This window comes from Mytilus galloprovincialis, chromosome 7, assembly GCF_965363235.1.
Source record: "Mytilus galloprovincialis chromosome 7, xbMytGall1.hap1.1, whole genome shotgun sequence".
Lineage (NCBI taxonomy): Eukaryota > Metazoa > Mollusca > Bivalvia > Mytilida > Mytilidae > Mytilus > Mytilus galloprovincialis.
In genome coordinates, this window is record NC_134844.1 from 63,957,473 (window position 1) to 64,101,651 (window position 144,179).

At 31.6% G+C, this 144,179-nt stretch overlaps 1 protein-coding gene and 1 long non-coding RNA gene across 3 annotated transcripts; one reads left to right on the forward strand and one right to left on the reverse strand.

Moving 5' to 3' along the window:
- Nucleotides 1–15,419: 15,419 nt before the first annotated feature.
- LOC143083467 (uncharacterized) lies at nt 15,420–28,009 on the reverse strand. 2 transcript variants are annotated; one of them, XR_012980719.1, is made up of 4 exons: nt 27,886–28,005; nt 23,212–23,274; nt 19,533–19,715; nt 15,420–18,051 (listed from the first exon to the last, which is right to left on the reverse strand). It is a non-coding gene; the product is annotated as an uncharacterized LOC143083467 (long non-coding RNA). The 2 variants fall into 2 exon arrangements; XR_012980720.1 differs by lacking the exons at nt 19,533–19,715; nt 23,212–23,274 and having other exon boundaries at nt 27,886–28,009.
- A 4,711-nt stretch (nt 28,010–32,720) lies between these two features.
- Nucleotides 32,721–86,368, forward strand: LOC143083468 (uncharacterized). Its single transcript, XM_076259734.1, has 23 exons — nt 32,721–32,987; nt 37,223–37,275; nt 41,349–41,444; nt 48,609–48,722; nt 50,218–50,451; nt 57,980–58,072; nt 58,672–58,767; nt 60,278–60,376; nt 60,871–60,936; nt 70,887–70,979; nt 72,430–72,525; nt 73,714–73,803; nt 74,421–74,540; nt 74,760–74,873; nt 75,640–75,747; nt 76,357–76,425; nt 77,831–77,938; nt 78,884–78,970; nt 79,698–79,826; nt 80,554–80,655; nt 81,455–81,568; nt 85,047–85,142; nt 85,983–86,368. Exons 2-23 carry the CDS (start codon nt 37,249–37,251, stop codon nt 86,043–86,045), a joined length of 2,214 nt encoding a protein of 737 aa, XP_076115849.1. The 5' UTR covers nt 32,721–32,987; nt 37,223–37,248; the 3' UTR covers nt 86,046–86,368.
- Nucleotides 86,369–144,179: the final 57,811 nt, after the last annotated feature.

Below are 144,179 nucleotides of genomic sequence, written 5' to 3' on the forward strand. Positions count from 1 at the left end.
AAATGAATACAAATGTAAGTCAATGGGTTATGAAGATGTCTTGTACAGATTGTTTGCCTAGCTGGTGGAAAATACTTGTATATGAGCGGGTAATGATTTCGTAAAGAAATATGCATGTATGCCATGATGATGTACTCTCGCAAAAATCAATATCAATGAGTTATAATTTGTATATGTCACTAAAAAAATAATATTTCACTTATATGGAAACAAAAAAAAGAAAAATACAGAAAATGGAGATTTTATATAACTTAATATATTTAACATATAGTTGAGTCAAAAGTAGTACCATAAACAAACCTAATTGCAGATATTCTGTTTGTTTAGAGTTTTACTGTTGTGTTTTCGTTCCACTCATTCGTGTCATTGCCACGTTACACAGTTAACACAGGTAAAACAGGTAAAATAGCGGTAAACTTTGAACACCAAACACTTTGATTAACTTACAGAAGTTTATAAAATGTTTAAACAGAAATATATTAACCCAAAACAGAACTTTGATATTTGTCCAATTAAGTAGACATACGGTTGTGATAACGATATTTATCAAACATTAATTTACTTCGTAGTATAAATATAGATATGATTAGACACATTTTTCTGACATTTTGTTGTGTCATCCTAATATCATATAGAATGATTAAGTCAAAAATTGATTAGAAATACATCATTGTACTGCAGCTTTGACAATCTGGAAAAATCTGATTATTTACTGGCATATTGAACAAAAGAAATGATACATTAAATCGTGTCGATGATAATACCACACATTATCTAAATTTCATTTGTCAATTGAAAATACTGCTCTGTCCGTTTGAGAACTAAAAAGATTCGATGAAAACGTTTTTTTTTTTTATTTGTGTCGGTGTTCTACACTTCTGTGTTGACATGATAGTTCGTTCTTATGTTGTACTGTTATACCACTGTCCCAGGTTAGGGGGAGGGTTGGGATCCCGCTAACATGTTTAACCCCGCCACATTATTTATGTATGTGCCTGTCCCAAGTCAGGAGCCTGTAATTCAGTGGTTGTCGTTTGTTTATGTATTACATATTTGTTTTTCGTTCATTTTTTTTACATAAATAAGGCCGTTAGTTTTCTCGTTTGAATTGTTTTATGCGGTATGGGCTTTGCTCATCGTTGAAGGCCGTACGGTGACCTATAGCTGTTAAGAGGCCGTGCCAATAAGCATAGACCTTCATACTGTACAAACATGGAATGTGCAAAAATTTAGATTTTGTTTAAAGTGCTCTTAATTGATTTGTTATATCATAAAAAACATTTTAGAGAAAAAAATTTTTTTTCGATTACATCATTACATCTCGTATCTAAGGAAAATGTTTCCTTAGTTACGAGTCCAAAAAGCGTACCAAAATTAGACAAAAATCAACACATTTTCAGGCTACCTAGAGCAAAAGTGTGACTAGGAGTGTTTGTTGTTAAAAGTACAAAGTAAGGTTACCACTGCAAATCATATAAAACATTTTTATTAGTGATGATGCTTTTGTAATACGTTGCTATGGCAACAGGAAAATGCAAAGGAATTCAAATTTGAAATATTAAGGAATACGACGTGATTTGTATCATATAGTATTCATAACAGTGTGGCTATGGACATTGATTGGCGCACTTTAATATCCCATTGACTGGGACAGATTAGGTGAACGTTCGTCTATAACGCCCATTGCTCACGACGTCCTTAATATAAACATTTAAACCGTGGGGTCACCAAAGGTTCTCAACGCCTATATAAAATAATTCGAAATACTAATCAGGAATTTGTGTTTTGATTTATATTGATTAATTAAACGTCCTTTACTTGTGTTTTTGTTATGTTTCGACAATCAATTTTCATAATAAGATATCGCAAAGCCATGTTCTTTCAGAAAAAAGAATGACTTACTGAATGCATGTATTGATTGATTATCTTTTTCAGATTTAACAATTGCGATTGTCGAGTTATGTAATCTTTTAACTTTTATCTGGTCTAATTTTATTTTAGAACGAATGCATAATCCACTTTCAAAAGTTGTGCAAATACGAAACATAAAGACAAAATATACTTCTGCCCTGTCTTTTTCGTACTTGAAAGTTATTGGATAGTAAGAAAGCTATTTGGATTAAACCTTGTGAAATTTGCATGCATTTACGTTATTGTATTGGCAAAATGTATCATTTGGTGTATATAGGAAACTTAAACCGTTCTGCTATACTGCTACTATACTTGTGAAAAACACTTGGCAACAGAAACGCATTCATCTTATCTATATAAAAAAATCGACCCAATTTACATAGAAATGGACGTCTTCGTGCATTTGTGATCGCAAATAAAATATGTTCCGGACCTTATGAGTATTTGGACCATATTAGTATACCCTTATGGTCATGATATATGCGTATGGTCCAAATACTCATATGGTCCGGAACACATACATGATATTCTGTGCGTTGTCGGTCGTCTATTAATTTTTTTCTTTTGTTGATGGATTTGACGTCTTTCTGTGAGTGATTATTTGTTCATGACTTAAAACTTAGGGAGCTACCATTTGATTTTTATGGGGGTGGGGGGGGGGGGGGGGGTCTAGGATGAAAAATTTTGTTCTGCTTTTTTTTTTAGTTGTAATCTCTGTCCTGCCTTTTTATTTTTTAGTCTATTCGGTCCTGCCTTTTTTTTTTACTAGTTATCGTGACTTTTTTTACACAAATTGTCATCCTGCCTTTTTTTTTACCAAGTTACTCATCCTGCCTTTTTTTTTACTCAAAACTCCTGTCCTGCCTATTTTTTTCAAATTTCATCCTAGCCCCCCCCCCCATAAAAATCAAATCGTAGCTCCCTTACTTGAAAATAATTTAAAAACAAGACTTGATTTATAAAAATGTCCAAACAAACCATGATTTTTTTTTTAAACATACATCACATCCATTGCAAAAGGCTAAAATTCGCCAGGTCTTTAATTTGAACTAAGTGAGTTGACTAAATTAATGTTGCGGACCATTTTCCAATTTCCATGCGGTATCCCTATTTTTTTCTCGCTCATCTTTTATGTTTGTTTTTTTTTCATCCCAAGACCTCTTGGAGCTTTCATTCTATAAAGTGTGTATTTTGCTAATGGTCGAAGGCCATACGGGGACCTATAGCTTGATAACGCCTGTTGGTCCCTGGAAAGAATGTGTCTGATTGTCTATTACACTTCATATTCTTATTTTAACATGCAGTTATATCTATAATAAGAATGAAAATTGAATTGTCATTGAGACAAAAACCCAACCAAAGAGCAAAAAAAAAAAAGAAAAAAAAAAAGCCCAAGGCAACATGTAGATCTTTCGTATCAAGGGAATTGCTATAAATATATTTATTTCAGGTTAATAGTATTAGGCCATACTCAAGTTATAAAATAGATCTTGTCGTCAACTTTTGCAACCAGCTTCTATGTTTCTATAATGCACTGTTCATCTTTTTTGGGCTTCGACTTTTCCATTGGACAGACAATTTTGTTTTCGACTGTTTTAAAAAGATGCATTTTTTTACAAAATCATACAAGTAAGGAGTCTCTGGCCTTTGGTAGTGTTGTATGTTAATTAATTAATGTTTGTTTATTTATTTGTTTAGGAAATAAGTATGACGTACATTTTCACTGAACTAGGACACTTTTTATAATAGTTTTTCGATATCGCTCGGGCAAAAATAATCACGAATATAATGCCTACCCATGTTAAAACTACAATAAAGTATAGTTTGCATCAATTATTTCTTGAACCTACCATTTTTTTGTCTGTGTTGGATTTGTGTGGCATTGAAAAAAACGGGTATAAACTACACAGTGCAGCTTCCAACAAGAATACAAGATTTATTGATTTTCAAAATGCGACCAAAATTAAAAATTTGCTCGCAGCGGAAAAAATTCAACAGTTTGATTTTCATTGAAATAAAATAATTGTTATGATTTACACACCGTTACTTTTTCCAATATAAATATTTGAACTATTTTGTTTATTGTTTCCTTTATAAATTTACATCATTTTTAAAAAGACCACGCGTCTTCGATATTTATAAGACTATAAAAGCGATGTTCATTATCTTTCTTCTGCTGTAAGTTTAATTTAGTTATTTTGTGTCATAATTGCCATCTCGTATGTTTTAAATTTGAATAAAGAAGATTCAGGTTGTCTTATACGTCAATGATACACACAAAAAAAAAAAAAACGATAACAAATAAAATAAGGTGCAACATTCATTCTCCATGAAAAGAATACATCACATGGATGTAATTTTTGTAAGAAAAATACCAATTTCGTGAGAAGTTGTGTGTTGGACTTCATGAGCCAAGGCAAACTGACAAATATCTGAATGAACGAATCGATTTATGGTATATAAAAAAAACAAAGCCCACATGGTTAGCATTGAATAAATAGAAGGCCACTCCTAAATGATCACAACGTAGAAGTTTTTGTTCTCTTAATCAATAAGATATTTTCTGAAATAACGCGGGTCACTATTAACTTAAAAGTTTTTTTGTTTTTTTTTTACCATGAATAATCTTTTTTTTTTATTATTATTATTTATTGATATCAGCTCTGGACATTAATATTCTTAAAAGTGAAACTGTTGTAAGTGATGGTATAACAATTATTTAAAATAAATTCCTTAAATGATTTGTAAAAAGAAAGTTTCATTTTATGTATCAAAATTTGTAACAAATGATTATTTAAATCCCCACTTGAAGGCCTTCGATAGACTGAGTGAGCATAAAATCATCGCCCACGACAAACAAGTTAAAGGTAAACTTTTCAGTACAATTACTAATAAACGTTTTACTGTTGACCACACTGTTATGAATTTCTTTCTAAATAAGACATTCTGGACTAACAGTGATATGATGTATTATGTAATCCTAATATTAAATATCTATGCTGTTAATCAAAAAAATAAAATTGGGTAGACTCTTAAGAGAATTTTTTTGCTGACGGTTTCAAAAATGTCTTTTCCCCATTTCTTCTGAGTTTTCTGAAGTGTGCCAGATATGGGGTAAAGACTTGAGATGACCTGGCGTCACCCTACTGCTTATTTACTAACATTATTACACTGTTTTGTTTCATGATTTAACTGTTTATAGATGGAGTATGCCAATTATCAAATACTGGGGACTAATAAAGGTGGATTCAGGGTTTGAAAAAAAGGGGGAGGGGCTAATTTTTTTTTGAAATTGGTTTAAAATGTCTGAAAAATTTACCATATTAATGGGCATTTAAAATTCACAATTTTAACCCTGTTTTATTTCACCAACCCTGGTTATGCCCCTCTAATGTAATACTAAGTCATGAATTTCATAAATGATTTTGATTGTTTTAAATATTAAGTTCATTTATTCCAACCTTTCCAATTGCAGAGTTGGTCTGATTAGAATTCACTATAATTATTGATCTAACTTCTTTTTCTAATAAACGCACCCACAACATCCTATTAAAATAACCTAAATGTTAATTATTTGCTTTATTTCAACTATGGTCAAGCATCTTTAATTCAAAACCTATTGAATTTTAAAATCAGTCAATTTACATGGTATTTGCTGGAAGTTTCTGAACCATTTTGGTGCGAAATTTTACACTATTGTTCAAGACTAGTAGGGTTAAGCTTGTAAACAAATTACCCTCTCACCTCACACATAAGGTAAGTGCCTGTCCCAATTCAGGAGCATGTGATTCAGTGGTAGTCATTTGGTTGAGTTAATGTCTCTTTGACATATACCCCATTGTCATACTCAATTTTCAAAGTCTGCCATAAATATTATTTCTTAGTTTATAGTTAAAGCCTAAATAATGCATGGGTTTTCTAATTTATTTGCTTTAACTATTTGTTCATGCTGCTGGTTTTTATCATTGTTAATAGCTTGCTATAGAGTATTGGGTTTGCTCAATGTAGGAGGTTGTAAAAAGACCAATAGTAGACACATCAGTTTTTGGTATTTTGTGAGTATTTGTCTTATTGGCAATTATACCACAACTCCTTATTTGAGCTCATCTAATACACAAAGAAAATCTGTCATTTTACTGACTCTTCTTTCATTTTATAACTGATATATATCCATAGAAGGAATATACCTAAAACTTTAACTTCAACTGCATTAATGTTGTATCTATTGTATAAGTATAGAGAGGTAGGGGTACAAGGGGTCCTCATTCCGAAATCCCTCGCTTGAAAACAATAAATCCTGAGGTCCCAACTTTAAATTAATTTAAATCCCGACATCGCGAAATTAGAAAAAAATATTCCCTCATCCCGAAATGGTAAATCCCGCAATCCCGAGCTTAATCACACCCGAACCCAAACTAGACCCAAAGTCCCGTTGAAGGTCCTATCTCCTCGGGTTTTCCCCCCATCAGGGACGGTTTTGAATACAAGTATTGTTAGGTCAAATTTATTCCAATATCATACATTCTTTTCTATTCATGTGATGTCTCTAATTTCTGATGAATTAGCTCTTAAAAAACTCTGATTAAAATATATTTGCGAAGAATACAAACTTTTCATCAATGCCAACTCGATTGATCAATTTTGCGGGACAAAGTAATGCAGAGAATGATCACCAAATAAATTACAAATATGAAGAGATTGTCAATCATTTATGGAGTCCCTTAAGTGCCATGTAAATAAAATAGATATTTTCTTTTGCCTGAGGTTTAATTAATGCAGACCAGTTTGAAAAATCGTGCCGAATTTATACTCGTGCACAACTTTAAAAAAAAATGCTTCGCCGATAGCAGCCTGATACGACCGCTGAGGTAAAACACTGAACAGTTGGTGCATTTTTGGACACACTATTGAAGTTTGATACAGTTTGAATGGATTGTGATCAAGTTTTTGACATATAGGTTTCTGACACATAATAAATGTGGCGAAAGATCTTAAAAATTTGAAATAGGCAAAATCCCGCTTACATGTTTGACCCCACCACATTATGTATGTATGTGCCTGTTCCAAGTCAGGAGCCTGTTATTCAGTAGTTGTCGTTTGTTGGTGTGTTACATATTTGTATTTCGTATTTTTTTGTACTTAAATGAGGCCGTTAGTTTTCTCTTTTGAATTGTTTTACATCGTCATTTCAGGGCCTCTTATAGCTGACTATGCAGTATTGGCTTTGCTGATTGTTGAAGGCCGTACAGTGACCTATAGTTGTTAATTTCTGTGTCACATTGGTCTCTTATGGAGAGCTGTGTCATTGGCAATCATGCCACATCTTCTTTTTTTTAACTTTTATACCAACTATTGTTTAATTTCTAATTAAAGATTTCTTGCTATTGCAAAATACTTTGCGATCAGATATTTTTTTGCTTATTGCGCAATACTGTGGAATTGAACAGTTCTTGCTAATGCAACAACTTGTGTAATTGAAGATTTTCTGTTATTTGGCAATTTTACTATGTCGCAATTATGTGCAATTGAAGATTTATTGTGCAATACTGTAAAATTGAAGATTTTTTTCTATTTCGCAATACTGTGTAATTGAAGATTTCTTGATATTGTGCAACATTGTGATATTGCGCAATACTGTGCAATTGAATATTTCTCAACATTGCACAATACTATTCAATTTAAGATTTCTGACTATTACGAAAAACTTAATATTTTTATATATATAAATCAGAAATGATCAATGGGAAAAAACAAAAAATAAATAACACCCCCACCCCCTAAAAAAAATTAACCCTTCTTGGAGTTATTACCCCCAAACTTTCCATTTATAGTATGGTACCTTGTGCTAGAATTACAGAGATATCCAATCACTTAAATAAAAGTAGTTGTCAGGAAAATGCAAAAAAAACTTCTTATTGTCCCTTTTTGGTCCCCGATTCTTCTTTACCTGATGGTACCAAAACCCCGAAAATCAATCCCAAGCTTACTATTTTGATATTGAACCATCTGGAAAATTTCATAGAGATCCATTCTTTTAAATCAAAGTTATTGTCCGGAAACCAAATGTGTCTTCTGACGACGAAGACGGCGACTAAGACGACATCATACCAATATACGATGCCAAGAAATGTTTGCGGTCCTTTAAAAACTAGTGACCACGACTTTTAAACAAAGTTGACTGATTCAATAAGGAGGAGCGCACAAGTTTGAAAGTCGTGCGAAATATTTTTGAAAGTTATGCACACAAATTTTTGAAACTTATGCGCACAATTTAAATTTGTTCGGATGACGTTAGACGTCATGCACATGCTTTAAAAAGTCGTGTGCATCAGTTTTAAAGTCATGCACACGAATTTTCAAACTGGTGCGCACCTGATTAAATCTACAGCAAACAAAATATTTATATTTACATGGCACCTACGGGGCTCTGTAAAGATTAAATCTCAAAAGTTTAAAAAGATAATAGATCAAATAATAATATTCACTTTAATTTCTATTTGAAATGACAACCCTTTAATAAAGTCAATTGAGTATTTTTGTTGACAATCTTATCTGACAGAGGAAGGTATGATACAAGCCATTATTTAAACCCTGAAATTACAGAACAAAACATAAATTTTACAAGTCTATCAAAATATGATAACTTTATTGATAAATCAACAGGCTATTAGACATTGAATTTTAGACCAAATTTGGTTTTTTTTGGCCCAGATATTTAGCAGGAGCTATTTTTGTAAAAAATTACAAAGTTTACTAAAAGTGTTGAAAAACTTTCTGCTAAGGCCAATAACTCTTTATGGGTCAATGGCAATTAGCAATTGAGCGGCAGTAATTCAACATCAGTTTGTCTATGTAATTTGAAAGGCCATATCTCCTTGCCAATGGCCAATTTTGGTTATGTTGACTTATTTTTAAATCTTACTTGTATTATGACTTTATTTTCGAATGCAGAGGGCCGAAAATATGTATGGTCACCCTCTCCTTTAGTATTGAAAAATCAAAGAGAAGTGTTTTTAGGGCATACAATACAGTTTTGATCCCATATTGAAATTTTGAAATTTGCATGTTTATTAATACCAGTCCTGATTAAATCAAATATGTAATAAAATATATACCTTCATGTGCTACTTTTTGAGTAAAATAAGGTCGAAATTTCAGATGTTTGCACAAAATTTGGATTTGTGGACTTAATTTTCCATTCAAAGAAATACATAACTTTTTTTATATTTTAAATGATAAACACAAGCTGTTTTTCATTAAATTATCTGTAATTTCTGTTTTATAAAAAAAATCTTTAAATTCATGATTTTTTTTTAAATAACTCATATCTATCAAATATTCATGAATGTAGAAAAACGCATTTTTGCTGTTTATCTATTAAATTAAAAAAAATGCATTATTGACATTTTCTTGAAACTTGATACAAATAATCTTCATACAAACGTTATGAGTTTGAATGATAAAAATCAGTCGAATTATACATCTTTTCCCGATATTTCCCAGTTTGATGTCGCGAAAACAATATTGTACGTTATCAGCGTCAAATAAATGTTACCTCCCCTGTAACTATATCGTATGCCATTACACTTGGATCTTGGTCCAGTCACAACTTCCCACAAGAGCCTATGCAATTTTTCGCGTATTGCTGTTTCAAAGAAAGATTGAATGCATAAAATCATCGAATAAAGTTGATTCTTTTTGAATTATCATGAAATAATATAATTTAATTACGGGTGCCATATGTGGAGCAGGATCAGCATTCTCTTCTGGAGCACCTGAGATCACCCCAAAGCTTTTTGTGGGGTTGGGGTTGCTTAATCTTTAATTTCTGTATCGTGTTTTATTAACTATTGCATGTTTGTCATTTTCGTTTAAAGCCATGGCATCGTTAGTTTATTTTTGATTATGAGTTTGAATGTCCCTCTTTTACACCACATATGCTGGTTGCTATGCAATAAGTAGTGTTACATAAGATATTTTTCAATATAAGATCATTATGCACATGATGCATAATTGATCTTTTTATGTTAGTTTAGTTTTTATCAGGTATTTATACCTTTAAATTGTACTTGTTATCCATGAATTTAGCGTGGGTATTTTAAAGTATCAGTTGGTTACTAGGCATTTATGTCATGAATAAGTGTTGCTAAGGAGAGTTTCGCATATATCTTAACACACAATTTGACTGTTATTGTGTTTTATTTTATCACCAGCAGGCTGTACATTTTTGTTAAAAATCATCATTAAATATTTTCAGCCTCAGTAGGTTGCTATACAAAAAAGATGGTTGCCATGGAGATTTTATGCATACTTTTCTACTCAATTGAAAACACTTTTATGTGACACTTATTTTGTCAATACAAATTAAATTATATGTGCGGTTTTTTTATGATAGTGACCCCTTTTAGGTGACGAAATTGGTAGTTTTTGTACAAAATTGCTTCCGAAAGAGCATAATGTTGGGTAGCTGCCACCAATAAAAATTCAATAGTCTACCCAATTTTATTTTTTCTTTGAATTATATAATTCAAAGAAAAAATAAAATTGGGTAGTCATTCATTTTTGTCAGTACCATATTTTTTTTTATATACATCTGGATTTTTTTACAATTTTGACTCAAAAATTGCTTATTTTTGTGTAAAATTTATAAACTTGAACCCTTTGATTTTCCTGTTACCATAGCAACCATAAATAAACATTTTTTTAAGAAAAGATTTTTTTTATCTTATAATTTTAAGGTTATATAATTAAAATATTTACTTGCAATAACTACTATTCTTTATTCTGATATTATATTTCATGTCGGAATATCCTGTTTTTTACCTCAAATAGTGTCTCAGATTCACTAGTTTCTATGGTAACCATTATTTACTTTCCACCTGAAGCTCTATGCTTATTGGCACAGCCTCTTAATGTCTGTGTCATTTTGGTCTTTTGTGGATAGTTGTCTCATTGGCAATCATACCACATCTTCTTTTTATATGAGTTATAATTGATATGGTCGTATCATAAATTTACTGTTTACAAAAATTTGAATTTTGAAATACTAATTTTTTTCTACCTCAGGAATAGATTACCTTTTATAGCAAATCTTTATATTTTTTTGTTTAATCGCAGAAAATATTGTAGATTTCCTAGTATGTTCTTTAATTGTAAAAATATATCCTGTTAAATCGTGAATTTTTAAATTTGTATCTCATTTTTGCACCGGTCCAAAGTCAGGAGCCTCTGGCCTTTGTTAGTCTTGTATGATATTTTATTTTAGTTTCTTGTGTATAAATCGGAGTTTAGTATGACGATGACGTTCATTATCATTGAACTAGTATAGATATCTGTTTAGGGGCCAGCTGAAGGACGCCTCCAGGTGCGGGAGTTTCTCGCTGCATTGAAGACCTATTGGTGACCTTCTGCTGTTGTCTGTTCTATGGTCGGGTTGTTGTTTCTTTGACACATTCCCCATTTCCATTTTACATTTTATTATTCATTCATTTTTAATGAATGTTTAAATAAGTCTTTAGGCAAAAGCGTCTCATAAAAATTCAGTTGTGGCTGAATATATTTGCATTTCTATACTTACTAGAACACACCCGTGATATCGCGTGTCCGTGACTGAATTAAAGTATATAACTATGCGTAAGCCTTATTTTAGTATTGGTATTGTCATCTGATAAAGTCATGCCGATTATAAGATACACAATTTTCTCTGCTTTCAAAACCTTTCTGTTTGAACCCGTCGACCTGGAACTTATATAATATTGGTAATATTAATTATTCGGAAAACAAAAGGTCCCGGAGAGGAGTATTTTTTAATCAACAGCATTGTAAATATAAAGTTGAATACTTTAATTCGCTGTTTCACGTCATGCTCGCTAACAAATTGAAAACTGTACCTATATGCCTTATTTTAAGTCCAGATTTTTAGTATTCGTATTGTTATCTTAGAAAGTCTTACTGATTAAAATACTACAATAGGGAACAATTTGACAATGATTGAATTTAGTAGGGTCAACCCTGTGATCATGACCCGTGTATATAGCAAAATCCTAAATACACCGTTTGGTGGTGCGCCTGTCAGATGCGGAACGTACAGATAAGGTAATAAATAACAGGTGAATATAATATTGGTATCGGTATCGGATTCGACCCGGAACTTGTTAATTATTGGTAACATTAATTATGTGGAAAACAAAAGGGTCTGGAGAGGTGTAATTTTTAATCTACACCATTGTCCTATATTAGTTATATATAAAGTTGAATTCTTTATTTGTCGTGTTTACCCGATGACGGCTGACAAATTGGACCTCGTTATTTTAGTATTAAAGATGTTATGTTGTATGATATGTTTCTGTATTGGTATGTGACACAATAATAAAATGTTCTGTCTGTCTGTCGGTCAGTCTATAAGTAAGAATCACTGAATTTGTTGAAACTGGTTATGTTTTGCATACCATCTGTAAACTTTGGAATTTAAAACATATTTTGAAATAGTCATCTGATGATTGAACATCCTAAACTTATTACACACGTTGAAGATCTGTCCAATCAAACCAAAAGTTAAACTTAGTCATTACCAGTGGGAGATGAAAATGAAATGTATCTTAAGGTTTGTGATATTTAATTTCTAATTTTTGTCGTTGTCTGTCAACAAGTTTTCCAGCAACAGCTTTCTTAGAATAAAAATTGTAAGCTATGTTAGACTCAACTTGCAACGAACAAGGTAATAATTAACAACTAAATTTACTTGCAGATGATAACTTTATATAAACCACTAAGACCATTTGGCAACAGAAGTACATGAGAAGAAGAGCTCAAATGTTTATGGAATATCATTAATCGGACCCAGATGTCAATTCGGACAAAAAGCTATGTAGTATCTTTTCAGTTCTATTAAATGCCGTAATATAAGTAAATCTATAATCGATTTCCTAAGTTTATGCACTGTAAATGTCATAAAAAAGTATATCATTGGTATATAAGTCCAGTCTGATAGGCCAGTCATATCCTCTGTGGCTTACAGGGAATAATGGTAATAAACGTTGTACAAGTCAAATGTTAAGTATTCGTTTCATCCTATGGTATAACTTCGTTCAATGACCAAAAACATCAGCATTACGACAAAGCCCCACCAAGAGATCTCTATATGGACTACAACATTAGACAAGTGTTTTTACAAAATTTCAAAGTTAAAATGTATATGTTCCTCAGATTTGTACCAAGTCTTTTACTTTTAGATTTACCCATATGTAATGTTCACCAAATGTACGCTTTTCAAGACATTTAAAGAATGAGTATAAATTAATTGGCAAGTTAATCAGGCTTCAGTTATCTCGAGGCTAAGACTCATGAACATCACGAGCTGAAGCATAAGACTATGATAGACAAGCAAATGTTGTTTCTATATATTAAGTTAAAACTGTCAAAATATATAATCACTTTTACGGTTTAAGAATTAACAAAATAACATTGTTAATACACTGCATACTATGGCTTTGTCTCTATGAAAGATTCACAATAGGAATGTCGAGGAAATATGCAGGAATTTGAGTTCTAGTATAACAATGTTATGCTTGAAGCCATATAGCAAATTTAACACGCTCTGTGAATCGTTTCATGGAATATATTCTTTTCAATTTATCTGAAAGAATGTTTCATTCGGATATATGTTTATAAATTACGATAACACCTTGTTTATACCATACAAGTTAGCATTTCAATCTATAATTTTGTCGATTTAGTAGACTGTTTTTTTCTTCAAATGGCCTAATGAGGCAATATACATGATATATTAGACTACAAAAATAATAAAATAACCTCTTCACGTATCTATCCTTTTTCACAAAAAGTTAAGAGCCTCTGGCCCTTATTAGTCTTCCATGTTTTAAATTTTGTTTCATTTATATGTTTTGCAGTTTAGTGTCACATCTATTTTCAATGATTTGAAATACATTTGAAGGAAACAGCTGAAGCTGGATTTCTCATTGTATTAGAGACCCTTTGGTTGCCTTGTACTGTTTGTTTGTTTTTTTTTTCTCTTTGGTTGGTTGTTATCACTTTTACAAATTCGCTGTTTCTATTTTCAATTTTATCTGTATTCTTTTAGAATAAAAACCCCTATATAAAAAAGCTAGAAATTCCTTCAATCAACTAGATACCTTAATGTAATGTTACGTTTCATTGTATGTGTACATAAAGGTAATGTACTTTAATTGAATCAGTCAACTTGTGTTTTGTTGGTGTGTTTTTTTTTCATCTTTTGCAAAAGAGTGATATGATCGAAACAGTTCTTCGTCGATTTTTATTTTGCAAATTCTAGTCTAATAGCACCTGTCATAGAAATACATATACGACATGTACCAGTTCGGGCAGTACTTCATGTATGCGTTGCTTAGTCTTTACGGAGACTTTTGTTCATTCTCATGTGTCATGCTTGCTGAACATTATGTTGTGTTTTTTTACTACTGCTTTGCCTTTTTGTTATTTACCTTTTGAACGGAGTCGTCTCTCTGTGTCTTTCTTTGATTTTTTTAGTGTTCCCTATGAGTTTTTCTCTTTTTTTCTAAGCAGATCCTGTTATATAATAATTTGATCTACTCGCACGAGATTTCAGAAATGGCCTGTACACTTCTTTATAACAATAGGGATAACATAATATTTGCATTGTTCGAATAGTTGATAAGATATTCAACGACTACTGTTTTTAAGGAAGTATTGATTTCCTGATAGAGATGAAGTTGTTAATCATGCATTTAGAGATGATGATGGTAAATATTCAATCATACGATTTGAAAATTTCACGGACGACATCATGATTTGGTTAAACGGTATGGAACATCTGTGTCACTTTTTACCTCAAATTCTTCTATTAATCGTAGATTCTTTCTTGTCTTGCAACATGAGAGCATGCAACTACTTAAAAGTAACCGGTTCCAGTTGTTCTATTCTAAGAAGTTTAGTTTAGAGTTTTGTTGCATTGTCTATGTTATGTTCGGCCTATTCAAAGTGAAGGTTCTGTGTGTTCGTCCGTCCGTCTTATATATTGTTTGGCTTAATGTTTGTTAAAGTTTTGGTTAGTGGAAGTTTGAGGGCATATAAACTTGAAACAAGAATCATAATTAATATTGACCTTTACTTAGATTTCACTGTCCAATGAAGTAGAACATGGCAATGAGATATGTTATAGTTGAAAGTATGTTGTAGTGTTTTTTAGGATAGTTTCTGGTCAGCTCAATCCGGACTTTTCTTGCAGTAGACTCCTTTTCAAGTTAATTCTTGAATGTTATGTCATTTTTTTTACAGATATTCCATCGTTCACTTAATATAGAAATTTGATATTGAAAAAAGATCATGGAATATTATGGACATTGTCGTGTTCTACAGTTCTTGGATGGTGTAAACTTCCAACTTAAACCACACACCCTGTACCATAACACCATAAAAGTTACACCTCTGCACCATACACCTTACATATTATACCATAATGCAATTTAATTTCAAAGAAAGCGTGCGACTACAAAATTATTTATTTATTTATAAAAACGAATTTTGATCACAATATTGTAAATTAATGTATAAAAGTAAAAACCAGTTCTTATCAATATTTTTTAAATGTCTTTCATCATTTATTCACACCATTCCCAATCTCACGTTACACCATTACACCTTTCTCCTTACACCATACACCTTCTACAATTGCACCATATGTCATACACCATTACAACATACGCGTATTTTTGGGAAGTTTACATCATCCAAGGGCTTTACAACACTCTGAATAGATAACCTTAGCTGTATTTGACAAAACTTTTCGAAAAATTGTTTCATCAAAGGGTTATGACTTCGTTAATTATTTGTCCTTTTTAACTTATTTTTTTCGAGCGTCACTGATGAGTCTTTCGTGGTAACACTCCGCGTCTTCCGTAAAATTTTACAAGCTTCGTTTATATAAGGAGTTAATTTATTACCACTGGGTCGATGCCAATGCTAGAGGAGGAATCCTTCCCATGGGTACATTAGCCTAGTTTCAAGCCTGGTACATGTACATGTACATGAGATGTGTATTGTAGAAACACATGTACAAAAAAACGGAAACTCTGATACAAAAAATATTTTATATTGCAAGAATATGAATACTTGTTTTAATTATATGAAGGAAATAACTGTATTGACAGAGGCTATAGACTTCTTAAACTCAAAACTAGTTGACGTAAAGAGCATTATATTTCGTTTTGGTAGAATCCATATACTAGTACTAGAACCCGAACGCGATTTTTTTTTTTTAAATTGTTTTATATGTTGTTTCTCAGGAAATGTCCAATTATTTTTTTTAAAGAAAAATCGGACAAATTGAATTCCAGTGAAGAAAATAAAAGTCTACAAGCTTCAACTTTTTAAAATTATAAACCGTCTTCAGTTTTATATAATAGCAAACACTAGTAGCTTAGTGTTAATACAAACTATAATTAACCTAAAATAACTGTGTACACATTAACCGTCCAGCCGGTTTCATTACAAATTAATAGTTCTCTCCTGTTTTTGTTGTAGTTAGCAGCTCTTGCTCTAATCATTCCGAGAGTTCTCTTTAGTAAGATCTTACTCTCCAGTCCATTATGTTTTATGATAGAAGTAGTATAATCTTCAGAACTTACAACAAACACGTCCATGTTGTCAGCTACGGTTATCTCTCTTGGCGAAATAATTGATTCATTTTGATACTTCCACATTTCTTCACCTCTCTGACTTAAGCAGTGTATAGTGTTCATTTGTTCGTTTGTATAGTATATCCTATCTTTTGCAGTTGCAATGCACATAACGTGTTTGGTATCAATTGCCAGTGTGTTTGTAATATTTCCTGAAAGATCATACGCCACTATGCCTTTCTTTTTCTGTACCACAAAAAGCTTGCCACTTTCGTAGGATATTCCGCAACAGGTATGTGTGGTTGGTATCTTCTTCACTTGTGTGTTGGTTAAATTAATAATGTCTATTGTATTGATACCTATGTAGGTGACAGCAATTCGATCAGGATTTATCAATGTTAAATAATACGGACGACCAGAACACGAAATGAATCGGACGTACTGACCTTGCTCGTCTAATTCCATTATCTGCGTATTTCGCAAACAGTCTACAATAAGTATATGACCATTAGGTAATATCGAGCAAGAACTGACTTTCTTTCTATTGTATTTGGAAAAATCAAATGATTCTTTCAACTCTAAATCTATTACACAGTTACTATTTGCTATTGATACCAATACTTGATTTTGAGCTTGATCAAGATTTGCATCCTTAAATTCTAACTCAGATTTTCTTTCATCTACTGATATCATTCCAAGCTGATTGACATTGTTAAGTAACACTTTAACAGTAGAGTCTAGCTCTATTTTGATTTCGAAATTCTTAGCTCTGTCAATTATGCCTTTGACTGATTGTATTTCATCGGAAACAGATTTGTTAATTTCACGCGTTCCAATGAAGACTTGTACGTCTGATGCCATTTGTTTCATAGTCTCAGTTTCTTTTTTTAATTGACTAAGTTTTTGATCTGCTAAATTCAATCGGTGAATAGTTTTATCGTATGTCGATTTACAGTTCAAAGTTTTTGTCGAAAGATCTTGAATCAACTTTTGTTCCAAAACATCTAAATGTTGGTTCAGTTTGTCTCGCGTTTTCTGTATAGTTTTCTTAATAAGACCTTCTTGTTTGTCAAATTCTTCATCCTTCTTTTCTTGGTTTTTGATAAATTTACCGACATTTTGTAACGCTCCATTAATGGTATCTTCTAAATCTGCAAGAGCAGTAGATTGTTTAGCATTCGCTGCAACTGATTCTAATGACACAAGCTGTGAGCAACTTTTGTGCTGATCGACACAACCAATGCAGAGAGGTTTGTCGTGTACCGAACAGTAAAGTTCGTATCGCTTTCCATGTCCTACGCATGTTTGGCTTATAACAACATCTTTAATTTTTTGATAATCTGAAACAGATATTAGCGTGTGATTTCTGGACATCTTAGTAGATCTATGAACTTTTTCACAGTCCTCGCAAAACCCTTCTTCACAATTAGTACACCATTTTTTGGCATGTTTAATGTTGTCTTCATATCCACAAGGACCACATAAAATGTTGGCTGACATTGTCCTGAATAAAATATTGAAAAGAAAATTCAATTTGTTGTTCATATGTACATGTACGTTAATAGTTATACAGGTACCCGGATTATAATTTAATACGCCAGACGCGCGTTTCGTCTACATAAGACTCACCAGTGACGCTCAGATCAAAATAGTTATAAAGCAAAACAGGTAAAAAGATCATTGAGGACCCAAATTCCAAAAAAATGTACATACGGTTGGTAAAGTAATGATTTTCAGTTTGAAGGCTTTATCGCATAGATAACAAATTTAAAGTACTATCCTTTGTAATAATTGGCAATATGTTCTTTGATCATGTTCACAACAGTAACATACCATTTGCTCAATCTTATGGCGTTTATGTATATACAGACTTGATTAACAGGGGTATGCGCCTTAAACAACAACTACCCCAACAGGTAATAAAGAACAACGACTGAATCGATATCGGTACTACACATGTACTTTAAATGTACTTTAATCATTCTAATCATTTTCTGTGCTTTATTTTGTAATTCATTTGATTGCATAGCTCAAATTTTGGGCACCATGATTGGTTAATAAAATTATCTATCTATCTATCATGTCTTAATAGAGCTGTCTTACAAACTGACGAAAGGTACGTACGCATGACGAATCATATGTAAGACTCGTTTTAGGGATCCTTTATTTTGACATATCTAAATAATAGTCATGGAACCTCAGACAGACCATTACCCTACATGCATCGACATTTTTTTCCGATATATAGGACATATAGGATTTCGGGACGTACGATAGGTTAACATATAATACCACCAGGTGGAAGGAGATAACTCTATAAAATATCCTAAATATAGGGAATTCAGAAGAAAAAATGTCCATAAAAACAAAAACAAAAAAACCCTTAAGCTGGGGTCACACATTCACGATTTTTACTGCCTTCCTTGACAGGACCGTTCCCGATTAAAATTTGTCAAAAGTATGATCAAGATCCTGTGAGTCGTGGATGTAAATTCAAACTTCAATTAAAATTTGTAAAACAAATAATTTAAATAATTTAATCACAAACACATATTGTGGTCATACAGATTACAAACAAAAAATTCTGAATCCAGATTTTCCTTTTACCCTATAGTGTTAAAATTTTGAAAAAAAAAAATCAATTGCTTTATAGCGTCGAAATACCAAGAAAAGATAAACACATTACCCCTCCTCTTTTGAAGTTGGTTGCTCCCATAACTTGTTTTTTCCCCCATTTTATACTTGTTTCACAGTGTGGACTTTGTAACGTTCATATTTAACTGAATTTGCAATCATAACTTAAAGTACTGTTATAGTTTCAGATAGAAAAAAAATTGATCACAATTCATTTCACATTACTTTTTCAAAACAATGCAGCATTATTGTTTTGCAAATCTCGATATTTCACGTTAACAGTTTGCTGAAAGTGTAATATAAAAAATAAAAACAAATGTGAATCTTGTCGTTAAATTTAAACTAACGTACCTCAATAATGCCATTAAAATTTTAATCATGAAACTCGTGCTTAAAATATTCCCGCGGAAATTTGTGTACTCGTGGTTTACGTAAAAACCATCACGAATTGGTTGTCATATGCGATGTGTAGGTGTCTCACTGTCGACATGGTTTGTGATCTTAGATCTATAGATACCAGAATATTCCTCTAATCTGTAAAAGAGGGACAAAATCAAAAGCGATTCAAAAGAAATAGAAGTTCCAATCGAACACAAAGTTCAAGAAATTAAGAACAACAAATACGAAAACACGGCTCATGCAGGCAATTTATACTTTGAGGTAACAAGACCTTCTTGTTTCGAATAGATAAACATTTCATAAAAGTTTACTACACGCTACTTTGTAAATATATATAGCTGCATAGTAAATCAGTCATATTTTTTTATGTCAGGATTCAATATATATTGGAATACAATAACTACAAAATTGTGTCCGCATAAATTAAGGGTGCCAACATGTCCTTTTATTCATTATATTGATATGTAACAAAATTTCAGTAGTTTTGATACCTCAGACTGACTTGTACAACAAAATTATTTGACCGCATCAACCTTAACTGACCATATTTGCTCTTTATTATGTAAATCTATATACCCGCATAGTAAATCAGCTATATGTTTTATGTCAGGATTCAATGTATAATACAAATGGCAGCAATATTGGAATACAATATCTATAAAATTTGTCCGCATAGTTTAAGGGTGCCAGCATGTCCTCCTTTTATTCAATGTATTGATACTTAAAAAAAAATCAGTAGTTTTGATACCTTAGGCTGACTTGTACAACAAAACTAATTGGCCGCATCAACCAGAACTGACCATATTTGCACGTTATTTTGTAAATATATATAGCCGCATTGAAAATTAGCCATATTTTTTATGTCAGGATTCAATGTATAAATCAATTGACAGCAATATTGGAACACAATAACTACAAAATTTTGTCCGCATAAATTTAGGGTGCCACGATGTCTTCCTTTTATTTAGTATATTGATATGTTACAAAATTTCAGTAATTTTGATACCTCAGGCTGACTCATACAACAAATTTATTTGACCATATCAACCTTAACTGACCATATTTGCACTTTATTATGTAAATCTATATACCCGCATAGTGAATCAGCCATATTGTTTTATGTCAGGATTCAATGTATAATACAAATGGCAGCAATATTGGAGTACAATAACTACAAAATTTTGTCTGCATAAACTTAGGTTGCCAGCATATCCTCCTTTTATTCAATATATTGATACGTAACAAAACGTCAGTAGTTTTGATTCCTTTAACAAACTTATCATTCTTATTGGACAATATCAATCAAAATGACCATATTTGCACTTTAGTATGCAATGCTGTACGGCTGCATTATAAATCAGAAGTTTTTTTAAGTCAGGATCGAAGCAATATTGGAAAACAATGAATGCAAAATCTTTCCCCCAGTGTGTCAGCATTTCATCTCTGTATTCATTATATTGAACAGTCACTAAAGTTAGTAATTCCGGATGGCGAACAGTCTTTAAAGTTAGTAATTCAAGATGATGAACAGTCACTAAAGTTAGTAATTCAGGATGGTGTTTAAAACAAAACTATTTGACCGCATCATCCAAGTTCCAACACTGACATGTCTGAATTCATTTGTACGTAATTAAAAGTATACGAGGATCTCCTCTGGGAATAGTATACTGTTTAATAATATATTATGTCGGTTGATTGATTTTGTTTGTAGCTTAACGTCAAGTGGCAACTATTTCATTCATGTGCACGAGTATATTTTTGGGACGTCCCATATAGCAATTATAATCGGCGAAGACAAATCTCTCGAAAAATCTAACGGAATTGACATAGGACATAAGACATAAGACATAAAGCTTTATTTAGAGTCGGTATAAACATTGCAAGTACAAACATAAGCTCTGAAGAGCTTTTAAAACCGACATAACAACAGGTAAAACAAAACATGCATATCAATATCAATAAACAAAACATACATATCGATATCAATTACGTACAATCGGCAAAACATATACAAAGGAGTACCACAAGGTTCTATTCTTGGTCCTATACTTTTTAACATTTTCATTAATGACATATTTCACTTCACCACACACAGTTCACTTTACTATTATGCTGATGACAACACATTATCTTATGCAAATAGAGATATAGACACCGTTAAAATTTCAAGCTTTGGCAATTGGCAAAAAAACAATGGGCAATGGGCAAAAAAATTACATTTGATCTAGCAGGTAACAAAATAAAATGTGAAAAAGAGGTCAAACTATTAGGGATCACCATTGACTTTCAACTAAATTTTATCACGCATATATCAAACATCTGCAAAAAAGCATCCAGACAACTAAATGTTTTAAAAAGACTTGGCAAATACTTAAGCAACTTGGAAAACTAACAATATATCACTCCTTTATCATGTCAAACTTTAATTTCTGCTCATTGTCTTGGCATTTCTGCAGCGAAGCCAACACTACAAAAATTGAAAAAGTACAAGAAAGAGCACTTCGCTTCATTTACCAGGATCACAATAGCACATATAAAGACTTACTTTTAAAATCAAAAATGCCATCACTTAAAGTAAGACGCCTAAGAACCATGGCAATAGAGGTCTTTAAAACAGTCAATCATTAAAAAAAAATCCAGTGTACCTCCATGATCTTATAAAAATTAAAAAAACTAAATATTCTTTCAGATACCAAAATTTAGCTGAAATACCTGACGTAAGAATGGCTTGAAATCTTTCAGATATTCTGCTGCAAAACTATGGAATGAGTTGCCAAACCACTTTAGAACTGAAACATCTTTTACCCAATTCAAGAGTCTAATAAACTCATAGAATGGCATCTCATGCCATTGCAATGCATGTGCTTAGTTTTATTTATTTTATGTTACAGCTTGAAATATAATAGTGCTGCTTTTTGTGAATGTTTGCTTAGCTTTCTATAATTTGTGAATGCTGTGCTTTAGTTTTTATGTTTGCTTTTAGTTCCTATACTTATGCATGTGTATAATATATAGTAATTAAATAGTGCAGCCTAAATGTGCATGAAATGTATGTTCTATGTCTTTTCTGTTTTAATATTTGTATTGTGTATGATTGTTATGTAAATGTATGCATTTGTCGGTTATAAAAGCTCAGAGAGCTTATGTTTATTTGTTATGTAACATGCCGACTATAAATAAAGCTTTGAATTGAGTTGAATTTAAGTCATGCACACAAAATAAAAAAATATAAAGCAAGAGTTCATATCAGTATATAAACATGCAGCACAAAAGTTCTTTAAGCATCTTACAAGTTAAACACATACTGATACATGCAATAATGAGTAAAAACACAAAAGCAAAAATAAAATGGTGTGCACATAAAAAGCACATTAAAAGCACATATAGATTAGTTAGTTACTAGAATTAGCACAAAGCAGAGAAACACTATAGTAAAGATAACAAAATAAACTTGTCATGCTGAAAATAAAGCATTAAACCAAAAATAATAAACAGAAATTAACTGGTTTTGCAGGCAAAACATTGGCATGAGCTGCCAGACCAAGAATTTATCAAGTTCTTGAACTGATTTAAAGATGATTGATTACGAAGATCATCTGGCTGCTCATTCCAAAACCTAGCACCTGCATACCTTAAAGATTGTAGGCCATATGCAGTTGTTCTTACGTGTGGTAGATCAGCTGTGTTCTGGTATCTGAAAGAATAAGTGTTTTCCTTTAAGTGTATCAAATCATGGAGATATACAGGACAATCTTTATAAATAATTTTGAAAATTTTAATAGCCAATGATAGCATTCTTCTTATTTTTAAAGATCTATGGTAATTTTGATTTGCAGAGCAGATCTCCATAACTAGCTGAATAGTCTTCATAGATAAACCTTAGTGCTCTCTCATCAATTTTCTTTATCTTTTTTGTATTAACCTCCCCATAAAAGTGCCAAACTAGTGGGCATTATGAAAGAATAATATATTGTTAATTTTCCAAGTTTAGTCAGGTGTTTTTCCTATTCTTTTTAAGACATTTAATTGTTTGGATGCTTTTTTACATATTATAGAGACATGGTCATTGAAATTGAGTTTAAAATCTATGGTTACACCTAGAAGTTTAACTTTATCTTCACATTCTATTTCATTACCTTCTAATTTAAATTTTAGGTTTTTGTCTTTAGTTTTTTTAGCTACAGCTATTGCTTGAAATTTTTCTAGATTAGTTTTCATTTTCTTTATTGAGAACCAATTTATTAAAATTTTGCTTTCCTCGTCTAAAGTATTAATTAATTTACCTAAATCTTTGACGAAATTGTTGATAGTTATACAACACCTTAAGGATGTACACCTCTGAGGAGCCAAAAATTGCTAGACTTAAACTTTTTTTCTTAACCTGATTTTTGTGTTTATAAGACTGTTAAACAATAATTGGTGACAAAAAATCATATGGTGGTGCACTTTTTTTGCATGATTTTCCCATTTTTCATCAATTTTTACCTTTTTTTGGGCCATTATCGTGAAAAAAATAAAATTTCCGTAATTTAACTTTTTCTCATACTTTCAATAAAGATGCAGTGGACCAATTTGAATAAATTTAACTTAAAAAACTATAGGTCCTGAATTGCTTAAAGCTTAAACACGTCGTGATTATCTCGTTTTAAATGTTTCACCTTGAATTACATAGTGACCAATCGTGCATACAAAAAGAGAGGTAAAAGATACCAAACTCACAAGTCGAAAACAAACTAACAATGCCATGGCAAGACACTAAAACTGATCAAAAGACAAGTTAAAGGAACACAGGCAACAAAGTATACTAAAGAGCAACATCAACTTAACCAAAAACTGGGGGAGATCATATATATACATGAATATTGTCGAAGGCAGTTCGACGACCCGATAACTTTGATGGCTATATGTGTTTCATTTGTAACCATACGTACATATAGCATGACTTTCATATCATAACGGACTCTTTAAAAAATAATACTGGTGCCAAAAGAAAATTCTGAATTGTTTATTTTAACAACCATAATTGTTAAACAACAGCTAAAGAATAAAACAATAAGACGGTAGTGCATGATTCTATAAAGATACCATACAAGCTAATACTATAGTACTGACAATTCAAAACCAACACACGCAATATTGATATACGAACTTGTTTATATACAGAAGTTAGCATGTAGATCAGTCCATATGATCCATTAAAATTATTCCACTATTGCCATCATTTTGAATCGGTTTTTTTTTCGTTACTAGGAAAGATTAAACAAGACTCCAATCTAGCTACTTCTTATGATTATATATGAAAAAGATCGAAATATAATCAAATAGAGCTATGGAAAAGAAATAAAAATATAAAAACATATAATGAGGCATCTCTTGTAATTCAAGGACCAGTGTTTTTAAATGTTTCCGTTTGGTTTAAAAAATCAAATTTTCAACTGGAAAATAAAGGGTCGCCAGTTTAAAATTGCGTAGTATTCACTCAATTGCAATCTTCTATCTAACTATGGAAGAGATATGAATGACTACATTTTAACCCGGGACCATTTATATGTGTCCGTCAACGGCGATGTCTGAGAGTTGTTTTATTGTCCAACGTCGTTGTTTTCGATAGTATTTGAGTGGGGTTCTTTAATTGTCCAAGCGGTTGTTTTAGTTAATATCCGACTGCTAAATTTTGATTTTAAAAATGAATGATTGAGTAAATATTGGTAGTCTCCAATAATTTATTCACTGCCAATTTATACTTTTGCTTTTAATGTTTGAAATACATGTCCGACTATCTTCTTTTCAGACTGTAAGTTGACCTCTATATATCTTAGTTAATTTGTTTGTCTTCACGGAGTTATAGTCCCATTTTTAACCGAGTCTGGATCTCTCTTTAAAATTGAGAGAAGGGATTTTGATGTAAGTCGACCAGTTTGTGATTATATTTGTGTATGTATAAAATCTAATTCAAAACTTAAAGAATCAACCACAGTCAAAAGTAAAGTACGTCGTCAATAATTATGATTGGAGTAAATTATTGGTACCAACATTTACCTCTTTTATTTCAAACTTCAAACTTACCGTGTACATGTACTAGTTTAAATAAAATAGACACTACATCATAATGTACGAATCAATGAAAGAAAATAGTTCAAGCATTAGGGGCTATACCGATTTCAACGAAATCCCTAAATAAACTCTTGCCAAAAGGATGTCTTTATGATTAGATAGTTTCTCCTCATTTTCTGCCGAAATCACACCAATGAAGTATATACATTGTAAAATATCAAATTTTCGATGTCAATGATCGCAAAAAGAAACATAAAATAATTTCATCGACACGCCTATTAAATGTGAAAACTAAGGTTAAGTCATACATGTATTTAACCACAGCAAAGTATTTCTTAAAAAGGTCGTCAGTTTGAAACACATATTAATACATTAAATGTAGACATCAAGTGTTGCATGAAAAAACAAATATTTAGTGAAATTGTGAAAAATCGCATGCCGTTGACATGTAAAATATTAATACCCAAAAAAAAAAAAGAAGAAAAGTTTAGGCTATATAAAAAAGAAGCAAAATGGATGCTAAATGTTCACTACTACATGCACCAGTCTAGTCAGAAAAGTGACATTCCTCAAAACTAAATTGGCAAATCAAAATGAAGGATAAGTCACGCGCTTGTAATGTTAAAGCAAACTTATTTCAGAGTATGCATTATCAGAAAAAAAGATAAGTTATTGTTGTATATTCATGAAATATTTGCCGCTGAACTATTTAGAACTCAATACATTATACACGTCTTACAAAATAGGTGAATATATTCAGATTAACACTAAACATTCCTAATTTATATCAACAGATGAAACTTTTCCTGGAAAAGAAAAAAAGTACGTTAACCATAAAAAGTCATCTTTTAAAAATGTTATTTTTTTTTTTTTTTTATCAACATCCAGTTAAAAAATGAATATTGAGCTTGTACTAATGTCAAATTGTTGTAAATATCTGAAAAAAATAAAACAAAACATCTCTTAATCATTTTTTAATGATGTGAATTTTAGCATTGATGCAATTTGGGTACTCCTCATTACGGAATTTTGGATAGTTTGGAGGTCGATTCAAATACATTTTTCTTTGACTCAATATATATATTAAAAATCTAATTGGTGTACCTATATAATAAAAAAGGATAGGGCTACAACATAAATACAGAATGAACATTTGTGTACTGATCATAAAAAAACGTTGGTGAAAAAACTGTCAAAATAGATGCAATATGTGTACCATCACGTTACATCTACATTCTACGTTGATCGGTCAAACTTGACCAATACTCTCGCTTCCGGTGGACGCAAGAAAAAGAGTAAAGAGTAATTTTGTAAGATAACTAAAGAATATACAAGCGAGTATACAGTATGACAGAAAAAATATAAAATAATAATAAAGCAATGTATAAAAAACGGGGGGGGGGGGGGGGGGGGGGGGTCCATTTGCTTTTCGTTCATCTGGCTTGAACCAATCCGGCTTCTGTGGGGGTACGGCAGGGAAATAATCCCCGCCGGCACAGCTCCATTCCATCACACGGTAATCTGCTATAAGCAGATCTGTCCTTAGGTCTGGTCAATAGCAGACTTGTCCACAGGTCTGGTCAAGAGGAGACCTGTTATCAGGACTGGTTAAAAGCAGACTTGTCCACAGGTCTGGTCTGGAGCAGACCTGTCTATAGGTCTGCAGCAGTCATTAAAAGGTAGACAGTAGGTCTGGTTCGCCAACGACAAAGTTAATTTGCTTGTCTGCTTAAATTTTTTCAAGTTTACTTAGAAACCAGTCAACAAGTCTGCTCCAAGTTATATTAATGGAGGTAGTCAAACCTAGTAAACCTGTTTTTGCTTGTTTTGTTTGGGTGAAGGTCATATGTGTGGGAATAAAGGGGTTCGCCTCTGTGTGTGTGTGTGTGTGTGTGTTTGTGAGAGAGAGAGATATTGTGGTAGGAGATGGGGGAAGAGTCATGATAAAATGTGTATTAACTTCAAATCAATAATATCTGCGAAGAAGACATTTTAAAAGGTTTAAAAACGAAAGTAAAATCAATGAAGAATTATCTACTGATGTTTCTGACGTCTTAAAATAAGCAAATGATATGCAGAATACAGTCAATTTTCAATAATATCCGGTTATTTATATTCCGAAAACATCAAAAAACCACCGGATGGTTAAAACAATACATGAATTTATGAACAAAAGACTGCAAATGATTGGGAATGTGTTAATCAAGATGTATTAATTGTTAGACTTGTTTAAAAAGACAGAAATACAAACCTGACTAATCGTTGCGGTCTTTTACATTAAAGGTATATTGGAACCTGACAAAAGAGACATATTGTAAGTAATAAGTCTCTATTGGAAATAAACTTCTGATCCACCCGAAATGGGGAGATAACACCTCTGTTGTTGTCAAAGGTAATGTATATTGCGGTAAATTTAAATATCGACTCACAGGGGTTTATTGCTATTTTTTAGGGTTTGCCATGGATAGTAAATAGTCAAAAAAGATGAATATTTATTTTTTTCTGCGCGTTCATCGTTAAATTCAATAATAAACACCAAAACATACATTTGAATAATTATGATACATTTTTGTAGGGTTTTTTTTGCAAATTTTAAACAATTATACATTTCTTGTTGCGTTATCTGAAAAGCAGTTTCTTCGTATAAGGAGCACACTACTGTATGTGAAGTCTCTATTGTGTGCGCGTGACATGCACGAGTAGAATTAACGTATCAACTGAGATATGTTAACACCATACGATGCGGCAGAGGGTATGTTACTGCTGAGAAATGGGAATTGATAATTAGGAGGTATATATCGTCCTGTTTTTGTGTGAAGTTATCCATCTGTGTCAATAAGATCAAGCATTCCATATAGTGTCAGTTGTATCCTTAATTTCAAGTTCACTGGGATATATATAATATGAGATGTATTAACTACTGGCTGAAAAATGGATATTCAGTGATCATATCATCAATATATGTATGTAGTAAAATTAAAGAATTTCGTATGATATAAAGTCGTTAAACATCCTAAAGTGTAAGCGACGGTTATCCAACTGATGTATAATGGAGGACGGTTAATGTCATTTCGCGTTTTCACGTTTTCGTCCTTCATGTTCAATAGGGCGTAAACGCGAAATCGGAAAGGAAACACTTCCTTCTGTCTACTGGAAACCCGATCACGTCTGATACACGCCTCCCTGTTTATACGATTTCCTTCCATTTGATAATTCATTTTTTGTGGTCTTATTGATTGTATTCCTCCCATAAATCTTTACATACGAATACGTCAGAAACAGCTATAAATGTAGGTCTTCTGTTGGCATTAATTGCAAGACCCTGGGGAGGTAACTTCCAACACTCCAACAGCAGTGGCATCTACCTGGTACCTGTAGTAGTAATTTAACTCATCATAGATTTCAAGACGCCTGACGCGCGTTTCGACTACAAAAGACTCACCAGAGACGCTCGAATCAAAACAGGTTAAAACGCCCGAAATAAAGTAAGAAGTTGAAGAGAATTGAGAATCCACAACTTAGAGAAATGTTGTCAAATACAGCTAGTTAATCTACCCCTGATATAGAAAATTCTTAGTATTGCAGTGTTCAGAGTTTTGAAAACAGTTGATTTATAAATATGACCATATTATCATTGATATTAATATTTCAAAGTCAACACAGAAGTGCTGACCATTGGACTTGTGATACCCTGGTCATAATTGCAGGGCCGTAACTACATTGAGGCAAATGAGGCAAATGCCTCATGCTGGCAATTTCCAAAAAAAAAAATGAAAAAAAGATTGTCTTTATATCAAATTATTTTCACGGAAAGTGTCTTGCAAGAAGCAAGTTCTCTTCACTCCCTGATGGCGCCCCTGCAATTTTTTCGTGATCTATGTTTCTATTTTACTTTTGGTTTATTGTTTGTACTTCTGTGTCTCGGGTTTGTCTTTTGTTCTTTTATTGTTCTACTTTATGACTATACATGTAGTCTGAGTGTTGTTTTTCATTTGTAAACGTGTGCAATGTTGCATGTCCACCGATGTCCAGATATTGTGTGGGAAAATATTTTAAGAATATGCTCTCGTTTTTTATATAGATTAGACCGTTGATTTTCCCGTTTGAATGGTTTTACACTAGTAGTTTTGGGCCCTTTATAGCTTTTTGTTCGGTGTGAGCCAAGGCTCCGTGTTGAAGGCCGCACATTGACTTATAATGGTTTACTTTTATAAATTGTTATTTGGATGGAGAGTTGTCTCTTTGGCACTCACACCGCATCTTCCTATAAATATCTACGATGCTATACTGGACACAGAAAAATTGTCGTTTCTGCATGGATAATTGAACTTGATATCAAAGAATACAAATATGTTTTTGTCTTTTTTTCCGTTGAGTAAGATATTCAATTTTCTATTTAATAATACATATCTATCACTTTTGTGCATGTCTCACCTAGTTTCGAGTGATTTAAACGACTCAGAGAAAATACCGGCAGTTTTTCTTAGTATGGATTGTAAAATTGGATATTTTCTCTGAGTCGTTTAAATCACTCGAAACTAGCTATATATAGGTGAGACATGCACAGAAGTGATAGATATGTAAAATATATAAATATAGAAAATTTACTATTTTAATCAACAACAAAAAAATCAATAAGAAATATCTGTATCATATACCCAAGCTCCTGTGGGTAAAACTACATCTATAGCTGACATGGTTTAGATTAAAGAAAGACCACCAATTTCCCGGTATCAAATCATTTGAAAAAAAAACAATGTATTGCCATATGACCTTTTACATTGAAGGGTTAAACTTGCATTAAGTCGTGTTAAAGAGAGAAAATAAAGGAATATGGAGTAAATGTGCACGGGACCTAATCGCACACAAAGTCAATGCATGGAAAAAATACAAATGATCAATGTTCAAAGTTTTGCACAATACAAGACAAGAGCAGACAGACAGACCCAGTATTAATGATTATGAGAAATACGATTTTTACTTTATCCTACATATATTTTAATGTTGCCCCTGAAACCTAAAAGTCTTAAATTACAATAAATCTATTTTTGCTCTGAGACCAGAATAATATTGTCAAAATAATAGCTAAAGATTACATGCGTTTCAATGTAAGAAAGAGTCCATGGAACGCTCAGAATGCATGATTTTGCGTTATTTTTCTCAGAGCTTCTGGGGGCCTTCAGCGGCCCCCAGACCCCTCGCCAAATTTTTGTTTTGCCTCACTATTAAAAGAGGCTAGTTACGGCCCTGATTGTCGACAAGAAAGGCGGGTTAAGTTCCAAACTTTATGACAAAAAAGTAGTGATTATATATAGAAGAGGTTTTTGTTTTGGCAGTGGGTATTTGCCGGCGCTGTCAATATATGCCTCATAAGTTATTTTGCCGGTTGTTTGTAAACAGTGAATTTTATTATCTACAAATATAAAGTACAAAAAAATATGTACTTCGAAAATGTATTGCAAACATAAAAGAATCAAATTATTTAAGGAATGACTGTAATATTTTTTCTGTCTATGAAGAAATAATATAAAAAATTTGGTGCACACTATATAACGCGCGTAGCGGGTTATTTAACAGTGTGCAGCACATTTTTTATGTTATTTCGAATAGACAGAAAAAAATATTACAGTCATTTCTTATAATTTAATTCTAAATTCCATTTTAAACCGTAGAAAACCATAAAAAACGTTGACGAAGTCACGGTCACATGATTAAATTATGTTTATGGGCTCATAACAAAATAACGTGAGCCAATCAGAAGACGCGTTACATCCAAAATTAAATTATTAATCGTTCACATGTATACATAATGTGGATCGAAACAGTTACATTATTGGGCGAAATCCGTTTGCGCCAACAATGAGTCCTTTTAAAGTTTTGCGCCACCACTTTTTTCTCCAATGCTCCGTTTGCGCAACCTGTTTTAAAATTACATCGTTTTATTTGCGTCAAAAATAAAACATACCATTGCACCATTTGAAAGAAATATGACGTCCCTCCTCTATTGTTTCCGTTTCTGAAACTAATCTACTTCTTACTGCTGCTTCGTGAGTATTACGCAATTTAATGTATTTACGTGGTAGTTGTAACCTCACTTTATTGTCCAATTACACAAACATTGATGGATGGAATGCAAAAAACAGACATTGTAATTCTTGTGGAATGCCTCTGTCCCATTATAGATCCGTCTTGCGGTAGATTGGGTTTCAGACCTACGGATCCCATCATGCATGGTAACAACAAAGCACAATCATTCATCAACATATGTGGCTTAAACAAAATCAGCAAAAGATTTATTTTTTCCTTTGACATACATGTGATACTTTATAAGCCAAAAATAAGAAAAATAAACATTAATCTGGAATGATTGGCGCAAACGGACTCCTGTCACAGTATTTGAGATACATAATATAATCGTTTAAGCAACATGTTTGAGTCAAAGTGAAGAAAAAAAAAGAAATACAGGAAAATAAAGACTTGATAAGTTGATAGCAAAACTAAAAGTCAGTCTGATTACATAAAATTCAATAAACAGTTACATCATAAGGATTCAATCTGGGAGCAGTATATATATATGTGTGTGTGTGTGTTCCTAGTGCTATCTAACAAAAGTAATCACATAAAATTAGATATCTTCAAATTAAAAAAAAAGTTTGAATTAATTTAATTTGCTTTGGAAATATGAAATAGTGAGCTTTTTTTCAATTACATAATGTAAACAAAATCTTGTTCTTGCAGAATTGGCTTCCGCTTACTTAGTGCCAGCAAAGTAGCATATTTTCTATTTTGCCGGCACTGTCGAAAGAGCCTCCGACTTTTGTTTTTATTTGTTTGTTTAACTATCTCAGATTTAAGCTGAATTTAAAAAAAGTTACATGAAATATGGCTTTGACACATGATTTTGACTAGCCTTGCATGATTTTACAAATCAATTTTTAAAACATTTATGAATTGTGAAGCCAAATTAGTATGTCGCGTGATTTATCATTAACATGATTAATTAACCCATCTCAATTTCCGGACGACATTTCCGGTGTGCTCCGTAATATTTTTGACACTATGTTTTTCGCGCCGTTAAATAAATAATCACATGGGTTTTTGTTTACATTCTCTATGGCGATAACTTCAATGGGAAAATGATTTGACATTAGTGATCCATACTTAAGATTTGCAAAGCGAACAAATGTGATACACGACCTGGTGTACTTTACAATAGTAATTTATATATTTTTAGTTTTTACATTGCAAATTATTGTATCACTTGGATACATTAAAGGTGCGTGCAGAAATTTTTTATTTTCACCTGTAATTTGATAAGGTGTTGAACCATATGAGATTAAAACACCTTTACAGGTAAGAAAACATGAGTTTCTAATTAGCTTTATTGATTTCAATTGTTTAATTCACATCTTGTTATCAAAATATTGATATTCAATTTTGCAAATTTACACATGGATAAGTTAATTAAAAGTGTATTTACAATATTGTGATCCCGTATTCATTTGTGTTGTATTTATCACATATAAAAATTGTTTTAAAAACAAATATATTAAATAAATTTTACTCTATAGTATTGTACAAACGTATCACTGGGACAATTAAAAGAAAAAAAAGCTGCAAAAACAACTTAGCCTTGGTGTTTTATGCACACTATTTTTAAGGAGCTGACTACTTCAAATTACTTAATTGTTTATGGGTTAAAGCACCATTATATAATTGAATGCATAATCAAAGTATAACATAAAATTGATTGTTGATGTAATTCATAAATGCTAATCCCTATTGGAATTTGATAATACAATTGAGAATGGAAATGGGGAATGTGTCAAAGAGACAACAACCTGACCATAGAACAGACAACAACAGAAGGTCACCAACAGGTCTTCAATGTACATGTAGTGAGAAATTCCCACACCCGGAGACGTCCTTCAGCTGGCCTTAACAGATATCTATACTAGTTCCAGGCTGTAGCCAGGAATTTCCAGGGGGGGGGGGGTTCGTTGGACTCATGAACTCGACTTTAACAGTCACAATTCTGAACAAAACGTTGACTTTAACAGTGCTTATTTGATTTCAAGGGGGGGGAGGGGTTTGTCCGAACTCCCCGAACCCCCCTGGCTACGGGTATGAGTTCAGTGAGTCTGATTTAGAATATTTACATATTCTATGTGATTTGTGTTTTATTCCACTCAATTTCAATACACCTTATGGCATTTAGTCCTTTCTAAAATAAAAACTTAGTCATTTAGAATTAATCTAATTAGGGTCTAAGCGTGACGCAGGATTGTCAATTTTTTGTAAGCGTGACACGTGAAAGTCAAATTATTGTGCCTTAAAAACGGGAAATGAAGTCTAGCGGGACACTGGAAATTACAAAAAAAGGAGAATTGCTAACGTACATAGTGTTTGTGGGATACAGGAATCTGACAAAACAGTAAGTATTGAGATCCGGGATCAGAACCCCAAAATAAGACCTCCTTTAGAGGGGATTCCTGTTTGGGTCAAAAATCGCGAAATTGGAATTGTCATCATCAGTGAGATAAGCGAGGAAAAGTTTAGAAAGTGAACATTTTCAGATTTTTATTGTCTATAGATATAGGAAATGTGGTATGAGGGGCAATGAGACAACTCCCCATCCAAGTCACAATTTATAGAATTAAACCATTATAGGTCAAGGTACATTGTTATGAAGTATTTTTAATAAGAGAAATTAAAATCATTAAAAAAGTTATGTTTGATGTGTTCATGAATTCATGGTAAAATATTTGTCATTATGAAAAGTGTGATGCAGTACATATTATTTGAACAAGGCCCCATATAGCTTCAACTGGTTTGAAAAAATTGTGTAATATTAGAACATTTCTAGAGTGTCATATTATTGTGTTGAGGTGTATTATGATAGAAATTGCATAAATATATATACAAAATGTACAAAACGTATGTAAACGACTTGATGAATAAGACATATGATATAATCCTTTATGTTTTTTGCGAGATCATTTAAAAAGTAACTCAAGATTTATAAATTGAATATACAACAAAGGTGTAACTTGATATGCCATTTAATATTTTAATAAATTTTCTCAAGATTTTCTAAAGGATTGAGAAGCAATCTCAGTCTAATTGTTATCTGTTCATTTGCATTTGAAATGTCAGAATTACAGTTAAAGATTGTCCTTGGCTGTCCGAGAATCCGAGTTTGAGTCCGAGAAAGACTTAATTATGTATATACATGTACCTACAGTCTCAAAACATGCATTAAAATGAATAAATAGGGTATTATTAGTATGACAAGTAGAGCAGTGGTGTAGTGGTTAGTGCATCGGACTACTAACATACTAACACGAAAGTTCCTAGTTGGATTCTCTTTCGGGATGAAAATTTCAGGGACTGAATTTTCGGCTCTCCCTTGACACCATTTGGGAGTATAGTCTTGAGGAAACAATTATAGTCTGTTGGAAGGGGGACAATTAATGGCTGACCCGTGTTAAGAGAGAGTCATATCTCTTGCACGTTAAAGACACCCTTGTAGAAAGATATTGAAAAAAAGCAGGCCAATGCCGATACAAGGCAGCACTCGCACCTTCAAAGTGGAAAGGGATTAATATAAGTTGCAAAACTTGTATCCCAATCCACTCTAAATAAATATGTTTAAACTAATTATGACAATATTTTTGAGGAACATTAGGTTAATTCTCATGCACTTGGATCTTTAAGTTAGCCGGTATGTTGGTACAGATATCAATGGATGTAGCAATGCTTTATTCAGTACTTGCAAGACAATCATTTTTAGATTAAAATAGAACACTTCATTTGTGCAAGATATGCAGTTTGGTTGCATTTTATTTCCTCATGTTCCTGGCTAACTTGGTTCTAAATTATTCCAATTATTTCAATCTTCAACATTAGCTTGTAGAATATTTAGAATGATAAATTATAGACATGATATAACATCTTGTAATAAAATATAAATTCCTTCATTGGATTTAATCTACTAAATTATCAAATTAAATACCTATTTACAAACAAAGTATACTCATATCTTATTTTGTCTTGCAAAACTATTATTAATTCTTTTTAAACCTTTTATTATCTGTGTTACAACCTGTTGCCACTTATTGTAAATTTGAAACGACATCTACATGTTATTTGTTATGAGTCGAAGCATCATGTGTAGTTCTTATTTTAGAATATATATGCAAACAAAAGAAAGTTTATAGCTACTGACTGTTTACCTACACTTTTGAGCATGTTGAGAGACCATTAAAATATACCATCAATAATTGTATTATAGTTTACTAAAGACTCATTCTTGGGTGTAAAACATGTCATGCATTTTAGAGATGTGGCAGTGTATAAATCAGAAGATGTGGTACCGTTGCAAATAAGACAACTCTCCACAAATGACCAAATGACACACTGACATTAACAGCTATCTAAGGTCACCATAGGGCCCATATCGCATAATAGTCAGCTATAAAATGCCCCGAAATCACAAATATAAAATGAATACATATGGTCTCCTTCATAGGATTGGTTCTTGTTTGATTAATACCAGTACATGTCTTCATTGGATATCCAATTGAGTACCAATTAAAGGCAAACAATCTGATTTAGATGCAGACAAGGACAAATTGGATAGGAGGGTTTAACAAGTTTTCGAGCATTCATAACTACAGTTTACATATCTAGAGCTTCAAATGTATGTCAATAAATGAAACATCCAATTTTTCAATGCTTAAACCAAATTTCATATCAAGACTAAATTTAAAAAAAATAAGAGGTAAAACACAATCTGTCCATAATGGTCTACTTCTAGAAGTAAGCAAGCAAATATAACTGTATCTGTTGGTCGCATTTGGTCACAAGTTGGTTGACCGTTATGGAATAACCGTTTCACAAATCAATGACTTCCGATATGTTCCTTATGTTGTAACTATAATACCGTTCCCTTTTCATAAATGTGACTTACCGAATTAGACTATTTTCCAGATTTGTAATAACATAAGCCACATTTTAAGCAGAAACTGCAATTACCCTTCCTGAGCACCTGAGATCACCACTAGTTTTTGGTGGGGTTCATGTTGCTTAGTCTTTAGTTTTCTATGTTGTGTCTTTTGTACTATTATTTGTCTGTTCTTCTTTTAATTTTAGCCATGGCGTTGTCAGTTTTTTAATCTATGAGTTTGACTATCCCTCTGGTATCTTTCGTCCCTCTTTTGACTCCAGGCCAATGGCTTTCAAAATTACAGCTGTAGGTGGTGGTTATTTCATCAAGTGATTGAATGTCACTTAATTTTAAGCATTAATAAAAGGAAATGTACATGTAGGGTATACATCAATGAGACAGAAAGAAACCCAAAAACTGTAAGACTTATGAAAATGTAATTTTATTATCATGTAAGCTTTTCCTTTGGGCTATTTGATTATTCAAGAACATTAACCCTTAAAGTTGGTACAGAACTAAAAGTTTAGTTATGCATTGTGGTATGACTTGTCCAAAAATTTGTTTTAGTAAGAGTATAGTAGAACAGTAAAGTAATGATATAGTAAGAGCTAAATAATAAATATTGTTTTTTATTTTACAGATGAGGTTGTAAAGTTTTATTTCAAAATGGATGTAGCAGATCTTGTTTCAGAGGTAGGTTAAAAGGGATATAACTCATGGTATTTCTGAACATTTAAGTACATTTGTATTTGAATCTACTAAAAGTCTTCGTGGATATATACCTGGTGGGTAATATACCATTTGTTATACTTGTATTGATACAGGTTTGTCTGTCATTTATAGCTAAGCTACCCAGTTGCGGATCCAGCCATCTTAAAAAGGGGGGGGGGTTTCCAACCCAGAGTAAAAAGGGGGGGTTTCCAACCCAGAGTAAAAAGGGGGGGGGGGGTTCCAACTATATGCTCCCATTCAAATGCATTGATCGTCCAAGATCTGCCTACACATGTACAAGTCTACTTTTTGTTGGACAATTTAAATTGTTGTTATCCTACATGTCCATGAAATATTGGTTTCCCTAGAACAAATATTTATCCATAGTCATGATAGTACATGTATCAATTATGAAATTAATCAAAACATGCAAAACAAGTACAACGTAACTATTTCTAACAGTACAGCAAATTTCAAAGGTATTCTGAAAATTGCACCAGAATAAATTAAATGACTGTTACATGAGGTCTCCTTAATGTCTTGTGTAAAACCTCCCAAAATACTTTCTTTTCATATATTATGTATATTAAAGACAGTTTATTCACTCCTTTAAGTACATTTGCAGTGTATTTTCAATAGAAGGTAATTTCAGCAGGGTTACTGCATAACTTCAATGAGTTCTTTTCATTTAATTTAGCAAGTTTCATACACAACACTTTTTCAATGAGAAATTTTCATTCAAACATTTTCTATAAAAATAATTTAACGTTAAATCTTGATGTGAAATTTTCTATCTGTTTTTTTCAGTTCATTGAAGTGCATCCAAATATATATTAAACCCTATAATATATTAAAACTCTGTATTAAAATATATTAAACTCCGTTATGTTAAATAACATGTGGTATTTTAGAACGGATACAATATATGGAAGAATACAATTTGACTCCAAAAGTATACTATTCATGGTTCTTTTCAAAATTTTGTAATTAGCTTTCTTTTACAAGCCTTATTTGCTTTGTACAACAATGAAATTCCAAAAGTAAACAATTTTTAATACACAACTATTAAATAAGCACACATACATTTAAATACTTATGTCTGACAATAGTTATATATTCTATTGAAATAACTTTATTATGAGAGATTAAATGCTATTATACAAAGCAAGAAATCGTTTAGGTAGATTGTGTAAAATTGAGTCGACGAGTTCATTTAATTCAACTTTAAAATCTGAACGGTAGTTAGGATATAAGCAAGAGATATTTTTTTAAATCATAATTGCGGTTCGTTTTAAAAGGATTTGATTTATTTCTTACAAAAATATCTATTCAATCTTGAAGTATTTATGCCCTTCAAATATTTACAAAAAGTTGAGAAATGTTTTTATTTGTATCCTTTTGAAGATCTGAATACATTTAAATGTTAACCTTTGAGAATATATTGATCTTGATGAAAATGAAAATAAAAAGTACATGTAAAATCACTCTACTTTATGTTCAATGCACAAAATTATGTCACAACAATTTTTGAACGAATTTTTTTACAAAACAATGAATAATTTTATCAGCCCAGAAATTTTAAGACACAAAATTTGTGGACAAAATAATTTGTTTATGATTTTATACATACAAGTACTTTAAAATGTCTTTTCTTAAAATTTGTTATTTTCTTCTTTTGTGCATGTGTGTAAGATTCTTAAATTGCAATTGATTTATTAGAAATGAACCAGAAGTACCCAGGGCTACCTGACCCATTATGTTTAATTATTCTTTAATATTTGTATTTTTTTGTATTTTTATATGCCCCATTTATGGGCATTATGTTTCTAGTCTGTGCATCAGCCTGTTCGTTCGTCCATTTATCCGTCCGTCTGTCCTGCTCCAGGTTAAAGTTTTTGGTTGAGGTAGTTTTTGATGAAGTTGAAGTTCAATCAACTTGAAACTTATTACACATGTTCCCTATGATATGATCTTTCATATTTTAATGAGATTTTACCCCAGTTTTCGTGGTCCACTGAACATAGAAAGTTTAGTGTGGATGGGGCATCCATGTTATAACTATGGACATATTCTTGTTCTTCTTGTTTTTGGGGAAATATGCTGTATTGTAAAATCATTCTGTGATTGCTTGTCTAACTTTGGTTATACTTTTTGTCCTTTTTAGCTCACCTGGCCCAGAGGGCCATGTAAGCTTATGCCATCGCTTGTTGTCTGTCAGCATCTCTCCTTGCTGTCATCATCGTAAACTATCTCAAGAATATCTTCAAACTTTAACTGAATGTTCCTTAGGGTATCTAGATATAAGAAGATATGGTATGAGTGCCAATAAGACAACTCTTCATGCTTGTCGCAATTTATAATAGTAAACCCTTACAGGTCAAGGTAAGGTCTTCAACACAAAGCAAGCTATAAAGGGCCCCAAAAATTACTAGTGTAAAACAATTCAAACATGAAAACCAACGTTCTAATCTATATAAAAAAGAGAAATCACTTATGAACCACATCAACAAACAACAACTTCTGAACATAGTTTATAAGTTGTAATTGATATATAACTGATCTATCAACAAACATGGCTGCTGTTGCTAAAATTAGAACAAAACTTACAGTATAAATATGATAAAAAATTTGAAATCTATTAGCAGTGAGATTGCAGTCAATGTTTATTTATTTTGAAGCAAATATGACCAAAACAAAGAATTTTTAAGTGGCATTTTTAAGCAAACACTGATAATCACAATTTAAAAGCAAAAACTATATAAATCCTGTTTGACCAGCAATACTGGCTTTTTGGAGCCTCTTGTTAGTTTATGACTATACTCTTTTTGTACTTTATCCCTGCCTTTTGTCTTCTTGTATTGTATCCCAGTTTTGTACAAGGTCTGCTCGTACAGTATGTATGTTGTCTGAAAAACAAATTTAAATTGAGAAACAAATTAGAATGTATTTTGTACGAGGTATATGTATATTGTACCTTCTTGAGTATTATAATATACTCATGATCGCTAAAGTCAATATTTAATAACAGAAAATAGTTTTGAGAGTTGGGTGGAATACATTATATAAAGATGAATCTTTAAATTCTTTTATGACCTTTTATGCAGTGATCTTAAAATACAGTGAACAAATTTATTCATGATAATTTGCACTTGAATTTCAAACGTTTTGTAAATAAATGCTAAGCCCTTTGTAGGTATTTTGTAAACAACTTTATGGTTACAAAAAACAAAATATTTTTTCTAAAGTCAGTAAACTATTGTATGGAAAGAAGACAGCTTTTCACCAGACAACACAGAGATTTTCTTAGTTTCACAGCGTCAACTAAAGAATTTCAGATGAAATTAATACCTATTTCAAAATGAAATTGATTATATTTTGACAAAAGCAGACTTATTCTGTCAGGTGAGGACAGGTATTTACTCACCTGAGCAGTTTACCTTTAATCACTAAGGATTATTATGTAGATATGATAGATTTAAGGTACAGAAATAATGGCATTAAAATTCATCTCCACAATAGCCAAGGCAATATTAATAGGTGTAACATAAATTTTAAATAGTAGAATGTCTGTAATTTATTGTAAAGCTTAAATAAGATATGATCTATATTTTGGAAGAAACACTGATCATGCAGTATATATATAGACTGGTTATCTGTTTTTCTTTAATTCATGGATTGATCTTTAATGTTTCTTGGTTTTATGAATTTGTTGATGTGGTTCACAACTACTTCTCATATTTGTTTTTTTATATACATGTAGATTAGACAGTCATTTACAGTTGGGTTTTCTGTTTGAATTGTTTTGCACTATAGTTATTTTGGGGTCCTTTATAGCTTGCTGTTCATGACATGTGAGCCATTAAGGCTACATGTTTTTAAAACCATTCTTTGACCTATAATGGTTTACTTTTTACATATTGTGATTTTGATGGAAAGGGGGAGGGGGTGATACTTTAAATTTATAATGTTTTTTATAACATTAATTATATTATCATACTAAAAAACATTTCTCTTTCAATCCATGCAGGATAATGTATTTCTTTGTTAATTTTCAGCTTAAGAGTGGTATACACAGAAAAGATGAGGTCAAAGTACGCAATATCCTAGGAACCATCAAAGACTTAGCTGTTATAAGATCTATTGATGAAAAGGTAATTAGAAAAACCAGAACAGAAAACAACCATTATATTGGCCACCATAATCAGTTCAGACTTATATTTGTACCTGTCACTGGATGTAAAGCAAACAATAATCAACCAATTTTAACTTAATCATGGCAGCCAGCATTCATCATGCTCATTCTAAATTTCCTTAAACTAAACCTGTGCACATTTTTTTTTATTGTTGGTGGTTGTTTTTTGGTTGTTTTCCTACACACATTATCATATTACTCCTTCTTAAAGGTCAAGGTAAGGTCTCCAACACAGAGTAAGCTATAAAGGGCCCAAAAATTACTAGTGTAAAACAATTCAAACACATTTTGAAATATTCAGAATTCAACACCAGAAAGAGGCCTAAATGAAATTAAATTGTCAGATCAATGTAGTCTCCCAATCTTTATTTATTCCGATATAGTCTTAAAATCAAAATATTAATCAATAAGTCGTTTAAGGATAGTACAAATGACTTTCTTATTAACCCCAGTTTATTGTTTTCTATCATGCAACAAAGTAATCTAAAAACATGTAAGATTCTTTTGTCGATTAGATTATTAATGAGAAATTAATTAATCAATATTTATACTTAAAGTTAACTAACAAGTTTTCAATGCCAAGGAATTGTATACTTTCCTGCCAAATTTTTAAAATCCCCATGGGGGTTTTGTGTGCAAGATGGCTGTCATAGTCATAAAAAACCTTCAAGGAGGCCTTCAAATACATTTTAATGCTGTTTTTTTGGCTTCTTCATACTTTTGTAAGCCTAAAGTCATTGTAAAATAATTGTTTTTGTTTCAAATTGTGGACAAAATTGCTCTTTCAAAATTTCAATTTGGAGCCTCCATGGGGGAAATCCCCTCAAATCGTGACAGTTGGCAGGTATTTGTATATATAGCTAGATCAAAGCTTTTTCATTGAAACTTTCATTGATGCATATGTTCATATTCAAATTATGCTATAGGTTTCTGAAGAGCACATTATATTCCTTAAAGTTTATAGAGTTGGATGTTTTAAGGTGGTACCCAACACTTTCACTAAAATTAATTTGGCTCGTTTAATTTTCATAAAATTTGGACAATGTATTTACTTTGACCCTAACAAAAATATAAAAATTTCAAAAATTTTGAACCAACCGTTTTGTCAGAAAAATTACACTGATTATATAGCAGTTTGACAAACACCAATTTTGATCATTGAGAAGCTTAACATTTTTTTTACAACACGTAATTAAAACATTTAGCTGACTTTACAGAGTTATCTCCCTGTAGTGTTAGGTACCACCTTAATAATTTGCAACATTAGCTATAGCTGAAAGTGTGATTTTTATACGGCAACAGAGGCATTTAATCTTTAACTGTCCATCCTTCCCTCCTTTCCGTTTTCCTAATTCCACACTCTTAAACTTGAGTTTGTTTCATCCAAATTTTATAAAACTCATACACAATGCTGAGACTTACAACACACATACAGAGTTTTTTATGAGTTTTGTGAGTTTTAATGTTCTAAGGTTATGCTCCTTTTTAGCTCACTGATTTGAAGGAACTGTGAGCTTTAGCCATCACTTTGTGTCCGTCGTCGTCTGTTGTCGTCGTCGTCGTCATCGTCATCATCCAACTGGTGTAAACTATTTCAAACATCTTCTCCTCTGAAACTACTGAACCAATCCCAACCAAACTTAAGCTGAATAATATAAGGTATCTAGAATAAAGTTGGTATGACCAAAATTGTCAATTGACCCCTTAAAGAGTTATTCAGCTCTTTTAGGACAATTTTACACAATTTGTTTATCATGTTTTCTAACTTTAAAAAATCTTTTCCTCTAAAACTACTGAACCAATTTCAAAAACTGCATTTTCAAACACTTATTAAAAAACATTAAACCAAAAAAAAAAACCAAATTACAATGAAATTGGACACTTAAACTCTTAAACAAAAGATCAATGCCAAAAAATCAAGGTGAGCGATTCAGGCTATTGAGAGCCTTTGTTAACTTTAAAAACTTCAAAGTTTGAGCTAGACATTTGTTTCCTCAGACGCATTCTTTTTCTATTGAAATCCTTTGTCTATTCCCCAATAATTTAATGTTGGATGTAAAGCGTCACCTTATAGGCTGACGTTATTTTGTTATCAGCCCATAGACATAATTTAGTCATGTGACCGTGACGCCATCAACGTTTTTTCATGGTTTTCCACAGTTTAAAATGGAATTTAGAATTAAATTATAAGAAATGACTGTAATATTTTTTCTGTCTATTCGAAATAACATAAAAAATGTGATGCACACTGTTAAATAACCAGCTACGCACGTTATTCAGTGTGCACCAAATTTTTTATGTTATTTTACATAGACAGAAAAAATATTACAGTCATTCCTTAATAATTAAGAAAAAACAACTTTATTGTTTCAATTGGATTAGCATATTTTCCAACTGCCTCTTTTTTCCTCATACATGTCATATGGCCTTGAATTTAGGTCACTTTAAGAGCATATACCATAGAAGTAATTTGATATATCATTATGAGCAATACAATATAATCTTAAATATTTCTTCATTTGAATTTGAATTAATCTGGTGTTAATCTTTATGACCGTACTTATCAACTAAATTCAAAGCTAGTTAAATAAAATCTTAATCAAATTCAGACGAAAGTAAGTTTGCTTTGTTTAACAAATATCATTGATAATTTCAATTGAGTGCTACAAATATTGTTTTATATATCTTACATATGTTATATACAACATAATTGAATTCTATAGAAAATGTCAATATTTAGTAAATTAAATATTGGGATATTGTCGTACAATTTGTGGAATTCAAATTGAACTGAAAATTTTAATCATCGGCTAATTGATTTTTGTGGTTTCGTTATTAGGTAAGTTTTTCTGTTTCTAAATTCTTCTTTATTCAAACCTTATTTAAAAAGTTTGCTATATTTAACATTTAATTATGTTACCATGAAAAAGGTCAAAGACGTTATTATACTTGAAAGAAATAAGTTTAAGGTCATATTGTATTGATTGATTGATAAATGTTTGCTTAACATCCAGTGGCAAAAATGTAAGCATGTTCAGGACAAGAACAAAATAACAATAAATACAATAGGTAGATCCTGTCATAGTGGCATTCTGGGATGAAGGTTAGGGAAATTTGGATGTCCAATGTATAATATAGGTAAAATGGGTAGGGATAGAAATTTAGCCTTGCAACAGGCCACCTAGAGACTCCTCTTTGAGATGGTGCAAGGGTTCTTAACCTGCAGAGCATGACAAGTTCACTATAGGGGGCATATGGTTATGTTTACATTCCAAACAGCCAAACAGACTTCACACTAGTTGTAAGAAGACTGCAAAAACTATTTTTATTATCCACTCAATCTTTAAGATATATATCATATTCAAGGATCAGAGGGCCATTAATGTGCTATGAGTAAATTGTTAAAGTGCCAAGAAATTTACTAAACTGATGTCTTAACAGTTGGTGAGACCCATCTTTACCATTTTGTTTCTTACCTTTTCTGAATTTACACCCTTATTTTATTCCACCTTGTTTTTTCTCTAATCTAATTTTTTTTGACAGTACATCATATACATTGTATATTTTTTAAGAATACAGAATATTTTTTTACAACTTTGAACATGTTAAAAGTGACTTCTTTGACAATCCTAAACAACTAACTAAGTTGTATAGTTGTACGGGTTAAATCACAGTACTATAAATTGATTAGTTCCACCTCTAAGATTCAAGTTTTGGTAGCTAGTGTTTTACCCTTGACCTACATATGTACCCTTGCATCCTTAACACTTTATTATTATAGGTAAAACTATTTTGTCTAATTGGATCAGTTAGAAATTTACCAATTTTACCCCGGTAAAAGTTCAATTTTCTCATACTCTTTAAAGATATATGAGGTATTCAGTCTCTTAAAAGAACCAATTATTCTAACATACTATCAAAAGACAATCAAAATCCATTCAAAATTCAATAGAAATTTGAGCTTGTTTTGTGTATCACATGATGTCAATAGTTTTAATATAAATCTATCATATTGTTTTTAAATCTACTTCGATTAAATTCAATAATAGGTCACAAATGAACTGATTTATATAAAATATCAATATTTTAATGAATTTTAACATGATAACAAATGCGCAATAAAAGCATTTAAATAGATGCCTTTTTAATTCTCTACTTTGATTTTTAAATTATTGGATCAGCCATTCGTGTGAAAGGTTTGTTTCAGTTTTGTGAGATAATTGATTTGTTGAATTTTGATACAGTTAATATCAAGTGAAATAGATTTCATTTTATTTGGATTTTAAATGTTAATTCTTAAATTGACTGGCTAGAGATTTTTGTTCATTGTAAATTATTCATCAATTTGTACAGAAGGTTAGTTGGTTTTAATAATTTTATATATTTTTATGTCATCTGCAGTTTAATTTTTCATTAGAGGGAAAACGGTACTATTTTTTCTGCCATAGGCGACAATATTAACATTTTCTAAATTTACCACTTTTTAAGATAAAAACCTTTATAAAACAGTTATATGTTGTGTTAGTACTTTATTATTCTGTTTTAAAAATTAAAGCCAAATAGTATCATGACCAACTTCCAACGTTTATGTTATCCGTGCCCACCGTCATTTTGCACCAAATTTATGAAATGTTAAAAGTCTTTTCGAATAATTCTATAGAAAATATTTCAATATGTTTCAAAATTTATATTGTAAACATACTCACTGCAGTTATTCATAGATAAATAAAAAAATGTATTGTACCCTTACATCCAATCATAGCGCTCCTAATTTGACTTCCTTCACCTGCCTTGGGTACAAAAAAGGCCAACCTAATGCTGGGAAAATGTAATAATACCGTTTTTCCTAGAGGAAAATTTGAAGAATGTTTTGATTTAAAGTCTAAATCATTCTGTTTGTTTAGTAGTGACTTTCACATCTGCAATCTATGTTATGTGGGGGAAAGTTGCACACATATACTTATAATGTTTCAGTAAGTTAATTATGAAGAGCGGTGAAAAGGGGGGTTATCTGCATGGAAGAACATGAAATAAAATTGCCATTTCACAATGAAAAAACAATAAAAAATTTCCTGCACGTTGATCAATTACTTGTCACGGATTTCACGAAACACAGTAAATATTGTAACAAACCCTTTTTAAGGCTGCACATGAAATAAAAATGGCAAAACACATTGTACGAAAATTACCGTTTCATCCACCCTCTATGAACATATACTTTTTTTTAACAATTTTGCAATGAACAGAAAAATTATAGATTCCAAGTCTCCAGCTGAACAGTAATGATTTGTAATGTTTTTGTGCTTTTTGTATTCCTCCAATACTTTCATGACCATGATGACTTTGAACTACAATTAGATTAGTGGGGTATTGGACTGATGTTGGTTTAACAGTTGGACAGCTATACTTGTTTCATCGAATTATCTTATGAACCATTTAACCAATTATTTTCAAACTTTATATTGTTTGTTCTGATGAGAAAGTTGAAGTCAATTTCTTTTGGATGATTTAAACTGCTCAGGAGTTATGGCCCTTGACAATGGTGGGAAAAATCATTTGAAGTCATTTGCCTACAATGATTATGAGAATTGATCTACCACAGTTTATCAGACTTTAATATAATTGTTATGAATGACCAAATTGCATGCATTTATTGTTTAGATTTTGTCATTTTAGACTTAAATGAGATTTTAAATTTTACGATTTTGAGAAAAATTCCTGTTTAATTCATTTAAAATATTTCAAAATGCGAGTTTAAATTATTGCATTTTTCTTTTTCCGTAATAATAAAAGCCTCGCAATATTTTTATGCCCCACCTACGATTGTAGAGGGGCATTATGTTTTCTGGTCTGTGCATCCGTCCGTCCATACGTCCGTTCTCTTTTGGTCAAGGTAGTTTTTGAAGAAGTTTAAGTCCAATCAACTTGAAACTTGTACACATGTTCCCCATGATATGATCTTTCTAATTTTAATGCCAAATTATAGTTTTGACCCCAATGTCATGCTCCACTGAAAATAGAAAAGGTTAGTACGAAGTTCAGATTAAAGTTTTTGGTCAAGGTAGTTTTTGATGAAGTTAAAGTTACATCAACTTGAAACTTAGTACACATGTTCCCTATGATATGATCTTTCTAATTTTTATTCCAAATTAAAGTTTTGACCCCAATTTCAGGGTCCACTGAACATAAAAAAAATTATAGTGCGAGAAGGGGCATCCATGTACTATGGACACATTCTTGTTTGAATTTACAGTATGTTAAAACTGATTACAAAATGAAGGTCATTTTTCACTTTTACCATTCAGGACTTATAGCCTGTCAGTGCTTTAAAATGACACTAATAAATGTAATAAAAACCTGCTTTGTTGTCATTTTGACATTCTCTTGCTATATTTCTTTGGATTTAAATTATCAACAGAAATAACATAAAAATGTCATTACAATCCAATATAGTAAAGGGACAATTTGTTTCAAGTTTCAACAAACACATATCAACATTAATCTAGTTTATTTTCTTAAGCTGAGGATAGATGTAAAATAGAAAATCAATTTGTTTAGATTTGAAATTGATGTATTTTTAAATCAAACTGTAAAATTCTACATTTGAAAAGTCATTTGGTGAAAGTATTCAGTTTAGATAGTTTCCCCTGAATTAATAATTTTTTTATATTTTTGTCAAAGGGTCAAAGTAAATACTTTGTCAAAATTTTAAGAAAATTAAAAGAGCCAAATTAATTTTAGTTAAAGTGTTAGGTACAATGTACCACCTTAATGTTCTTCTTTGAACATGCTCATAGCCATGGTGAGGTCAGCACCTACATGACTTATGATGATCGACTATATAGCTAGGATTGATTGCCAATATCCCTGAAAAAGGTTGTGGTTCTCTCCTGGATTTCCAGTTTCCTCCACCCATAAAAAATAGTCCCCACTATATTGCCAAGAGTTCTAAAAGGAGTGTTTAACACCATTGAAACACTCAAATGAAAATCAATTTAAAATTAATTGAGACTATAGAGAAACCAGATTTTATTTTTGACAGAATTGTAAAAAAACCCACATTAAATTTCAACATTCTATTTGTGAGTTCATTTACTATATGTAATATTATATTCCATTTCAGTTTTTCAATACCTACAACAACATCGATCCAGTGAACTTTGCCATTGAATGTGGAGCAGAAAAAATTGCAATTTATTTAGTGGAGAAATCTTTTCCAACAGACAGACTCTATCAGGTAATATTTATGAAATTCAATAGAAATTTGGTGGAATATAAATGAAAATTTAATAGAATACCAATCTCCTGTTTTTGATTTTAGTAGTCCTTGGTAAAGGTTCAAGTCATTTAAATTAATTTTGTAGTTATGTTTGACTGCACATTATCTAAATAAGAATAGGCAGATGTGGTATAATTGCCAATGAAACAAATCTCTAGCAGAGATTAAATAACATTACATAGAATTTAACACCCACAGGTCACCATACGGCCTTCAACATTTAGCAAAACTTATACAGCCTAGCTATATATAATAGGACATAAAATTACATATGTAAAACAATTCAAAAGGGGAAACTAATGGCCTGATATATGTAAAAACAAGGAATAAAATATGTTGCATTTCATTTTTTCAATTAATTTAAAAAAAAATATCAAGAATTTAGGCCACGGTTTTTTAATTTGTTGGTTTACGGATTTTCCCCATAAAAAAGTCGGGTCGGTAGGTCGGGGAAAAAAAGAAAAAAAAATATCTTTCAAGACAGAAAATATGCAAAATAAATATATATTTCACCTTTCTAACATGCTATTTTGTCATCATTTCTTAAATTTTAGTTCGATGAAATATTATAGCTCAGCTGTCATAAACATCGCATGACATTGTCTAATAATTTCCCGTAAAGAATGGGGGTGCACGGACAAAGACGAAATTAAATCGTCATTTCACAAACAAGAAAAACAGATTCGCGTAGCTCTTAATCAATTCCAGAAAAATTTGGTGAATAATGATCTTCAAGCACGAAAACTGATAAAGAAAAAATGTAAAAACGTCGTACGAAAATAAGTTTCAACACACGTGTCAAAAAACGCAATAGACTCGTCCACTGGAAAAACGAGAATATTGGGTTAATCTGATGTCATGCATTCCCGTTTGTTATCCAAATGCCGATATTTTTTTTTTATCTATGAAACAAGAAAATTCCAAATGATCAGTATTTTAACTTGATATCCACATTTGGACAAGTCTATTCCTATGAGATGATGCATCTTACGGACTGATGACAAATAAGTGAAACGAACTTATTGTGTAAGTGGTTTTAAACACAGATTTCGTTCCGCAAAATTATTTGTGCAAACGACATTTCAAGGTCAGTTATAATTGATTTGTCTATTTTTAGAACCGTAAACTGGAAGTTCTATTTTTTGACAACAGAAAGTGTTATCAATTTTGTTAGTGATTAATGCATTTCATTTCATAAAAAAAGAATATTTTGAATTATTTTTCATGGATAATGCATTTGTTAGGGTCGGCGGAAATAAAAAAGCATGAAAAGTCAATTTTATTTTTATTCTGAAAATCGGCAAAATCGGGTCGGCGGATCCGTAAACCAACAAATTAAAAAACCATGGCCTTAGGATTAAAGTATTTATGGTATGAAACAGTTTGACACTAAGAGGAAGACTTTAAATGAATGGTTTATAAAAACCTTTGAAAATGTAATTTATTTATTTAGCAAGAATTAGTCCAATGTGACCAGTGGTGTTACTTTGACCATGGAAATGACCGATGTCCAGCTATGTATGATGCTGCAGATAATGCAATCAATGCTTACATGCACAAACTGAAAAACATTATCCAAGCCATCAGAGAAGGAAAACGTAAACCAGGTGAAGGAATAACTTCCCCTTATATCGAGGAAACAGTAAAATCAGAGAGTGATAAGATGGAACCAGTCAAACAAGAAAAGGTAGGTCATGTAATTGCAGATATATGTATGATATTAAATTAAATATTTTACATAATCAAACTTTTAGCTAGAATTTTAGAGATGACTCCTTCTTTAAAATATGAAATACTATAAGAGACAAATAAAGTCGATATTTGAAGTTTCACTATTTAGTCACCAAAAATGTTCCTTCATCCAAGCATATCTTGGATGTGCAGGATGAAGGTCATTCTTAGAATATGAGCCTGAGGCTCGAAAGTAATGAATTAGCTTTACTTCTCTATGAGGGGTGAAGCTTACATATAATATCTCTGTTTAAAGAAACAAACTATATAACCACCTATAGCTGGCCAGTGACCTTGACCCTAGTATATAAGCACCTGTTCCATAATAACTTGTCATAATTTAAAGCAAGTTTGTGTCGACCAAATATAAAACCCAGTGGAAAAGGGTGGGTCTGACTGATAATCCCTAGGGTGGGAATTAATTACTTTCGAGCCTCAGGCTCATATTCTAAGAATGACCTTCATCCTGCACATCCAAGATATGCTTGGATGAAGGAACATTCTTATTCATATTTCGCCTTCGGTCTCAAGTAATGAATTAGCTTGTTTAAAGTGTAGACACAAACTAAAAACAATTTTTATATAAATGCCAACATTTAATAAAGGATAAAAATCACAAGATCATCCAGTAACTACAACTGAAGAAAAGTGTTTTAGTACTGATATTATTTACTTTCCTGTTATAGAACTTGTAAAAAGTTTTACCATATGTCCAGACAAAACTGTTGCCATAATGTCCTTAATAGAACATCCTGAAGCTAAATGCACTTATGAAGAGGTTCCTCCAAATGAGTTAACCTTAAAACCTCGGATAAAATTAGAACTCTCTCTAACTATCTAAACTTTACGAAAAGACTTAGATGAATTCTCTCACCTATTTTGTACACAAAACATGATAAATCATTGTCTTAATCAACACAAAGTTTTGGTTTATCAAAACCTTTGATCACCTCATTAGGTAAACTAACTAACAGATCTAGTATTTTTCAAAAACTCATGTATATGAAAAAATAAAGTGCCATGTCTCTGAATGAAAGACATAGAATGTAAATCTACAGCTGATAAAGATAGTACTTCAAGGCAGATGTAGTCAAGGCAAATAAAGACACAAGTATAAAAGACAGTTTCAATGTTAAATACTCCAATGAATATTAAGAACTTAAAAAAGATAGCGCTAAATTCATCTCCCAAGTGAAAGAGTATCTAACTCTTCAATTGCAGATTCAGGTTTAAGCAACCTTCCACAAATACATGTAGTAAACAAACAAATTCAGTAAAATCTATTTCTTAAAGGATAAAGTCTGTTTCAACATAGACCAAGAAAAATTCACATTAAACATGCTGAATATGAAAAGCTTGTGTTTTACAAAAATTTCAATAATCCGTGACTAACATCCTTTTTAGATGGTGATAAGGAATTGGTTCTCTAATTGAACACACCAAATAATGAAATTTCTCAAAAAAATATTGATAATGCTTGATTATAGATGCATGGTCTCCAAGATGAAGTGTAAATATATTTTACAAATGATTCTGAAATCTCCTGTTTATATTAAAGTGATTTCTGAGTATAATACACACGTTTTTACCCTACTGCACAATCAACCCTTCAGGTGTTGGTTCACTTTAATTTTTTACAATATACAGTTAAATTAAGTCTCTTCCTGACGGAAAGACATTATCTTCAGTATGTAACATTGTTACTAATTTTTATGCTTAACAGTTTAACTGGCAAATAAATTAAAATTGGTCTTAGCAAAGAAAACCAACTCTGAGCAAGCCAAAAAGGATAATCAAAAGAGCCTTCTGAACTTTATCACTAATAATTTTCTTTATAAATATCCCCAACAATGAAAAAGATGGGAAAATATAAGGTCATAATTCTGATCATGAAAATAAAAACATCTCTGAAAGGAGCTTGTTGGTCAAAAGACAACGAAGTAATTATCTACAGATTGAAAATGAAACCGTAATAACAACAAAACAAATATATCTTCTTTCAATTGACATCCTTTTGAATCTGTAAATCTTTTAGACATATGATAAGCATCAAAAATTTTCTTACCAGGAATATAAAGAGCTGTGATAAAAATGTTCTTTCTTGAACACCAAGCCCAAATAATGAAATATTTGTAGTAAGCATGTTAAGTGACAAAGAGGTTACACCTCCTATTGCATAATAAAAGCTACTGAAATTGTATCTTCTGATTGTATAACTCTCTGTGACTAAAACTTTTTCTCCAGAAGAATATTATAGCCAACAATACTATGAAATCTATATGAAATGAGTGCATACTCTTAAAGAAGCTCCGTCTACCAACAGAAACATTTTCTTCAAATTTGGATTCCAAATCCTTATGTCAGAGGAATCTGGTACAACCCAAAAACTTATTTGGATGGGTCTATAAATCAAATTTTTAATTTCTGATTTTAAATTGTTAAAAAATTTCACCTATTGATGATAATAAACACTGTAACAACTATACAGTGTTTCAACATTATTTCTCGCCATGTTTCTGCAATGTAACATTCCCATGCATGCCACAGATACTGCATTAAAAGCATTCATCACAAGACCAATAAATGATGTAAAACATCTATAATACCGTTACACAATTCTATTTAAAAAGAATTTCCCAAGGGAGATAATTTTACCATTTCTCATCTGTCAGAAAAAACTTAAATAGCTCAGTATCAATAATGAGACAAAGGAAAACAATGTGCTTCCAAGGAATGAGTACCAACTTCTCAAAATTTTTCTGAAGCACAGCTTATCAAGCATTTGCACCACTTCTTCTGTATTCACAATACAATCATCTAAACTCTGATCCATAATAAAATAATCATCAATGTATAAACTATAGCATGTATATACTTCAAGTGACATTATTTCATAAATACATAGACAGGTTTTAAAACCTTAGTAAAAACTCTTGATGCAGAAGCCAATCCAAAACAAAAAAACATAAATATCATATCAATGTCTTTTCCACATAAATCAGGAAATTGTGATATAAACATAAATGATACTTAAATATGCATCTGTGAGATCTATAGATGTTAGCTCTATCTATATATATATATATATATATATATATATAGATAATTATTCTAAAGAATTACATCTAAACAAAAGATAAATGGTCCTGCTCCAAATGCTGATAAGCCACAAACTTAGTTTGTTTTAATTTTTCAAATAGATACAGGCCTTGAAGACCAATCTTTCTTAGGAACCAAGAAAATATAGGAAATAAACTGATTTTCCATTGATCGATCAACCTTTTAAATAGCTCTCTTAGCTATCAATTTTTGGACTTCTGAAATTAATTCATCCTTATGAAAGGTGAAATGTATTTAATTCAAAAAGGATAAACCTTGTGGTACATCATTAAAAATAATTTTATAACCATTTCTTAATAAATCTAATATCAATAGATCATTAGTAACATTTTCCAAATCATAATATTTAAGTTATCTACTGTATATATAGCAACTGGTTGAGAAATGTGACCTCTTTGAGATTCTCTGTTCCCTTTTTGGAAACGTCTCCCTCTCAATGAAGGGAATTGCCTACTACATGTAGTATAGTCGCCCTGTTGACCAACAGAGCCTCTGCAGTTAAAAAACTGATATTGCCTTTCCCATAACAGCTGGTAGTAAATTAATTGCTAGACCTGGAACCTCTTCCAAGGAATCTATAATTTGCTAAGAATCTTTGTATAAACACTAAGTTTGCTTTTTGCAATCATAACTAGAAATGTGATAAAGCAACTATCACAACAGAATTACAAATAAGTTTTATCATCTAAATATTTCTGAGCATCTCCTATGGGTTTAACCAGAAAACCATGGTAAAACAAACAAATATAATTTTACAATAAAATCCTTGTATTATCAAGATCCAATGGCTCATTCCTACAACAAGAAATAGCAAACTCAACAATAGGGGTGATGATCAACCCCTTAATAAAGTATCTCTGGGTTTCCTGCATCTTTGAAACCACAGAGTGGGCCTGTCTAGGCATTGCCATTTCGATTTTTTAATTATCCTAGACACACTAGGATTGTCACAGTTCTCAGTGTGATAGTATTTCCTCTAAGAACTTTATATATTCCTGATTTTATCAAAATCATGATTAAACTGTTCAACAAACAGGATGAGATAATGGACCATTAATCTCACTAAAAGAAGCCTTAAAGGCTTCTGAAAACCTTAATGCAGGATCAAAAGACCTTAATGCAGGATCAAAAGACGTATCAAATTCAACTCCGGCTGGACTATCATCAGCCATGGCACATACTCCAAAAGGAGGTACATACACCGTATCAATTCAGTAGATAAGATCAAAATTTAGAACTAAACCTTCATTAAAGTAAGCCTCTAATGGCAAAAATTCAAATATAGCAGCAGGTTTCTCTACAAACTCTGCTAGAGTTGAAGGCAGTGAAACTGTCTCAAACCTCATGATTCATACAGGTTCTTTAATACATTAATAATAAATAGTAAATGTATCAATATACATGCCTATCTAAATCTCAACAGCACTTTCGTTAGAAACAATCACAAATCAAGTAGATTTTGAAGTTATACAAGTAACACTAGATTTTAAAACTTACTTTTTACAGGTTCTGTTGCTTTGTCAATTATTTCCAATTGCCATGCCATTATGATCTATTATAAAACTACTAGGTTTTATAACTGTTTAAGAAGAGGATTTATTCAAAATACCTCTTGTATTCCTATTAAATTTATCATCTTTAATTTCTAAAACATTCCAGAGGTGATGAAAATCATAACCATCACCCTTGTAAGTGTAAACATCATTCTAAACATCTTGCAAAAACAATACATTTGCATAAACAAATTCAGCCATTTTAATACAAAAATGTGTACCTGTGCAGGTAAAACACGTGTAAATTGTGAAAAGTACTCACGACCTTCAGATGAATAGAAATACTTTTAAATATCTACCTGTTTAACAAACAGGAGTATGAATTAAGTAACAAATGTGCTATTAGGCAAAAACTTAATGAATATATAAAATTGTCATACATCGTAGACAATAAAATATTTAATTAATTTCCATGAACACTTGTCATACATCGTAGACAAGAAATTTTTAAATTCATTTCCATCAACAATTGTCATACATCGTAGACAATTGAGGAATTATTATTTGTAAATAACAAAATAACATTAGAACTTGTCGTACATCGTAGACAAGTTAATGTAACTTTAATAACTTTCTGCCAAATTTAAGATAAAAATAAAATAACTAAAAAGAACTTATGTGAAGTGTTCACTTCAACCCTCTAGAAAAATAATGACAAGTTATTATGGAACAGGTGCTTATATACTAGGGTCAAGGTCACTGGCCAGCTATAGGTGGTTATATAGTTTGTTTCTTTAAACAGAGATATTATATGTAAGCTTCACCCCTCATAGAGAAGTAAAGCTAATTCATTACTTGAGACCGAAGGCGAAATATGAATAAGAACTGTAGATTGTTTAATATTCGTTGGATTCGAATTTTCATGGATTTTGTAGGAACAGTGGAACCACGAATTAAAATGCTCGACAAATTTCAAACTTTCTGAAGGAATGAATACAGACTTTGATAAAACAACAAAATTAAATATCCACGAAAATGCAAGTTTTTCTCAAACCACGAAAATTGATACCCACGAAAATAAATGTATCCACAGTAGCCTACTTAGTTGTTGATTGGTTGATTGGTTGTGTTAGGTGACTTTTGACACTATTGGCTATTGTGTGGCAGGCAGTTTTTATTGGCTGAAGAAATCTGAGTTCCAGAAGAGAACCACTGACCTTATGCAGGGAAAATGACAATTTTACATACTGTGGATTCATTTATTTTTCGTGGGTATCAATTTTCGTTGATTGCTGAAAACTTGCATATTCGTGGATTTTTGATTTCGTTGTTTTGCCAATCTCTGTATACAAAGCCTATTGAAAATATGATATTTGTTGAACATTAGAATTCGTGGTTCACATGTACCAAAGAAACCAACAAAAATTAGTATCCAACGAATAATAATGAATCCAGAGTAGTTAATTAAGATTGAAGTCCAATGTCACAGAAACATGCAGGATTTGAACTTTAGGCCCTTTGTTTAATTAACCTTTGAATAAACCTAAGTAGTGCATTTCAACTTTCAATTCTAGGATATCATTTTTACAAAACTTCAACATTGTAGCCATAAAGGGAGTTCCTGTGGGAAATTATATTGTCAATATATATAGAAGTGCAACCGCTAGCTTTACAATTAATGTTGTAGCAATAGTGAATATGAATTGCTGTAGTTTTTGTTGACTTAATGTTTTCTATCAATAAAATCACCTTATCATTACATGTTATATTTAGTTTCTGCACATGAATTTCAACTTATGGGACTTGACTCTGATTGTTATTAATTTCGCTCTGTTTGCCCTAATGACATTTGAAAAGCAAATGTTGGTTTAATTATTTTGTTAAACTTTTCTTGATAGTTCATTTTCTGACAGTTGTATCCAGTATTTTACTTTGAAATGATCAAATTTAAAAAGCAAACAATATATGGTTATAGAATATAAATAAGAAGATGCGGTATGATTGCCAATGAGACAACTGTCCACAAGAGACCAAAATGACACAGAATTTAACAACTATAGGTCACCGTACGGCCTTCAACAATGAGCAACTCCACATAGTCAGCTATAAAAGGTGGCATAATGACAATTGAAAAACAATTTAAATGAGAGAACTAAGACTTTCTAAGATGATTATAAAAATTAAAATACAAATCAATGTAACATCTTATATACCATAAATTCTATTCTGAATCGTAACTTGATGCTATTATAGATAAATTATTGATTTAGTGGAATGAAAATGTATTAAGCTTCTTTAAGATTAGAATAATCTGCCGTAGTATTAATCATACAATTCAGATTCCTTTATTCCAATCAGATAAACTTGATAGAATTGCTATGTTTTAATTATCGTCTAGGAACCATATGCACATTTATGTTATTCTGAAATGCATAATTGATGCTGTATTCAATATCAGGAGAATTTTTGCTTGTGATTTTTTTTATTATTATCTTCTAGGAAGCATATGGCACATTTACTTTATTCCTTAGTACAAAATTGATGCTGAATTTTATCTATTGGGAGATAATTTTTATTTTGAACACGATTTTGAAAATTTGCTATAAAATCATCTGCATAGTGTAAATGGAATATAAAATAGAATTTCTGATGGAAACCTTTTACTCTTGGTTTGCAGCGCAGTCAAATATTCACGTAAATTATAATTTTTCTGTACAGATATTACCGCAATTTTCCAATAAATATTCATGAAACTTGTGACATTTTTGAAACAAGGCATTAAACTTAGAAAGCTATTCAGAATTCTAGATTATTTAAAGGTGTTTTATAAAATCTTGAATATTGTTCATTAATATGTTAATTATTTTTCAGCCTGGAATGCCAATTTTCACACTACAAAAAGAGACTGCAGTAGAAGAAGCCAAAAAAGTTATAGAGAATTATGGGAAAAATTATGTGTCAAAGGTATATTGTATTTTACGTTATAATATTATGTGCATTTTTTTTACTATGTATTATTGGGGATACTTTGCAGAGTTTTTTTGCTGTAATTTTTTGAAGAAAATAAATTTCCAAGTATTTACAGATACAGTTGATTTGTGTTGCCAAGGTAATGTATGAGACTGTATGCTCAGGTTTCCTAGCTTTTTTGAGTAGATACAAATCTGTGTTGCACTGCAACACCTATATAGCTATGAATTAGTTTCAGATCATATAGTAATATAGAAAATTGTAAAAATGAATTTTGATATAAAGGATGTGACATGAATTTTTTTTTCAATAATTATCAAAAGAGGACTTTTTTTTCACAGTCACCACAGAAGATGAATCTAAATATTCATGCATCGTGTTACATGTGATTTGAGTAACAGTTTAACCAAAAAATCATTTCAATTATTACAAAATTAATGAAACATGGATTCTGGAATCTGGATGACTGACCACTTAAACATAATAGGAGATTTCTAATATAACCTGTTATAAATCTGTATGAAATATATACATTTGAACTTGGCAAAATAATTTCATGTTATTTCATAGTGTTTGTTTTTCTTTTATTTCAGGATGGAAGTACCCTGTTTCATTGCTACATAACCAAACCTAAAGTTTATTTCTATGTGTTTGCTGCTGCAGGAGTTCCTGTTAATATACAAAATAGTGTAAGTCATCATAATGGTCAAGTTTAAGGATGATAAAATTGAGAATGGAAAAAGGGAATGTGTCAAAGAGACAACAACCCGACCATAGAAAAAACAACAGCAGAAGGTCATTAACAGATCTTCAATGTTGCAAGAAATTCCTGCACCAAGAGGCGTCCCTCAGCTGCCCCCTAAACAAATATATACTAGTTCAGTGATAATGAACGCCATACTAATTTCCAAATTGTACACAAGAAACTAAAATTAAAATAATACAAGACTAACAAAGGCTGACTTGGGACAGGTGCAAAAATGCGGCGGGGTTAAACATGTTTATGAGATCTCAACCCTCCCCCATACCTCTAGCCAAAGTAGAAAAGTAAACGCATAACAATACGCATATTTAAAATTCAGTTCAAGAGAAGTCTGAGTCTGATGTCAGAAGATGTAACCAAAGAAAATAAACAAAATGACAATAATACATGAATAACAACAGACTACTTGCAGTTAACTGACATGCCAGCTCCAAACTTCAATTAAACTGATTGAAAGATTATGATTTCATCATATGAATATCAGGCACAATCCTTCACGTTAGGGGTTTAGTATCATACCATCATAACATACCATTTGCCAGAGAAAATATGTCAAATTCAATTTTCTCTCGTAGAAAATTTTGTACATTAATTTAAGAAAGTTAGAAAAAAGTGAACAGAATTTACAATGAAGCCTGCTAAAGAGGGAAAATGTTTAGTTGTCATCATAGATTTTAAAATTTGTGAGTTTTCCCATACATTTTTTGGTTCACGTGGCTCAAAGGTCCAAGTGAGCTTTTCTCATCACTTGGCATCCGTCGTCTGTCGTCCGTCATCCGTTGTCTGTCGTACGTCGTTGTCTGTCGTCGTCCGTCGTTGTTAACTTTTACAAAAATCTCCTCTGAAACTACTGGGCCAAACTTGGCCACAATCATCATGGGGGTATCTGTGTCCGGTGACCTGGCAAACCAACCAAGAGGGCCACCATGGCCAAAAATAGAACATTGGGGTAAAATGTAAATTTTGGCTTATAACTCTGAAACCAAAGCATTTAGAGCAAATCTGATGAAGTAAATGTTTATGAAGTCAAGATCTATCTGCCCTGAAATTTTTAGATGAATCGGACAATTGGTTGTTTGGTTGCTATGCCTGAATTGGTAATTTTAAGGAAATTTTGCCGTTTTCGGTTATAATCTTGAATATTATTATAGATAGAAATAAACTGTAAACAGCAATAATGTTCAGCAAAACTGTAAACAGCAATAATGTTCAGCAAAGTAAGATCTACAAATATGTCAACATAGACCAAGGTAAGCAACACAGACTCTTAAGAGCCTCTAGTTATGTCACAATGCTTATGTTATTATGTCACAGATTGTTTAATTATGTCATTTTAGCAGATTGACTTGGGGTCAACAGGTTTAACTCATTCGTAAAAAAACAAATCAAGATTGGTCTATTATTATAATGATATCTGTATGATTTTTTTTTTTCAGGAAGGGGATACAGCCTTACACATGGCTGTAAGAGCAGCTTCAGTAGATGCTGCAGAAGCCCTGTTACAATGTTGTGCTGACCCAACCATCAGAAATAAGGTTTAAATATAGACTTATGCTTAAAACCAAATAAATTCTATGAGTTTAATTATTTTTGTTGGTACCAAGTTTTATGTGGATGGAAAAGATATTGTTTTTATGTAGATAATTGATTTCATGGTTTTCATCTTCTTTGACCCTGACAAAAATATAAAAATTTCAAAAAAATAGAACCACTAGAAAAAATTTAGCTGGTATATAGCAGTTTGACAAACACTATATAAATTCTAATTATTGAGAAGCTTAATATTTCCTAAATAATAGAAAGTGATTAAAACGTTGGGCTGATTTTTTCAAGGTTTTCTCCCTTTAGTATTATGTACATACCACCTTTAAAAATTGTAAAAGATTTGAACACTATGAATGATACTAAATCCACAGCAGAAGTATAAAAATTTGATAAACAAAATCGAATTCTGTATACTTGGTTGAGTATCCTTGAAATATTGCTCCACCTGACAATGCATGTAATAATTTTCTATTTTTAACTGTAGATGGGACAAACCCCTATAGAAATGTCAGATAATGATACCATTACAAAATTGCTCAACAAATTCAAGGTAAGATTCCTGTAGTATAAGATATAAATCAAAAAATTAAACTAAGTGAAAAATTGTGTTTGAATTGAGAATTATTATTCTTACAGTTATATTGCATATTAGAAATTGGACAGACTTACAGTACTTGCAACCTTAGGCGTTACTGTTTGACGTGAACTTGACTGATCGGTGAATGATCGGTGACGGATGTTTGACTGATCGATGAGTGATCGGTGATCGGTGACCCATAGGATCCGTCAGATAAGTCAAATAACCTATGTAAGAGTTACCCTGACAACTGTCACCGATCGATCAGTAAATTAAATTTATGCACGGATCGGACGGATACGTATATATTTAAAATTCTTATGTAAACCGAACTCCACAGTGTTTACAATCGATGAACGCGGACCTCTACGAAGACACCTTAATTTACACGTTATAATTTGTAATAAAATTAGTTGCAATAAAAAAATAAAAATAGTTTAACAGAATAAGATGCTTAGAGCGTTAAATTGTTTGTGTTGATTAATATTTTCGTATTAAATATTATCAACATCAGAGACATATAATACATAATTGTATTATATGACTCAGTTAACATGAACTTATTTCTACGAAAATGGTTATTGTTGACCGCCATTGGATTTTTGAACTTTTAATAGTTTCGAATAGGTTGTTTTTTTTCATGAAATTAAAAGAATGTCAAAGAAATGATATTAAAAGTTTGTTCCCATTGTTTAGAATTACCAAAATTATTCTTCTTTTTATCAAATATTGTACTATTTTATTTGCAATCAGTTATTTTTACCATCTTGAGACAAGTCTTCTAATCAGAATTGAGATATAATGAGAATTAAAATACTTAAACTTTTAATTTTGTGGAATAAGAATGCAGTTATTGATTTATTTTGATGCATATTATTAACTGTCATATGATTTCAGTACTTTTTGTACATGATGATTGGCTGTTCTTCATAAAATAATTTTACATTAAGGAAAAAGATATTAGATTTTTGTACGCGTTGCCTAAAATGCAAATATTTCTTCATTTTACTGAAAATTATTGACCGCCATTGGATTTTTGTACTTTTTATATTTTGAATAGTTTTTTTTCATAAAATTAAAAGAATGGCAGAGAAATCCTACTAAAATTTTGTTCGCATTGTTAAAAATAACCTTAATTATTCTTCTTTTTATTAAAAATGATACTATTTTATATGAAATCAGTTATTTTTACCATCTAGAGACAAGTCTTCTAATCAGAATTCAGATATATTGAGAATTAAAATACTTAAACTTTTATTTTTGTGGAATAAGAATGTAGTTATTGATTTATTTTGATACTAATAATAACCGTTACATGATTTCAGTACTTTTTGTACATCAAGATTGGCTGTTCTTCATAAAACATGCTTACTTTAAGGAAAAAGATATTAAATTTTTGTACGCGTTGCCTAAAAGGCAAATATTTTTTCATTTTACTGAAAATTATTGACCGCCATTGGAATTTTGTACTTTTTATAACTTAGAATAGTTTTTTTTAATAAAATTAAAATAATATCAGAAAAATCCTACTAAAATTTTGTTCGCATTGTTTAAAATAATCAAAATTATTCTTCTTTTTATCAAAAATGATACTATTTTATTTGAAATCAGTTATTTTTACCATCTTGAGACAAGTCTTCTAATTAGAATTGAGATATAATGAGAATTAAAATACTTAAACTTTTATTTTTGTGGAATAAGAATGCAGTTATTGATTTATTTTGCTACAAATTATTAACGTCACATGATTTCAGTACTTTTTGTACATCAAGATTGGGTGTTCTTCATAAAATATGCTTACTTTCAGGAAAAAGATATAAAATTTTTGTACGCGTTTCCTAAAATGCAAATATTGTTTCATTTTACTGAAAATTATTGACCGCCATTGGATTTTTGTACTTTTTATAGTTGAGAATAGTTTTTTTTCATAAAATTAAAATAATATCAGAAAAAACATACTAAAATTTTGTTCGCATTGTTTAAAATAATCAAAATTATTCTTCTTTTTATCAAAAATGATACTATTTTATTTGAAATCAGTTATTTTTACCATCTTGAGTAAAGTCTTCTAATCAGAATTCAGATATATTGAGAATTAAAATACTTACACTTTTATTTTTGTGGAATAAGAATGTAGTTATTGATTTATTTTGATACTAATAATAACCGTTACATGATTTCAGTACTTTTTGTACATCAAGATTGGCTGTTCTTCATAAAACATGCTTACTTTAAGGAAAAAGATATTAAATTTTTGTACGCGTTGCCTAAAAGGCAAATATTTTTTCATTTTACTGAAAATTATTGACCGCCATTGGAATTTTGTACTTTTTATAACTTAGAATAGTTTTTTTTAATAAAATTAAAATAATATCAGAAAAATCCTACTAAAATTTTGTTCGCATTGTTTAAAATAATCAAAATTATTCTTCTTTTTATCAAAAATGATACTATTTTATTTGAAATCAGTTATTTTTACCATCTTGAGACAAGTCTTCTAATTAGAATTGAGATATAATGAGAATTAAAATACTTAAACTTTTATTTTTGTGGAATAAGAATGCAGTTATTGATTTATTTTGCTACAAATTATTAACGTCACATGATTTCAGTACTTTTTGTACATCAAGATTGGGTGTTCTTCATAAAATATGCTTACTTTCAGGAAAAAGATATAAAATTTTTGTACGCGTTTCCTAAAATGCAAATATTGTTTCATTTTACTGAAAATTATTGACCGCCATTGGATTTTTGTACTTTTTATAGTTGAGAATAGTTTTTTTTCATAAAATTAAAATAATATCAGAAAAAACATACTAAAATTTTGTTCGCATTGTTTAAAATAATCAAAATTATTCTTCTTTTTATCAAAAATGATACTATTTTATTTGAAATCAGTTATTTTTACCATCTTGAGTAAAGTCTTCTAATCAGAATTCAGATATATTGAGAATTAAAATACTTACACTTTTATTTTTGTGGAATAAGAATGTAGTTATTGATTTATTTTGATACTAATAATAACCGTCACATGATTTCAGTACTTTTTGTACATCAAGATTGACTGTTCTTCATAAAACATGCTTACTTTAAGGAAAAAGATATTAAATTTTTGTACGCGTTGCCTAAAAGGCAAATATTTTTTCATTTTACTGAAAATTATTGACCGCCATTGGAATTTTGTACTTTTTATAGCTTAGAATAGTTTTTTTTAATAAAATTAAAATAATATCAGAAAAATCATACTAAAATTTTGTTCGCATTGTTTAAAATAATCTTAATTATTCTTCTTTTTATCGAAAATGATACTATTTTATTTGAAATCAGTTATTTTTACCATCTTGAGACAAGTCTTCTAATTAGAATTGAGATATAATGAGAATTAAAATACTTAAACTTTTATTTTTGTGGAATAAGAATGCAGTTATTGATTTATTTTGCTACAAATTATTAACCGTCATATGATTTCATTACTTTTTGTACATCAGGATTGGCTGTTCCTCATAAAACATGCTTACTTTAAGGAAAAAGATATTAAATTTGTGTACGCGTTGCCTTAAATGCAAATATTTTTTCATTTTACTGAAAATTATTGACCGCCATTGGATTTTTGTACTTTTTATAGTTTAGAATAGTTTTTTTTTCATAAAATTGAAAGAATATCAGAAAAATCCTACTAAAATTTTGTTCGCATTGTTTAAAATAATCAAAATTATTCTTCTTTTTATCAAAAATGATACTATTTTATTTGAAATCAGTTATTTTGACCATTTTGAGACAAGTCTTCTAATCAGAATTCAGATATATTGAGAATTAAAATACTTAAATTTTTGTTTTTGTGGAATAAGAAATTCAATGTAGTTATTGATTTATTTTGATACAAATAATAACATCACATGATTTCAGTACTTTTTGTACATCAAGATTGTGTGTTCTTCATAAAATATGCTTACTTTAAGGAAAAAGATATAAAAATTTTGTACGCGTTTCCTAAAATGCAAATATTGTTTCATTTTACTGAAAATTATTGACTGCCATTGGATTTTTGTACTTTTTATAGTTGAGAATAGTTTTTTTTTCATAAAATTAAAATATTATCAGAAAAAACATACTAAAATTTTGTTTGCATTGTTTAAAATAATCAAAATTATTCTTCTTTTTATCAAAAATGATACTATTTTATTTGAAATCAGTTATTTTTACCATCTTGAGTAAAGTCTTCTAATCAGAATTCAGATATATTGAGAATTAAAATACTTACACTTTTATTTTTGTGGAATAAGAATGTAGTTATTGATTTATTTTGATACTAATAATAACCGTCACATGATTTCAGTACTTTTTGTACATCAAGATTGACTGTTCTTCATAAAACATGCTTACTTTAAGGAAAAAGATATTAAATTTTTGTACGCGTTGCCTAAAAGGCAAATATTTTTTCATTTTACTGAAAATTTTTGACTGCCATTGGAATTTTGTACTTTTTATAGCTTAGAATAGTTTTTTTTAATAAAATTAAAATAATATCAGAAAAATCATACTAAAATTTTGTTCGCATTGTTTAAAATAATCAAAATTATTCTTCTTTTTATCGAAAATGATACTATTTTATTTGAAATCAGTTATTTTTACCATCTTGAGACAAGTCTTCTAATTAGAATTGAGATATAATGAGAATTAAAATACTTAAACTTTTATTTTTGTGGAATAAGAATGCAGTTATTGATTTATTTTGCTACAAATTATTAACCGTCATATGATTTCATTACTTTTTGTACATCAGGATTGGCTGTTCCTCATAAAACATGCTTACTTTAAGGAAAAAGATATTAAATTTTTGTACGCATTGCCTTAAATGCAAATATTTCTTCATTTTACTGAAAATTATTGACCGCCATTGGATTTTTGTACTTTTTATAGTTTAGAATAGTTTTTTTTCATGAAATTGAAAGAATATCAGAAAAATCCTACTAAAATTTTGTTCGCATTGTTTAAAATAATCAAAATTATTCTTCTTTTTATCAAAAATGATACTATTTTATTTGAAATCAGTTATTTTGACAATTTTGAGACAAGTCTTCTTATCAGAATTCAGATATATTGAGAATTAAAATACTTAAACTTTTGTTTTTGTGGAATAAGAAATTCAATGTAGTTATTGATTTATTTTGATACAAATAATAACGTCACATGATTTCAGTACTTTTTGTACATCAGGATTGGGTGTTCTACATAAAATGTGCTTACTTTAAGGAAAAAGATATAAAATTTTTGTACGCGTTTTCAAAATGCAAATATTGTTTCATTTTACTGAAAATTATTGACCGCCATTGGATTTTTGTACTTTTTATAGTTGAGAATAGTTTTTTTTCATAAAATTAAAATAATATCAGAAAAAACATACTAAAATTTTGCATGTTGACTACATTTTTCAATAACTGATTTTTTCATTTTGTTTTTCCCGAGAATGGTTGGAAAATAATAAAATAAAAACCGCGATGTAGACACCGTTTTAGAACTCGCCGGTTTTGAAAATATATAACCTAAATAAAACGAAAAAGACCATTCTTTAATGATGATATTTTAATTTAGGTTTTATCTGTACATTTCTTTTCATTTAAATTCATAAAACTTTGCTTAATAATTAATAAACAAAATGTATAATTGAACGTTCGATTTTCAATAGTCGCCATTTTTATTAGATTAAACGAAACTAAGATTCCGAAATTTGTATTAGTTTATCATGTGACGTATTAAAGTTCAATCCGTCATCAAGGTCGATCGGTACTATCCGTCCGATCAGTCCGATCAGTCAATTACTTTTACTATAAGTCTGACGGATTGCTGATGTGAGTTTGACGCGAACTTGACTGATCGGTGACTGATCGATGACCGCTGACTGATCGCTGAAATAGTAACGCCTAAGGTTGCAAGTACTGTAGACATACTGTAAACCAACTAATTTCACGAGTGATTTAATTTCGAGACTTTCGCGTGTTGAAATATAACGCGAATATTTAAAACTAGATACTTTCCTTATCTAATTACATCAAGTGCATTCGAAAATCGCGTAATTAAATCGCCCCGAGTGGGATAAATAAGAATAAGCGCGAAATAAAGTATCCGCGAAAATAAGTTGGTTTACAGTAGTCTACATTTAAGCTGCAATCAATAGTTCAAAGTAAAATTTTGGTAGTATGAAATTTAGCGGACATATGAGAGTAAACCAAACTTCTTACTAAAGGAAATACTGGTATGAAAAGAGACTTGGGGTATGCGTCAATGAGATCAACTAAAACACACAAATAATCTACAAAAATAGTTGTGAATATATTTACCGCACTATCAATGATCTATCATCAGCCCAAATTCTCAAAAAAAATAAGATAATTCAATTTTTTATATATTCAGTCAGTTAAACTTGCTGCTTTACTTTTCCTTAAATCATGTAAATATAAAGCACCAAGCTCCTGAAATCTTGCTTTTGAGCTACAACAAATGGAAGTTTTTAACGCCCTTGCACAGTCGGCATTTGAGCTAGACATTGTCTGTACATTTTACAGTATTTTAAGAATTAGATATCAGGAAGAACAATCGACCTTGTACAAACTTTCTTGCAAGCAATATTATCTATTTTCGTCTTGTCTTGACCGAGTTAAAGAGCAAGACAAAGGTATGCTGTTTCTGGCAGTGGCAGCGTTGTCAACATGTATTAGTTTGTGAAGGCCATTTTTATGGGGAATCACTAGTGGTGGTTCAATTATATATAGTATGTATTTGTTTTGTGCATTGGCACATCTCATTTCCATGGAGATTATTTGGTCCACCTCCTCCATCGTTGTCTATGACTATAAAACTTTTGCTGTGTTTATAAAAAAAGAAGATGTGATATGATTGCGAATGAGACAACTCTCCACAAGAGACCAAAATGACACAGAAATTAACAACTATAGGTCACTACGACCTTCAACAATGAGCAAAGGCCATACCACATAGTCAGCTATAAAATGCCCCGAAATTACAATGTAAAACAATTCAAACCAGAAAACTAACGGCCTAAATTATATACCAAAAATTGAACGAAAAACAAATATCTTGCATATAAACATATTTTAGTTTGTGATTAGATCAGTTTATTGAGAACTACTAGAGCAAGGTCAATGATATTTGGTATGCAGTTGTATAATTAGCATATAAGCACATCTCATTTCAATGGTCAGTGAGGTTTTAACCAAGATTTAGCAGTTCACCAAACATGAAAACTTTATGTTAATAGTTGGAGCAGGGCATGATATCAATTGGACTCGTACTCTACTTTTAATTTCCAAATGTTTGTTCTGAGGTTTCTCATTTTTGTTTTTCTTTAGATCTGTTGAATATCGCATTTTAACTGTTTAGCATTTTTCCTGTCGGGTGCCTTTTATATTCGACTATTAGAAATTGATGAAGGCAGTGTAATAACCTAGTGATGCTAACATCCATGTCAGTTGGATTCTGGTATTGATTGTTGTATCATTGGCAATCCTACCACTTCTTTATATACCATTTAGCAGGTTATTTTTGCAGGTGTAAAATTTCATGACTTTCATTGAAAAAAGGTATTGTTATGCTTTTACTTTTCTACACTGGTTAGAGGTATAGGGGGAGGGTTGAGATCTCACAAACATGTTTAACCCCGCCGCATTTTTTGCGCCTGTCCCAAGTCAGGAGCCTCTGGCCTTTGTTAGTCTTGTATTATTTAAATTTTAGTTTCTTGTGTACAATTTGGAAATTAGTATGGCGTTCATTATCACTGAACTAGTATATATTTGTTTAGGGGCCAGCTGAAGGACGCCTCCGGGTGCGGGAATTTCTCGCTACATTGAAGACCTGTTGGTGACCTTCTGCTGTTGTGTTTTTTTTATTTTGGTCGGGTTGTTGTCTCTTTGACACATTCCCCATTTCCATTCTTAATTTTATACAAAATATTTTGAGTCACTATTTTGGAGGATTCAAAACTTTTATTAATACCTTTGCATGTACACTGAAATTGGCGGAACTTATTTTGGCGATTTTTTTCTATCCGCGAAAATAAGTGAAAATTTACACCCCACAAAAATAACACGCTACATGGTATTCTGGCCTTATATACTCTACATTAAAATCTGAATAGATACCATTGCTTGCAAGAAAATTCCGGTGAAGTAGAGTAGTCACACCACCATCACACCACCATAAGATGCTTATTATAATTAATCATGCTTAATTTAATAGAACGGGTTACTAGGTGCCATTAAACGTGGAGACTTGCGTTGTGTCGAAAAATATTCTAAACATTGGTGCATTGTGGATGCTGTTTATAATAAGGTATTGGGTCGCCATTGAAGTAGCACGGCTAATGTTTGATATCTATGTACTACTGTGTATTAGCTTCTAATATTTGTTTTGTGTGTTAAAAATCAACTACACAAGTTTATGGGTAACACACTGTTTTGAGGTCAAAATTTGCATATTTTAATTGTTTAACTTGCACCCATGTGTTAGTAACTGTGTGTTTTGTAAAACAAAGAGCATTAAATACTCATTCATGAATTATATTTCTCTGCAAATGTGGAAAAATAATTGAACAATATCATTGTTAATATCTAAAATTATTTTTGGTTATGATCATTTTGAGATTAAAAGAAAAAAAACGTTTTAAGCATTTGAAAATAGTTAATGTTTTATTTTGTAAAAAATATCCCATAACTTTTTGTATTTTTTTGTATTTTTAATAGTCATTCCTCTTTTATCCTAATAGTCTTGACAACTTCAAGGATTAGTAGCGTGATTTCTCTTTTAGACTTCTAGAAGCCATATGACTTTGGCCACAATTTATTGAACTTTATTTTATTTAAAATTGCATTTTGCTGCTATGAATTATTTAGATTTATTAGTATACAAATTCTAGTTGTGTGATCTCTTGTAGAATGAAAAGTCTTTCCCTTATCATCCTTTTAAAGTTTTGAAATGGAATCAGGAGCATCTGAAAATTGCAGCTGTGTGATATCATAGCTGGTTTTTTTTATGCATGATATAGTTTGATTACAGAAATAGGTGTTTGTTTTTTGGCAAATTTTCTCTGATAAAAGATTTGAATTTTACTAAATTTTATTTGTAAAGTTTACCAAATTTGATCAAATCTATTTGCTAGTTTTGTATTATTTTCGATTTTGTTCAACCAGTCGATTCATTGTCATCTTCATCGTCATCGTCACTATATTAATCTCAAGCCATTCATTGATAAGGACTTTTTCAGATTTTTAAGTATGGTAAAGACTTTAAAAAAATTAAGTTGGAAATTATATTTCTGGCACAGTTTAGAACAGAAAAGACCCTAATTGACCATTTGAATGAAACTTTCCCCGATTTGTCTCTGAAATAAGACATTTTCTCAACTTAGAACACAAAATCAAGACTACGAGGATTTAAGATTGTATGAAAGTTTTGAATATAAACTTTTATATTTTAATATAAGACTTTGTAGAAGGATTAAAATGTTACTCATTTATAAATTTGTAAAAAGAGGATAATGCTCACTTATAGCTTAAGTGCATTCCTCTTGCCCAAAATCCCAAAACCTGCATAATTCCAAAATGGTAACTGAATTAATACTTCATTTTCAGCATACTGTAGATTCATAATTTTTCGTGTTGTACCAATTTTTGTTGATTTCATGAACTGGGAAAACACGAATTTAAAATTTCAACTAGATAATGTATAAATTATCTATAGGCATCTATAAAACATTTTGGCAAATATTAGTTTCCTCAATCAAGAAAATTGCTACCCACAAAAATAAATGAATCCACAGTATTTGTGACAAGAAGAGTGATTGATCCTTAGAAATCCTTATTAGATAGACCCTTTAATTTCAAATCTTTTGTGTGTATCTTCATTTCTAGCCTGGAGTAGTGTCGGCCATTTGCAATGATAAAGCGCAGACTCTGGACAGAGTTCTTAAAAATACATGGTGCTGTACTGATTGTGTTGTCAAGGTAACCCAGAATATCATTGCTTAAAATGTTGGATTTGGTAAAAAATAGAAATGAAATACTATTGATCATTTCCTATCAAATATTTATAAAATTATGATTTTTGTATAGGTTATGAACATTCTTAAGGATGTATTAATGAATGATTAAATTCTACCAGAAATAAAATTGATAACAATTTTTTGTAAAAAAAACCATTATATATAAAATCAATATTTTTTATTAATTCATATTGCATTTGATATCACAATAACACAAGTTAAGGACACTTTATATTACACGTGTAATGAAAGGTAATGTAAAAATATACATGTCAGTTGTGCCATCTTATACATTACAAGAGCGCAGTTATTCTTTTTGCATTTTCCATACTGGCTACTAGTGTTGTTAAGTAATAAATTATTTCTTTAAGTCTACAAAAACGAGGAAAAAAATGTATAGCATTTCCTGATGCTAGAAATGCCATTGTTGCGTAACAACCCCAAAAATACATATATATTCATGTGACAAACATTGACTTACAATACACTTGAAAAACTTTTGCCTGTTTTTTTCTCTTAATCATATTAATGAAAAAAAGGAAATTTTTAATGGCTCTGACATGCAGAAATGGAAGATATTTGAAATACTATGTAAATGTGAATATGAATTTCTGGGTATTTTAAAACTTATTGGATAAGCTTTTAAATGTAATTTCAATCCTGGATCATCCAATCAGTAGCCATACAGGATTCTATTCAAAGTACCATTTGGGGGACAAAAACTTATAGGTAAAATGTTAACAAATAATTGCGCTCTTGTAAACTTAAGAATCAGGTGAAGTTAATCAATGTTTGTTATCTCCCCTTCTGCAGTGATTAAGATCAATTATCTCCCCTTACTGGATATCACCATAATTAAGGATTTTCAGATTATTTGTTTGTGTCTAATGCAACATTTGTTTCATTTTTTCATAAACATTAACTGGAAATAATACATGCTTTTATATATGTGAAATATAAATATTAAATGAGTTAATTAAAATAATTCTTTAGTAATTTGAAGGAAAAAAAGTGTCTTACTATTGATGCATCAGCAAATTACCTATCATTTGACTTAAGCTTTGAACAAGTAATGGATCAGAAAAGCATGATTAGTTTTTGCTGAATTAGAATGGAACCTGTTCAATACTTTGACTTGATATTAAGCTTACAGATAAACTTTTATTTTTGACAGAAAATATACATTCAAAAGTTTTAATCGAAAAAATTTACAAAGAATAAATGAATTTAAATTTTCATTGCTTAAAACCTATTTGTTGTTATGTTTGAATCACTTTTGATATTGTCTTGAGAAAACACTATTTTTTATTTGAATTTGTTGAAAAGTACGATAGCTTAATGTTCATTGAATTTGTTTAAAGTTTAATGTTTTGTTTTTTATCAGCTATAATGTTATTGTTATACTTTGGCAGGAGAGTAAAACAGCGATAGAATTAGCAGAAACCAAGGTGTACGAAGGAAAGAGCGAAAAATGTTTAAGTGTGCTGAAAAGTTACAGAAAAACTAGTGTAAGTCATATTATTAAAATCACTTTAGGAAATACACCACTAAGAAGGCCTCTGGTTGGGTTTAATGCTAAATACCTGAACTTGAAAATTTCAACAAAAATAATATTGAAACAAAATGTTATAAAAGTATTGCCATGATGTTCATCATATATAAAATGTATACTTTTTACAAAAAGAACAACCTCTAACTATCAATTAGTCACCAAATAAGAAAAATGAACTGCCAAAAATTTTAAGTGCAATTTTCACATGAATATTTGCTATCAGCAAATTAGAAGATAATGTGATAGTTATCAATACATTGATGTTTAATTTTAAACAAGGGGAAATAATTTAGTTGCTATCCATGCATTGATGTATGATGTAAAGGGGAGATAATTTTGTTCATCCCTACATGGAACGGGGACCCAGTTATTTGCCCCATTGAAACGCATTGAAATTCATAGTAAATAAATGGGGTGCTGTTCGTTAAATAATTTTGATAGCCACCTTGGGACTTCTGTTTCATGTTAGGCATTAGGTTCCAAGTTTCTGGGTGCAATCTCAGTGCCTCATGACTGGCATTCCGTTGCAAAATTTTGTTTTGATTGACAACAGGGTCACTCAGACTACTTCCGGTGAAGAATAAAGGCTAGAATTTAGACAATTTACTCCATGCACTGACGCCAGATTTTATTTAAATCAATCAATTTTTTTACAGAAATTCAAACTAGAAAGCCTACCCTTTCAAATAAATCTACATTCAGTTACAGAACTTATGTAATAATAACACTACACCATTTTAGAGAAAAGTAATAGTTTTTTTTTTAAGAACTACATTCGTGGGTACCGGACTGGTTACCGTAACTGGGATCCTATTCCACATCAATGTTTTATATTAACTAATGGGAGATAATCTAGTGGTTATCAGCACACCATCATTTGGTTGGGTAAAATGACAATACTACTTAAGCCAAGGTGGAGATTATGAATTGGACTAACAGTTAAAGCTGAATTTAAGAAAATTAACCTCTGTTGCCTTTGACTAGATTATTTGTTTTCTTTTAGAATTTGACAGTCAAATGCCTGCTCCAGGAACCAATTGCTGCTTTCATATATATATAAGAAGAAAGTTTAAAACTTGATTAAAGTAAAATAATCATTTGCAAATTAAATTAATATATATCATTTGACATTTATCTTTTCCAGCAATTAATTCATGCAGTTTTGTGTCATGACGTTGAGACAACAAGAAAATTATTAGAAAGAGAAAAATTACCTGTTAATATTAGATTTAGGGTAAGTCTTTTCTTAAAGGTATAAAAATAGTTTCCAACTTATATTACATGAATTAGAATCTTAAATTTGTGTGGTTATCATAAATGCACAAATTCCATTGCTAATTTTAGTAAAAATGAATATGTTGAAATCATTTTAAGAGTTTCTGTCTGCGTACCTATATATGAGTGATTAATGCTATACAAATACCAGAAGACAGTAATTTTTAGATAGTTGGGTATATATCTAATTAGAAGTTGCTTAAATTTCCTTTTTCATATGCTCCACGTAAGTTAGAAGCAGGCTAGGGCATAATAGAAAATTAAAGGTATTGAACCAGATTTCATTGTTAACTGAACATAGAAAGGCATAATAGTCCTATGGTGTTGTTATGGACTAATATTGTTTCCTTTTGTGATTGAATCATTTCTTACTAGAAAAAAAATTAAATATTAAATTAATGTGCTGTTGTTAACATTTACCAGTTAGTGTGACTAACCATTAATCCACAGGATGCTTAGCAAACAACAATCAATCAGTCATTAATCTGCACTTTAAGGTATCCCTTTTCATTAATATTTATATCTAAGTTTAGTTACAAAAGCTGTTTTTCTAATACCATTATATTTTTTGTATAGGATAGAATAGGAAAGACATTGTTATCACACTGTATAGAACAGCACAATACAGAGTTAGTGAGATTACTTGTAGAACATGGTGCCAGGGTCAATCAAATTAGGGTTCGTCTACACGAGGATGTAAGTTATAACTGTTTATTTTACTTTTTCCTTGATATATTCCCCACATACCCTTTTATACATATAGTAATTGCTTTAAACTATTTTTGGTGTTCTAAATCTTTAACTTTGTATTTGTGATAAGGTAAATCTAGTAACTTAAGTTTAAAAGAAACAAATATTAAGTTTTATTTTATATATAATATATAAATATGTCTTATTGATTTCATTTTGTTTCAGACTGATGTAACGATACCTTTATTTCATAAATGTTTATGTGACAACGAATGTCTTGATATTGCCAAATTCTTAAATCCTCAAATGGACCCAGCTGAACACAAAGAGAAGGATCAAGTAAGTTGCCGTTTTCTTTTTACCCACAATCCAAGGGAGTTGGTATACTGATTTACCTATGTCTCTATTTCTATTTCTATATTATACAAAATTTTGTTGCTTAATTGGCATTTGTCTCAGAACCTATTAATCAAGGCATGATATATCATTTGATGTGTTATTTTAATCATGGACTTATATGGTACTTTTCAATTCAACATTGTAATTCAGTCTTGGGAAATGTCTGTTCAAATAGAGAATATAGATCTCTAAATTCATTATTATTTGTGGGATACCAATTTTTAATAATATTCATTATACCTATATCGCAAAAATTAAAACTGATGTGAATACATGTATATTTACCTGTATTGGGGTGTGTAACACAGGTAGGGTGATAGGACATCCTAGGGATGTTTTTAGTTCTAGATCACCTAGATGCTTGCGATGAGAACTAGTTAACAGGAATTATATTCTAATTTAATAAATGTCAATTTTCACTGGTAGGTATAACTCTATTATTAAAATCTCAACTTTGGAACAAATTGATCCATTTTCGTTGATTTCGTGGTAACAGATGAACCACAAATTTTAATGATCAATATTTACACACTTTCTAAAGGCTTGTATGCAGACTTTTATAAATCCACGAAATTAAATATCCACGAAAATCCAAAGGTTCCTAAATTCATGAAAATTGGTACCCACGAAAATGAATGAATCCACAATATTGGATCTTCATCCTCATCTTGCATTTGTTTAAGTATTTTGTATTTCTTATTTCCAGGCAGGAAATACAGCCTTGTTAGCAGCAATAGAGAAAGGTTTATCTGTACGATATATACAGTGGTTAATACAAGTTACCAGAGGATCAGCCTTAGTTGATAGGAATGCTGTAAGTTTACTTAAGATCACACTTAATTAATGTCTTGTTCCTCTGACTGCTATGGTCTTAAATGGGAGCTTAGGGTCAAAACATTGTGTTTTTCCAAGTTGAAAAATTTGATTTCTAGCTACAAGATATTTTAAAAATAATTTTAAAACAAAATAGATAGAAAGTGTTATATTCAATCAAGCAACTTGTTTTATCAAATATTCTTTTTTCAAATAAATGGAAGCATTTTAATCAAGTAAGCACAAAAAGATGTCTGCACATTATTTATGCTTTATGTATAGATCTGTATCTAATATTCCTTTGATTATTCTGTATTGCTTCTTGGTTCCTTTTTAACACATAAACTTAACATCCATGAGTCTATCTTTAAATATTTGCATGGAATTTTTCATGCAATCCTTGATATACTCTGAAAAAATAATGATAAGTAGGTGATGTTTGCAGGTGTTAAAACAATAAAAGTAGCAAGTACTTCTCTAGATCTTGGACATCTGTATGAACGAGTTGACTTCCATCAATATTATCATGCAGGATTGAAATTCTTTTCTATCAATCAGTTAAAATAAATTAACCCACACAAATTGCTAATATTTTATTTTTCTGTTCTAGGATGGACTGACACCAAAAGAACTAGCAACAGCCAAAAATAATACAGAAGTTGTTAAAATGATAGACAAGGTCAGTATATTATTGAGGGTAGTAATGGGGGTACCTCCGTGTTTAATAACAGTAAAAATTCTTACCAAATGACGTTCACTGTAATTTTTGTTGCGGGAAGATAAATATAAACTTTCTTTTAGACGATAAAACAATCGACTGATTTTGATGAATCAAGTTCAATTTTTATGCCCCACCTACGATAGTAGAGGGGCATTATGTTTTCTGGTCTGTGCGTCCGTTAGTCCGTCCGTCCGTTCGTCCGTCCGTCTGTCTGTCTGTTCGTCCGTCTGTCCCGCTCCAGGTTAAAGTTTTTGGTCAAGGTAGTTTTTGATGAAGTTGAAGTCCAATCGACTTCAAACTTAGTACACATGTTCCCTATGATATGATCTTTCTAATTTTAATGCCAAATTAGAGTTTTTACCCCAATTTCACGGTCCACTGAAAATGGAAAAGGATAGTGCGAGTGGGGCATTCGTGTACTGAGGACACATTCTTGTTTTCCTTAAATATAATAAAGATAATTACTTGAGACCTCTAAAGAATGATTATAAGGTTATTTTGATGAATCAAGATAAAATCTTAACTAATTTGTGATTAATGGTAGCTGAAAATGACCGTTTGACGCCTGACATCAATATGAACTATATCTTAAATGTTTCTGTTATTAAGATTTCATCTGCTTGAGGGCAAGTTGGCTTTAGAGGTTTGGGCTTTTCTGTGTTAATCCAGTTTTTAGTCATGTAGCTTTTTAATTATATATACATCCCTGGCTTCTAAATTTTTGGATTTGAACATTTCTGATGAAGGTTATACAGGCCAGAAAATACTAAATATTTGGATACACCAAATTTATTTAAGGTGGTACCCAACACTTTCACTAAAATTAATTTGGCTCTTTTGATTTTCATAAAATTTTGACAAAGTATTTACTTTGACACTTTAACAAAAATATAAAAATTAAAAAAAATTTGAACCAACCGTTTTGTCAGAAAAATAACACTGGTTATATAGCAATTTGACAAACACCAATTTTGATCATTCAAGAAGCTTAATATTCCCTTAAAACACAACGTAATTAAAACGTTTAGCTGATTTTACAGAGTTATCTCCCTGTAGTGTTAGGTACCACCTTAAGTGTTACTGTGGATACATTGTTATTCGTTGGATACCTATTTTCTTGGGTTTCATCTGTACATGTACAAGTGAACTATGAATTCGATTGTTCAAGGAATAACATGTTTTCAATAGACTTTGTATCCAGAGATCGGCTAAACCACTTTATAGATTTTGCAAGTTTTCAGCAATCTACGAAAATTGATACCCACCAAAATAAATGAATCCACAGTATGATCATATTTTGATTTTTTTAATGAAGTCGGATATGTATGTAAATTTAGTATGATTGTGTTTTATTTCTTTATAGTACATAATTCAGAATGTTGTACAAGAATCAGGGATACCAACTCTACTTTTACCTCAGTTTGCCATCAATTTTTGTTGTGAGGAGGAAATTACCAGAATAACAGATGAGGTTTGTCTCCCTTTGTTATGAAATCGGAATGTTTATATATCTTTTACATATCTGACTTCTAACATTGTCTTGTTTGCCTCCCCTGTTAATTTCTGTGTCATTTGGTCAATTGTGGAGAGTTAATGTCTCATTGGAAATCTTACCACATCTTTTTTATATTTTGATATCTACTGTAAATTCAGGAATTATTGAGATGTTTTTATAATTGCGAAAAATGCAACAGGATTATAGTCGTAATAATATAAACTCACATTCTGAAATTTTTTATATGAATTAAACAAGATTTCTCTCAATATCGCAAAAATTAAAATTGCATTTTAGTTTGAAATGACAGAGTTGCAATAATAAATTTTAAATACATGCAATGTGAATACAAATTACAATGATTTATAAATTCATAAATTTTTATAACAATAAAATCATGTGGTATGATTGCTAACAAGAAAGAGGATAGAGGAATTCCCCTAAGGATAGAGCACAATTTTATTAGCCTAATATAAAAAAGAAGATGTGGTATGATTGCCAACTGAATTACAGGCTGACAGGCATGACTTGAGACAGGCACATACATAAATAATGTGGTGAGGTTAAACATGTTAGCCGGATCCCAACCCTCCCCCTAACCTAGAACAGTGATGTAACAGTAAAACATAAGAACGAACTATAAAAATCAGTTGAAAAAGGCTTAACTCATCAGATGGACAAAAATAGTTTGTTTTCAATAATTTTTGACAAATACATTTTAAGGGGTAAATATTGGTTTGGAATATTCTGTCATCTAGACTTTCTTGTTTTGTGTTTTTTGTTGTTTTGTACATAATGGTCAGTAATGAATTCAGAACAATTAAATTGTTTCTCTATATTTGCGTCACCAAATCTTTATCATCTTGTATAAATTGTGTTGTTTATAGTTTATAATAATATTTTTATTTTTTATTTTTGCAGAAAACTAAGAAAACATTGGTTGAACTGCTGCAGGATAGTAATGATAAATATAATATGAAGAAATGGTTAAATTTTAAGGAAGTTGGGGTAAGAATATAAAGTTTTGATTTTTTTTTATAAAAATTATTACACAATATGGATTAAAGGTACAGACACATATTTACATTGTAAGCTTAATTCAATGAACTTAAAAGTCCTTTCAGATAAGAAGACTTTCAATTTAAATATGTTTGCCTGTAAATTTCTTTTTTGTATGCCCCATTTTTATGCCCCATTTATGGACATTATGTTTTCTGGTTTGTGTGTCTGTTCTTCAGTCGGTTTGTTTGTTAGTTTGTCCTCCGTCTGTCCCGCTTCAGGTTAAAGTTTTAGGCTAAAGTTTTTTGTTGAGGAAGTTTTTGATGAAGTTGAAGTCCAATCCACTTAAAACTTAGTACACATGTTCCCTATGATATGATTGTTCTCATTTTAATGCCAAATTAGAGTTTTTACCTCATTTTCATGGTCCACTGAACATAAAAAATGATAGTGCAAGTTTCAGGTTAAATTTTTTGTTAAATTTTTGGTCAAAGTAGCTTTTTATGAAGTTGAAGTCTAATCAACATGAAACTTAGTACACATGTTCCTTATGATATCATCGTTCTAATTTTAATACCAAATTAGAGTTTTTACCCCATTTTCACAGTCCACTGAACATATAAATGATGGTGTGGATGGGGCATACACGTAATATGGACTCATTCTTGTTCTTCATAAAATATCAACAGATTCATCACTTTTGAAGCAAATCAAGTAATATATATTTTGTTTACAGAACTATGCAGAAAAAATAATGAGAGCGGCCTCTGGTGGTGATATTTTTGAAAAAGAAATAAGAATGAAATCATCAGATGGAGGCTTGTCTTACATTAAAGACAAATATGATGCTAATTATAGAGATAGGGTAAGTATGACTGAACATTTTATTTTTAAAATAATTTGAAGGAAAAATAATTATAAATAAAGGCAACAGTTGTATACCACTGTTCATTAGTCATAAATCCATTAAGCAAAAACAATCCAGTCACAAACCAAAACTGAGTGTATCATATTAACTATAAGAGGAAAACAAAGGAATAACAGAAACATTGCATCAAAAACAAACGCCAACATACATAGAGACTATTAGATAACAACTCCCATATTCCTGTGTATTGGTACAGGCAGGTCATTTTAATGAAAAATAGTGGGTTGAACCTGGTTCTATTTCTATTGTGAGGTCAAGATTTTATAGGAAATTTTGTGATGTTCAGTAATGTTGGGCAAATAGAAATTAGGTGTATAGTACACAGGCCTGAATATGATCCCGCATCATGCAGGTGCACAAAACTCCAATCTTAATTGACTAAGATTTTTAATTTTCCTACAGAAGGTTTTGGTTCTCTCTGGGTAGTCTGACTTCTTCCACCAATAAAAACTGACCACCACAAAATAGCACAATATAGTTGAAAGTGGAATTATTACACCAATCAATCAATCTAAAGTATTGTAAGATGTTTGTTATCCTTTAGCAAATGACAGTAGGTCCTTGAAGTAGAATTGCATAAATGCATAATGGAACAACATAAATCAAATGTTATGAATTATAAACTTTAGTATTATCATCATGTTTTTTTTTGTCTTAATTTTAGAATGGTTTTACAGCAATGACAAGAGCAATTGTTTTCCACAAATTTGATATTATAGAATATTTATGTACAACACGGCCTATGCTAAAGACACTACCTGATAATGTAAGTAGGAAGAATGGGTAAAAAATCTGATAAATGTGTGATATATGCATTTCATTTAAACGTGTTTACAAAGAATTTTTCAGAAATTGATGGTTATGTTTCATTCTACAGGAGTTTATAATGTTTTAATTCCCCCAAAAAAATGTCATGGGATAATAGAAAATTTCACTGTACACAGGTATCTAGTTTATGCAGGCTTAATTCATTTTAAACTTTTTGCTGTATTCCTTTAGGTGTAATACCACCATTGATTTTCCTCTAATAGTCTTTAAATTTGCACTTTTCAAAAAATTGTGCAGAATTTATCTTTGTTTCAAATAAAGAAATACTTGGCATGAGTAAAGTTTTATCCTGTCCAGTAATATAGAAAAAAATTTCACATTACATTTCATTGCATATAAGAAAATAACCATCACTGAAAGTTAACAGTAGTTGTCATTCTGAGATGGGGGTCGGAGGGGTCCTGATCCCGAAATCGGGGGCTTAAAAACATGAAATAAATTTAAACCCTGACATCCAGAAATTCGAAAAAAGAATTCCCTATCCCAAAAGGATCAATCCCGAAATCTCGATCTTAAAAACACCCAATCCCGACGTCTTGAAAAAGGTTCTGCCCCCTCTTCTTAAGATGTATTTTATGCTCTATTAAAACTGTACCATAACAACTCTGAGATACATGATGATTTAACATGTGTCAAATATTTTAGAATTTTATTTGTGTATCACAAAAGCAATACACATACACTTATATATATATTAGTAGTACAAAAGTCTAGCTAATGAGTGGTTTATTTTTTAGTTGAATAGATACCCACTCCATTATGCATATGCCTTACCAGAACCAGAGAGTGAGAGAGTAAGGAAGCTGTTACAGGAGAAAAATCCACAGGAAATAGAGAAAAGAGTAGATAAAGTAAGTTGTTTCTTTTATTATATATATTGAATAATTCCATCTGATGTATTTATTTTGATAATATGCTGTAAATTCAGATATTATTGTGATTTTGTAATTTTAGACTGAAATGAGATATTGAGAAAAATCCTGTTAAATTCATATAAAAAGTTTCAAACTGCGAGTTTAAATTATTGCGATGATATCCCTGTCGCATTTTTAGAAATAATAAAAACATCACAACCATTTCTGAATTTACAGTATATATTTCTGAGCTCTCTGATGTTTGGTTTAACTTAGGTGTTTTGACATATATACAAATGAACTGTACCTTATCAAATTTATTCGTTTATAGTGCATTAATGTACGTTTTTTTTATTGAGTTAAGCCTGCCAATTGATATTTTACTGTGTGTTTTTAGCTCACCTGGCCCAAAGGGCCAAGTGAGCTTTTCCCATCACTTGGCGTCCGTCGTCCGTCGTCTGTCGTCGTCTGGCGTCGTTAACTTTTACAAAAATCTTCTTCTCTGAAACTACTGGGCCAAATTACACCAAACTTGGCCAAAATCATCATTGGGGTATCTAGTTTAAAAAATGTGTCCGGTGACCCGGCCAACCATCCAAGATGGCCGCCATGGCTAAAAATAGAACATAGGGGTAAAATGCAGTTTTTGGCTTATAACTCAAAAACCAAAGCATTTAGAGCAAATCTGACATGGGGTAAACTTGTGTAACAGGTCAAGATCTATCTGCCCTTAAATTTTCAGATAAATCGGATAACCTGTTGTTGAGTTGCTGCCCCTGAATTAGTAATTTTAAGGAAATTTTGCTGTTTTTGGTTATTATCTTGAATATTATTATAGATAGAGATAAACTGTAAACAGCAATAATGTTCAGCAAAGTAATATTTACAAATAAGTCAACATGACCGAAATGGTCAGTTGACCCCTTTAGGAGTTATTGCCCTTTATAGTCAATTTTTAACCATTTTTCGTAAATCTTAGTAATCTTTTACAAAAATCTTCTCCTCTGAAACTACTCGGCCAAATCAATCCAAACTTGGCCACAACCATCTTTGGGGTATGTAGTTTGAAAAATGTGTCCAGTGACCCAGCCATCCAATCAAGATGGCCGCCATGGCTAAAAATAGAACCTTGGGTAAAATGCAGTTTTTGGCTTATAACTCAAAAACCAAAGCATTTAGAGTAAATCTGACATGAGGTAAATTTGTTTATCAGGTCAAGATCTATCTGCCCTCAAATTTTCAAATGAATGCGACAACCCGTTATTGGGTTGCTGCCCCAGAATAAGTAATTTTAATGAAATTTTGCTGTTTTTGGTTATTATCTTGAATATTATTATAGATAGAGATAAACTGTAAACAGCAATAATATTCAGCAAAAAAAGATTTACAAATAAGTCAACATGACCGAAATGGTCAGTTGACCCCTTTAGGAGTTATTGCCCTTAATAGTCAATTTTTAACCATTTTTCGTAAATCTTAGTAATCTTTTACATCTTCTCCTCTGAAACTACTTGGCCAAATTACACCAAACTTGGCCACAATCATCATTGGGGTATCTTGTTTAAAAAATGTGTCCGATGACCCGGCCAACCATCCAAGATGGCCGCCATGGCTAAAAATAGAACATAGGGGTAAAATGCAGTTTTGGGCTTATAACTCAAAAACCAAAGCATTTAGAGCAAATCTGACAGGGGTAAAATTGTGTAACAGGTCAAGATCTATCTGCCCTGAAATTTTCAGATAAATCGGATAACCTGTTGTTGGGTTGCTGCCCCTGAATTAGTAATTTTAAGGAAATTTTGCTGTTTTTGGTTATTATCTTGAATATTGTTAAAAAAAAAACTGTTTATTTTGTTCACGCATCGGTGACTATATAATGGAATTTGATGCGACTGTCATACAAGTGAGAGGTTTAGCTAGCTATAAAACCAGGTTCAATCCACCATTTTCTACATTTGAAAATGCCTGTACCAAGTCAGGAATATGACAGTTCTTGTCCATTCGTTTTTGATGCGTTTTGTTATTTGATTTTGCCATGTGATTATGGACTTTCCGAATTGATTTTCCTCTGAGTTCAGTATTTTTGTGATTTTACTTTTTATAGATAGAGATAAACTGTAAACAGCAATAATGTTCAGCTAAGTAAGATCTAGAAATAAGTCAACATGACCAAAATCGTCAGTTGACCCCTTAAGGAGTTATTGCCCATTTTATTCAATTTTTAACAATTTTCACTAATTTGGTAAATTTTTGTAAATTTTTACAAAATATTTTTCACTGTATCTAAAGGTCCAAGTTTATTATAGATAGAGAAAATTCTAAGTACCAAGAATGTTCAGTAAAGTAAGATCTACAAACACATCACTATCAGCAAAACACAATTTTGTCATGAATCCATCTGTATCCTTTGTTTAATATGCACATAGACCAAGGTGAGCGACACAGGCTCTTTAGAGCCTCTAGTTCTATGTTGTGATGTTATGCTATTGTTTCAGAAAAAGGGAGAAGGTTTGGATCCATTAAAACGTTTAATCCCGCTGCAAATGTTTGCACCTGTCCTAAGTCAGGAATCTGATGTACAGTAGTTGTCGTTTGTTTATGTAATTTATACATGTTTCTCTTTCCTCGTTTTTTTTAATTTAATATAATTTAATTTTGGATGTAACAGGTCTTTTGATTGGCTGACGTTATTTTGTTATGAGCCCATAGGCATAATTTAGTCATGTGACCGTGACGTCATTAACGTTTTTTTCAAGGTTTTCTACGGTTTAAAATGGAATTAAGAATTAAATTATAAGAAATGACTGTAATATTTTTTATGTTATTTCTTCATAGACAGAAAAAATATTACAGTCATTCCTTAAATAGATTAGACCGTTGGTTTTCCCATTTGAATGGTTTTACACTAGTAATTTTGGGGCCCTTTATAGCTTGTTGTTCGGTGTGAGCCAAGGCTCCGTGTTGAAGGCTGTACATTGACCTATAATGGTTTACTTTTTTTTTAAATTGTTATTTGGATGGAGAATTGTCTCATTGGCACTCACACCACATCTTCCTATATCTACTTAGGTGTTTTGACATATATACAAATGAACTGTACAAAATGATTAAGACCTGATTCGTGTCACCCTAATTGTGGGTTAGCTGCCTTGGAAATATTGTTGTTAACAATTTAAGGGGTAATGGTTTTTTTTAAGGGACAGGGTAATATGTGATAATTTCTGTTTCAATTTAATTCACATGTAATACGCTTTGTAATGGAAATTTTAAATACATATTATGTATTGGATTTTATGGGTACAATAACAGAAAATAGTGTTGTTATATTTATAATATTAATACAAATTGCAATTTTTTAAAAGCTTTGCGCAAAAATGGAAGCAATTTTGTATTTTGTTGAGCCAGGAAAACTACAAAACACAAATTGTAGCAAACACATTCATTAACAATTAATCAATGTTTTATTATTTTTTAGGATGGACTTTACCCTGCAGACTATGCAGCACTAAGAGATAGTCTAAAAGTGCAACAGATATTATATGATGCTAGAACATTAAATGTTTATGCACAGGTTGGTTAATAAAGAAAATTATTGCAAGCATGCTTTGATACAATATATTTATTATTGTTGTGAACAGATTATTTCGACCTTGAACTCAATTTAATGATTCAAGAGATTTTATAATTATTATGAAAATAAGAAGATGTGGTAGGTATAGGAATGAAAATGAGATAACTCTCCTCAAGGGACCAAATGACAAAGAAATTAACAACTGTAGGTCAGTTTACAGTATACTGTAGTCCCAATTCACTAATTTCACGAGCAATATATTTTCGCGACTTTAGTAGAACATAAATCGTTGCGAAAATGGAAACTTGGATCTTTCCTTTCATAATTATATAGATTAGAAAATCACAAAATTAAATAGCCGCCAAATGGACTAAAAGGGTATGTAACACGAAATAAAGTATTCGCGAAAAAAAAATGGTTCACAGTTTAAGAGTTAAAGGTCATCTACAATCAGTAGATAGAAATGTTGTAAGATGTACATGTCAATCTTAGATGATTTTTCTGTGCTTAATTGTGCAAGGTTCAGAATATAATAAGTAATTAACTATATTTTCCATGATGAACATTTGAAGAGCTTTTCATAAAACTTATTAGTGTATATGGACATTGTTTTTTGCTTGAGAGTATTAAAAAATTTAGTACATGAACTATATATACCATTATGAACATTTGAAGAAATTTTCATAAAACTTATTTGTATATTTGGACATTGATTTTGTTTTAATATATTTAGAAATCAAGTATATTTTGTAGTTCTTACTAATTTACGCATAAATAACTTGACCGATGATCATGTAAATTTTCTAATTTAATATTACTGTCTCACTTTGTTTTTTCCAGAGAGGTCCTCCATTAGGACGATGGCCAGTTGGTGCTTTAAAAGACCCACCAGAAGAAGAATAGATTGTTTTTTTCTTCAAAAGAATCATCAAATGATCTTTTAAACATTTTTTTTACACAAGTGAAGAAGAGATCTTTCAGTTCTCACTGAACAAAATGTTTATCTCCATTGACAAAAAAATACTGAAAAGTTGAAATGCCAAATGACTTTAAATTAGTAAATGCATTTACTATATAGACTGAGGAAACCAAAGTGTTTATGTGGGAAAGTAAAACTGGTTTTATATTTGGCGCTGAAATGCCAAATATGATCAACTCAATTATGTTTTTGCATAATCATGTATGTACTCACATATCTTTGTCATAATTTTTTTACAAATCATGTTTTGATGCAAGTAGTGTTATACTAATACAATTGTAATGAGTGAACATTTATATGTATGTTAATTCATTTATAATAAGGCAAAGTTCTTAAGGTCAGACAAGCAAAGTATTTTAAATCAGACTGGCACAGTTCTTTAGTTCCACATGGAAAAGTGGTTTAGTTCAGAGTGGAAAGTTTTTAAGTTCTGACTAGCAAAGTATTTAAGTTCAGATTGGCAATGTACTTTACTCAAGACTTGCAGATATTTTGAGTTTTGTTTATCTTTTGGTGCAAAAAAAAGTAACAAATTCCTTATTGAAGAACAAGTTGAACTTAATTAGATAGGAGCTTTAGAAGTTTCCAGATTGAGCAGTAGAAAAAAAACAATCAAAAATATCAATGGAACAAATATGTTAAAAAAGTTGTCAGAATGGTTTAGATTTTCAATATTATAGCCTCAAGCATTACTTAAAGCCACATTCAATGTTTAAATGTGAATCTGGTGTAGTAATTTTGATATCGGCTATATTTTAAAATATTTATGGTACAATTCAGTTCAGATCTATAAAATCATTTGTTTTATATTTAACATTATCTGATATTGCTCATTTAAAAATGAACAGGGTTACCTATTATTTTTAGGGCATAAGATATTGCATGTATCTTTGAAAATGGCAATACTTTCTTACTGTGATTAAAACATTTAGACGTACTTAACTCTAATCCACCATTTATAAATGAATGTATAATAACTCATTATTGTCTCATTTGTAGGCATTTACAATGAAAACTAACCGCAAAATGTTCTTAATATTTGTATGTTTCTTTAGAAGTTTTTTAATTACAGTACCATGCACTGCATTTTTTCTCTCGACATTAACGTTATCTTTCACTATCAAAGTTATGTTTTTAATGTTGCAGAAAAAGACCTAATATGGTATTCTTTTAGGTCCATAAAGTTCCAAGTATTATGATAATAATGCATTCCTAACTTTCGAACTTTTGGTTTTGAGACGTTCTGACAATTTCTCATCCAAATAGGGCTTCGTAAATATCAAATGTATTACAAATTATTTATTTTTCATATTCAATCATCTTAAAGTTGTAGTATGTAAATGTATGAATCAAAACAAAACCCAACATTCTTCCTAGATTTTAAAGGATGATTGGGACATGTTTAAAAAAGTGACGAAAACATCCTTTAAACACACATAATAATTTAAGTTTTCCACGATATGTTGTGTTTGTTTTGAAAGAATTAAAAGTCAAAGACTGAGGGGGTGGGGCCAAATATTCTCAACGGAAATGAGGTGTGGTAATATAAACTTATTTGCTGAATTGATGAATTGACAGACGGACAGATAAACAGACTGACAGAGTGCAAACCTAAAGTATACATTTAATATTTAATTAAAAAAATATTTATAATGTGATAGCTGTAGGGTATTTATTAAAGTGATAATGCTCAGACATTTTAAACCTGTGATATTTGTTCTGAAATTTTCTTTAATTTTAAGTTTTATATAAATTTCTTCATTTTCAGATTGTTTGCTTTGTTAAAACTAAAATACAGTTGTTTCACCATATTTCAATTGAAGATTTTTATGCTTATTTGACACAATCTCCATTACCATTCTCAATTTTATATCTTGTACTGATTAAAACCAATTTATTGCATTTTACTTTGGCTATGTGTTCTCACTATAAGAAATTAAAAGTAGAAAATTAAGAGATATATTGTTGCATTTTTGCAAATTAAAATTATATATTATTACATGTATTATCATATTATAAATGCTATTTTTAGAATTTCATTTGTAACCTGATAAATTCATAGTTATATGGTATAGTAGCATCGGTACACAAATATTCACAATTTACATTTTTTAAATCTGAAGAAAATGTCAGTCTGAAATTTTCGTATTTTCACTACACAATTTTCAGACAAACCATAAAATATGTTTGGAATTTGAATTCCGCACAAGTATCTTTAGGCTAAGTTATGGGCAATTTTCGAGGAATTGTTCTTTATATCAATGGCTATGTTTTTGGTTGTAATGGAAAATATCATCCTTAATACTGAAATATTCTGTGGATTTGTTGTTTTTATTTTTTTTTAATCAGAATTAAAAATTATTTTTATAGATAAAGAAGTGTAGTGTTTTTTTTTATCTGAACTGCATCTAGCAATTCATTGTTTATATAAAGATGATACCACTGCATCAAGTGTGGTACACTATTCCTTTGCTTGAGACAGTTTATCAAATTGAGAATATGAGAAATAACATTTTGCACAAAATTGGAAGTGACTTCTATTTTTCTGGTGATTTTAAGACAATATGCAGACAAAACGTTATGCTCTTTCTCTGTGATGCCATCAGGTACAATGTATGGTTGCCCTTTTTCTTGATGTCATAAAAAAAAATCAGTGGAAAGAAAGAAATTTTGACGCCATTATAGATTTTTGAGCAATGAAGAGCTATATTCAAACTAAGCACACATTGATATTTTAAATAAAAATAATAAACAGGTTTAGAAAAAGGATAAATTGGAATATTTTCCTCATTGTCATCTACGATGAGGCATTTGATGAGTAGACTTCATCAGTCTGTCATGTTTACCTGATCTAGCCTGACATATACCTCTATTTCATGTTTAAGTGGTCAGGGTTAACAAGGTCAGAATGTTTTCATTGTTGATGTGTTCATAGAGGATATATCTGTCTAAAATAAGTTTTATGGTCTTGGCCCTTTATTTTTGGTTCTAGAGAACTAGATGGGGATTACTTTAAATTTTTTTTTCCTCGGTAACTATACATGGTTATGATGGTAGTCTCAAATTTTGTTATGTTGATAATTGTATATAGGCGATGACCTTGACATATTGTCTAATGTTTCAGTGGTTAGATGAAATTTGCATGATATAAAAATTTACAGGTGCATTTCATGAGTCAGTTGGTCATTTTGATGTTACCTTGACCTCATTTTCATGTTTGTGTAGTCAGGGTACTGTAGGACAGCAAGTTTTTGTGTGTTGCTGATTTCTGGAATGACTCGTCTGTCTGAGGACATAACGACTTTTATAGGCCTTTTGCTCAGTAACTTTTCATAATGGTGTTCATATATTGAGTTGTATTGAGGATATGTCTGACATGTCATAACAAGCCTCCAGGTGCGGCATTTTATTGCTGTGTTGAAAACCCATTGATAGCTTCTAGCTGTTATCTGCTCTTTGCCTGTGGTTGGGTTGTCTCTCTGACACATTCCCCATTTCCATTCTCACTTTTAAGGAACTCTGTCTCATGCATATTTGGTCATGTTAAAACAGTTGTGAGTCTGTTTCTCAGGAATTTCACATTACAGGTCAACACTATTCGGTTAGTAGATTTTATGAGAGGAGAAGATGTTTACATGACTACATGATAGACAGAAACTGATGAATGTGGATTGTTTGCAGCAGTTTATATTTGTTTGACATATGTCGTATGACGATGACCTTTAATTCATGCTCCAGAGGTCGGGTTTAAGGATGAAGTATTTAATTCAGAAACTAGTCTTGTAGTAACATGATCAACACGACAGGTGCCACGTGTGGAGCAGGATCTGCTTACCTTTCCGGAGCACCTGAGATCACCCCCAGTTTTTGGTGGGGTTAGTGCTGCATGGTCTTTAGTTTTCTATGTTGTTTCCTGTGTAATATCATTTGTCTGTTTGTCTTTTTCTTTATTAGCCATGGCTTTATCAGTTTATTTGCGATCTATGAGTATGATTGTCCCTCTGGTATCTTTCGCCCCTCTTATGAAGGTTAGCAATATTTGGTAGGTTAGAATTATTGGTTGTAAGTAAGATATTTTGATCTGACATATTGTCTTGACCTTATTTTCTAATGCAATTGGAAGTTTTTTTCTATTAGAAATACATCTCAAAAATGTTGAAAGACGTAACAAATAAAATACATTCTGTATGTATATTGATAGTATACAAACAAATGAAAGTGGATGACTGTTTTCTTGGTTGATTTCAGTTTGAAAGTTTCAACCTCAATATAAGTAGAACATTCAAATTTTGAAGAGATGAGACATTTTGGTCCTTCAACTGTTGTTAAGTGTCGGACCAAAATTTCACCTATTTTAATTCAAATCATGTATAAAATTGACCTTCCCTGACAAAAATAACGGTTTTGATTGCATTGTTTACTTAAAATTTCACCCACATTAATTAATATCATATTTAAAATTGCCCTTCCATGACAACAAATAATGCATGTGATACATTATGGTTCTTCAACTGTTGTTAAGGGGTCGGACCAAAATTTCACCCATTTTAATTTAAATCATATGCAAAATTGCCCTTTCCTAATAAAAAATAATGCTTTTGATATAATTCTTTACTAGAATTAACAAACTCATTTGCAGATATGAAACGTTTGGTCGAAGAGAACTATATATAGAAAAAAGTAAAATCAGAAAAATACTGAACTCCGAGAAAAATCCAAAACAAAGTCTCTTGTCTTCCCCGTACGAAAAACATGACACGTACTCCAGCTGGACAGTAGCCGTACTGAGAACCGTACTTATAATAATCATTTGGACTTTTCTTTGAATGTCTTATAATGGATAACCCGGTTGGACTTTCTGCGAAATTAGCCGTAAACCGGCTCGAAATATTTAAATTAGCAGGAGTCCGGTTCAGAAAGTCCAACTGGACTTTCATAAAAGTACGTCTGAAAAAATCCAGCCGGCATTTCTGGCAAAAATATGGCCTCTATAAAGTTCAGCTGGACTTTACAAAGTCCGGTTGAACTTTAAGAAGACCAGCTGAACTCATAAAAGTTCAGCTGGACTTAAAACAGTTCTGTTTGACCTTTAAAGAGGATCTCAGCAGGGACTGATCCACAAAAAATGAGGGGGGGGGGGTTCCATCCCCGCAGAACCCTCCCTCTTGATTACTACTGCTTAGTTTTTCTTCAGATGGTGAATTCTTCTGATTTGATATGCATCCCTTGTTATAATCTGAAAATAAAAAAAAACAGATGGCATTATGCATAATACTGCTTATTTCTTTTTCTTTTTTCTACTGTCTTACTGGCAAAATCAAGAAACAAGGAATTGTGAAGCTAAATGCTTACTCCTAAAAATGTGTGGTTATAATTATCATAATTATATATTAAGACTAAATAAATTTAAATTGCATAAAATAAAGTAAAGCTTTGAAAATCACTTAAACTGAAATATTTTGCATAATTAAAAGTATTTAATATAGTATTTTTTTAATTCTTTTTACTCTTCAAAAATAAAAATTAAGCTATTTATAATGTTGTAATCATTTCATCAATATGTTGAAGAAAAAAGAGCATGTCAGATTGTACTTACCAGAATATGCAATCCAAACTACAAGCAAACAGCAATCTTCCTAAATTGCCATTGATACCAGTCATAAGGATCAATCTTCTCTATTTAATGTGAAAAGAACTACTTCCAAACATTTGCTTTACATCCAAAGTTAAATTCTCATTTTGTTCAAGAAAGAAGACACATCTTCCTGTTTATTTCCAAATTCAAATTTTGTTGTATTACAATACATGAGGTTGTTTGAGGAGCTGTGAAAATTTTTCTTCTTATGACTTCTTGCATATGTCTTAATTTTGAATATGTGATATATTAAAAAAAAGAAAATCAATTATTAATTTGTTCAATTATGAAATGTTTAATAAAAGGGATTATCATTAAGAAGTTATTGCAGATATATGTATTTAGAAATGTGTTATCCTTCAAATGGCCTCATGATCAACCTCTGTGTAGCTGCTACTTCCTGTGACCTGTCCAGACTGAGGTTAATTGAAAACAGATGGCACTCTCTACAAGACTACTGCTTTTAAATCACTGTTATTGGCTCAAGTTTCTAATTGATATTAAAGAATGATGATAATTATTTATTTAATGCATTCATCTTATTAAATATAAATATACTAGAAAATGTATAAATTTGATCTATTAATAGATGTAATTTTGCTAGGGGTTTTATTTCATGAAAAAGTAAAAATGTTAATAATTGTTGAAAACATATTAACTGGGATATAAATTCCTGCTCATAAATGACTGTAAAATTTTCAAAGACAAAAATCCTGCTGATCATTCTACAGAAAGAATAATTTCCCTCAAAAGTCTAGCCGTGTTTATTTCCTTGTCAGAATTACAAAAAGTGCGGTTGGACTTTTAAGAAAATACCGGCTGGCAAATAACCGAAGTATAAGAAAAAGTACGTGTACGGCTCATGTCAGACTGGACTTTTCAAAGTCAGACTGGAATACGTCTCAAGTCCAGCTGAAGTCCAGTTGAAATTTTCGTACGGGTCTCTATGGTCGGGTTGTTGTCGCTTTGACACATTCCCTATTTCCTTTCTCAATTTCATCTCTATAATTGATATAGAACAGGCATGTTGAGACAAAATTTTCTTGTCCATGATTTTGCATTTAAAGTTAAGGATTGATGCGCTCCATACTTATATTTTAAAAAAGATGTCCGGAAAATCGGGAGTTATATTAAGGAGCATTGCATTCGGAATGGGCGTATTTCACTGCATTATTTGAACATTTGATTATTGTGCAATTCAGAATATATGGAAAGCTGTGAAAATTGAAATTTGGTGATATATAGGGTTTTGAGTTGGTGGTCTGATACCTTGAAAAATTAACACATATTTCGTTGTAGGGTTGATAAGTAAACCTATCTGTGATAAGTTGAAATATCTCCAAAATACATTAGATATAAAACATAAATAATATTTTCAATCATGGCATAGATAAAACATTTTTTGTAAAAGTCTGAAAAAAATGAGAAAGCTGATTTGTCCACTTGAAGAGAATGATGATAATCATAATAATCAAATGCTGGAAAAAAATACGCATGCGCAAAATCTTTATAACGGAGATAAATATAACCTGACACATGCCTATACTCAGCATTTCAAAATGCAGTGGCGGATTCCTGAAGTGTAGTCGTTGTTCGCCTCCTTTTAATCAGAAATTATACCATGTTTCCCATAAAATCAAGAAAAAAACAATAAGAAACATATTTCTAAACTTGACAATTTTTTTACCGTATTGTCCATTTACGCCCCTCTTATTCTTATTATTATGAAAAGCTAGTTACACAGCAGAAAATTGTCTTTAAAGGTCAGTAACTTCCTAGTTTGACCCAAGTATGAGTCGACAGATGATTTTGTGAATAATGACTTACTTCTAGATTTGGACTTTTCTACTTATAATTTCTCTATCTCCTTTAGACAGTCTCTCTATGAACTTTAAACTTGGGGTTCGTGATTTATTAACTTCGGCTTCGTGTTGTTTATTCTTTAGTTTTCTATGTTGTGTCGTGTGTGCTGTTGTTTGTTTGTCTTTTTCATTTTTAGCCATGGCGTTGTCAGTATGTTTTAGATATATGAGTTTGACTGTCCCTTTGGTATCATTCGTCCCTCTTTTAAAAGTATTTTTCAAAAGATGCCAAAACATGGTTGAAATCGACACAAGACGAAGTACAAATACTCCAGTACGTAAGAATTCGACTGATGATTTCAATCATGTTAGCTTATTTGTGGATTTGTAAGCGTTTGTTACACTTTTCTCGGACTAAATTTTCAAATTGGAAATAGTTAAAAATCGGCAAAATTGGTACAAATCGTAAAAAAGCTCATTAATTCTTAAACTTGAGTCAGCTGACAGTTTGATTACTGACTTCCAATTTTTAACAACAAATGGCAATTTTGTTTTGTTTTAATAGAATATAGTTTAATTTTTGGTGTAACGCCACCTCTTCTGATTGGCTGACGTTGTTTTGTATATCAGCTCATAGACATAATTTTGACACGTGACTCGACGTCATCAACGTTTTTTATTGTTATTTTCGGTTTTAAATGGAATTTAGAATTAAATTATAAGAAATGACTGTAATATTTATTCTGTCTATTCGAAATAACATTAAAAAAAATATGGCGCACACTGAATAACCCGCTTAGAATTTTGATATTATTTCTTCATAGACAGAAAAAATATTACAGTCATTCCTTAAATAAATTTTCTTAACGCTAGGCTAGTCTATAAGTAAATATCCACCTCCCTCCCAAAAAATAACAAAAAATCTGAACAATTTGCTAAAAATGAAAATCCGAGGCAATAACCCCAATAGGGATTTCAAAAATATTTGAAAATTCCAACGTGATCTTAACCTGCTCATCATTTAACTTCTTTAGTCTGAATTATCAGAAACATGTGTATGGTCTTCTTGTTTGTTTATCCTATTGTACTTGTAATGGAAATATGTAGATTGAATTTTAAAATTCCCGCCTTTTATCTCATTTTTAAACTGTCACGTGGTAATTACCTTCCTTGTAAACCAGACGGAAATGATTATTTGGAACTAAAAGGTAATTATTAGGACTTATTTGATATTTCCAAGATAAATTCTTCATTCTTAAGTTACGTTTTCAATTCTTCCCTATAAACATATGCCCTAAATACGTTAATTTGTAGAATTTTGTTATTTAACTTTCGTTCTGGGCTAGGACATAATATATTATTTATATTTATTTTCATTAATGTTATGTCCCATTTATAGATCTATATTGTCTCCGTTTCTACATGTTATAATATCTTTGTTGTCTACACGAGATTGTATAATATTATACAGAACTATATATATATATATATATATATATAATTTATTATACATGTTCACGGAACTATTACTTAAGGTTTAGTAAGCTTCCTGTATTTTTTTTTCGCTACTATCAAGTTCCAATTTACTTACACAAAAGAAAAAAACACAAGCACACAAAAAAGGAAGTCCAATCACGTGTGTATAATCATTGGTATTTTATGATGAGTTTATTAATTAAGGTATGTCCTCTAGACGAGGGAAGACCTATGGTTTTTCTAATGGTTTTTTTCTTTTTCTTTTTTTTCTTCCAACATATTTTTGGGAATGCTCTTCCCCCATTTCTGTTGAAGTTATCACGACCAAGTATGGACCATCGATATACCTAACCAGATGACCCTGTTACGGATTTCATAATCCCCTGTAGAAGTTATCTTCCTTTTATTGGATTTTTTCGACATGTCCCCCCTCGTTGTTTTTGAAGATATCATGACCTTATTTGGACAATAGACACATCTCATCATGATGTAATACCAGACGAGGCTTTCATCATCCCTTTTGAAAGTTAGGTTGCTTTGAAATTTGAAAACGATAACATTTGCAGGAACATATGGCAATGTTAATGAACATATACAATCATTTTGTTATTAACACTATAAGGAGTTATTTCCCTTAAAAAAATAGACACAATTTTCGAGATTTGAAAGTCGTTGAAACTTGGAACTTATACAAGTAATCTTAGGTTCATATGACCTTCAATTTGCACCCAAGATCAAAGGTTATATATATAACGAGTGCAAAAAAACTTTACGCTGCAATTTCAAGCTTTCATATTAAGAAAACGATAAGAGTCTGCTGCATACATACTGTGTATAAAATGTTCCTCTCCACATGCTCTACATTTTATACATTAAGCTCAAAATGTTACGACGGGATAATTCTTAAAAAAACATAGTTATGTGTGTATATCTATTTAAAGGTAACAGATATCAACCTACTATAAACGTTAAAAATGATCAGTAATTCAAGACCTTCGAATTCAATTCGAGGTCAATGTCAGGTCATGATGAAATTTGACCTTGGCCTTCACAGTATACTATGAACTTGACCTTGTGATATTTGAAAGGTCAAGTGGTCATGAGTTGAATGGTGGTAGTTCCATGTCTCTACGACTTCCAGTTCTCAAGTTTGGTATTGCATCATATATTTGATGATTTATTGTGACCTTGATGAACTTAGGAATTTTCCCAATTTTTTTTAAATGTTGTCTCTTAACTGCAGATTATTTATCATTTAACAGATTTGAGATATCTGTTGTGTTTAAAAGATAATGCAGTTTGAAATTTTGCGAGCGGAGGCATGTTTTTCTGTATTAACAACAGCTTACCACCTGAAATTTCAGAAATTAAAGAGTTTAACATGATTATGTTTGTCTAACTACAAAACAATTTCAATGAAATTCTCAAAAATAAAATCAATTTGAAATTTTTATCTTTTACATTGACTTAGTGACTTTCATAAGTTCTATTTATATAATTGATATTGCATCATTTTGGCACTTTGCCAAATGCGGTCATTATGTATATCAAATTGAACGTCTAAATGAGCTCTACTCAAAAACGAAAATTTCAAACCCTTTTTGTATCCCAGTGGGAAGGGTGTGGTCATTTAGTGTAAACAATTCAAACTTCTCAAATGGCTAGGCTGTTGCATATCAAATGAAAGTCCATCAAGCGTACATTTTAAATATAAAATTGATGTCCCCAAAAAATTTGTTGGGTGGGGTCATTGAGTGCAAAACATAAATTTTCTTTTAAGATAAGGTTGTTGTATATCAAATGAAAGTTTATACCGTGTACACTCCAAATATCACATTCCTGTCCACCAAAGAATAGTTGGATGGGATTATTAAGTGCAGAAATAAACTTTCTAGGACATTGCACTGTAACATATCAAATGAAAGATCATCATGTTTACATTACATATGTCATACCTCCGATCCTAAAAACTTGAGCGGATGGGGTTGTCAAGTGTAAAAGTTTCAGAAGGTATGCTTGTCGTATAATAATCGAAAGGTCGTGCAAAGAAAATTACGAAGAAACCAGGATTGAAATTTTATATTTACGCCAGACGCGCGTTTCGTCTACAAAAGACTCATCAGTGATGCTCGAATAAAAAAATGTTAAAAAGGCCAAATAAAGTACGAATTTGAAGAGCATTGAGAACCATATATTCCTTAAAGTTTTGCCATAAACAGCTAAGGTAATATTTTCATGAGGTAGAAAAGCATTAATTAGTATTTCAAAAATTAAAAGTTTTGCTAACAGTTAATTTATAATTATGAACATATCAACATGATCAATGATAACTCAAGTAAACACAGAAGTGCTGACTACTGGGTTAGTGATACCCTCGGGGAACCAAATCTCCACCAGCCATGGCATCAACCCAGTGGTTGTAAATAAACTCATCATAGATACCAGGATAAAAATTTATTTACGCCAGACGCACGTTTCGTCTAAAAAATAAACAGTTAATTTATAATTATGCTGACTACTCGGCTGGTGATAACGACGGGGAAATAAATCTCCACCAGCAGTGGCATCGACCCAATGGTTGTAAATAAACTCCTCATAGAATTGAAATTTTATATTTCCGTCAGACGCGTAACAAACATAACTTTTAAAGGAAAGACTTTTTACAAACAATTGAGATACAAGTTAACATATCCTTTCGTATGAAAAATCATTTGTTTGTCCCTGCGAAAAGATGTCCGCTGTCGGAAACCTGATTTGATCTCCTTCGGTTTTCGAGCTACACTTTTATTTTTTGTAGGATTTTCTAGACAGCAAAGATGTGTGCATGTCCACAGGATTTTGATTTTTTTCAATTATCCTCAAAATACTAGATATTTGGACTTCTACATTTTTTGTCGAGCCTGCGACATTTATCGCAGAAAGCTTTACATAAGGCTAGTGATACGGCGACGGCGGTGGCGTTGGTTCAACTATTCAAAGCTTTATATAGATGTCTAATGTTAAGACGTTTCCGACTTTCACATGTCTATGGTCATTGACATCAGTTACTACTTGAAATTTTTTTTTTTTTTTGTAATGTTGATTTCTCTTTTATCATGAGTTATAGGGTAAATATAATTGGTATGTGCGTAACTTGCAAGGTCTTCATGCCTATCAGACAGTTTTCACTTGACCTTGACCTAATTTCATGGTTAAGTGAGCAATGTTAAGTTTTGGTGGTCAAGTCCATATTTCAGAGACTATAAGCAATAGGCGTAGTATATTTAATGTATGAAATACATATATACAAATAAATATAAATTGTACATGTCGAACTGACATTTGTCATCTGAACTTGACCTCATTTAGATGGGTCAGTGTTAAAGTTTAGTCTTTGTATATTGGTTTGTTTTTCTTAAACTACAGGCATTAGGTCAACTATATTTGTTGTATGGAAGGATTGTAGGCTGTACATGTCTTACTGGTATTGTTCATCTGACCTTGACCTCATTATCAAAGTTCATTGGTCAATGTTTATTTTTGTTGGTTAAGTCAGTTTCTTAGAAACTATAAGAAATAGGTCAACTATATTTAGTGTGTTGAATGCTTGCCAGGTGTGTATGTATTTCATGTTTGGTTTGTATGAACTAGACATCAGTTTCTTGGATCATGTTAAATTTATTTGATAGTTATTTTCAATGGTTAGTAATGAAGGCGAGACATTTCAGCGTATGCACCCTTGTTCTTACTAGCTGCATAAAAAGAGATCATGGTTTGTCCGGATATGTCCTCCTACAGTATTTGAGCTACAACTTTAATATTTATCCATAATGGACATATACTTGTTCACAGGATTTACATTTTCTCAAATTTTCTCAAAATACCCGTTTTTTTTACCCGGTCACTTTTTGACATTAACCTTGATAGATCATGATTTGTCTGGTAATCTCATCCGACAGCATGCCCAGGTTTTGAGCTACAGCTTTGATATTTTGTTTGCACACGTAATTGAAATGTCTACAGAATATAGTTTTTTCTCAAATATTCTCAGAGGGCCAAATATTGTACCTATAAGAACAAAAAAAATTCTTTATTTATATTATAGTGTTGAATTTATATATATGATCAGATGATGGCATCATTTGTGTCTTACAGATAGCGTATTAATGTCAAGTTATAATTCAACATTACTGTTTGTCAAATCTAAAGTATTTTGAACTATACTCATGCATAAATCTGAACAGAAAGGGGACATCGTGATTCGTCCATATCTAGATTTTTAACTATTAACTTCTAATATATACGCATTCATGCCAGGAACTGTATATCTATCTCTCTTTATTGTGTACAAATTCAACAAGTACGTTTTTGTTAATTCATAATGTTATTATTCTCCTTTGCGTAAAACATGAAAAAATGAAAAAAAGTTTTTTAATGGATAATACACTTCTTCAATTAATCTACGTGTCTACTTTACAAAGATTGTTTTTCAAGTTATGCTGTGACGTGCAATTAAGTTTGGTGGTCTATCATTATATTTATTTGTAATTGATAAACACTATATACTGTGTAGGTACTTTTGTTCGTGGTTTGTCAAAGTTACATTAGTTCGTGGAGTATTGAATTCGTGGATTTACTACATTGTACTAAGAACAACTCAGTTTTTAATGAAATTTGACATTTCAAGGTGAATTTGAAATTCGTGGTCTAAAACTAAATTAAGCCATTATTTCCTGTTTATGTTGGTGGTTGATCAAGGTGATGTTGTTAACTTTTAAATCAAGTATTTGTTATTTGTAGTGTGTGTTTGATGGCAACAGCTTCTAAGATTTGTGGTGTTTGTGACCTCCGTCATATCACTAAACCATTCATAGTCTGGTGTACAGAATGTGACGAGGGCCTGTGTACAGAATGCAACGAACATCATAGCTTGTCTAAGTCGTCGAGAAGTCATTACGTGATACCCTTTACTGAATACCAGAAATTACCAGCTGATATACTCAAAATTACTAAGTACTGTACAAAACACGATAAAAAATATCAAATTTATTGTCAGAAGCATGAATGTCCCTGCTGCAGAAAATGTATAGTGGAAAGCCATAACGAATGTCGAGATTTCGTCGAATTAGAAGACGTTATTAACAATGTCAAAACCTCCAATGCCATGTGCGAGATAGAGGAAACATTAGCTGAAGTAGCAGAAAATCTACAGAAAATTCGCCAACATCAACAGGACAATCTGACAAAATTGAAAGAAAGTAGAAAGGAAATAGAAACAGAAATAAAGAAAACCAGAATAAAGATCAACAACCATCTCGACAAGCTACAAGATGATTTAATGAAAAAACTCTATGCGGAAGAAGAAAAAGAAAACTCCAAAATTTATCAGTTATTGTCATCATTAGAAAAGAAGGAAACAGAAATAGCAGAATGCCAAGGAAACATTGTGAACATAAAGCAACATGCAACAGACCTTCAAGCCTTTCTTTCCATGAAAAAAATAGAGAAGGACGTCTATAACAAAAATGATTTCCTACAATCGCTTGAAGAAGGCAAGAATTTCAAGCAAACTTCTCTTTCATATAAGATCAACACCTCTATAAAAAATTTCATGTCCGATGTGATAAGTTTTGGAGAAGTGCGTATTGAAGCTAAATCTTGTGATATTATTCTGATTAAGAAAAAGGCCAAACAAGCCCAAATGATGGTACCAATCGTTCAATCAAGATCCTTTGCAAACATAAACTTGACGCTACAAAAGACCTTTGACACTCAAGGAACCCAAACATATGGATGTTGCATGCTGTCGGATGGCAGATTAGCATTTACTTACTACACGTATGGTAAGGTAACTGTATTTAACATGAACGGATTAAAGGATTTTGAAGTGAAGTTGCCGTGTTATGCGTTTGATATAGTGTACATAAGTGAGGAAAATGCATTGGCTGTCACATCTGGTGATTCAATGAAGAAGTGTATTACCATTATCGACTTGGAAAAGAAACAAATTAAGAAAACAATTTCACTAGATTCGGGCAGTTATGGTATCGCATCAACAGATACTCGATTGATTTATTCCGGTTCCGACAAGGAAATCCGAATCATCAACCTGTACGACGAGTCGATAAGTACAATAATTAGGGACAAAATACCAAACGAATGTTACACTGCAACGTGGGGGAACAATATATATCACACAAACAGAGTGACAAACACCGTTAAATGTTATAATCTCCAAGGCGAAATACAATGGAAATTTCAAAAAAATAACGTTCTGAAGAGTCCCCGAGGTATAGACGTAGACGGTGATGGTAATGTGTACGTGGTGGGATTCAAATCGGACAATGTGATAGTTATCTCCCCTGACGGACAACGACATAGAGAAGTATTGACAGCAAGTGATGGTATAAGTGATCCTTTTTCACTTTATTATAGTGGACCAAAGAACCAGTTGCTAGTCGCGAACTTATATGACACGGCTCATTTGTTTGATGTTATTTAAACAGATTAAAAGTTAAACTTCTCTAACTCTAAGTCATTCTGTGCAGTGTTTATAATAGATATAGGAAGATGTGGTGTGAGTGCAAATGAGACAACTCTCCATCCAAATAACAATTTAAAAAAAGGTAAACCTAGATATTTAAAACCGATTTTGTAATTTTCGGATGGGGTATGTTAAGTAGTGTATGTTTCAAACATATGCATGCACCAAATAAACATAGTTATTGGTATTGTATTTTTAAATATGTGTACTATCAATAAACTACCATCAATACCAAATTCCCAAGATAAAAAAGACATTATACATGACAAAATACAAACACGGACAAATTTTCTTACTTGGGACAGGCACATTCATATGAATATTTACAAAGTTAATGATAACGACTGTATACATGTGTATAATACAACATGCAATAAATAGTAAATTAACACACTATACCGTATCAACAGTAACTGTAATCAATAGGAATAATGTAACCTGCTAATTCAAACCATGAATCTCTTTACTCTAATATATGTGGTCAAACTTAAGAGTAGATTGCATGTTTTGGCCATTTGCATTTGGGATTTAAAGGTTTTCATCGCAGAAACACCTGAAGCAATTTAAGCTAAACTTTACATAAATGGTAAACGGTTGGTAAACAATCATGTCAGTTTTTACTGAAAACAAAGTATGAATGTTGTACAAATAGTTGTCTTATACCTTGAAAACTATTGTAAATAAAGGCAACAGTAGTAAACAAAGAAAATAAAAAAATGTAGGGTCTTGATTTCTTCATCTTCAAAAGAAATAGTCTGTTTTTTCGAGTTTTTTTGTCTGTGGTAATTATTCAGTTTATTTTTGAATGATATCGCTTAGTGTATATCTTTGTAAAGACCGCTATCCTATTATATGTTGTTTATTTGTTCGATGCATTACTGCCGTTAAATTCAACTTGTATTTTGTGTACTGTGTCTTTTTCGCGTTGTCAGTTTGTTTAAAACTGATGATTTTGATGTCCGTTTAGTATCTGTTGGCTTTCTTATCAAGATTTTAAAACTGAAATTACCGGCATATGTAGTAGTAATCAAAAACACATAGAAAACTAAAGACTAAGCGAGATGAAACCCTCAAAAGTGGGGTTGATCTCAGGTGCGCTAAAGGGTCAGCAGGTTCTGTTCCACATACTGCTACCGTCGTGTTGCTCATGTGAGTACAAAACACAATTCAAGACAAGAACTATGGTATCAACTAAGAGATATATACTCCGGATGCACGCGTTGTTTGCATGTTACAACATAGAAATGGAAGATGCACTCATCTCTCTTGTCGTAAAGTGTTGTTTCCAACCGACCTCATTGCCAATTTCTAGATGTTAATCAATATATAAAGCAGACTCAACTCTATCTGTTGTATCCCGTATCTCAAATTTTATTAAGGTATATTTAGGGGTAAGACTAATGACGACCAAATGCCATTCTGCCCTTATTTTAGAAAAAAGTGCTATTATTTCAGTATTCAGTCAGGATTAAAGAGCATTTATTTTACCTTCAACAATTAGTCTATATCTTGACTTACCTCTAGAAATTGACAATGAGGGTCGGTTGAACACAAACTTTACGACAAAAGAGACGATTTCAGCTTCCCAATTGTCAACTGTCCATTTCTATGTAGCAACATTCCAGCAGCGCCTGCATACGGAGTATTTATCTCATAATTTATACAATAGTCCCGGGCTTGTATTTCCTATCATGATTTCCTTGAAGTTGAAATAATGCACTTGTAACAGGTATCCACTGTTTAGACCTTCCCCCTTTCCATATATATTTTAATAAAAAATTTAAAAAAAATAAAACACTTTCAAAAAGCGAAATGATCAAAACTATACGTTCAGTTAAGTATTTTTAAAGCTTGCTTAAATATCTAAATTTCATAATTCTAAAACCAAGTTTATAATTTAATCATTTGTGATATTTTCAAAATTTAAAAAAATAAAAAAAAATTTAGGAAAATTATTTAAAAACATTTATCAACAGTCCCAAAAACCAAAATTTGAAAACTTTAAGTACTAGTGTTACACGGACCTTATGTGACTATAACAGTTTCTCGTTATTCATAATAAAAAGTTTGCAAAAAAACACTGAAGATGGGTCAAATCGTCAAAGAAGGGTAATAATTTTAAAAGGTAACCAACTGACTATTTCAATTCTGTGTTTATCTAGTTTAGCTAATTATGTTTGCTGCTTTAAATTCTCTCTGTATGTTACAGGTCTCAAGATTATAGACACAAAAAGAATAAAAACATCATTCAATGACATTTCACCATTACCCAAACTCATCAAAGATACCAGACTAATAATTGTACTGTAATTAATTGACTGTGCCTTTTCGTTTTGTTTTATTATCTTTCTTGCCGCTAAATTTGTGGCGTCAATAACGTTGTTTTTTTCTACTATAGTAGTTAATTATAAGGGAGACTTAACATTTTCAGATTTTGTCTAGCTGAAACTTTTTGTTGCACACTATCTCTAACAGTTTCAAGTTTATGTTTCTTAACGTGTTGAATATTTTCAGCTTGTCAATTTAGTTTAGTTATTGAGACATAAAGCAAAAGCTGAGTGTGGTGTTTCACCTTCAAAAATTATCTGACGCAGTTGAAGGTCCGCATGTTTCTGTGAAAAAAGCAACTATATATCGAATAGAATATTTAGAACCGAGAAATCATTAAATAAATTTAAAATAAAAAGTCGGAAGAAAATTGGACATGTCTTAAATGACAACATATAGTTTAATACACCCCTATTGAACCTTTTAATGTGTAGATAAAATCCAAATATTTATCAGCTTCTATATCAGTCACGTGATTAACAATCATCCTGATAAACCAGGTGATCGGAAATGCATATATCACATTAAAAGGAACTTTCAGGATTCCCCCCAATTCAAAGATTAATTCTTCATAAGTAATGTTTTTTTATTTTACAAAATATTCTTATGATCTAAGTTAGGGAAATATGTAAATTTTATTATACTTATGTACCAGTTTAAGGGCATGATATTATCTTCGTTATCTACAAGGGTTGTATTGTACTATATCAATCCTTTTAAATTTGATACATACGCGAGGTACAGACCCATGAATTTTCAAAAAGGGTGTAATTCAATAAAGATAGGCGTGAGGTGGTAAAATATTTGAACAAATGTATAATAAAAAAGATATGTTTGCTACTCTCTGCTTTCAGTGTGTACAACTAAAAAAAAGGAAATTAAGGATTTTAAATGTATCAATTGTTTGTCTTCTTTACCAATAATTTTGATATCTTTGACGGGCTTACTTTTACTATGAAATGCTATTTACTTTGGGGATATAAGTTTATAATCATATTTATCCAGTTTCGTTATTTCTATTAGATAGTTTTTTTCATATTTAAACTAATAATTCCAATCAGGTGATCGATTGAAACCGCTGGATTTTTTTAGTCCCAAATTAAAATTGATTTTGCGTAGCAGCAACTTAAATACGATAAACGAAAAATCGTTGTATTTGACACCGTAAGATATGATGAGATACTCAAATTTATATTCAAATCAAATTTAAACTGAATTTTCATATATGTGTTTCCTCTATCTTATATATCATGCCTGATTTTTATCAATTTAAAATATTTGACGATACAAAAATCTCCATCATTTAAATTAATTTCTATTGAGGGCGATGAAATAACTGTGGTTGAGATTAATAAAAATGATTTCCTTTTTGCAATATTGATATAATAGGGATCAACGGATTATTGTTATAAAACGCCATCTTCAGTACTCATGGTTATATCATAATTTTTGTTTTTAAATTGATGTAGAAACCTGATAAAATTAACTCATTTCGACTGGAAATCTAAAAAGCCACCATGAACCTTCGTTTTATTTTGTTCAAAACTTTTAAATCATCTATTATTTTTTGTAGTTCGTTTGATAATGGCAACAGCTATTACATTATGTGGTGTTTGTGAACTCCGTCAAATCACCAAACCATCCATAGTCTGGTGTACAGAATGTGACGAGAAACTATGCACAGAATGCAAGGAACATCATAGATTCTCTAAGTCGTCGAGAAGCCATAGCATGATATCTTTCACTGATTACCAGAAATAACCAGCTGATATACTTAAGTTTACTGGGTGCTGTACCAAACACGATAAAAAGTATCAAAGGAGAAGGTCCAGTAAGACCCCTTTTTGGCCCCAAAAATATAGCAGTTTTACAAAATTGTAAAAATGTAAACTTTTAGTTATTTATTGGACAGCAGAACGTTCTGCTACATAAATATGGGCTGTTTTTGAAAAAAACCATGCACATATATCGGGTAGTAACACCATTAAGTCATGCTAAATTACTGAAATCTTCAAAATTCTAGCATTTTAGTTAAATTTTAAACGGTTTCCGTGTAAAACGAAAGTGGACGCATTCATGTTCATCCTTGAAGTTGAAATGTAAGTTGTATTTGATGATAATACATAACATATACAAAGATTGAGGATTAACACGGATGCGGCCACTTTCATTTTTGACAAAAACCATCTGAAAAGTGACATTTTTCGGCATATTTGGTAGATTTTTTTTTTATATTTGAGCTTTAATCGGATCGTTTTTAATGACTTAATCAGTTAAAAATTTTCACATAAACTAATTGAATGAAATGAAATAGACACTTAAGTGTTTTAAAAGTGGTCAAAATCTTTCGTCAGATGAACATAAAATTTGAGGCCAAAATCGGTCCTTACCGGTCCTACTCTTTTATTGCCAGAAGCATGAATGTCCCTGCAGCAGCAAATGCATCGTGAAAAGTCACACAAAATGCCAAGATTTCGTCGAATTATATGACGTCATTCACAATGTCAAAACCTGCAGTGCAATGTGCGAGATAGAGAAAACATAAGTTGAAGTTGCCGAATATCTACAAAAAAAATCGTCAGCATCAACAGGGCAATATGTCATCATTGAAAAAAAGTAGAAAGGAAATTGAAAAAGAAATAAAGACGACCAGACTTAAGATCAACAACCATCTAAACAAGCTACAAGAGGATTTGATGATACAGCTGTATGCGATAAAAGAAAAAGAAGACTCTTAAATTTGTCAGTTATTTTTAACATTAGAAAAGAAAGAAAAAGAAAAAGCAGAATGCCAGAGCAAAAATTATGAATATCAAGCAACATGCAACGGATCTTCAAGTGTTTCTTTCTATGAAAAAAAATAGAGGGGGACGTTTATAGCAAAAAGGAATTCATACAGTCGCTTAAAGAAGGGAAAAATTTCGAGCAAACCTCTCTTTCATATAAGATCAACTCTTCTATTCAGAATTTATTGTCCGATGTGATACGTTTTGGGGAAGTTCGTATTAAAGCTAAATCTTGCGATATTGTTCTGAATAAGAAAAAGACCAAACAAGCCCAAATGATGGTACCAACCATTCAATCTAGATCCATTGAATATATAAACCTAACGCTACAAAATACAACCGACACTCAAGTAACCCACACCTATGGATATTGCATGCTGTCGGATGGCAGATAAGCATTTACTTTCTACTCGTATGGTAAGGTAACTGTATTTATCATGAAAGGATTAAAGGATTTTGACGTGAAGATGCCGTGTAACCCGTTTCATATAGTGTACATCAGTGAAGACAATAAAATTGAGAATGGAAATGGGGAATGTGTCAAAGAGACAACAACCCGCCCAAATGCATTGGCTGTCACATCAGGTAGTACAATAAGACAGTGTATTACTATCAAAGACGTGGAGAAGATAAAAAATCAAGAAAATAATTTCACTGGATTCGTTTTTGTATGGCATATCATTGAAAGATAATCGGTTGATCTACTCCTGTTATGACAAAGGTATACGGATGATTAATTTGTACGACGAATCTGTCAATGACATTGTCCGAGAAAGAATGCCCAGTACCTGTTACATTGCAACATCTGGAAACAATATGTATCATACAAAAAATGAAACCGACACTGTCACATGCTATAATCTACAAGGTGAAATACAATGGACATTCCAAAATGATAGAGTTCTGAAGAAACCTTATGATATTGACGTAGATAGTGATGGTAATGTGTATGTGGTGGGATGTGACAATGTTGTAATTATCTCCCCTGATGGACAACGACATAAAGAAGTATTGATATCAAGTGACGGTCTTGATTTTCCTTGTTCACTTCATTATAGAGGACTAAAAAATCAGTTGCTATTCGCGAACTTCAATAACACGGCTCACTTGTTTGATGTTATTTAAACAAATTAAAAGTAAAAACTTTTCTATTTTTTTGGTAATTATGTGAAGTGTTTATGATACCTATCATATGTAGTGTGAGTTTTAATCATATTGATTCACCAATTAAACATAGCTATTGCTGTTATATTATTTGACATGTGTATTCTTATAAATTTAATGGAACGAGAACACTGGTATTACCACGACCAACACACGATGGTAAATAAATTTAAGAGAAATAAATCTATGAGATGTTGTGGTATTGCAAATGAGGCAACTATCAACCCGAGACTAAATGACTTGCTAATTAACAGCTGTATGTTACTCGGATTATTAATACTATCAAAAGTAAACTACCATCCAGCACCATATTTTCGAGATACAAATATTCTACATGACAAAATATAACTATTAGCAAACTTTCTTACTTAGAACAAGCACATACACATGCGGCGAGGTTAGACTTATATAAATCGTTAAAGGAACCACAGTTGGTATATGTAATGATACAATCAGTACATATAAATAGTTCAAAAGTTAATGATAATGGCTGTATAATCCTGATATGACAACATGCAATATATAGTAAAAAAGCAAAGTACAATAAAACACTATGCTGTATCAATAATGCTGATAGTTACTGTTAGTAAGTGAAATAACATTACCTACTAATATGAAACAATGAATGTCTGTTTTCGATTTTTCTCTTTATTGAGTATCGTCCTGAGACACAGGGAAAGCAGCAAGTCGAATTGACACATTGTTATTATCGACACAGGTCTTTCTAAATTAATATACAAAAAGTATATATAATGACAGACGGAAATGGCTTTATTATAAGCAATTGTATAATATGTCATCTTAAACGTGTTGTGTACAGCTTACCATTATAAATTGAAAATAATGAATGATAGCACAATCAAAGGGCAAGTCATGAAGGTGAAATTCATTTAGAAACAAAAGACAATTTCACACTGCAAACCTAAGAACACCAGATAACTTACAGTGAGTAAAAACAGAAGGGAAATTCTGTATTCCGGAAGTGTAAATGATATCTGCTTCGTGCGTGTATTTAAATTAATTCAATAAACACTTTTGTTTGCCCCCCAAAAAAACAAAAAAAAACATTTAAAATAAAACAATACCAACCAAAAAGTATAGGTTAAATAACATAAATAAATTATTATCTGAATTGTGACGAAAATAATTCCCGTTATGGTTCAATATTTATCTAAATTCTCGTTAAATAACCAAATGCGTTTACATAAAGCATGTGTTTATTTCTAAAGAAAATACTTAATAATGAACGCCAGAGGATATTCCAAACATCAATTTCAACAAATTTGGGTTTCTAGCTACATGAATTACCTAAAACACAAAAAAAAGACACAAGTTCGAAAAACCAAATTATGATTATGAATTGGAAGAAATGTTACGTTTTGTTTTTCGGAAACAATGAATAAATTAATTTTGGTTAGTAACGTCCATCGATGCAAATTTACCAAATAAATATATAAAACTAACATTTTTTTAAATGCCTTTAACATCAACATATACATCTGAATACCATTTAATAAATGTAAAATTGTTTAAAAAATATTAAAAGTATATGAAATAGACTCTTTAATAATCAATGTCCAGTAGGATTTGAATACACAAATATTTAGACAATATGATAAAACAAATACAGGGTTACTGGTCATATTCAACCTGTCGGATTTCAAATTAAATTGAAAGCTTGTAGAGAATAATGAAAAATGTATTCACAAAATACTGCATGCATAAGACAATGTAAGATCTTCATACCATACCATAGACAAATCAAACCTGATAAATATATTTCTAAATGCAGTGGCGGCTCCAAGAACTGTAGATGGTGTTCACCACTTTTAAATCAGACGTGAAATGATGTTACCCATAAAAACGATTAAAAATTCCTGTCGCTGCATTTGCCAATATTTTTATCATTTTGACCATTTACGCCCCTATTTTTCGCAATCTCCTTTTTTACAATTTCTCTTAATCTACTAATTTGCACCCAAAAAAGTAATAAAATACAATTAAAAAATGTCTTTGTATGTCAATTACCTTTTTCTTTTTCTTTTTGTTTTAATAGTATATTAATTTTCTGTATGCTAAACCAATCTTCTTGTTTTTCATGTTTTATTTGTGTCATAAATTAGTGAGACCGGACCTTAGTAAAGGTTGTTTGGCTGATATTTTTTGTACTGCTTAAATTTGTTTTCATCTACTAGCCTTTAAGATAATAGCAAAAGAACAACAACTTCGAAATTTGCTAAGAATAAAAAATCCGAAGCAATAACCCCCAAATAGGACTGTTCAATTTATCTAAAAATTTCAAATAGGGTCATCTTAACCTGCTGATCATTTCATCCTGTCAGTTTAACTTCTTTAGTCTAAAAGATATCAGAAAAAAATCCGTATAGTTTTCAAAGGCAAAATGTCCGGTTTGCTTATTCTAAAATACTGAAATAAATTTTAAAAATATAAAAAAAACATACATCGAAGGATATATAGAAATGTCAACAATGATAAGGTTAATTTCAAATACAAACCCGAACAACTTGTTAATATGTATTTTAAATTTAAAAATTCGCGGCTTTTATCACTTTCTGAATCATTCACATGATTAATGACCTTCCGGGTGAAAAAGACTGGAATGCATATCTCAAAGTAAAAGGTAATTTTTATGATTTATTTGTTAAAGCCACGATAAATTCTTTTTTTTTTACGTTTTCAATTCTTCCTTATAAACTTATGACCAAAATACGTGAAATTTGTAGAATTATTTTTTCAACTTTCGTTTTGGACTTGAATATAATCCATATTTATCTTCCTTTATGTTATGTCCTAATTCTAGGGCAAGTTATTGTTTTCGTCCATAATATCTTCATGTAATTGTTTACACGAAATTCAATCTGTATAGTACGTGTAGTATTACCAATCATTTGAAATACATATATACACGTTTACTGAATCATTCATTTAGCAAGTTCAGGAAATGGAACTTATCTTGTATAAATATCACTGAATTTATATTAGTACATATATGTAAAGATTCCTATATATTTACACCAAAGAAAAAAATAAAAGCCAAATTAAGTAGATATAATCAATGATAATATTCTTTCGTAGGATGTTTATGTATACATTGAGCTGCAAAAGTTTCTTATCGTCTACATCCGATTTCACCTGGATAGATGCACGCTTGATAATGCTATAGTTTGTCTAGCGAAATATAGCGTTTATTTTTATAATTTTGTAAAAATTTTAAACATTCTTATATTTACATACTAAATAGTGTGTTAAAATTACATTGTTAGGCAATTAGCGGGACTTCTCTTTTCTGTTATGAAACAAAAAAGAAAATTAAAGCTTTTAATGCAAAGACATAATGCTCAATTAATTAATTTATCTATTTGTCTAATTTACCAGGAGTATATATTATTTGTAATTAGTTAACAATTCATATATGAATATTATCGATCCCACACCTTTAATCAAATGATCGATGAAAATAGCTATTTATATTAGGCTGAAATCAAGATTAATTAGTTGGCAATACAATACGTAAAATAACTTTTGAGACCCTACAATACTGAACTTTATATTTAAAGCAAATCTGTACTGAACCTTTAAACGGATCAGGCGGAAACCCGGTTGAAATAGAACAATAGAATCGAAGCTTTTTGTTAGAGAAGGCGATAAATGCTTACTGTAATGTTTACTATAGTAACAAAAACTTTAAAAATTAATAGAAACAAATAAAATGACAATTTTCTTCTCAATTACGAAGTGTTCTATTTTTAAAACACTATTTGCATAAGGTTTTAATTTATATATTACATAGTTAAGCAGAATAATTAGATATCAATTCGACAACATGGGTATCTATCAAGTTGGATGTAGAAAATGCATAACCTCCGATTTTTAAAAAAAAATTACCACGGACGGAAAACATACCATCTATTAGTTCAGTAATTTTGCCCTTCCATTATGTGACTCAAGAAAACATTCTAAAAAATGGGTAACAATTGTAACGAAAAGAGAAAATCGAGTGCACCTTTTTTATGTTAGGGCGTGTTTGAGTTGAATATTTTGTCTTGAAAACGTACACATCAAGAATATTTGACACATCATCTCGCTTCAGATTCTATCATTTTTATATATCAAAGCTACAGGTTGACTATAACATAAAAACATCACTGTACTAAAAGATGAAATATATGGGTCATGTGAAATATCTATCTAATGAATCATAAAAACAGAGTAGGTGTGTTCGAATAGCTATTATTTTACTAGAAGTACTTGACGACAGTCTTTCAAGTCGGATGATGAAAATACATATCTTCGAAAAATAATGATTATTTGCGTGTGATAACTAAGGTTTATAGTCTTCAACCACTAAAAAAACCTAGTCTGCCCCTCCACGAAATATTTAATTAGAAATTTTATAAATGTTGATGAATTTTCAAAAATTCCACCTGACAACCGATTAGACACTAGTTTTAAGTTGAATCAATGCAGACAAGATCATTAACTGATGCTCATTAGCTAGTAGATACATTTGTCTTTTCAAATACAACTGACATATAAGGATCTTAATGGTGCTATGCGGATAAATTCATCGGTTTTCAACAGCAAAATTGGCAGCGCGTCTTCCCTACAATGGCTTCCATTTCTACGATTGTGAAAATTAACTAGCGTAATGGGGAGATAATTTTGACGAAGTAGAATCCTGACTGGGATTTCCGACCGAAAACTCGGTTTTTGATTCGGGGATGTACGGTGGGCAGGCGGGTGGATGCCAAACAATTTCTGTTCAATAATATGAAAGCCATTCATTTTCAAATTTAGAAATGTTGTTTCCTGTGACTAAATGAAGGTCAAGCTTAATTTTCACCACGTTAACTTTTCTCATTGTTGAGGTACAGCCCTTTCCCAAAAATATTTTTTTTTATTAATTACTCAATTTCTGTACAAAGGGAAAAAACTAAAAAAACTATTTTCAAAAGATATTGTGTAAATGTAAATTCTTTGGTAAATTGTTTGAAGAATTTTATGTTAGATTTGTTTGTTATTCTGTACAAATTAATTTTCTGAATACTATATAAATAACAACAATTGATGACGTGAACTCCTTTGATAAGATAATAATATATTTAAGTTAAAGGATATATTTGATTACATTACACTGTGTAGATAAAGTTGTTGACATTGATAGATAAGTTGCAGATCTATATTAGGTTGTGACAAATGAAATATTTGAAACTATTAAATATAATGGATTATAATTTGAAAATTGATGTACATTGTGTAACATTTTATCTAATTTAAGGGAACTATATTTGCTTTATTATCTAAACTTCAAATTTATTCCATGAACTAGTAAACATTACGTAAGTTTTTGGATTGAGGTCAATTAATTAAAGTCGTTTGTTGTCAAAATTAATTTTGTAAGTTATATGTGTAATGAAGGCATATGTTACACATGTTACAGTCAATATGTGATAGTTTCTCTTGGTTGTGAATGTTAATGTTCAACTTTTACATGATTCTGTTTCGGGTTCAGATTTACAAATATATTTTTATTATTAATTAGATAATAATCAATCTAAATATCACAATCCAAAATCAGAGCGGTTTTAAGCTGAAATGTTGCGTCCATACTTGCACAACTGGGTTCGACCTCTACAGGGAAATCGAGTTTGCTGTCACTCGACAGACTCTTATTATATATATTTCGATAATCTTTAATAAAAAGTTTAACCACTGTGTCTTAACCACACAGGCAAAAAATGTTTGGACTCGATGGTATCTAATATCCGGCACGGTGACGGAACATTAATAGACATAGAAAAATGTAGGTTTCTATTTATTTATTTGCTATTTTATGATATCAAAGAACACGTATACATATCATAACTTCATAACTTTTGTGAGGTGTAATATTTTCTACAACAGTTCTATATTAAAGGAGAAATAAGTAAAAATGCATGTCAAAATGACGAATTGAGTGAATCTTGCCTCGAATTTGTCAAATATCTCGTTAAATTGTTCACATTGTACATTGAGAAAGGTATGAAAAGAAAGATATTGACACGGAGATTGCAAAACTAGCCACTTTGAGCACCTTGAAACTTGTATTTCTGTGTTTGGAATGAAAGAAATGGGTCATGTCAAAATGAAAGAGGCCGGTTTGGTCAATGTGTACAACCCGGTTTTGTCCTAGATTTCTCAAGGTAGAACCCGGTTTGTCAAAGAAAACAATGCATAATGTATAACAAAATTGAACTTCGGCGTTTTGAAGGAGTCTGGTGGCTCCTTTGGAAACGATTTCTTTGAGAGGACAACTTATTGATTATAAGAATCTGTAAACACTTGAATTCCTACTTAATCATGTTTATTAGAACTATTAAAATAGGAAAATGTTTGACTTTCAATTGAAAAAAATATCTTAACTGCCAAATTTATAGAAATGAAAGTTATAACGCAAACTGATATTTAAGTTCCTATACGTGTTTATATGAAATATGTGAATGAAAGCACAACAGGATGATTATCGTTATAAGTAATCCAATCTAATCGCGCAAATGAAGAACAAATTCTTGCTCGTTACTCCCCGCTACCAAGGGGTGTAATCTTTCTTATGATCGTTTAAAACAGGGACTGTCTATACTAGAAAGTCTAGAAAGTCCCTGTTTAAAATAAATCTTCTTAAGGGTAAGTGTTTATTATAAGACATGATAGAAAGACAAATGTATTTGAGACGATATTACATGTTTTATGCTAATACAAAATCGTAAAAAAAGGATTTGATTTTTAAGGCTATCACAGGTGTAGTCGGGAGTGCGACCTATACGCTGCCGGAATTCGTCACAAATGTTATATAACTACATCGTATACCAAATATATACGAAATTGGATGTATGTTAGAAGGATTATCATGTTCAGTTTAAAAATTCACATAGATATTTTGGAATCATCGAAATATGAGACAAAATGCAAATTCATGGTAGCTTGAACTATTTTGTATGAGGCTTCATATGTCAGAAGTGAGAAGGCCTGGCTGCAACAAACCTAGCACACAGATCTTTTATTTTACGATGCTTCTATCTGTCATGTGACCATTGCCCTTGATTGCATTTTCATAGATCAGCGATTTCCTATCAAAATGAATGGCTGTGAATGTCACACTGACAAGGGAGCAACCATTTAACTTCAAAGGGGAAAGGGACGTGGTTAATGTTTTTCGTTAGAACAAAAATCGCGAACAGATTTATTTAGTTTCTTCAACGCTATCAATCAGATTCTTTCTTTAATATAAAACATTATTAGTTAAAGGGGAAATCTGCTTTCAGAATATTTTTGTTTTGTAATCTGCTTGACCAGAATATTTTTTTGTTCATCAAATTGAGGATCGGAATATTTTTTTTTAGAAAAAAAACATACCCCCTCCTGGAAGTTAAATGGTCGTTCCCTAATGGTTGATATCCATGATCAAGGTTAATAGTTCGTGTTCAATATGAAGAAACAGGTAGATGTGATATGTTTGGCAATGAGAAAACTCCCCACAACAGACCAAATAGCACAGAAATCTACAGCTACACGTCACCATACGGCCTTTACAATGAGGAAAACATATACCGCATATTCAGCAATAAAAGGCTCTGAAATCACAAATATAAAACAATTCAAACAATAAAAACAAATATGTTACACAAGTCCGTATCTCTATTACCATAAGTAATTGGTCAACCGTGTTTACTCGTATGGCCACAGGACTATTATATGACATTGAACTTATTTTATTGGTTTAATAGTAAAGGTTAAGTTTTTATCTGTTTTGGTTGGTTTTAATGATTGTAATGTGTTGATGTCCGCCTGGTAGGTTTCATTACACCTTGACTTTTTTATTGTTGCATGTACAATGTTAAGTTTATGTGGTCCTTTTATAACAGCGAAAGACAATGAGGGAATTCCGGTGTATTGCAATGTCCTAAATTTCCATTACGTTATATTCGTTTTGGGTTTTTAACCGATCTATAAACATGATGAATACGTAGACATCATCAAATGCAAGCTAACTTTCCTTATCGCTTGTTATAAGTTCATTTCTTCAATGAATACTCCTCAAATACTTTTTAAAGAAGATAAATTAATAGTATTAATTTTTTTTGTTATATGCTTAAACATATAAATAAATAAATAATTAATATATATGCACACCAGACGGGAGAATATCTCAAGAACGTTTGCAATCTCAAGGAACGATAATTCTGCATGGATAATAAAACTTTTTTTGCGGGAAAATACGAATGCCTACTCAAATCCATTCTATTAGAAAAATCGAATTATTACAGAAGAGTGACATGTCCACCGTACACTTGCACTGCACTTTTATAAATATAGTAGAATAGAATGATAAATAAATGCATGAAATTATATATATTTGTAACTGTAATATACAAGTATTAATAAAATATATAACGGACAACAAACCAGAGTTTACTGATTTGTATCACTACAATATAATAGTCATTACGGTGAGGATGAATTCCCTGTCATTAATTTATCATCCACGCACGAACTTGTTCCGGAAAAAAAATATATCCGTACATTAACCCCACTTTCAGGTATAGAGATGTGATTTTTTTTCTGAGACAACTGCTTAATGGACCCTCCACAAGAACGTGCAGTCGTCCTATGTTCAGTACTTCAGTACTTTGATTGAATTATTTATCTTAAGTTACAGATCTTCACAATAGATTTAATTACGATCATTCAAGCAGTCGCTTCATGTCAGTGCGTACACTCTTGTAAATAATGCATTGTCTGTAGAATGAATTTCTTTTGAAAAAAACGCAAGTGAAATTGTTTTATAATAACAGTCATATTTATGTTGCATTTCGATGGATAATGTTAAGATTCGTGTTAGCATTGCTTTTCATAAATTTGTGGTTTCAAAACAAACAAAACTGGGTGATATTCATAGACAAAACCTGGTGACTGTGTAGTAAACAACATTGACCAAACCGACCTCTTCCATTTTCACTTGACCTATTTCTTTCATTCCATACACAGAAATACAAGTATCGAGGTGCTCAAAGTGGCTAGTTTTGCAATCTACGTGTCAATATCTTTCTTTTCATACCTTTCTTAACGTACAATGTGAACAATTTAACGAGATATTAAACAAATTTGAGGCAAGGTTTATATATAACTGTTTTCTATTGTGAGGTGTAATAAAAAGGCTAAACAAGCCCAAATGATGGTACCATCCGTTCGATCAAGATCTATTGACACAATAAAGATAACGAAACACAAGACCTTCAATACTAACGCAAATTCAATCCATGGATGTTGTATGCTCCCGAATGGTAGAATGGCGTTGACAGGGGGAAAACAGTAAAAGTATTTAGTAACGAAGGATTAAAAAACTTGTCATTTTGACATGCATTTTTACTTATTTTTATGTCTCCGTTAATATAGAACAGTTGTAGAAAATATTACACCTCACAATAGAAATTAGTTATATATGTATACATGTTCTCCGATATCATAAAAATAGCAAATAAATAAACAGAAACCTACATTTTCTATTCTATTAATGTTCTGTCACCGTTCCGGATATTAGATACATTCGAGTCCAAATATTTTTTGTCGGTGTGGTTGAGACACAGTAATAACACCCGAATTTGATCAATTCTTTTTATTTGACAACAAACATTTGACACTATACTCTACAAAAGAATCTGTCATTTAAATTCCTTTTCATTCTGGATTTCAAGAACTGTAGAATGAGATAAATGAGAATAATGTCGATAAATTGTTATTGATATTAAACCCCATTTTCAGTACTCATTACTATAGTATGCAACCTGTTTTAAACTGATGTAGAAAACCAGAGTGCCTGAGTCAATACACTTCGACAGGATAAATGAATTAAGCTACCAGGTTTTATGTTAGGGATTGATGAAGGTGCCGTTGTTTTAAACTTTTTAATTCGCTATTGTTATTTGCAGTGTGTGAGTGAAATGGCAACAGCTTCTATGAGCTGTGGTGTTTGTGAACTCCGTCTCATCACCAAACCATCCATAATCTGGTGTTCAGAATGTGACGAGGGACTATGTACAGAATGCCAGGAGCATCACAGTTTGTCAAAAGGAACAAGAAACCATAAAGTGATACAAATTACTGAATACACGAAATTACCAGCTGCTGTACTAATGATTAGTCAAAACTGTAGTAAACACGTTAAAAAGTATCAATTTTATTGCCAGAAGCATGAATGCCCCTATTGCAGCAAATGTATCCTGGAAAGCCACAAAGAATGCCAAGATTTCGTCGAATTAGATGACGTTATTCACAATGTCAAAACCTCCAATGCCGTTTGCGAAATAGAGGAAACATTAGCTGAAGTAGCAGAAAATCTACAGAAAATTCACCAAAATCAACAGGACAATCTGACAAAATTTAAAGAAAGTAGGAAGGGTATTGAAACAGAAAAAAGAAGACCAGAAAAAAGATCAACAACCATCTCGACAAGCTACAAGAGGATTTAATGAAAAAACTCTATGCGGAAGAAGAAAAAGAAAACTCCAAAATTTGTCAGTTGTTGTCATCATTAGATAAGAAGGAAACAGAAATAGCAGAATGCCAGAGAAACATTGTGAACATAAAGCAACATGCAACAGACCTTCAAGTGTTTCTTTCAATGAAAAAAATAGAGGCGGATGTTTATAGCAAAAATAAATTCCTACAGTCGCTTGAAGAAGACAAGAGTTTCAATCAAACTTCTCTTTCATATAAGATCAACACCTATATCGAGAATATCATGTCCGATATCAACAATTTTGGAGAAGTGCGTATTGAAGCTAAATTATGCGATATTGTTCTGATTAGGAAAAAGGCCAAACAAGCCCAAATGATGGTACCATCCGTTCAATCAAGATCTATTGACACAATAAAGATAACGAAACACAAGACCTCAATACTAACGCAAATTCAATCCACGGATGTTGTATGCTCCCGAATGGTAGAATGGCGTTTACTAAATACAGGGGAAAAACAGTAAAAGTATTCAGTAACATAGGATTAAAAGACTTTGAGATAAATATCCCGTTTAAAGCGTTTGATATGGTATATATAAGTGAGGAAAATGCGTTGGCTGTTACAAGTGGTAGTTCAGACAAACCGTGTTTTAACATTATAGACCTGGGGTCTGTTGTTCAACTTGTGATTAAACTAATCATATGATTAATTTTAATCAGTCGTTAAAAGTTAATCGGATGATTAGTAAATGCAATGATTAAATTGCGTTGTTCAACTTATTTTAATCATTGTATTTACTAATCATCCGATTAATTTTTAATCATATGATTAAATTTGGGTAGTTAGCAAGTGTTTCCCACAATGCATTGTAAATCAGGGCCTACAAAACTTCATTTGATGCATTGAATTATAACATTCTTCTTTTAAACAGGTTTTGGGTGCCAATAATTATTGAATAAATATCTTATAACATGTCCATGTTTTTTCTTATGGAAACATAAAAATATTTTAGATATGTTTCCAGTTCAAAATGAAATATGCTTGAATGAAAAAATAATTTCAGTGAATGCACTGATTAAGTAATCTAAAATTCAAAAGTAATATGCATTTATTTACCATGAAAATGGTTTAGGGTGCATTTTGTAATAATCAGCATTTTCATTCCACTTTAAATTATGACTAGGGCCAAAGTTTTTCATGTTATTGCTCATAAATCTTGGTATCTAAAATGACGAGGTCATGCAGGTGGTTGAAAAACCAGCATTCAATGAGTAACTTGAAATCAGTTTGTTTCTTAATTATATTAAAAAATTTCAATCATTGTTGAAATAGTCTTATTATGCAACATGTGACTGTTCTAACTCAGATTGAGAAGCAATGTCAGAGATTGTCTTCGGTCCTCAATCAAAATGCATCATTCATGACCATGATTTTAATGCCGGAATTTGGTGTCTGACAACAACGACAGTGTCCGTGATTGCAATGATAATTCAGTTGAAGTCTTTGTTTTTACATAATGATTCCTTCAAATATCTGTTAAAATATATTTTTGTTAATTAAGTCGTACCTTCTACACATGCGAAAGATACGCTTTTGTTTTATAAATGACGAAATAATTTGGAATAACGATCTCCATTGACGCGTATGTGAAGGGTGCTTTCTTTCACGTTCGCATTTTATCAAGTATGGCATGCCAAGTTAACATTTCAGATCATTTTTACGGATGGTGTAGATCGTAATAAATAACAGAACTGTAATCGATTGCAGTTCACATGGCATAAGAAGATACAGCTAACATGTTTAACCCCGCCACATTACTTATGTATGTGCCTGTCCCCAGTCAGGAGCCTGTAATTCAGTGGTTGTCGTTTGTTTATGCGTTCCATATTTGTTTTTCGTTCATTTTTTTTTATATATATACATAGGGCCGTTAGTTTTCTCGTTTGAATTGTCTACATTGTCTTATCGGGGACTTTTATAGCTGACTATGCGGTATGGGCTTTGCTAATAGTAAATATAAAGACAAGAAGATGTGGCATGATTGTCAAAGAGACAATTCCCTATCGGGACCCACAAGATGTAGTAGTTAACAGATATAATATAGGTCACCGTATGGCCTTCAACAACGAGCAAAACTCACATCGAAGCATAAGCTATAAAAGACCTATAGATATGACAAATCAAGGCAGTAAAACAATTCAAACTAGAAATCTAAAGGCCTTATATATATTCATGAACAAAACTAAGAACGTAAAACAATAATATATATAGCAACAAACGACATGCAACAACTGAATTACAGGCACATCCAAATGCTGATTTACGGTATACAAGTAGAAGATGTTTATTTGGTCCCTATTGGCCCGCGAACACAGTTATTTCGTAGAGCTTTTCTTTTAGACAATAAATTCAAATTAAAAAATCGCACCTACTCTTTCTCAAAAAGATTTTTACAGTGTATTGTACTACTAGTGAGACAAATAATATCAAAGTAATAGAAACTTCTACCAGCTCTAACTGACAGCTTCCGACGTAATAAAAATTGACCTTTTTTAAACTGACCAAATCACTACTTAACATAGAGATTCAGCACCCAATTTTTTATAACATGTAATAACAGCCCCCTACTTAATATTTCATGCATTAGATATCAAGAAATAAATTGTGAAAGTGTATCAAATACAAATGCAAGTTATATACTGTTCACAGTAGGGACTAACTAACGAAAACCAAAGGACGATAACTGTGTCCTTGAACCTATTGTGTTGTCTTTTTTACCATTTGATGAGATTGTGCTACAACCGACCACTGTGAATAAAATAACTATGAATTATGATTATGTATCTATTTTTGTGGCAAAAAGTTTAGCTTCTTGTTTGAAATACATTCTCTTAATTGTTCTCCGTTATAAAAAGGCATGAAGTATTTGCCACTGGATTTTTAACATGATAATTCACAAGATAACAAAAGAAAGGAAGAAAGACCAATCACAATTTGTATAATTTTTTTATTTTTAAAGGAGTAGGTCCGGTAAGGGCCGATTTTGGCCTCAAATTTCATGTTCATCGAACGAAAGATTTTGGACACTTTTCAAACACTTAAGTGTCTATTTAAATTGATTCGATTAGTAAATGTAAAAGATTTCAACTGATTTAGTCATTAAAAACGCTCCGATTCAAGCTTAAATATATAAAATCTATCAAATATGCCAAAAAACGTCACTTTTCAGCTGTTTTTTGTCAAAAATGAAAGTGGCCGCATCCGTGTTCATCCTCAACCTTTATATATGTTATGTATTATCATCAAATACAACTTACATTTCAATATTATGTATGAACACAAATGCGGCCACTTTCATTTTAGACGGAAACCGTCTAAAATTTAACTAAAATGCACAAATTGTGAAGATTTCAGTAATTTAGCATGACTTAATGATGCTAGTACCCGATACATGTGCATTGTATTGTCAAAAACAGCCCGTATTTATGTAACAGAAGCATTCTTCTTTCCAGTAAATGGCTAAAAGATTACATTTTCATACTTTTGTAAAACTGCTATATTTTGAGGCCAAAAAGGGGTCTTACTGAATCTACTCCTTTATCTGAAAAAAGATAAACCTTTCAAATAAACAGTTCTTATATAAAAATATTCCCTGGATGTGGAACTTTTGCTCCCTCTATTTTCAACACTAGAAATGAGGTTTTCCAGTGTACTTAAACTTCAAACCTTGCTTTCTAACTGATCTATTCAAGGACGTCATGACTGACAACAACTGTCTTTATTTAAAAAAAAAAAAAAAGAAAATCTTCAGTCACTGTGTCGTTATACGCATGCATGTTGTCTGCTTGAAGTTGATCCCCACCCGGACAGAAAGAAATAGCCCAACTCCAAGATGTTTTATTATTAATATATTCCTGCATCAAGTTATTTTTCACCTTGGGCTTCCATAAGAATAAATGCAGAATATAGAAAGTGAAACTAAATTGAAAACATAAAGTCTGAAGTCACATAGAAGAGAAATAGATTTATGGTTTTTGGGGGAAAACAGCCGGTGCCAGGGGTACTCTCTGTGTGTTCAAATATGCATGCCATATTTGCCACTGCCCCATGTCTGTTTTATGAATTCTGACCCTAAATTTTCCATCTGTTACATGCCAAGAATTCCTCTCTCAAAACTCCGGTGGACCTCCTACTGCACCCATTACCTGGATCCATTCGTAGATTTGATCCATTGTAAAGTGAAATTAATTGATGAAAGAGGGACGAAAGATACCAAAGGGACAGTCAAACTCATAAATTGAAAATAAACTGACAACGCCATGGCCAAAAATGAAAAGACAAACAGACAACAATAGCACACACAACATAGAAAACTGAAGAATAAGCAACATCAAAAACTAGGGGTTATCTCAGGTGCTCCGGAACATGACCTGGATGTACGTGTCGCCACTAAAGACCACAACCATATAACAAATGCTCAATATGAATTATCCGTGTTATTTGCTCTATGAGATATTTGCATGCTCTTTATTTTTTAATATTGATGCAATTTATGATCATTTATACTTATCATTTCTTACTCGGACTAACCAGAGAAGCATCCATAGATGAGTTGGAAGTTAAAAAAATCAAAGATATATTCTGTGATGATCTGGAAAAACAAGCACTAGTCACATAAATCATACATTGTTGTACCTCTCTCCCAACGATGGTATAATACTTCTTTTGAAATATACCTGACACTCGAATATGAGATTTCCTAGATTCTTAATAACAGGTGCTTGTTTTTGTATATTGTGTCAGATAAAAAATATGAGACATTTTATTGAGTCAGTCTCTTAATACCTAATCAGTAATATTAAACACTGATGGCAGTATATTGTCATTATAAATATTTGCAGTTGCGGATCCTAGGCCTAAGGGGAGTCCGGGGGTTGGAATCCCCGCCCCTTTTATTTGACAATCAAAGTTTTTGAAAGGCGACGTGAGGTTTGAAACAACCCTTTTAATCTGGGCTACGTTGGAACCCCCCAAAATGGCTGGATCCACCCATGATTTGGATCCTCACAGCTCATAGGCTTTACTAAATGGGAAAACAATATACACTGTTTAAAAACTCCGTGTAAAGATAAAAATCGTAAGGTCCGAGATATACGGGGACGAATTCACCCATCATAATTTACCTGCGTAAACAGTTAGGACTAGGTCAAGGGCGCTACTGAAACTGAAAGTGCTAATATTTGAACTTCGAAAATGGGGAAATTAGCAAAGACTTGCTTTGAAAATCAATTATGGCCTGTACATTAATGCTATGGTAACATTATTTATTTATGAAAGCTGTTCGTCATAATTTGCTGAATGGTTCCGCACAATAACATGTGGCCTGTCTCAACGTACGTTTAGTTTTTTGCAATCAACACTGTCACTGAGCGGTAAAATACAAACGAAAAACTGCCGAAATGTGCAATTTCTCCCTGTTATCAAATGCCCATTGTATGAGTGCGTCCGATCCTTCGCCCCATCTTGTCAAATCTCTTTCCAATTTATGTTTCAACTCAACTCCTAGCAACTATATTGTGTTTCTTTCAAATATTAAGGTATTTTATGGCTGAAATCTCTTTCCAGGAGCTAAATATCTCTTAAACGCCTCATATTTCGAGGATAAACTAATTTTTGCATTGATACAGCAGCCATCTTGGATGCTTTAAGGTTCATGTGGACCCTATGGCTAAAATGGCCGTATTTTCACCTCAAAATTTACTCTGAGTACAGACAAATCTGCGCATCTGTAAAAATGCCTTAAAACTTTTCCAGATGCACAGGTTTGCCTGTACTCAGAGTAAATTTTGAGGTGAAAATACGGCCATTTTAGCCATAGGGTCCACATGAACCTTAATCATATGATTAAAATTTAATACACCTCAAAGAGGTGGATTAAGTTTAACGACAGTTTTAGACTTTTTAACGCAGCGTTAAAATTAACGACAAGTTGAACAACACACTAATCATATGAATTTTAACGACGCGTTAGCCCTAACGACAAGTTAAACAACAGACCCCTGGAGAAGAAACAAATCAAGAAAACAATTTCACTGGATACTAATAGTTTTGACAAGTTATAAAAGTGCTTACTTACACGGTAAAGGAGTAGGTCCGGTAAGGACCGATTTTGGCCTCAAATTTCAGGTTCATCTGACGAAAGATTTTGACCACTTTTTAAACACTTAAGTGTCTATTTTATTTGAATTAATTAATTGATGTGAAAGATTTTAACTGATTTAGTCATTAAAAACGACTCGATTCAAGCTCAAATATGAAAAATCTACCAAATATGCCGAAAAATGTCACTTTTCTGATGTTTTTTGTCAAAAATGAAAGTGGCCGCAACCGTGTTCATCCTCAAACTTTATATATGTTATGTATTATCATAAAATACAACTTACATTTAAATATTAAGGATGAACACCAGTGCGGCCACTTTCGTTTCACACGAAAACCGTCTAAAATTTAACTAAAATGCTAGAATTGTGAAGATTTCAGTAATTTAGCATGACTTAATGGTGCTAATACCCGATATATGTGCATTGCATTGTCAAAAACAGCCCATATTTATGTAGCAGAAGCATTCTACTGTACAATAAATAACTAAAAGTTTACATTTTAACAATTTTGTAAAACTGCTATATTTTGGGGCCAAAAAGGGGTCTTACTGGACCTACTCGTTTAGCATTTTAGTTTCAAGATTGAAAACATTAGAAAACCGATTATGTACAACTTATCTCTTCATCTGTAAAGAGTGGACTTATAGATTTGATAGTTTATATTTATTTATATTAATAATTTCAATAACGTTGAAAACAAATTAAGATGACATTGTCCTCAATTTTCTAATGTTTTTGTACATTTTTTGTTATTTCAATTTATGTTACGGTATACAAACATCTGTTTTCATGAATATTATCTCAACAGAAACCTTCTAGAAGGCAAATAAGGGTCATCAGAGATGTTTTGTTGGCATGATACAGATTATGTCTACTCATATATTTTATGACGGTATAAAACTAAACCCTTAACGGGAGAGTTTGAGCTTAATTTTGATATGATGAAGACATAATCTTTCAATTAGTTTAATTGAGGTCTGAAGCTGGCACGTTAGTAACTGCTAGTACTCCTATGTTCATTTATGTATCATTGTCATTTTGTTTAGTTTCTTTTGTTACCTATTCTGAATTAAAAACAAATGCAACAGTAGTATACCGCTGTTCGAAATTCCTAAATCGATTGAGAAAAAACAAAAACAAATCCAGGTTACAAACTAAAACTAAGGGAAACACATCAAATACATGTATAAGATGAGAGCTACGACACAACAGAAACACAACATTAAAGTGTAACACACCCAGAAACGAACTATAATATAACAATGGTTTGACATTCTTTTAAACTGAGTTTTTTTGTGCGTTTTGTTGTGTTTTTGTATTTTCTATATTAGCTAGAAGTATAGGGGAAGGTTGAGACCCCAAAAAACATGTATAGCCCCGCTGCATTTTTTTATCCTTTCCAAGTCAGGAGCCCCTGGCCTTTGTTAATTTTGTATGATTTTTAATTCTAGTTTCTTTTATATATTTCGGAGTTTAGTATGACGTCCTTTATCATTAAACTAGTATACCTTTTTGTTTAGGGGCTAGCTGAAGCATGCCTCCGGCTGCGTTATTTTCGCGCTGCATTGAAGACCCATTAATGGATTTCGGTTGTTATCTGCTATTTTCTGGAGGTTGACTCTTTGACACATTCCCCATTTCTTAATTTAATACTATACATAAAGCGCCCTTAATCGTCTTGAGTCGATAACCAAAAAAAAAAAGGAGTTCGTCAAAACAACTGACGACAACGAGTTCAGACACCGAGAGTTAACTGTACAATCAATATGACCTTGTTTCATAAGTTTAACATATTTTTCTTCAAAAATTATGATGTTGAAGTAATTTTGAAAGAAAAAAAATAAGAAGATGTGGTATGAGTGCTCATGAGACAACTCTCCATTCAAGTCACAATGTATAAAAGTTCCAATCATAGCTCAACGTATGGCCATCATCACAGAGTCTTAGCTCACACTAAACTGCAAGCCTCAAAGGACCCCAATATGACAAGTGTAAAACAATTCTACAGGAAAACCAACGGTCTATTATATATAAAATCCAGAATTTTGAACACCAATGAACCATACCAATAAACGACAACCATTGAACAACAGGCTTCAGACTTAGGACAGGTATATACGAATGCATCGGGTTTAAAAGAGGGACGAAATATACCAAAGGGACAGTCAAACTCATAAATCTAAAACAAACTGACAACGTCATGGCTAAAAATGAAAAAGACAAACAGACAAACAATAGTACACATGACACAACATAGAAAACTAAAGAATAAACAACACGAACCCCACCACAAAACTAGGGGTGATCTCAGGTGCTCCAGAAGGGTTAGCAGATCCTGCTCCACATGTGGCACCCGTCGTGTTGCTTATGTGATTACAATCCGGCAAATAGTCTAATACGGTAACTCACATTCATGAAAGGGAAGGGATTGTAGCTACGACGTAAGGAACATATCCGATATCATTTGTGAAACGGTTATTCCATAACGGTCAACCAACTCGTGATGGCGTCCGTAAAATTTACGAAGGGATGACTTCAACTTCACCTTTTGGAACTCATGATTTAATAGCTTCCTTGTGAGCAGCAACCCTCTATCAAGAAAATCATGATAGGAAATGCAAGCACGGGAATATCGTATCAATTGGGAGATATATACCCCGTATGCAGGTGCTGCTGGAATGTTGCTACTTAGAAATGGAAAGTTCACAATTGGAAAGCTGAAATCATCTCTTTTGTCGTAAAGTTTTGTTTTCAGCCGACCCTCATTGTCAATTTCTAGTTGTAAGTCAAGATATGAGGCCGACTTAACTGTATCTGTAGTATCCTTTATCTCTAGCTCGATGGGATAGATGCGTTCCACATAGTCACCAAATTTTGAATTATTTAGTGAGAGAACATCATCTTTTTAGCGGAACGTAAAGTTAAAGGATGTTGCTAACTTCTTATCTTTCTTCCTAAGAAGTTCCTGTATGAAGTCAGCCTCATAATAATAAAGAAACAAGTCGGCAAGTAGAGGGGCACAGTTTGTTCCCATTGGAATGCCGACAGTCTGTTGAAAAACACGTCCTCCGAACGTAACAAATATGTTGTCAATCAAGAAATCAAGCATTTTGATAATATCAGTTTCAGAGAATTTTCTTTGAATCAGAGTGATTCTTTACAAAGTAGGATTTGTCCCTCCCTAAGACAATATACTTGTATCTACGTTGGCCATTCTTTTTTATGAAGCAAAGCAATACCAACTCTTTCAATTTGTCTTTTAGTTAGGAATGTGGAATACTTGTGTAAAGAGTAGAAAAGTCAAATGTTTTAATACTGTTACTGTTACAAGATGAAAGAGAGTTAGATTGTATGTACTCTAAAAGATCTTTGGAATTTTTTAGTATCCACATCTGATTCACGCCACCTCTAGAATAGGCAGTTTCACAATAACTTTGAAGCCCGCCTTTGATTGCTGATAAAATAGATGTTAATAATTTAGAAAGAAGTTTCGTGGAGCACTTGGAAGACCCAGCAATTACGGTTTAACGTTTAAACGTTTTAACAGGCGATACGTTTCATTCTTACCTCAGACAGTAGCGAAACATTGAAAATAAAAAGACACACCATTAAATAATCAATTTAAATGGCTTATCTCCATCAAAAAAACATTTAAGCAAAAAACAAGTAAATATACACTGAAATAATAAGTTTGATCGATGACACAATATCAGTTCAGTATTTAAACATATATTCCTATATTACATAGACGTTAATAGTTTACTTTATCTAAAATGTATACAATTTTAAATTAGGATATATCCAAATAATATTCATATACCTGTATATCAATATAGAATGATCCGAAAAACAAGAGAAAATAAATGAATCAATACAAAGTAAAATAACAAAAATACTGAACTCCGTACAAATCACAGCGCACCAGGATATTTCCATTGGATTATATTTGTATGTTAAGCAACTCGTTTGAAGGCCGTATGGTGACCTAAAGTGACAATTACTGTGTCATTTGGTCGCTTGTGGAGAGTTGTCTAATTAGAAATCATACTTCTTTTATTATGTATGTGACTCAACATAATCATAACATGAATGGTGATATAGATAAGTAAATAAAATGTAGGTGAGAGTAATCCAGTTTTACAAAGTTCATATTATTTAATACTTAAAATTAAAACCAAGGGTCCATGCAGATATCGGTCATGTGAAAAGGGTTTCTTATAATAAAATATTTTCATTTCTCATGTAAGAGATTCTTAGAGGTAATTTTTGATTCGTAAAAAAATCACAACTTGTTTTGGATCTTTTGAGGATTTGACCAACATGGTGTATCACATGCTATTTTTCAGCATTTAAATGGTGTGCAGAAACATAAGCTCGCTGATCTAAACAACTCCAAGGTAGATTGTCTTATGTTTGAAGGAATAAGAATATTCTTTAAGAACTTTACATGATAGGTCAACATCTGTTAGCTTCTTGATTGGTAAGGTGACATATGATAAACTTCAGCAGTCAGGTTTAATTGCAGATTGTTCATGTAGAATTTGGTTTGAATATAGCATGTTAGAAGCAGATGTCCGTGTGATATATGTCATAGTACCTTGACTTTCATTTTGATTGCCAATATAGTGTCATACTGCAGTCTGTTTCTCACTGATTATACAGGATATGAATGTGAATAATTTGCAACAAGGTTATGTCTGACAAATGTCATATGACCATCACCTCAAATTCATGATCCATAAGTTATGTTATGTGTATGTCGGAAATTATATATAGAATTATGTATTGAAATTATATATAATTATAAGTATATTGATGAACACGCATGATAACACCTTACTGTTTAATTAAGACGTGACTGGTTTCAGTTTGGGATTTCCTTGTTTGATTTTAAAAAAAAATCTAAAAATAAGGGGTTTAAATTCCCACAGGCAATGTAGACGAATGTGTCTATCCATTTAAGGTTAAACTAACTTGGTAATATAACTGGTACATATTCAGTTGCTTATACATCTTCTGTTTTCAATATTTTGTCAATGAACGTTCCTGATCATTCAATATTTTTAAGATATTAGCCACGCCCCTCTTTTTCTCATTGTTACTTTAGATTGTACACAATATCCTTCTTAAGACAAGTTATCACTAAACAATCTATAAAAAAAAGGTAAAAATTGTAATTAAATGGCAACAAATACTATAACGAGTTGCCAAATGATTTCGGTCATGTTGACTTACTTGAATGTTTTTTTTTCCCCTGGTCACGTTCCTGCTTATAGTTTCTTTGTCGATTTTCGACAGCCTCTCTATTCTGTAATGCATTGTTGGTTTTGTTTTTGTATTTCTAGGGAAGTTTTATTACCTAAACTATAGTGACGCTAAAATTACGTTCTAGTTCGTTAAATAGTTAGACTGGACATGCTGACATGTCTGATTGGGCTGTTCTTTCAAATTTGATTTTTGCTTCTTAAATTTTCTTTCGGTTTACTTGTTTTCAAGATGATATCAGAAAAACGGAGACATTTGCAACGAATGAAAAAAAAAAACATTAATATGCCTCAAATTGGTTGTCAAATTCATCTAAATTTCACGATAAATCTATCTCCTTTTTCTGGTCATTTTCTTAGAGTCATTTAACTTTTTAAGGATATTAGGCAAAAGCTTGTATTTGGTTTTCACCGGGGAATTTTTTGGTTTGTGGTATATTGAAATAATGAAATTCATGGAAAAAAAAGTTAAAGTAGAAAAAGGATTAGAAATGTTCACCATAATAACGGTTATTTTTTAGTACGCCCCTATCGTACTTGTTGGTCTGTAGATGAAATCCTGACATGTCTCTGTTAAGAAATCAGTCACGTCGTGATAACTTTTCTGATCAACCAGGAGGGCGGTAACGAATATTTCACATTAAAAGGTAATATTTTAGGATTTATTCTATATTTCTAAGTCGAATTCTTCCTTATTTGCGTTTTGAATCTATCAAAGCAAATCATGACCTAAATACGAACCATTTGATGAAGTTTTATAATTTTTACTTTCGTTCTGGGGTGGGACATTTTTATCTTCAGTTATGTTATGTCCCTGTTCTAGGGCAAAATACAGTCTTCTTGATTTTGTATAGTATTAACCGATCCTTGGAACTGTATATATAAACGTTCATGGGGCCTATATATTAATCAGGTTCAAAAAAGCGAAACTGTTTTTGTTACATGTATATCTGCTATCAGTATACAGCATAAATGTTCTCATATATTTACACTAAAACACAAATGGTAATGTATGAAATGATTAGATAATTTATGTACTTGTCTATTAAACCAATATTTTTTCTAAATATATTTGTACTGTTTATGTATTTGTCGATTTGACCAAGATGTTTTTTTCTAAATATGGTTGTAATGTTTATTTGTGTTGTTCTGTGCGATTAATTTTTGTGGTGTACTACGTTTATCATTATGGTTTTTGAGTAACTGATAAACAAGATAAAAAATTACATTATTCAAATCAAATTTTAAATCAGACAGTCGATGGAAATAGATGGCAGTACAAAATCATAATTTATGTAACCCATCACGACAACAGCTCTGTTTCAAACGAAAAAGCTGCATTTGAGACCCTTTAAGGTCAACTTTATCTTTAAAGCAAATTTAAACTTTATTTCTTGATATATATCCCCTATCCTGTATAAAAAGTTAAATGCCATATTTCATGAATTAAACACTGGACGCTTTACAGCTGCAATAATTTAAATTTCATTTCATTTTCATTTCATTTCAGACGATTGAATAACTAAGGAATGAGATAGTTCAGAATAGTTCCGATTTTGAAATAAATATACTATTGAATTGATTATTATCAGTATACATTGCTATATTTTGAAACCTGCTTTTTTACAGATATTTATGTAGATACAAAATGCCGGAAGAAAATAAATCACCTCGACGGGAAAACTTTATTAAGATACCATGTTTGATGTTGGGCGATAAAATTGAGGGGCTTTTGTTTTATATTTTTAAATCAGCTATTGTTATTTGTAGTTTTTGTTTAATGTCAACATCATCTCAGAGCTGCGGTGTTTGTGACCTCCGTCACATCAACAAAGCACCAATAGTCTGATGTCCAGAATGTGACGAGGACCTATGTTCAGAATGCAACGAAAATCATAGTTTGTCTAAGTCGTCGAGAAGCCATAGCGTGATACTTTTTTACTGACTACCAGAAAAAACCAGCTGATATTCTTAAAATTACTCAGTACTGTACCACACACGATAAAAATTATCAAATGCCTTGTCAGAAACATGAATGTCCTTGTTGCAACAAATGCATCTTCGACAGCCATAAAAAATGTCGAGATTTCGTCGAACTAGAGGATGTCATTCACAATGTCAAAACCTCAAAATCCGTTTGCGCAATAGAGGAAACATTACAATGTAGGTGAAGTTGAAGAAAATCTACAGAAGATTCGAAAGCATCAACAGGACAATCTGACGACATTAAAAGAAAGTAGAAAGAAAATAGAAAAAGAAATAAAGATGACCAGAATAAAGATCAACAACCACCTAGACAAACTACAAGAGGATTTAATGAAACAACTGTATGCGGAAGGAGGAAAAGAAAAGTCGAAAATTGGTCAGTTATTGTTATCATTTGAAAATAATGAACAGGAAATAGCAGAATGCAGGAGAAATATTATGAATATCAAACAACGTGCAACAGACCTTCAAGTCTTTTTTTCAATGAAGCAAATCGAAGGGGACATCTACAGCAAAACTAAATTCCTGAGGTTGGTTGAAGAAGGCGGAAATTTTAAGCAAATTTCTCTTTCATATCAGATCGATAACTCTATCCAGAATATTATGTCCGATATCAGAAGTTTTGGAGAAGTGCGTATTGAAGCTAAATCTTGTGATATAGTTCTGACTAGGAAAAAAATCAAACAAGCTCAAATGATGGTACCGACCGTTCAATCAAGATCCATTGAAAATGTAACCTTAACGAAACAAAAGACGATCAACACTCAAGGAAGCTCAACCTTTGGATGCTGCATGTTGCCGGATGGTAGATTGGCGTTTACTTACTACTGGGATTGTAAGGTTATTGTATTTAAAATGAAAGGATTAAAAGATTTTGAAGTGAAGTTGTCGTCTTACGCGTTCGATATAGCGTACATCAATGAGGACAAGACATTGGCTGTAACATCTGGTGGTTCATTGAAGAAGTGTATCACCATTATAGACTTGGAGAAGAAAAACATCAAGAAAACAATTTCACTGGATTCGAACAGTTATGGTATAGCATTGAAAGGTAACCGATTGATTTATTCCGGTAGCGACAAAGGTATACGAATGGTCAGTATAGACGACGAGTCTATAAGTGACATAGTCCGAGACAAAATTCCCTCTCGCTGTTACATATCAACATTTAGGGACAATATATATCGTACAAACTATGAAACACACACAGTGACATGTTATAATCTACAACTTGAGGTGAAATACAATGGATATTCCAAAATATAAGCGTTCTGAAGAGTCCGCATGGTATTGATGTAGATAGTGATGGCAATGTGTACGTGGTAGGGTTTATGTCACATAATCTAGTTGTTATCTCCCCTGATGGACAACGACAAAGAGGGGTATTGACAAGAAGAGATGGTCTTACTCATCCTAGATCACTTCATTCTAGTGGACTTAAGAATCAGTTGCTAATCGCGAACTTACACAACAAGGCTCATTTGTTTAATGTTATTTGAAAATGTTTTCAGTTAAAACTCTGTTTTTAGATCATACTGTTTAGTGTTAACAATTTGATTTCCGAAACATATATTTCATTACTTTTTCAGTTGCTTAATATGTATTGTTTGAAACAAAATCATGCATTCATAATTATTTATATTTTTAACGTTCACACTTAAATTTCTGCTTTTAAGTCACAGCTACAAGGGTTTTTGCTCGCTAAGTGTTTATAATAAAGCTGATTTAAACAAAGCCTTTTTCATGGTAGATCAAAGATGTTAAACTAGTAAAGTAGGAAACCAATAACGTACAAGAGATCCCCTTCACTGTATCTTTCCTGAAGCCATTAAAATTGGTACCCACAAAAATATGAATCCACAGTAACAAAAGACAAGTGTTTATACTTAGCATTTAGTTCTCTTTATCGTCATAAGTCGGTACAAACAAATTTAAACGTACCAACCTTCACCTTTACCTCCACACTACAAAATATCAATTGAAATGGCTTAACTCAATAAAAAGACATATCAACACAAGTGAACATACACTGAACAAATAAATTTGATCTATGACAAAAGTTAATTACAAAATCAATAAAAATAAGGGGAGAGATGATAAACAATTTCAGAAACACTACCATAACCTTGAACAAAATGCCGCTTTCTTCTCTCCGTATAAGCTTCCTTTCTACGGAACACCAATGATGATCTCCACGTTAAAGTACTATTTACACATTCAAATATATATAGTGGATATATTTTAAAAGTTATTGTCCAACGGTAAAAATACACAGTAAAACTCTTCTATTTACACATAAAATCCGAGTGTTATTTATAAACATTAAAACAATTATACGAAGTAGAAACTGTTTGTTTCGACCGTCAACAATCCATTGCCTCAAGTAACTTGAAGCGCTCAATATAAAGTTTATAGCACATCTCCCTAGTTTTGGCTTCTATCGTGTTCATTATCTTGTCGTCTTTTAGTGTTTGTGAAAAATGCGTGCAGTCTATACTTAGCCTGATAATGTTTGATTTAAATTGAAAGACACTGTGCCAGACTTCATCTGTTGTATGTTGAGTAACATAGCCCTTGATTGGGTTTCAAAGTATATAATTCTAGTTTTGGATAAAAGTGGACACTCCAGGAGAAAATTAGAGAATTTTCCTCAGAAAGATTACATAGTTGGCAGAGTGGAGAAAGTGATTGATTAAATTTCGCTCTATCAGAATTCAGTATGAATGTTCGTAAAACTATTCTAGCTTCAATAATAGCTTTCCGAATTTCGGCTTTTGTCTTGTCAAATATAGTCCAAACTGAATGATTTTTGCCAATAAGAAGATGTTTAGTTTCCATATTTTTTCGAGTTGATTTAGATTCGGCATCGTTCTTTGAGAGATGTTGCCAGTATGTGTTCAGTTTCTTTGTTACACGAGATTTCCATTTCAATTTTAAAGGGAGAGATTCTTGAAGAAGATGAATTAGAGGCAGTCCATACTTTAATAGGATTTCTCGAATTGTAGAAAAGAAGCTGTCCGGGTTATCATAGTTAACCGAAATTTGTCTAATGATGATATCATTAACTCTTTGAACATTTGAAGAAAGTAAATTATGGAGAAAAGACAATTGTTTTTTTGTGAAGTTCAGCTTCTATTGGCAGTCCACAGATCAGGAGATATATTGCAGCTATAGCCGTGCGTTGAGGAAGAGATTGAAAATGTCTTAAAGTCTTTCTATGAAAAGATTCCAGCTGCATTATATTGGTCTTATTTAGAGGAATAGCTTCCAAACCATAAAGCAGTCTTGGTAGAACATATGGGGCAATATGCGCAATTGTTTCTACATAGGCGGTAATGGTAACGTTTTCTTCTGTTGCTCAGCCCATATCACAAACTTGTATATGTATGATGGCTTGTTTCGAAGCTGAGACATTTTACATATGTGGTTAAATTTTCGGGGTACGAAGTGTGATTCATTTTTCCGTAAATAAGCAAACCCCGAGTATCCTTTTGCGATGTGGCTCCTCATGGTAAAAAATCCCATTTTTGACACAATAAGTTCTTTAAAAATTAAATACTTTGAACACATTTAATGGCTCCATAGTTTTTACACATTTATTCTGTGTTCCCTTACTTTCTAAATTAACACAAATGGTTCAGCTCAGTCATTTGTTTATCATAGAAATGTGTCAAATATCACTACACAGAGATTTTTTGTTTACACGTTCCTCATTTCAAGGCGCATTAGGGATATTGTCCCATATGTGTTGTAGATTTTATAAGATATTACTGGATCTAAGCCATTTGTTCCCATGCGACCCCAGAGCCAATTAATGTGTACAAAATATAGTATATAATACAATCAGTGTTTGTGACCTTTCCACATGTGACAATTTTTGTTTTTGTAGGATGAATTTTGTAGTGATGTTGATTAGAATATCTTTCTGAAACGTGGAGCATAATTTGGAGATTGTCTCTATTTGTTTCAATAAAAGCCATGTCATCAGCGCAAGTAGAAGTACAGACAAAAATATTTCCAGTATTTAAACCTAAAGAATTTCTTTCTAGTTCTAAGAGTAGATCTTGTACAAAGATTTTGTAGGGATGAGTAGACAAAATCCCACCTTGTCGTACACCTTGGTGGACCGAAATTGTTTCACTAAGATCGCCTTGTCATTGCACTTTGGTTGTCAGATTAGAATATAGATCTTTAATTACCAGCCATAGAAATGAAGGAATATTTGAGTCTAGTAATTTATCTAGTATAATGTCATGCTGCACCTAGTCAAAGTCTGATTTGACATCCAAGAAACCCATATAAAATTCACTGTTTTTCCTTGTTTGATCATATTTTGATTCAGACATAATGAAGCTAGATGCTAAGAGGATTTAGGCCTTTAGTGAAACCAAATTGTAAGTCCGTAAAGTTTTGCAGATTGAGTTTAGGTAAAATGCAGTATTCAAGAACTTTTCCTAGGACTGGGGTTACTGTGATACCCCGGTAACTGTTGACATCAGAAGGATCCTTGTCCGTTTTTAATACGGGAAAGAGAATGCCAGTTTTGAATGTGTCTGGAGTCTTTAGAGTTTCTATTATATTGTTGAAATGTTTTGTTAGATAAGGAGCTATTTCATTTTTGGAAAATTTGAGATGTTCAGCACAGAATCAAAATTCGTCAGCACTTTTATTCATATTTAATTCTTCAATAGCTTTGATTATATCAGCTGGTGTAAAATAGTTAGATGGTATTTTCTGGTCTTTGAACGTTTTCATCATTTCTTTTTGACAGATTTTGCATAAATTTATGTATAAATCATCGTATTGTTAAGGTTTTGGGGCACTCAGGTCTTCGTAATAGCTTGCAAAAGCTTTCCTTTTGTCTTTAGCCAGAAAAAGATTTTCATTTTCATCAGTTTTTATACAATTTATTGCAGATTAAGAGTCGTCACCCAAATTTCTTCTGATGAGTCTGTGGAACATTTGTGAGTTAGAGGTGTTCATAATTTGGCTATGGATGGTATATCTGTCGATGGCTTGTTTCATTCGTTGGCGTTGCCGAAGCTTTTTTATGGGTTTTTAATTCAAGAGATAACGGATGTCCAATTGGTTTCCCTAAATCTGCCCATTTGTTGTAAAGAACTTTACACATCCTGAGTAAGTCTGTAACTTCAGGGGTAGCTTTCCATTTTTGGGCCTTTGAGCTGTGTAATTTTGGACGGAATATACTGTTGTTGAGCGTTAGGAAGTGAATTTGAGATAATATCTATTTGCTGATCAATTTCCAGTGTTGGAAGATCCTTTTGAAGCAACTCACTTGGGATTGTTTCCCTGTATTTCTCTTCATCTCTTCTGCCCCATAAGACTGTCGTTCTAGTGATTTTTTTTTTGACTTGTATTGCGGACAAAAAGAGGAATGCTGATATTTGTTTGTAGGAAAACTGCACAATGTGCCGAAGTGTTGGCATAGGATTTGTCTAGAAAAGAGTACATTTCAGATAAGTTTTCCATGTTGGAAAGAATATAATCAATCTGTGAGGATCAATTGTGAGAATGATAAACGAAGGTAGGTTGATTGCCTATATCGGGTCGAAAAAGAGAAACTTCCTGGACAAACTCCTTCAACAGTTTATGTCTTTGTTTGTTCTAGTCTGAAGAAGGATCCCATTAAGGTCGTCAGCCAGAATTATAACATATTCAGATTGATGTTTATTAATGATGTCGAAAATTATATCCAGGCATTCAGAGTATTGCGTTTCAGAGTTAGTATTTATTGTAGGCATATATGCATTGATGATACAGAGCATAGGTTCCGTTGCTATAGTTATAGCAATGATTCGTTCACTTCCTATCTTCTTAATTTTGCTTAACCATTGTTTGGGACACAAGATTGAAACACCAGCTTGTCCTGTTGGTGCTTTAAAATTTGAAATAGGTTCATTGATATCATGGCATCTAGTAAAATTTTCCAGAGATGGTATTAACTTTAACAAGGTTTGTTTTTGAAATTCCTAAAGAAAGTGTTCTTGGAGACACACAATTGTATTTTGTAGATCCAGTGTATGTAAGTATTGATGATTTGACTTGATGCCTTCAATATTACAAGAAAGAATATTTATAGTATGGTAGACCTCAGTTTTATTCTTTGATCTGGAGGATGTTTGAGAAGGCAGGTTTGATGAAAAGGATGAGCAGAATTCCCTTTAGTATTGCCATTTGAATTTGCTTGAACATTTGAGTAAAGAGAGGGCTCATTTTAGTTGTTGACATCTAGACTTGGTGTGATTGACGAATCCTGAGAGATGATGTTTATAGAGGAGTGACAGACTGTTTCATCATATATTGTATTTGTGTCTAAGTCTATGGAATCTGAGAGCAGTTGTAAAGATGTTTGGTTTCCTGTACTTGGTGTAGGGAGGAGTGCAGGACGACACGTCGTGGATAATCCCAATGTTAGTTGTCCTGACTTCCCTAACTTGTCCCTTGGAGGAAATTGTTTAGTTGTACATACATTTTCAGACTTTTGATGAGTATTATACCGAACTTGGTTAGTTTGATGATCAGTCCTTTTGTGTTGAGAATGAGAACCATTATGTGAGAATTGGTTGGCAGATGAGAAGGCTTCTTTTGTGAAGATTGTGAGTGAGAATGTTATTTGGAATTATTCACATGAGATCTTGGTTGTCTTGTTTGAGTTTCAGAGTGTGAGACCGGAAATTATCTAATAGGTGGCCTATGTTGTACCCGATCATGCAGACTACTAGTGTCCATATGGTTAGTTGATGGATGAGCCATATGGACGTTGCTTGGATGGATCCATTTGTAGGCTTGAACAGATATGATAGGTGCATAGGTATGTGGCTAGTAGGAATATGGCTAAATATTGAAACTGGATGTTGACAATGATTAAATGGTGGTGAACCACAATGCATGTTTGGTGGATGTGCCGACATTGGGTAGGTTGGTCTTTTTTGCATTGTGAGCTGTGTTGTTAGAGCTGTATAAATACACATATTTTGAACCATTTGTGTTTCCAGCATTCTGATCCTTTGATCCACTAGTTCATCTCTAATCTTTTTTTGGCAATCCGATATTTGGTTGTGTTGACTTTCGTTTTGACGATGGGCGTTGAGGTTCAAGGAGTTTAAAGCCAGAATATTCACTACATTTTTGAGTTGATTAATTTCGTTTTCTAAAGTGAGAATTCTTGTCTTTTGATTAATAATGATGTCTTCTTTTTCATCTTTTGTTTTATAAGCTTTTTTGTTGTTTTAGGTTTATTTACCTCTGCATTAATTGGAATGTTCACCTGGTTTTCATTCTGCGAAACAACAGTGTCAGATGCTGTTGACAAGGGGAAATCCGGACAGCTCGTCGTGGATGCCCACTGTTGGCTGACCCAACTCCCCTTTAGCATCACTAGAAGAAGAGGTTATTGCTATTGAGTTTGAAATAAACTGTTTATCAGTATTGGATTACGTTTACATTTGTTAATATAGAGTCTGAATGTATATCCTCATTATCTTGGACGATTTGACAGAGAGTCTCAATTGCGTTTTGGTCTTCATATAACAAATCATTGTTACAGAGCATGCAGACAAAAAAACCCTCCCTGAATGCTATTTACGTATGTGTTATCTTTGTTTATGCCTGTGCATTCGAAATGGAGCCAAAAAATTCATTTGTCACACGCTACTCCTTCCTCACCAACAAACACATTTTGGTTAAAGGCTTAGATATGGATGAGTCTAACAAAGCAGGTTCTGGAGAGCCGGAAGACTTGTGGAGATGATGAAGGGGACAGTGCAAGGCAAAAGGTCGTGGATGTTCCCACTATTGGTTGCCTTGAATTCCCTTTCAGAATGGATGAAGCAGAATTTCCCAAATTTTGATCTTTATCTTTATAATTAGCACTCATATCCTCCAGGTAATTAACTATTTCATTATTCAAAATGTCGAAAGAATCAAAATGTTTTGTTAGGTTAGCACAGAGATCTTTGAAAATGCCATTTACAAATAATTCTACTCTACTGTCATTGACGTTGATCAGGCTAGTTGTATTGTATACATTAATTACATATTTCAGATGTGAGCCAATGTGTCCGTTTTTACGGTTGTAAATTCTGTAACAGTGATCTACAGTAATGTGGTTTGGATCAAGATATTTCTGCACTTTCACTGCCAAATAGCTGTTGAAGATTTCAGAAGTGAAATAAGATAATAGATAATTTGTTGTTGCTTCAAAAGCTGCTGTGGAGAATTCAATTACAAAGTTTTTGTCTGGTTTCATTACGTATTGAATATGTTGTTTTTGACATGTATCCTGTCTTTTGTCCAAGGCTTTTGAGCGATTGAGGGAGTATTTTTTACTTCTAGTATATATAGTGTCTAAAGTTGAATCTTTGGTATTGCTTAAGTGATGTGACCCCTTTAGCGAGCCTGTAGATTTTGATTTTGATAATGATGAAATCCTATCCATATTTAAAGATGCGGAAATAAGCAAATCAAGTATATAATTTTTAGTTTATAACTGATGTGTTTGATGAAGGAGTGAATTAGCCTGTCTTGTATGATCCCACTATTAATTTGGACTTTAAGATTGCCAACAGTCTTTTATAATTAGATTCCAAATTTTTCTAAGCCAAACTTTTGCCAGATTAGTACTGGGATGGATGCCGTCTTTATATAGAGTAAAGTTGTAGTTATGCCTTTTTAGATGCTTCTTGGATTTTGAATATTTAGACTGATTTTGAGATATATCTACTGAGAACATAGGCGAAGTATTTGTAGCAAGTTAAGTATTAAGTTCTTCAATGTAGCAATTTAGCTTTTCTAGTTGAGATATAATAAGCTCGTCTTGAGGACTAAAAAAGTTGGCTGCTGATGCTTTTGATATTTATTCCATTCTACAATTGAATATATTGGAATTTCCAGAAAAGTTATATGTGAGTTCGGGTATTTGGCGAGGAGCGTGATGAATTTATCATAAGTGTCAAAAATAGTTTGCAATATATTATCAGTTGGTAAAACGAATGAAATGAAAGGACGCTTGTATGAAGTGAGGTCACATGTGCCTAGCCAGACATATATATGTACAGTTGGGTGCAGACTAAGCATTACACAAAGTAAACGCAAGTTAACGTGGCGTGCAAATATTTCGTTAGTTAACTTTAAATTTTCCGTTTACTTCATTTACGTTAACGCGGTCAAAAATGGAAATTTTTAATGTCTACTCGAGTAAACGCGCGTTTACTCTGTGTCCGTTTAGTCAGTAGTAAACGGGCGTTTACTTCAGATTTCACAAGTTTATTTTAACGTGCACTTAAAAGTAAACACAGATTTCTCAATTGTATTTTTACATGCACTTAAAAGTAAACGCGCGTTTACTTTTCGCGTTAACTTATTGTGTTTATATATAATCGTCGTGTGTATTTGTACATTTATTTATGTTGTTAAAATGACTTAATATATTACGTCTATGTGTTTTAAACCGTAACATTAAAAAACACCTTTTAATTAGAAATATAAACGTGTATTAATTGCAAAAAAATCAGTTCTAAAAACTTCCAACAGCGGATTTTCTATTTTTTCTGTTCAAAATATACATGTACAAATATCGACTCACAAACCGGCATATTAAAAAAAAAAAAATGCCAAAATTTTGAAATTGCAAAACTGTGTGTACATTTAAAACATTTAAAATTATGTTGTAAACAGTATAACTAGTAATTGGTCACTTTACCGCAGACTCAACTAGGTTATGCTTCAAGAAATAAAACGCACATATCGTACAATAATTTGATTTTATGCCGTAGCACATTATCTTTTAATCTAAAAGTTAATTATTGGTCAATTTATATACAGATACACGACGGATTATGTAGTTTATAATAGGTAAAACTTCAAGCAGCTTTGATTTTGAAAGTATGTACAATCGAACTGAATTATAAGTCTACTTTTAAAACTAGAAAACTAGAAATTATCATTTCAATAGGAACAAATCAATGCACGACGCTCATTCAAGTTTTTTTTCGGTTTTATTTTATTCATTCCGTTCCTTCGAACAGATTGCACCTTTACATGTATCACGTAAATCATAGGCAAATCTAAGGTGGGGCCGCCCACCCCCTTTTTATGGAAAAATTTTGGTTAATTACAAAGGTAATCGCTGAAGCACGACTGGAGCGGGCCCCCTTTATGTCTGTCAGCGCCCCCCCCCCCCCAACCACCACCACAACAGGCCCCCTTATGAAAAGTTCTGGATCCGCCACTGTAATGGGTTGTTTAAAATTTTACTGATTGATTTTGTTAAAGAAAATACTGGGAATATAATATTACATTGAATGATGCTAGTCTCTTTTAAAAAGAATGCTGGTCCAGAACCCTTAATAAAAAAAAACATAAAAACTCCTGAATCTATTTCCCCGCCTAAAGCTCGCTTAGGTTAATTCGGAGACAAATCAAAGTCTTTGAAGTTTTGGTTATTTTCTTTTATTTTCCAAGATAGTGTTACAAATTAATCACACCCAACCCTGTCTGCCCGTATCCCAATTAAAATAAAAACTAGGATTTTCTATCATAACCTGGAGCCGTTTACTTGCAATTATCTTTCACATATAGTTAAATAGTATTGTCATAGGCACTAATGTATGCACAGAATACTTCTCACTTGTATATAAACAATAGAGTACTGAAGGATCCCCTCCAGACCCTCATTTTAATATATAGATATGTATATATCATGAGAAAATACGATAGCAAGTCTGTTAAAATGTCTTTGAATGTGTAGCTCTGTCGTACATCTGTATAGACTTCTCAAAACTGAAAGGTTTTGTTTCCGTGAGTATTCAACTCCGTGCCTCTGAATCAAAATCGGCGTCTAAACAATGCTAAGTTAAGAAATCTTTAGTACTGTACAAATTCCGTGTGAGTGACCATACCTTGGAAATTGAAATAGATAAAGGAAAAAAATCAAAGAGAACAAAAAGTAAAATCACAAAAATACTGAATTTAGATAAAAATCAATTCGGAAAGTCAATAATCACAACAACTCAACAAAGAGTATGTTAAGTTTGTAAATTTTAGATGATAAGGAATATTTTTCCTTCATTGCCAAATCAAATGTTATATTAGCACTCTACCACATCTCCTACATCTATTTTGAGCATAGAACAAATGTAGAATATTTTTATTTTAATTTAGAGTGCATATACCGCTGAAGTTGCTGATCAAAGTGTTCTCCGCTTTTTTTTTATATAAGTATATGAAAAAAAAAATACAGGAGCTACATGTATATATCATAAATGATTATTTGTTATTATAATAATATTGTACTCTCAAAGATTATACTTTAATTGTTATATGATTTAAAATAGCTTTCGTAATTTAAGTCTTGATAATTCAATTGTATTCTTAATGATTTAACTTTTTTAATATTATATGAATATATCATATCATACATGTTCAGGACGAGCAAATTTAACAATAAATGCAATAGGTAGGTCCTTTAATATAAACCATCCGGGTTGAAAATAGGTCAAAATTAACTTGGACTGCCACTGGACAATGAAAGTAGATTGAATAAAGACAGACATTTGCCTTGCAACATACTCAGCCAAAAGGCCACTGACAACCCCTCAAAGATTTGTTGCAACGGTTCTGAACCTGCAGAGAGCGTGGCACTCTCTCTTCACGATGTATATGATTTAACGTCGACACTATTGACTCTTTTAGAAAATTATACAACCCGAACAATCAAACGTACGGACGTTACGCACGGTATTGGTGCCACTCAGCGTTACACGACGTTCCAAATAAAACGACGATTTTGACGTTGTTCAACGGAAAGTTTCAAACGTTGACTCTTATATTCTACTCATGTGAAAATGCCGCTTAAAGTAAAGAGATGTTCGAAGTTGCTTCTTTATATGGTTTTATTTTTTCAAGCCGGTGCAAATGCAAAATTCCATTGAATTAAAACAAAATTTTAGATACATCATGAACATTTTTTATTTTTTGCGAAGAATTGCCTGCACCAATAGCACAAAATGACAATTTGATGTCTTGTAAAATGATTTAAATATATAAAAAAGAAGATGCGGTATGATTGCCAATGAGACAACTCTCCATAAGAGATCACAATGACACAGAAATTAACAACTATAGGTCACTTTACGGCCTTCAACAATCAGTTTCTTCTATTTCTTAAAATTAAGCAAATGAATGTTCTTTCTGACAGAAGACGTCTCCTATCTTTGCTAGTGAAATTGTAGATATTTCGTTTCTTTCTTGTCTCTTTTCCCCAATTACACGTTTATTTTGTTTGTTGTAATTTGGTAATTTCGCTCCCTCAATTAACGTTAATATTCAAATGCTTCTTGATTTGTCTTTGATTATGTGAAAGATGAAGGTAGTATATCGCAAGTTATTTCTCTTTTCA

Excerpts from the sequence above, each read along its gene's own strand:
- LOC143083468 (XM_076259734.1), top strand. The coding sequence starts at position 37,249 with ATGGATGTAGCAGATCTTGTTTCAGAG. Across the intron at positions 37,276-41,348 it reads TAGCAGATCTTGTTTCAGAG|CTTAAGAGTGGTATACACAG; the intron begins GTAGGTTAAAAG and ends GTTAATTTTCAG. Across the intron at positions 75,748-76,356 it reads CCTTAGTTGATAGGAATGCT|GATGGACTGACACCAAAAGA; the intron begins GTAAGTTTACTT and ends TTTCTGTTCTAG.